Source organism: Eleutherodactylus coqui, chromosome 9 (genome assembly GCF_035609145.1).
Source record: "Eleutherodactylus coqui strain aEleCoq1 chromosome 9, aEleCoq1.hap1, whole genome shotgun sequence".
Taxonomy (NCBI): Eukaryota; Metazoa; Chordata; class Amphibia; order Anura; family Eleutherodactylidae; genus Eleutherodactylus; species Eleutherodactylus coqui.
Window position 1 is genome coordinate 148073860 of NC_089845.1, and position 121896 is coordinate 148195755.

General features: G+C 46.6%; 1 protein-coding gene across 1 annotated transcript; it reads right to left on the minus strand.

Moving 5' to 3' along the window:
- Window positions 1–38186: 38186 nt before the first annotated feature.
- On the minus strand, window positions 38187–121433 carry MRPS28 (mitochondrial ribosomal protein S28). The gene is made up of 3 exons (XM_066578613.1): window positions 121228–121433; window positions 107000–107181; window positions 38187–38352 (listed from the first exon to the last, which is right to left on the minus strand). Exons 1-3 carry the CDS (start codon window positions 121396–121398, stop codon window positions 38223–38225), a joined length of 483 nt encoding a protein of 160 aa, XP_066434710.1. The 5' UTR covers window positions 121399–121433; the 3' UTR covers window positions 38187–38222.
- Between the last annotated feature and the right edge of the window lie 463 nt (window positions 121434–121896).

Consider the following 121896-nt stretch of genomic DNA (forward strand, 5'->3'; position numbering starts at 1 on the left):
GTCCTGCTGATGTAACCAGAGGAAGCTGTGGGCAGCCAACCGGTCACTTTGCAGGAAAATAGTATTACAGGGCAGAGGCGTAACTTGAAGCTTCTGGGCCCCAATGCAAAAGCTGTAACAGGACCCCCAACTATAATACTTTATTCATAGTACTGGGCTCCCTATATGGAGAAGAGAGGCCTTATGGGCCCCCCAAGGCTCCTGGGCCCGGGTGCAACCGCATCCCCTGCATCCCCTATAGTTACGCCCCTGTTACAGGGTATTGTCTGAGCCAAATGGGCCCCTCTGAGTTCGCTGTGTGGGCCAAATTAGTTATTCCGAAGTTTTGTGCACAAAGAGTAGCAGATTGACACAATGCTTGTATCAAACCACAACACTTCTGGTTTATTCAAAGGAACACAACAGCTTTTTACGGACAAGCGTTACATCACAAAATAGGAGTATACAAAAAGAGCTACGGTGCTGATACAGGATTGGTTAATACTATAATATGATAATTCACATGTTAGTAGAGTATCAAAAGTGGGATTTGCAGAGCCATAGTGTTATCTGTAAGTGAGGAGCTTCTCCTATCAAAATGCAGAACATGAGAAAGATGTGTGGGAGGTAGATACAAGAATCTAATACATTCTGGTGTATAACATGAACAAGTGAACCATTTAGCTGCTGCTATTTATTAAGAAGGTAGATATACCAATATATATGGTATATATTGGCTGTTGTGAGAAACATATGCAAAGAATAATAGAATAGAATACATATATTATTACTATAACACAAGGGTACATTCCAACATATTGCTGACTATGTAATACAGTGAAACCTCTTAAAGTGTATGTTTACACGGGGTAGAAAGTCCATTCTGCAGCATTTCCGCATCCGAATCAGAGTCAAAATCCACACTATTGGTGCTGATTTCAGAAGATACAGCGCACTCCTTCACCTGTTACCTGCCGACCTCTAGTAAGCGCAGCGTGCAGGTCAGGTCACACAAAAATCGCAGCAACGCAAACTTGCGATTTTGAGCTATGCGATTTAAGCAATAGAAAGTCCCATTGACATTTTTTTTTAAAAAACACAGCAAAATCGCAGCAAGAAAAAAAATGCTAGTGGGTAAAAGCCCTTAGTCAGATGAATGCTGCAGCCATCATAGGCTGCAACATCACCGTTCCAAACTCTTGCCATCATATTGCCCAGTGTGTAAGGGCTGTTGCCAGGAGAACAGGCAGTGATATGGCAGCCTCTGATTGGCTGCAGTGATCATCTGACTCTTAGACAGTGTTATACACCAGTTTTATGCCTTTTCTTCCAGATTGGTTTAAACTAATTTGGACTGAACCGAACTTTTTGCAAAAGTTCGATAAACTGGCCAAAACAAACTTTTCCAAAGTTTGCTCACCACTTCAAAAATCTAGGGAATTTTTTATGTGTTGTTTTTTAATCTATTGTGTTGCAAGGTTCGTTGCTAGACATGGACTATGCTTTGCCATTTCCATTGATTTAATGATGTACCTTGGGAAAATAAGTTATGCGTTTGCAGGATAAGTGATATCTACCTGCATCATAGAATATTTATAATGGAAATGTAGTTGTAAAAAGGTAATGAAGTTGAGACGTTACAGCAAAAATATCAAATGTTGGTCTCAGTGCATTAGACTTACATGTAGGTGAAATCAGCCCATTCATTAGGACAAGCAGGATGTAGATCAAAGCACTTGATAAAGAAGGTCTTCTTGGGTGGTCCTAGGGACACAGGTTAATACCTGTCCTCCAGAGGAAATAATCCAACACGTGTTTATTTGTACATTGCCATTAAGGGCTCTGAGTTTTCCTACATAATATGAAGAACAATAGATTAGAAGAAAACAGAGAGGGAAGACATTCCTGAAAAGTAGCACTTAACCTTCTCCGTTCTGGGTCATTTACATGACACCGCAGAAGGAAAATCCAAAAACAAGATGTGTTAATATATGCTGCTGTGTAGACAAACATACGCCGTAAGCAGCCGATGGAACAGATCCATGTGGTTATGGAGGAACCAACAATGTGCTATGGGGTTTATCTCACAGAACCAACATCTTGTGCAAATCTTTGCGGGTGATACAAATAGATTTTTGTACAAATCAATGAAGGTCTGTGGCACAAAAGCATCAATGTGCAACTCAGTTTTTGTAGCAGGTAGGTGTCTCATAGTAACTTTAGTGCTGAGGAATTCAAATATGATATTTTTTTTGTCACATAAGGTTTACCAGCTTTGGAGAATAATGTAATCCAATGGCCGTTGTACTTTTCTTTTTGGAATCTTCCTATACAATGAATCCAGCCGGCTCGCCATTAACCTTGCTTAATAAAAAGAACAAAAGTGATTGTGCAACTATTTCACAATTGCCGTTACACACCGCAGGCTGACTGAACACTATAAGGGTAGGTTTATGTAACATATAGGGTATGTTTTCACATGGCGGAAATGCTGCGGATCATCCACCAGTAAGTTGTAGTTAATGAACTGGATTTTACAGGCCATTGGTTAGACTGGGACTATTTTTCCAAATTTAATAACCATATGGCTGAGCGGCGCGGATATCTGAACAACCCAGATGATTTCTGCTAGCTAATATTCAATGTTACCAGTGGAATCAGCAGGCCTTAATTTTATAGAAATGTATCAATACTTTTTACAAAATGTGCTGCACGGTGTTCTAGGCAGAGTTTATATTAAGACACAAAGTTGTAGAATAGACACACAGTAACGCATGGGAAAATGTGGCAAAAGCTCCTGGTAATACATAAATTTGTGCCTCAACGTGCAACCACATTTTTGTAATAAGCTTAAATTGACAGGAAATGTTTTTCTTTTCTTTTTTTTTTAACCCTTTTTAACCTAATTTCCCCGCCGTCTGCACTCCCTAGCTCTTATTTATTTTGGGTGGGAAAGGACTTTGTGGATTCCTTGGAATTATTCAACAGAAACACTTAAGAACATTCCGGTCATGATGATTTTATAAGCAATTTTTTGAAAATTAAATGTGAGTTAATATGTATATTATTATATATTACATGTATATGAAATATATATGTCTATTACACTATGCAGGAGAGAGGTCCGACATCCAACTTGTCCTCTGCATACTGTAATATACAAATGCAGAAGAGAAATCCGATGACGGACTGCATAGTGTTAGAAACCTGTATCAGACCTCGTCCCATAAGGGAGCTATGCAGAGAAATCTCAGTGTCAGAGGAGGTCCAACGCTGGATTGGAAATGGTTAACGGCTTACAAAAGCCAGTTTTTCACAGGAAGCTTATTAAGGACAATAGTAGGATTCTTATTGGATCTTTTACATCTGTTTCCAAATGGATGTTTTTTTATGTAGTTTACCTGCCAATTTCTATTGCAAATTTTTTGGGAAAAAACAAGCAGGCATCTTATTGCGCCGTTCTAGTTTGCAGTCCAATCCCTGTACAATGTGATGGACATAGAGGACTGGGGTGAAGTTATTTTCTCTGATTAAAGGGGGTTTCCAGGGAAATACTATTGATGACCTATCCTCAGGATAGGCCATCAATAGTTGATCAGCGGGATCTGTCGTTTGGGACCCTGACCGATTAGCTGAGCGGGTACATGCTGTCAGTGCTGCAAATACATAGAGGTCGGAGCGGAAGCAGCGGAAGTCTCTGCTCCGACCTCTGTGTATTTGCTGCGCTGACAGCATGCACCCGCTCAGCTAATCGGTCAGGTGCCCTAGCAATGGACCCCAGCCGATCAACTATTGATGACCTATCCTGAGGATAGGTCATCAATAGTTTTTCACTGGAAAAGCCCATCTAGTCCTGTTCAGACTGTTTGGGACATCTGGAAGAATGATAGTCCGGAGAAGAAAAGGTGAGCGCTATCATGAGTCCTGTGTCATGTCAACAGTAAAGCATCCAAGGCAGCGGGATCATTCACAATCTTGCCTAAGAACACAGCTATGAATAAAGAATGGTATCCATACATCCTCCAAGACCAACTTCTCCCAACCATTCAGGAGCAATTTGGTGATGAAAAATGATTATTCCAGCATGATGGACACCATGTCATAAGACAAGAACATTTTGGGTCCATGCCCAGGAAATTCCCCAGATATCAATCCCGTTGAGAACCAGTGGTGAATCCTCAAAACTCCAAGCCCTGATTAGGCAAGCATGGGTGGTCATCAGTCAGGATTTGGACCAGAAGCTGATATCAAGCATGCCAGAGCCAATTGCAGACGTTTTAAAACAGGGTCAACACTGTAAATATTGGGTCTCTGCCTAAAGGTGCTGTATTTCTCAATAAAAGTTTAAAAGCCTATAAAATGCTGATAAGTGAACATCAGTAACCACAGAAACATCCGACTAAACAATCTAAAAACACTGAAGCAGCAAATGCCTTGAAAAACAAAATTTGTGTCAAGCCACTTTCTACACGGCTGAGATAATCGTGCCAGATTTGGGTGATGAGAGACACATAAATCTCGCACAAGCATGAAACGCATTCTTTTGAATGGGGTCATATACATGAGCGGTTTTTTTTTTCCTCGCATCGCGGCGTGGGAAAAAATCACGACATATCCTATGTTTGGACGATCCCTTGGAACAAATCGCCCTGTTGTTTTTAATGGGGTTGGAAAAAAACTAAGCATGGCCTGCGAGGTTCACTTGAGTGTGATGCAAGGCTTCCCCATTGAAAATAATAGGAAACACTTGCCGATCCTTTCAGCTGCGCCAGAGGATCGCTACTTCCCTGAAGTGATGAGAAAGGGGAATTGCACGTTCCTGAGCGCGATATCGGGTCAAGTTTTAAGACCTGATATCGTGCTTGTCCGTGTGAAATTAGCTTCAGCCTCAAGACTAGAGATGAGTGAGCACCAAAATGCTCGGGTGCTCGTTACTCGAGACGAAATTTTTGCGATGCTCGAGGGTTCGTTTCGAGTAACGAACCCCATTGAAGTCAATGGGCGACTCGAGCATTTTTGTATATCGCCGATGCTCGCTAAGGTTTCCATTTGTGAAAATCTGGGCAATTAGAGAAAGTGATGGGAACGACACAGAAACGGATAGGGCAGGCGAGGGGCTACATGTTGTGCTGCATTTCATTTCCCAGGTCCCACTAGTAAGCCACAATAGCGGCAAGAGTGCCCCCCCCCCCCTTCCAACAATTTTTACTTCTGAAAAGCCCTCATTAGCAATGCATACCTTAGCTAAGCACCACACTACCTCCAACAAAGCACAATCACTGCCTGCATGACACTCCGCTGCCACTTCTCCTGGGTAACATGCTGCCCAACCCCCCCCCCCCCCCCTGCACGACCCAGTGTCCACAGCGCACACCAAATTGTCCCTGCGCAGCCTTCAGCTGCCTTCATGCCACACCACCCTCATGTCTATTTATAAGTGCGTCTGCCATGAGGAGGAAGCGCAGGCACACACTGCAGAGGGTTGGCACGGCTAGGCAGCGACCCTCTTTAAAAGGGGCGGGGCGATAGCCCACAATGCTGTACAGAAGCAATGAGAAATCCAATCCTGTGCCACCTCCATCTGGAGCTGCACACGTGGGCATAGCAATGGGGAACCTATGTGCCACACACTATTCATTCTGTCAAGGTGTCTGCATGCCCCAGTCAGACCGCGTTTTTTTATAAATAGTCACAGGCAGGTACAACTCCACAATGGGAATTCCGTGTGCACCCACAGCATGGGTGGCTCCCTGGAACCCACCGGTGGTACATAAATATATCCCATTGCATTGCCCATCACAGCTGAGGTAATGTCATGTTAAATGCAGGTGGGCTTCGGCCCACACTGCATGCCCCAGTCAGACTGGGGTTCTTTAGAAGTGGACACATGCAGTTACAACTCCGTGTGGACCGACAGCATGGGTGGGTCCCAGGAAGCCACCGGCGGTACATAAATATATCCCATTGCATTGCCCATCACAGCTGAGATAACGTCCGATTAAATGCAGGTGGTCTTCGGCCCACACTGCATGCCCCAGTCTGACCGGGGTTTTTAATACATAGACACTGGCAGGTACAAATCCCTAATGTGAAGTCCCTGTGGACACACAGCATGGGTGGCTCCCTGGAACCCACCGGCGGTACATAAATATATCCCATTGCAGTGCCCAGCACAGCTGATGTAACATCAGCTTTAATGCAGGTGGGCTAAAAATTACTAGGATTACAATGTAGGCGAGGGCCCCAAAAAATTGGTGTACCAACAGTACAAATGTACTTTAGAAAAATTGCCCATGCCCAACCAAGAGGGCAGGTGAAACCCATTAATCGCTTTGGTTAATGTGGCTTAATTTGTAACTAGGCCTGTAGGCAGCCCAGTTAAAATAAAAATTGGTTCAGGTGCAAGTTTCAATGCTTTATTCAATTGAGAATTGAAACGTATAAACATTGTTTACAAAAGTTATATGACTGAGCCTTGTGGGCCTAAGAAAAATTGCCCGTTCGGCGTGATTACGTCAGGTTTCAGGAGGAGGAGGATGAATATAATACACAGATTGATGAAGCTAAAAGGTCCCCGTTTTTGATGGTGATAGAGAACGATGCTTCCATCCGCGGGTGCAGCCTACTTATTGCTTAGGTATCGCTGCTGTCCGCTGGTGGAGAAGAAAAGTCTGGGGAAATCCAGGCTTTGTTCATCTTTATGAGTGTAAGCCTGTCGGCACTGTCGGTTGACAGGCGGGTACGCTTATCCGTGATGATTCCCCCAGCCACACTAAACACCCTCTCTGACAAGACGCTAGCCGCAGGACAAGCAAGCACCTCCAGGGCATACAGCGCGAGTTCAGGCCACATGTCCAGCTTCGACACCCAGTAGTTGTAGGGGGCAGAGGCGTCACGGAGGACGGTCGTGCGATCGGCTACGTACTCCCTCACCATCCTTTTACAGTGCTCCCGCCGACTCAGCCTTGACTGGGGAGCGATGACACAGTCTTGCTGGGGAGCCAGAAAGCTGTCAAAGGCCTTAGAGAGTGTTCCCCTGCCTGTGCTATACATGCTGCCTGATCTCCGCGCCTCCCCTGCTACCTGGCCCTCGGAACTGCGCCTTCTGCCACTAGCGCTGTCGGATGGGAATTTTACCATCAGCTTGTCCGCCAGGGTCCTGTGGTATAGCATCACTCTCAAACCCCTTTCCTCTTCGGGTATGAGAGTGGAAAGGTTCTCCTTATACCGTGGGTCGAGCAGTGTGTACACCCAGTAATCCGTAGTGGCCAGAATGCGTGTAACGCGAGGGTCACGAGAAAGGCATCCTAACATGAAGTCAGCCATGTGTGCCAGGGTACCTGTACGCAACACATGGCTGTCCCCACTAGGAAGATCACTTTCAGGATCCTCCTCCTCCTCCTCCTCAGGCCATACACGCTGAAAGGATGACAGGCAAGCAGCATGGGTACCCTCAGCAGTGGGCCAAGCTGTCTCTTCCCCCTCCTCCTCATGCTCCTCCACCTCCTCCTCCTCCTCAACGCGCTGAGATATAGACAGGAGGGTGCTCTTACTATCCAGCGACATACTGTCTTCCCCCGCCTCCGTTTCCGAGCGCAAAGCGTCTGCCTTTATGCTTTGCAGGGAACTTTTCAAGAGGCATAGCAGAGGAATGGTGACGCTAATGATTGCAGCATCGCCGCTCACCATCTGGGTAGACTCCTCAAAGTTTCCAAGGACCTGGCAGATGTCTGCCAACCAGGCCCACTCTTCTGTAAAGAATTGAGGAGGCTGACTCCCACTGCGCCGCCCATGTTGGGGTTGGTATTCCACTATAGCTCTACGCTGCTCATAGAGCCTGGCCAACATGTGGAGCGTAGAGTTCCACCGTGTGGGCACGTCGCACAGCAGTCGGTGCACTGGCAGATTAAACCGATGTTGCAGGGTGCGCAGGGTGGCAGCGTCCGTGTGGGACTTGCGGAAATGTGCACAGAGCCGGCGCACCTTTCCGAGCAGGTCTGACAAGCGTGGGTAGCTTTTCAGAAAGCGCTGAACCACCAAATTAAAGACGTGGGCCAGGCATGGCACGTGCGTGAGGCTGCCGAGCTGCAGAGCCGCCACCAGGTTACGGCCGTTCTCACACACGACCATGCCCGGTTGGAGGCTCAGCGGCGCAAACCAGCGGTCGGTCTGCTCTGTCAGACCCTGCAGCAGTTCGTGGACCGTGTGCCTCTTCTCTCCTAAGCTGAGTAGTTTCAGCACGGCCTGGTGACGCTTGCCCACCGCTGTGCTGCCACGCCGCGCGACACCGACTGCTGGCGACGTCCTGCTGCTGACACATCTTGATTGCGAGACAGAGGTTGTGTAGGAGGAGGAGGAGGAGCGTGGTTTAGTGGAGGAAGCATACACCGCCGCAGATTCCACCACCGAGCTGGGGCCCGCAATTCTGGGGGTGGGTAGGACGTGAGCGGTCCCAGGCTCTGACTCTGTCTCAGCCTCCACTAAATTCACCCAATGTGCCGTCAGGGAGATATAGTGGCCCTGCCCGACTGTGCTTGTCCACGTGTCCGTTGTTAAGTGGACCTTGGCAGTAACCACGTTGGTGAGGGCACGTACAATGTGGCGGGAGACGTTGTCGTGCAGGGCTTGGACGGCACATCGGGAAAAGTAGTGGCGACTGGGAACCAAGTAACGCAGGGCCGCCGCCGCCATCATGCTTTTGAAAGCCTCCGTTTCCACAAGCCTATACGGCAGCATCTCCAGGCTGATCAATTTGGCTATGGGCACGATTAACGCTTGAGCGTGCGGGTGCGTGGCGGCGTACTTGCGCGTGCGCTCAAACACTTGCGCTAGCGACGGCTGGACGGTGCGCTGAGAGACATTGGTGGATGGGGCCGAGGACAGCGGAGGTGAGAGTGTGGGTGCAGGCCTGGAGACGGTAGTGCCTGTGTCCTGAGAGGGGGGTTGGATCTCATTGGCAGGTTGGGGCACAGGGGGAGAGGCAGTGGTGGAAACCGGAGGCGGTGAACGGCCTTCATCCCACCTTGTGGGGTGCTTGGCCATCATATGTCTGCGCATGCTGGTGGTGGTGAGGCTGGTGGTGGTGGCTCCCCGGCTGATCTTGGTGCGACAAAGGTTGCACACCACTGTTCGTCGGTCGTCTGCACTCTCAGTGAAAAACTGCCAGACCTTTGAGCACCTTGGCCTCTGCAGGGTGGCATGGCGCGAGGGGGCGCTTTGGGAAACAGTTGGTGGATTATTCGGTCTGGCCCTGCCTCTACCCCTGGCCACCGCACTGGCTCTTCCAACCTGCCCTGCTGCTGCACTTGCCTCCCCCTCTGAAGACCTGTCCTCAGTAGGCTTCGCAAACCAGGTGGGGTCAGTCAGCTCATCGTCCTGCTGCTCTTCCTCCGAATCCTCTGTGTGCTCCTCCCTCGGACTTACTCCAATTAATACTACCTGAGTGATAGACAGCTGTGTCTCATCGTCATTGTCCTCCTCACCCACTGAAAGCTCTTGAGACAGTTGCCGGAAGTCCCCAGCCTCATCCCCTGGACCCCGGGAACTTTCCAAAGGTTGGGCATCGGTCATGACAAACTCCTCCGGTGGGAGAGGAACCATTGCTGCCCATTCTGGGCAGGGGCCCGAGAACAGTTCCTGGGAGTCTGCCTGCTCCTCACTCAGAATGTGTCATTGTAATGGAGTGAGGAAGCTGGGAGGAAGGAGGAGCAGCAGCCAGAGGATTCAGAGTTGCAGCAGTGGACGGCGCAGAACTCTGGGTGGTCGATAGATTGCTGGATGCACTTTCTGCCATCCACGACAGAACCTGCTCACGCTGCTCATTTTCTAATAAAGGTCTACCGCGTGGACCCATTAATTGTGAGATGAATGTGGGGACGCCAGAAACGTGCCTTTCTCCTCATCCCGCAGCAGTCGGCTGCGATACACCTGGATCAGAAGCTCGGCCTGTGCCCACACCCTGACTTGGGCCTCCGCGTCCTCGCCCGCGTCCACGTCCTCTAGGCCTACCCGTACCCCTCAGCATGGTGTGATACCAGTAGTGCAGAAACAGAACGCTGTAATTAAATGTGCCGCTTATTGGCCTGTGGTTGGAGGCTGACTTCGCTTACGGAACGCACAGCAGAGCCAGGAAAGAATTTTGCGCAAGCCTGCTGTAACACTTAGCTGGCTGCGTATTAATTAGGACTACTACCCCCAGCAGAGACGCAGTACAGTCAGGACGGTCACAGGCAGCCCAAATATATTTTTTTGTCCCAAATTTTTTTTGAAAAGCCCACTGCCTATATAGACAGTATATGTCTTTCACGTTTTTCACTGTCCCTGCCTCAGCACTACTGGTCCTATACTATGTAAAATTACTGCAGTGCAGACTGTTTCCCTCTGGACAGGATGACAGCAATGATGTAACGGGCAACGCAGAGCCAGGAAAGAATTTTGCGCAAGCCTGCTGTAACACTTAGCTGGCTGCGTATTAATTAGGACTACTACCCCCAGGACGCAATGCTCTGCACGGCTGATATACAAAAAAAAAAAAAGGTGCAACACTGCTAAAAGCAGCCTCAACAGTACTGCACACGGTCAGATGTGGCCCTAAGAAGGACCGTTGGGGTTCTTGAAGCCTAAAATACTCCTAACACTCTCCCTATAGCAGCTCCGGCACCAGCAGCACTGTCCCTGAACTATGTCAGAATGCATCTGTGGCGAGCCGCGGGAGGGGCCGATTTTTATACTCCGGTGACATCTGATCTCCCCAGCCACTCACAGCAGGGGGGTGGTATAGGGCTTGAACGTCGCAGGGGGAAGTTGTAATGCCTTCCCTGTCTTTCAATTGGCCAGAAAAGCGAGCTAACGTCTCAGAGAGGAAAGTGAAAGTAACCCGAACATCGCGTGGTACTCGTCACGAGTAACGAGCATCTCGAACACGCTAATACTCGAACGAGTATCAAGCTCAGACGAGTACGTTCGCTCATCTCTACTCAAGATGTTTTCCCACAACTATACAATAAAAGGATTTGTTAGAATCCTGCTGATCAGCAAATAAGAAAGGATGATCAGCAATGTAAGGCTGGTTGCACATCTGTATCAGAACCTCTGGTTGGAGGTTCCATCGCAGATCCGGTGCACAATACCGGAAGAAAAAGCGCCGCATTCAACACTTGTTCTTCCGGTATAATGCTTGCAAGCTGAGCGGAAACCAAATGGACCGCAGTTATCGTTAGGGTTGTGTCAGCTATGGACACCATGTAAACCTATGTGAGCAAGGTCACATAAGAAAATGTGAATATCTGTGGGGAACCTCCATCACAGAGGTATTAATTAAGAGGTATTTCAGAATATTAATTAGAATCAAATGGAAGGATCCGCGCTGATTGAGGCTGAAGACTGTACAATGCACAGATGCTTCTTAGAAAGCTTCAGGAATTAGGCATGATCTCGAGTCCGGAGCATTGAGCAATACTCCATACATGCTGTGCTGCACCAGGGGGCTCCTAAAGACAGCCACCATCGGTAGCTAAAACACCTTTCACACATGCAGAATAATTCTGCGAGATGCACCTAAATACGTGGCTTAAGGTGCGTTCTCACATTGCGGGTTTGGGGCAATTCTGCAGCAGATTTCACCCATTCAATTTGAATTCAAGTGAAAGTGTGAAATCTGCTGCCGATTTGCACCAGAATCCGTGACAGAGTGTGAAACGTGTGAATACACCCTGAGGCTTCATTCACACGAATGTATACGGCTGGCCGGTATACACTACCTATCCGATGCATTGGTTTACAATGCATCAGTTCAGATGGGCGTATTCCCACAGCGTAAAAGCCCCCGGCCGGCCAATATAGCGTATACGGTGCACATTTCAGCCGGGCGCTTTTACACCGGCCAGGAAAGATAGTTCAGGAACTATCTTCAGCTGGAATACTGTAGCAGCTCCTATAGACTCCCATAGGAGCCTATGACAGCTGCCGGAGAAGGGAGGTGGGAGGGAATTTAGCAGCATGTCTGCTAAACTCCCACCTCTTCCTTCCTCCTCTGCGCCCCTTGCCAACTGTTTGCAATGGGAGGGGGCGGGAGCTAGTGTGCTAAGCTCCCACCCCATCCCATTGCTGGCAGCCGACAAAGGGCAGGAACTTAGCACACTAGTTCCGACACCTTCCCCTTGCTGAGAGCCGGCGAGGGGGCAGCAGTTTAGCAGAGCTAAACTGTCTTCCCCCGCCTGATGGTATTCCGGGCTTGGTGTATATTTGCTGAACCTGGGCCGTCTGCACAGGTGCACAAACGGTAGATTTGTGCGCCGATTGAAGCGATTTTTGGTTGCGCTGTGGCTGTGACACGGTTGACCGAAAATCGCTACGCTCGTGTGAAACAGCCCTTCGGCCGGCTCAACACAGGTGAGAAATCATGCAATTTTCGCCTGCTACGATAGTCAGTAAAAAAGCAGAATATGAAACCTATGGTTTACAATGGTTTCAGAACCCAAAAAGTGGCAATCGCACTCAAAATACATTCACTATCAGACGTATACATGCCTATAATAAATACTCTAACCACATTAAATAGTGCAAGGTTCTTGGTATATAATTTGATCAAAACATGCCCCTATAGATTTCTATTGGATAGTGCTGACCTATTTTATCTTTCCTTCTACAAATATTGTGAAGTTTTGGCTGCCTTCACCTGGTCGTGCACATCTGCCGCCCATTCACCTTCTGTCCCTCCTAAAGGAGCATATGAATGGTATCCTACCTTCCCTGGTTTTATTTGTAGGCTTAGTCCTAAAAGAGGAGCATTCTGAGAGGTAGGAACCCAACTTTCCCAGGTTGAGATTTACCACCTGGTATTAGCGTTAGGACCCATCTGAGATCTTGGTCACCTGGACGTTGGTAGATGAGCTAATGTAATTAGATCAAATTATATACCAAGAACCTTCCATTATGTAATGTGGTTAGAGTATTGATTATAGGTATGTATACCTCTGATAGGAAATGTATTTTGGTTGTTGCCACTGTTTTGTTTCTGCTTCTTTTGAATGTTGCAGCCCTGGTTTAACGAGCACCTATAGATTTCTATTGGGAAGCGATGACCTATTATATCTTGGTCACAATGGTTTCATTCCCATCTGCGATGCTTTCACTGATGCCATGTTGAGAGGATAAAAAATCGTGGCGTGCTCTATCTTTGTGCGATTTTCTTATCTCCCATGTATTCCTATGGAGGCATCTTTTTATCGCATCGCAATGCTACAAATGCGCTTTGCGGTGCAATTTTAACATTACAAAGTCCCATTGATTTATGCGATCTTATTGCGGGCGGCAGCGATGCAAGATTATTCTCCAAAAAAAGCATGGCTGAAGCTGACAAATTGCAGTGAATAAAAATACGATTTTGCCGCAATTTTTTTATGGCAAAATTGCGATTGCCCATGTGGAGCCAGCTTTAAGGCCCTTTTACACACCACGATTATCACTCAAAATCCATCTTTTGAGCGATTATCGTTGCGTGTACACTACCGTTCAAAAGTTTGGGGTCACATTGAAATGTCCTTATTTTTGAAGGAAAAGCACTGTACTTTTCAATGAAGATAACTTTAAACTAGTCCTAACTTTAAACAAATGCACTCTATACATTGCTAATGTGGTAAATGACTATTCTAGCTGAAAATGCCTGGTTTTTTGTGCAAAATCTACAAAGGTGAATAGAGGCCCATTTCCAGCAACTATCACTCCAGTGTTCTAATGGTACAATGTGTTTGCTCATTGGCTCAGAAGGCTAATTGATGATTAGAAAACCCTTGTGCAATCATGTTCACACATCTGAAAACAGTCTAGCTCGTTACAGAAGCTACAAAACTGACCTTCCTGTGAGCAGATTGAGTTTCTGGAGCATCACATTTGTGGGGTCAATTAAACGCTCAAAATGGCCAGAAAAAGAGAACTATCATCTGAAACTCGACAGTCTATTCTTGTTCTTAGAAATGAAGGCTATTCCATGCGAGAAATTGCTAAGAAATTGAAGATTTCCTACAACGGTGTGTACTACTCCCTTCAGAGGACAGCACAAACAGGCTCTAACCAGAGTAGAAAAAGAAGTGGGAGGCCGCGTTGCACAACTAAGCAAGAAGATAAGCACATTAGAGTCTCTAGTTTGAGAAACAGACGCCTCACAGGTACCCAACTGGCATCTTCATTAAATAGTACCCGCAAAACACCAGTGTCAACATCTACAGTGAAGAGGCGGCTGCGGGATTTTGGGCTTCAGGGCAGAGTGGCAAAGAAAAAGCCATATCTGAGACTGGCCAATAAAAGAAAAAGATTAAGATGGGCAAAAGAACACAGACATTGGACAGAGGAAGACTGGAAAAAAGTGTTGTGGACGGATGAATCCAAGTTTGAGGTGTTTGGATCACAAAGAAGAACGTTTGTGAGACGCAGAACAAATGAAAAGATGCTGGAAGAATGCCTGACGCCATCTGTTAAGCATGGTGGAGGTAATGTGATGGTCTGGGGTTGCTTTGGTGCTGGTAAGGTGGGAGATTTGTACAGGGTAAAAGGGATTCTGAATAAGGAAGGCTATCACTCCATTTTGCAACGCCATGCCATACCCAGTGGACAGCGCTTGATTGGAACCAATTTCATCCTACAACAGGACAATGACCCTAAACACACCTCCAAATTGTGCAAGAACTATTTACAGCAGAAGCAGGCAGCTGGTATTCTATCGGTAATGGAGTGGCCAGCGCAGTCACCAGATCTGAACCCCATTGAGCTGTTGTGGGAGCAGCTTGACCGTATGGTACGCCAGAAGTGCCCATCCAACCAATCCAACTTGTGGGAGATGCTTCTAGAAGCGTGGGGTGCAATTTCACAAGCTTACCTCAACAAATTAACAGCTAGAATGTCAAAGGTGTGCAATGCTGTAATTGCTGCAAAAGGAGGATTCTTTGACGAAAGCAAAGTCTGATGTAAAAACAATGTTATTTCAAATACAAATCATTATTTCTAACCTTGTCAATGTCTTGACTCTATTTTCTATTCATTTCACAACACATGGTGGTGAATAAGTGTGACTTTTCATGGAAAACACAAAATTGTTTGGGTGACCCCAAACTTTTGAACGGTAGTGTAAATGTGTGCCCATCGTGTACTTACCATGCACTTTTCATCCATCGCTGACTTCAGGTCCGCATAAAATCCTCATCCCTCAGGACCATAACATAAGACGGACCACAGGCTGTGTTCTCCATGGACGGCGCTGATAACAGCTGGAGAACAATAGCGATGTATTTAGAGAACAGACCACCCGCTGTTCTCTAAATACATGTAATGAAGTACTAAAGGGCTGATTAGCCCATTAGTGCCTATGCAAAATGATCACTCAGAACTGTCAGTTTCTGACGAATTTCGAGCGATCTTCTGTGTGTGTAAATGCACCTTTAATCTACTGCTTCGGATTTCTGCTCCATACCCCACATGTATACACACAAATTTTGGTGCAAAATGTTTTGCGTCTTGTGGTGCGCCTTGCAGAAAGGTCCTTAATAGATGCTTGCAGTATTTTGCAGCTGCAGTTCATTGCAAGGACTGTATTCCTACTCCTCTATCAGTATATGCTCCTCTCTACTACAAGCTGTGAATGTATATGATGTCCTCACCGCACCCAGTGCTGCTGGGAAAACTGAGAAAAGTGCACAGCATTTGTTTATTGTTCTTGAGATAATGGCTTACTTCCTGCAGACATCCATGAAATGTCAAGGTGCCGGAGTGCACAGGCAATAAGGAGGGTGTTCCAAGCAGCCGCTATCAACTTTCCTTAGTGGAAACTGGTTAAAGAAGTCAAGGAAGAAGGAATTTCTTTAAGGTCGTTAAGAAAAATTAATTATTTAAAGAAACTAATATAAAAATCCGCGATAAAAAGGGGAAATGAGGATTTCATGCAATTCCTAAAACAGACTTGTAGAAATCTTTTAGAGAACAGCGGTGCTAATTTCCCGCTGATCTCTTTAATTTTCAGCTGCAAGTTGTAAGGTGTGGCTTCAAGTGCATACATACCATAGAGGCAAACCATGTGACTGCTATGGGGCCCTTGGATGGAGAGGACCCAACAGCGCTAGTTTCACCATCCCTTTTGCTACTGGGTAGCAAGAACATATGCATATCAGACTGGGGCACAAAAATAAGTGGCTTTTTTGAGTGTTCATCACCTCCTTCTGCCTCCCATCCTACTCCCACATTACAAGATGGGTTAATATGGCTTCGAGAAGAAACCACTGTTACACTGTTCTCACTGTGACACAACCCCCCTTTCAAATTCTCAGTAACATCTTCACTCCACTGCTGCTGCCTCAACAGCCAACTTCTTCCTGGCTCAACCTGCACTGAGAACAGGAGACTGGGGGAGGAGTCAAGCACTCAGGCAGCAGTGGAGTGAAGATATCACTGTGATTGAAGCTACTGGTCAGTTATACTGTAGGGTACACAATTACTATGGGGTCACTACAAGATTGTGCGGGCACAGGGGTACCTTATTACTTTTCAGGTGCAGAAAGTGATCATTATTACCTTGTTTGTGGGTCCCAAAGGGAAGCCCTATTAATGGGTAGGGGGGATTGAGAGGAGGTAGTAGTGACAAGATGAGGACAGTGTGCAGGTATGAGTTAAGGCTAGAAGAATTCTTCAAGGTGGTTTGGGTCGGGATAGAGAAGGAAAACAAAATCAGACATCACCGGTGATCACTGGAGGTAACTGGACTATAATCACTATCAATGTGTAGAGCTGCTATCTGGTGACTGCATTATTTGGAGGTATAACAGAGATGAGTTGCTATATATCTAAACCCAAAAAGTTTTCTACCAGATATGCTACTCTGATACTATATATAAAGTTATCTATGGAGGGGGTAATGTGTTTTGGAGCTTGTGCCCCTAATCTTTTAAGACGCTAATAGAATCTTTAGTTGCTGGTTAGAGATGAGCGAGCATACTCGCTAAGGGCAATTGCTCGATCGAGCATTGCCCTTAGCGAGTACCTGCCCGCTCGGAGCAAAGACTCGGCTGCCGGTGGAGGGCGGGGAGCGGCAGGGGAGAGCAGGGAGGAACGGAGGGGAGATCTCTCTCTCCCTCTCTCCCCCCTGCTCATGGTTGCAACTCACCTGTCACCCGTGCCGGCACCCGAACCTTTGCCCCCGAGCGGGGAGATACTCGCTAAAGACAATGCTCAATCGAGCAATTGTCCTTAGCGAGTATGCTCGCTCATCTCTATTGCTGGTGCTTCATCAATGCACTATTTAAGAGATTGAGCGATGCAGCATAGAGTTTCAGGTCTTCTTCAATGGTCAGCCATGAAGAGCAGTGGGTGGCCCCAATTTGAAGCTTTATCAGAACCCATGAGCATTTAGCTACATCCAGATTCCAAATGAGTTCTTACTTTATTTCAATGGAGCCATGTATACTACTGTATCAAAATATAAAAAAATAACACTTGCAGCACACTATAAATGGGACCGAGTGAATGCAGAGACATTACTTCCACCTATACCCTGGGACTATAGTCGTTAGACTCCTCAGAGTCCATGCAAGTAATGCAGATGTCTCTAATTACCTAGTAAAGATGAACAGTCTGTGGGGAGTGTGTTGTGGCGTCGAGGACTTTGAACTTTCTCAGTGATTATATTTCATACAGACTGTACTTGAATTGTGGAGCTTTTTATGATTTTTCTAAGAGGAGGTCTGAAGGCTCAATGTACCCTTGTCAGAGCTGCATCATGAATACCAGACATCTTATCTCAGAAAGTTCTTTACTGCTGGTTGTTCCTGTAAAGGACGACTGACAGAAATCTGATGAACAAGAGAAATATTTAAATGTGTCTTATTAGAGCCTTCCAGAAAGGATATGAAGGTGATGTAGAGCGTTGTATGGAGCCTTATTATGGCACGACTCTATAGTGACAAGTGATTACCAAAGTCAAACACTTAGAAGTGCTGAGACAAGAGGCAAAGATATATTTTAATACATATTATACACAATTTTTAAACAATTAGTACTAAAGTAACTCTTCTGTAGAATCAGACCAGATGGACTAGCCTGTCCAGTGGTCATATTTGACTCAGATTCAGGGTTGCCAAGCTGAATTTTGCTTGACAACTGCATTGGTTGCCCATCCACTATTGAATATAAACCCAATCTCATCCATAAAGCTCTCCACAACGCTGCACCACCCTGTATCTCCTCCCACTGCCTACCAATCCACCCATGCTTTTTGCTCTGCTAATGATTTTAGACTAATGTCCCTTTTACATGAGACAAGAATCTCACATTCCTATGTGAAACACTAAACAATCAGTGCTGGTTTTTATGCTGGCTGAAACTGGACAAACGAGAAGTTCTCAATTCTCGTTTATTGTTCAGTCGTTGGCTGCACCTTAACTGAACAATTATCGTTTGGCTTCACTAGTTTGAACAATAATCGTTCAGTCTGAACACAGCTTAAATTCCTCCATAATCCAAACCTTCCAGTCCCATCTCCAGGTTTCCTCCTGAGCTGCACCAGTTCTCTGGAATGTGCTACCCTGACAATCATGTTAATCACCAAAATCCACGGTATTTTATGTGACCTAAACCACATCTGTTTAGCAATGCGTTTCATATTCCCTAATCTAACTCTTCTTTGTTTGCTTCTCTTCTACTTTCTCCCTCAGAACCTGATCCCATCATTAAGCTGTAACCCCCACACTCTATATACTCTCATACCCTTCAATAAACTTTATGTATACTACCCTATTCATATTAAAGATGGTTGGACCATTGTACAGAACAAGCACTTTTACCCCTTGTGTCACCACTATTTCTTCATAAATTGTAAGCCATCTATATGTAGACAATACAGGAACCACCATTCACAATAGGTTATGGCCACAGCTCCATTTCTCTGCCTCCTTGCACAGTGACCACTGCACAGGTCATAGAGCATGCCCACAAAACTCTCCAATAAAGTCAATGTGTCCCTTGCTGTCCATTGTGTGAATGGTCTATTATTTTTGCTGTAAGGATCCAACAGCTGTCCCAATGACTTATGACTCCTGTGCTTTGAAGCAGTAGGGATAGCCATTTGGTGAATGTAGGCGGAGCGCACCGGAGATTGCTTCGGGACGCTTGTCTCCATTCACTTGAACAGGCAGTAGTTCAAAGATGAACAGCTGCCTGTTTGCACAGAGAACTTGCTCACCAGTCACTTTGTTTCAGTGAGCTGAAACAAAGCGACTACTAAGTGATTAATTGGGTCCTGTGTTTACACAGGACAACTATTGCTGAAAGTCTGAGTTTGGCTTCTTTCACACGAGCGCATATCGGCCGTCCGTTTTCATGGCCGGCTGATATACGCTACATTGGGGGCGAAAAAAACGGTGAACGGGCGCACAAATCAAACATTTGTGCGCCCGTTCATATGGCCTGGTGAGGGCGGCGCAAATGCACCAGGCCATCGCCTATTTCCCCTCCCTCCCTATCGCAGGCTTACCTATTTTCCTCCCCGCTCTGTCTGTGCAATAGGGGGGGGGGCGGGATGGGGTGGAGCTAAGCACCGGTCAGCCCCGCCTTCTCCCATTGATGGCTATGAACAAGGGGCAAGGACAAGGCGGGCAATTAGCTCCGCCCACATTCCGCCCCTTATCCATAGCCATCAATGGGAGGAGGCGGATTGGCGCTTAAATCTGCCTCCACCTCTACCCCTCCCATTGCAGAGATTGAGCAGGGAGGAGAGGTAAGCCTGCACGAGGAAGGGGAGGAGAACAGAGGGAGGTAGTTTAGCAGCCATGCTGCTAAACTCCCTCCCACCTATGGACGCTACCATGGGCTCCCATAGGAGCCCATGCAGCGGCCCGATGTATTCCGGCCCAAACATAGTTCCAGAAACATCCTACTGCTGTAAAGCATATCTTTGCAGCTCAGGCAATATGGCCGTCCCCATAGTCATGTACAGACAATATAGTAACATAGTATGCAAGGCTGAAAAAAAGACTAATGTCCATCCAGTTCAGCCTGTTTCCAACACTAATGTTGATCCAGCGGAAGGCAAAAAAAATCCAATGAGGCAGAAGCCAATTTACCCCATTTTGGGGGAAAAATTCCTTCTCGACTTCATAATGATAGTCAGAATAATCCCTGGATCAACATTTGAAAAGTTCATACCTGACACCAAATTTGGCAGTCGGAAGATACCTGGATCAACAACCCTTCTGGGTATTTAATGTCTAGATCCACCATGTCATAGTGCTCTTAAACGACATCTAGTCTCCTCGTAAACTCCTTTATTGATTTTGCCATCACCACATCCTCAGGCAGAGAGTTCCACAGTCTCACTGCTCTTACAGTAAAGAACCCCCTTCTATGTTGGTGATGAAACATTCTTTCCTCTAAATGTAGAGGATGCCCTCTTGTTACCACAGTCCCTGGGTTTAAGTAATTAGGAATTAGGAAATTATAGTACCAGTGTTTCAGTTGTGCTACATGGTACATCCATCCTGACCCCACACATCATACACAGCACATTACACACGCAGCTCAACTACATCCATCCTGACCCCACACATTACGCACACACAGTACATTACACACACAGCTCTCCTACATCCATCCTGATTCCCACACATGACACACACAGCTTTACTACATCGATCCTGACCCCACACATTACACACACAGCTCTACTACATCCAACCTGACCCCACACATCACATACAGCACATTACACACACAGCTCTACTACATCCATCCTGATTCCCACACGATACACCTCTACTACATCCATCCTGACCCCACACAGCACATTACACACAGCTCTACTACATCCATCATGTTTCGCACACATGACACACACAGCTCTACTACATCCATCCTGATATCCCCGGTTTATCTATGTCCATTTGCAGCCATACATTGTCCTACATTGTATTAATTATCTTATACCATCTGCACATATCAATATTTTACTGTGCAGCCCCTCTATCACGTCATTGATAAATATATTGAACAGAATGGGGCCTAATACTGAACCCTGTGGCACCCCACTAACAACAGTGGCCCAATCAGAGTATGAACCGTTTATTACCACCCTCTGCTTTCTATCTCCAAGCCAGTTCTTTACCCAGCTACACATTTTTGCCCAGACCAAGCTGTCTCATTTAATATATTAACCTATTATGTGGCACGGTGTTAAATGCTTTAAATCTCCCAGGTCCAGTCTAGAACTTACTTTGCTGTAGAAGCTGATAAAGTTGGTTTGACATGATCCACCCCTCATGAACCGATGCTGATGAGGAGTTATACCGTTGTTTTCCTTGAGGTATGCTAGGATGGCGTTTCTCCGAAACCCCTCGAATATTTTTCTAATTATTGAAGTGAGACTTACCGGCCTGTAGTTACCAGGCTCTCTTCTTGACCTCTTTTTGTATATTGGAACAACATTGGCAATACGCTAATCCAGTGGTATAACCCCGGTCTCAATAGAGTGCCTAAATATAAGAAATAGCAATCTGCCTATCACGTCCCTTAATTCCCTTAGAACCCTTGTGTGTATTCCATCTGGCCCCAGTGATTTGTCGATTTTAATCTTTTGTAGCTGACTCTGCATTTTCTCCTGTGTTAGGCAGGTGATATTTAGTGGGGGAGTTCATTTTATCCCCTTGCATCTCGTGTGACATTTTTTCCTTCGTGAATATACTTGAGAAAAAACTATTTCATAGATTCGCCTTTTCCCCATCATCTTCTATGGTTTCTCCTGCATTATTTGTTAAAGGGCCAGTACTTTTACTGCAAATCCTTTTACCATTTATATAATTGAGAAATAGTTTAGGGTTATTTTTGCTCTCTTTGGTGATCAGTCTTTCCGCCTCCTCCTTTGCAGTTTTTATCTTTTTCTTACATAATTTGTTTTTTCCCCCTGTTTTTAGCGCTTTTTCACTGCCTTCTTGTTTTAGAATGAAAAAAATCTACAATTAAAAACAGATTAGAAAAATGTTTCACTCTTTGTTTTTTATTAGTAACTAATATAGGAGATACATTCCCTTCAATAGAGATACAATATAATGGGATTATCAGTAGAGATGAGCGAGCGTACTCGGAAAAGCACTACTCGCTCAAGTAATTGGCTTTATCCGAGTATCGCTGTGCTCGTCCCTGAAGATTTGGGTGCCGCTGCGGCTGACAGGTGAGTCGCAGCGGGGAGCAGGGGAGAGCGAGCGGGAGAGAGGGAGAGAAAGATCTCCCCTCCGTTCCTCCCCGCTCTCCCCTGCAGCTCCCCGCTCCGTGCCGGCACCCGAATCTTCAGACCCGAGCACAGCGATACTCAGATAAAGCAAATTACTCGAGCGAGTAGTGCTTTTCCGAGTACGCGCGCTCATCTCTAATTATCAGTCCTGTGTGTTCAGTATAGAATACTAGTTTTTATGCTGACAATTGAAAACTAGAATTTCCCATGTGTATTCTTACCTGAAATCAGAACATCTGCTGTTTTTCCTAGTTTTTTGCATAGTGTCACATACGAGATCTGGAGGAATTTAACTGGGTCGTTGTATAGCAAAAGGACATGAATGATTTGAGTGACAAAAGCAGATCTCCAGCATCCGGTTTGTTGCTCCCTATAGCTTGTCCATCCTCCTCCCTGGCAAAGGAGCTAGTACTTTCAAAGTTGCAGAAAAGCGTCAAGACACAGATCTACTTTGTGCCTTGGGAAATTAGTGTGAAAGCAATATGGTACTAAGAACATATACAGAGAAAGCGATCCTGCATTGTCAGTGTCTAAGAGGGTAATGTCCATTATTAACCGTTTCCAATCCACTGTCTGACGTCTGAAGACATTCTGATTGTAGGCTGTACAGCTCCGATGTCGGAAGACGTCCGGCAGGGTATTCTTACTGTATATTACTGGCCGCTCGGTTGTCGAGGGGCCTCTCCAGCATGTCCCATACTGCAGTACTGGCTCTAGTCAGCAGATGGCGTCATTGTATAATGGCAGAAAGAGAAAACCCCCTAGGAAACCCTGAATCCAAAATTGGATTGCAAAGGGTTAAACAGCAAATTAGGGCAACAAAACATCACTAACAAACGTTGGTTAATACTCTACATTCTGATTATTCCTCTAGTACTACCCCCCGGTCACCTTGCCTCTAGCCGTCTGGATCCTTTTCTTCCTGTGACATTGCTGGCATTCTATTTCCTGCAGGGCAATGTACCCGATCACTGGTGACGTAACATTCACTGCCTAACAGAGAATGACGAATCTAACGCCGGGCTATCGCCGTGACTGCTCATGCGCGCTTTCATGCAGCAATAGTATATGAACACTCACAGCAAGACCGCATTCATGCACAGTCTCAGCAATGGCCTGGCCTTCCCTGCTAGGCAGTAAATATGACATTACTATTGACCAGGTACACTGACCTTAAAGGGGTTGTCCCGCGAAACAAAGTGGGTCTATACACTTCTGTATGGCCATATTAATGCACTTTGTAATGTACATCGTGCATTAATTATGAGCCATACAGAAGTTATTCACTTACCTGTTCCGTTGCTAGCGTCCTCGTTTCCATGGAGCCGTCTAATTTTCAGCGTCTAATGGCCAAATTAGACGCGCTTGCGCAGTCCGGGTCTTCTTCTTTTCTCAATGGGGCTCAGTGTAGCTCCGCCCGTCACGTGCCGATTCCAGCCAATCAGGAGGCTGGAATCGGCAATGGACCGCACAGAAGCCCTGCGGTCCACCGAGGGAGAAGATCCCGGCGGCCATCTTCAGCAGGTAAGTAAGAAGTCACCGGAGCGCGGGGATTCAGGTAAGCGCTGTCCGGTGTTCTTGTTTAACCCCTGCATCGGGGTTGTCTCGCGCCGAACGGGGGGGCTGTTGAAAAAAAAAAAAACCCTGTTTCGGCGCGGGACAACCCCTTTAAGGAAGCAGAATACCGAGAATGGACGCTACATCACAGGAGGAAGAGCATCCGGCCGGCTGGAGGTGAGGTGACCCAAAGGACTGGAGGAGCTGGGAGAAGATCGTCGAAGGGAAGATGCAATAAGAAGACTGATGGGGGAGGAATAGGTAAGTATTGATTTTTTTTCTAATGATAAAACCCCTTTAATGGTTTTCCATGATCACACCAGTACACTCTTAATAAATAGAAAAAAAGAAAAAAACTTTCTACTCATATAGATGTACTCTTCTGGATTGAACAAGAAGACCCTCCAGTAAAGAAACCTTAGAAAAGGCGAACTTGGATTCCCGGTGCAGGCGGGACACAAAAGACTTTTTTGTTGTTCTGCCTGACACCTGGTAAGTAGAATTCCATCTATTTATTTTTTCTTCCTCGGGCTATGGCGCTCTCCCTAATTTTTGTACCAGTACACTCTTGCTATCTTTCCCCGAGAAAACCTCACAAGGTTGGCAGTGAAATCCTGGCCCGTCTTTCACCGATGACCGGGCCTTGGTGGAAGTCACATAAATTGCTCGATTTCCTCCTTCTAATGTGGATTCTAGAGATGACCGCGTATACTCGCTAAGGCACATTACTCGAGCGAGTAGTGCCTTAGCCGAGTATCTCCCCGCTCCTCTCTAAAGATTCGGGGGCCGGCGGGGGAGAGCGGGGAGAAACGGAAGGGAGATCTCTCTCTCCCCCCCGATCCCCGTCGCAACTCACCTGTCACCCACGCCGGCCCCCGAATCTTTAGAGACGAGCGGGGAGATACTCGGCTAAGGCACTACTCGCTCGAGTAATGTGCCTTAGCAAGTATACTTGCTCATCTCTAGTGGATTCACCAAAAATGTTCTCACTTGCTTTTAGGCACTTTTATGCACTCCTGGATCACGTGTTTAATTTCGATACAAGGCACCCCCTCTCTTCATATAGTACACACTATATACATTATATAGTTCTCTGTATGTATGTGTAATATTTCATTCTTTGCCACCCCCACCCCCTCCCTATTCATTAGCCTGCCAGTGGCTTCTGACATGCCAGCGGCACAGCAACTTTCATCGTTAAAGGCAAGCCTAATTTCCCCAATTAAGCCGCTTGACAAGCAATATGACATGTGCCTAGGAGGGAAATCTTTCCTTCGCATTTTATCCACATTTCTCATGACTAGCGCGGCCTTTCTATAAGTTACAGCTGAGCAGTGCACTTTCCCATGCCGTCAGGGGTGAGGAGGTTAGGGCTGAAGCATTGTGCCAGTTGTTTTTCACACAAGAATTCCTGCACATTGCAGTTCAGCTGAAAGAATCCCGCCTGTTGAAAGAGAAGGCGCCCCCCTCGCCGCTCCCAGCACCTCTCGAATACATGCAACGCCCACCACTTCAGTAGGCAGCTCACTTTAACCCGACATTGATCTGTACAAGTTGCAACACTAATTGGGGAAGGGGACGTCCCCCTCCCTCTATTTACCAAAGCCAGCCAGTCGGTAAATGAAACTTCTCCTCTGCTGGCGGAGGTAACAGTGGGGATATCACAGACTGCTCTCTAACCCCCGTAGTGCTGGAGGGGGACAAGAGGCCAAAGCGCCGCCGCTATTTACACTTCTCACACCCAAAACACAGGCTGGAACCCGCCATCCGAATTTATTTAACTCTATGGAACGGAGGAGACGGGGTCCGGTCCCACACACCGCGGCAGAGGGTCACTTATTCATTTAGCCATCCGAAATTCGGACATGGTGTATTACTTATTGAATTGGTGTATTAAGATGTACGGTTTAAAAAAAAAAACGAAAAACTAAGCATGTTCTCTATTCATTCGTATTTACGGACCAAAACCAACCATTTAAGTCAACGGGATTACGTAAAAACACAGTTGCATGTGTAGTCGCTGCATTTTTTAAATGTGGGGGAAAAAAATGACGAGAACTTGGCCTTCTTGCGTTTCTTTTTTTTTCGCGCATGAGAAACGCAGCGATTACAGATGGAATTTAAAAAAGAAACGCAGTCATAACAGTGTTATTTATCATGGATGATATGGCATGCATCCATGTGAATGAGCCCTGAGGCCGGATTCACACGAGCACAGGCACATTTGCGTGCGTATGAGTGTAATGTTTTTGCAGGATGAACAATGTTTTTTCTGTTCGCGCATTGGCGTATTTTACTGTCATCTTTGCGCCCGCTGGACATGTTTATTTGAACGCGGCAAACAAAGATGCAATTGAAATGGCCGATTAGCATTAGGTTCCAGATGTGTTCTTTTTCCAGCAGAATTGCGCATTTTTCCACCCATCTCCGCATGCATTTGCGCACCTCCCATTGACTTATGCGAGGACCTTCCGTATGAAAATATGCAGAAAAATAGAGCATGTTTTTATTTTTTGCTTGATTGAAATGCCCGTGCAAAATACGGAAATGTGAACAGACCTATTGAGATCAATGGATTCTATTCCCTCTGTTTTGCACACGCAAATACGCCGGTGTGAAGCCGGTCCTAAGGCTGTATTTACGTAAGTAAATACACGCACGTAAAAAGAACCCATTCATATCTATGGGTTAATTAATACACACAAGTGATTTTGCTCCCGGACAGATCAAGTTACAAAAATTGCGTGTCCTGTTTTTGTGCAATTCTTCTTCAAGAATGTCCCATTATTTTCTATGGAAGTGTTAAAAAAATGCATCGCAGTTGTATACCGTGTGATCTGCATGTGATTTTCATATACGATATGTTACTATGGGGACCACGTGAAAAAAAAAAAAGCAACCAAGAAGTACAAAGCAGCGAAAAACATGTGCAAATCACATGTAAATCTCATGTATAAAGCATCGTCCATGCCTGACAAGTGCATGTAAAAATCACACGGAAAGCAAATTTTCATTGCCCTACAAGGCACTCGCCCATGGACATCCAGCCCTGGGCTTATTCACATGACTGTATATCAGCCGCTGTTTTTACAGCCAGCCAATATACACTACGATCTGATGCATTGGATTCCAATGCATCAGATCACACAGGTGTATTCCTGTGGCTATCTTCCTGTCCGGACTACGGTCGCTGCCATAGACACCTATTGGTGCCAATGACAGGAGCCGGAGAAGGAAGGGCGTTTAGTAGTGTAAAATGCTAAACTCCCTCCCCCTTCTCTCCTCCCGTCTGGCTGTTTGCAATGGGAGGGGGAAGGGCAGAGCCAAGCCCCACCCCGTCCTCTCCCATTGCTGGCAGTGGACCCCTCACCCTCCCTTTGCAAACAGCCAGAGGGGAGGTGAGCCAGTGAGAAGAGGGAGACAGCTTAGCTGACAGAGAGCTAAGCTGTCTTCCCCTGCCTGACGGCATATACGCTGAGCCCATGCATCAGATGGGAAAACGCCGACTGATATACTCTCGTGTGAATAAACTCTTGGGGTGCAGATTTTGTCACATCAGCAGATTTCATCCTTTTAACTGAATTCATAGACATGAGGGTGGTGTGGCATTGATAGCCACACCACCCTCATGTCTATTTATAAGTGCGTCTTGGATGAGGAGGAACTGGAGACACACACTGCACAGGGTTGGCACAGCCTGGCAGCGACCCTCTCTAAAAGTGTGGGCGATAACCCACAATACTGATGAGAATTGATGATAAATTGACGTATGATCATAATTTCAATCCCAGGCCACCTCCATCACAAAATTGTCAGGAGCTGCAAACGTGGGCATAAAGGGGACTCCGATGCCAGTACTTCTACACATCTCCACAATGCAGCAGCGCCTACTAACACCAAAGATTGGTTTGAAGCAGGAGGTGTCGCAAAAGTAGCCACCACAGGTATACAGTGACCCTGTGAAAGTCTCATTAAATCAGTTACGCTTTCTGTGAATGCTCCAATCCAGTATCTCGGATAACAGTAACTCGGATAAGCGCTGATACCCAGACCCCAAGGGGAGGAGGAGGTGGCATAATAAGCCTGAGAAACAGTGACCGAGGTAGGACCCACAATACTCTGTGTCGGAAGCACATGAGCGGGCCCAGGGTCAGATTTGGTCCCAGCCTGCACCTGGTTGACCCAATGTGCCGTCAGTTATGGTTCCTTTCATCGCTCCAAAGACTGGATGAACCACGAAGAAGTTTCACAGGCCAAACTAGGCGCAAATGCATCCCTCCCAGGACCTCGGCCTCTGCCCACACCCTCAGCAATCGTGGGCATAAAGGGGACCCGGATGCTAGTACTGCTGTGAACGTCTCATTAATTCAGTTACGCTTCTTTTCATTGGTCCAAACCAGTGTCTTAGATAACTGTGGTAACACAATAGCAAATACATGTCGACCAGCCCTGATCCCCAGACCGCAAGCAGGAGGGGAAGGTGGCATAATAAGAAACCGTGACCCTACCCAAGTCTGCACCCTACCCAAGTCATTCAGTGTATTTGTGCCAGACAGCTGGACACCGTGCTGGGAAACCTTTGTGCACCCACAGCATAGGTGAGCCCATGAAACCTAAGGACAGAATTAAACGTGAAGAAATTACAGTGCCCAAATATGACATAGTTTCACCCCGCCCAGGACCTTGGCCTCTGCCCACACTTCTGCCCAATTCATTCTGTGTATGTGTCAGATAGCTGAACAACGCAATGGGAAAGCCTTTGTGCACCCACAGTATAGGCAAACCCCTGAAACATTTCTGTAGCAAGAGTATAGGCAAACCCCTGAAACATTTCTGTAGCAAGAGTATAGGCGACCCCGGAAAAACATTTCCGTAGCAAGAGTTTGGGCGGACCCCTCAAACCTTTCTGTAGCAAGAGTATAGGCGGACGCTGGAAAAACATTTGTGGCGTGTATAGGCGGACCCAAGAAACATTTTTGTAGCAAGTGTATAGGCGGACCTCGAAACATTTCTGTAGCAAGAGTATAGGCAAACCCCTGAAACATTTCTGTTGCAAGAGTATAGGCGGACCCCTGAAACATTTCTGTTGCAAGAGTATAGGCGGACCCCTGAAACATTTCTGTAGCAAGAGTATAGGCGGACCCCTGAAACATTTCTGTAGCAAGAGTATAGGCGAACCCCTGAAACATTTCGGTAGCAAGAGTATAGGCAAACCCCGGAAAAACATTTCTGTAGCAATAGTATAGGCGGACCCCTGAAACATTGGTGTACCAAGAGTATAGGTGAACACCTGAAAAAAATTGCTTACCAAGAGTATAGGCGAAGCCTGGAAAAATTAGTTTGCTAAGAGTATAGGCGAAGGCCTGAAAAATTGATGTACCAAGAGTACACGTGTACCCCTGAAACATTGGTTTACCCCGAGGGCAGGTGAAACCCATAAACATTTTTTAAAGATAGAGGTTGTTGTTGTTGGTTTTAACAGAGCCTTTTGGCCCACAGAAAAATTGGCAGTTCAGCGTGATGACATGCTGTTTTGGAAGGAGTAAGATCCGAGAGGGATACACAAAGCTAATTCTCACCTTTTTTGGGGTTAGAGGGAGGATGCATATTTCTCCTGTTGCAGCTAAAAGAATCTTTATGATCCGCTGCTTTCCGCCGGTGGAGAAGAGAAGTCTGGGGAAAGCCAGCATTTGTTCATCTTAATGAGTGTAAGCATGTCGGCGCTGGCAGTTGACAGGCGGGTACACTTATCAGTGATGATCCCCCCAGCTGCACTAAATACCCTCCCTGATAAGAGGCTAGCGGCAGGGCAGGCCAGCACCTCCAGGGCATACAGCGCAAGTTCGTGCCACGTGTCCAGCTTTGACACCCAATAGTTGTATGGAGCAGAGGGATCACGGAGGACGGTGGTACGATCGGCTATGTACTACCTCACCATCATTTTACAGTGCTCCCTCCAACTCAGCCTTGACTGGGGAGTGGTGACACAGTCTGGCTGGGGAGCCATAAAGCTGGCAAAGGCCTTGGAGAGTGTTCCCCTGCCTGCGCTGGACCTGCTGCCTGATCCCCGCTCCTCCCCTGCTAGTTGGCCCTCTGAACTACGTCTTCTACCGCTAGCACTGTCAGATGGAAACTTTAGCATCAGTTTTTCCACCAGGGCCCTGTGGTATTGCATCACTCTTGTACCCATTTCCTCTTCGGGAATGAGAGTGAAAAGGTTCTCCTTATACTGTGGGTCGAGAAGGGTGTACACCCAGTAATCCGTGTTGGCCACAATGCGTCTAATGTGAGGGTCATGGGAAAGGCAGCTTAACATGAAGTCAGCCATGTGTGCCAGAATCCCAGTATGCAACACATTGCTGTCCACACAAGGATGACTTTCATTATGATCCTCCTCTGCCCATACACGCTGAACAAATGAGAGGAAAGCAGCATGGGTACCTTCTGCTGAGTGGCCAGCAGTCTCTACCCCCTCCTCCTCTTCCTTCTCCTCCAAAACGCGCTGAGATACAGACGTGAGGGTGGTCTGACTATCAAGTGACATACTGTCATCCCCCATCTCCTGTTCTAACAGCAAAGCGTCTGCCTTTATGCTTAGCATCGAATTTCTCAGCAGGCAAAGGAGCGGGATGGTAACGCTAATAATGGCCGCATCACTGCTCACCATTTGTGTAGACTCCTCAAAGTTTCTGAGGACCTGACAGATGTCTGCCATCCATGCCCACTCCTCTGTGAAGAACTGCAGAGGCTGACTACCACTCTGCCGGCCATATTGCAGCTGGTATTCTACAAATGCTGTGCTTCTCGTAAAGCCTAGCCAACATGTGCAGCGTAGAATTCCAGCATGTGGGCTTGTCACACAGTAGTCGGTGCTCTGGCAGCTGGAACCAATGTTGCAGTGTCCTGAGGGTGGCAGCATCCGTGGTGGACTTGCGGAAATGTGCGCACACGAGGCACACCTTGCCGTGCAGGTCAGACAAGTGGGGGTAGTTTTTCAGAAATCGCTGAACCACCAGATTGAAGACGTGGGCCAGGCATGGCACGTGTGTGAGGCTGCAGAGCCACCACCAGGTTACGGCCGTTGTCACACACGACCATGCCCGGTTGGAGGCTCAGCGGCGAAAGCCAGAGGTTGGTCTGCTCTGTCAGACCCTGCAACGGTGCGGGGGCCGTGCGCCTCATCACCTAGGCTGAGGAGTTTCAGCACGGCCTGCTGACGTTTGCCCACCGCTGTGCTGCTGCGTGCTACTGACTGCAGGCGACGTGCTCACACTTCCTAATTGAGAGGTGGAAGTGGCGTAAGAGGGGGGGATTGGAGGGGGTGGCATAATACGCTGGAGAAACTATCACTGAAGTAGGACCCGCTATTCTCGGTGTGGGTAGCACGTGAATGGTCCCAGGCTCTGACTCAGTCCCAGCCGCCACCAAGTTCACCAATGTGCCGTCAGGGAGATATAGTGGCCCTGCCTGCCAGTACTTGTCCGTCATTAAGTGGACCTTCACAGTAACCGCATTGGTGAGGGCATGGTTTATGTTGCGGGAGACGTGCTGGTGTAGAGCGGGGATGGTGCACCGGGAAAAATAGTGTCGACTAGGGACAGAGTACCCTGCCGCCGCCATCATGTTTTTGAAAGCCTCCATTTCGACTAGCCTGTATGGCAGCATCTCCAGGCTGAGTAATTTGGCTATGTGCACGTTTAAAGATTGTGCATGCGGGTGGGTGGCGATGTATTTCTGCTTTCGCTCCAACGCCTGTGTTAGCGACAGCTGAACGCTGCACTGGGAGACATGGCTGGATGGAGTGGAGGACCATGGAGGTGAGGGTGTGGGTGCAGGCCGGGAGGCGCTCGTGCCTGCGTCCTGGGAGGGGGATTGGATGTGTGTGGCAGGTTGTAGCACAGGGGAAGAGGCAGTGGTGTGACCCGCAGGCAGTGAATGGCCTTCATTCAACCTCGTGGGGTGCTTGGCCATCATATGCCTGCGCATGCTGGTGGTGAGGCTGGTAGTGGTGGCTCCCCGGCTGATCTTGGTGCGGCACAGGTTGCACAGCACCGGCATTCGGTCTTCCACGCACTCACTAAAAAACACCTAGCCCTCTGCAAGAAGGCTTGTCACGAGGGTGTGCTTTGGGAAACAGTTGGGGGATTATTTGCTCTGGGCCTGCCTCTCCCAACCTGTCCTGCTGCTGCACCTTCCTCCCCTCTGAAGCCCGGTCTTCAGTAGGCTTAGCAAGCCAGGTGGGGTCAGTCACCTCATCGTCCAGCAGCTCTTCCTCTGAATGCCCTTACAACGACCTCACTGACAGACAACTGTGTCTCCTCATCCTCATCCACAAAAAGCTCTTGAGACAGTTGGCAGAAGTCCCTAGCCTCATCACCCGGACTCTGGAAAACTTACAAATGTTGGGCATTGGTCACGACAAACTCCGCAGGTGGGCGAGAAACCGTTTTTTCCGACTCATGGCAGGGACCCGAGAACAGTTCCTGGGTGTCTGCCTGGTCAGAATCTGCCATTTTCCTGCAGTGACGAGGCTAGGAGTAAGGAGGAGTAGCCAGAGGATTCAGAGGTGCAGTCCCTAGGCCTGTAGGAGTGGACTGAGTGGAAGACTGAGTGTTGGTTACATTGCTGGACACGTTATCCGCAATCCATGACAGGACCTGATCACACTGCTGTGCTTGTAACATAAGGTCCACCACGCGGACCCCACTTCCCCACCTCACTGTATTTTTAATGGACTGAATCTAGATAAACTGAATTAAATTGGTGTATTCAGATGTGAGTAAAAAAAATGCTGTATGTCCCATTTGGACAAAAATATCACATAAAAATCTATGGCAGTGTAAAAATAGTGAAAATGGATGTTACTTGTGTATCTACTGTGCTCTTTAGTCAAGCTGCCAAGAGACAGTAGAAAAAAAGTGGCATCAACTGGGGCTTTGGTTATTGCGTGCGAATACAGAAGCGTCATGGACGTAAATGCGCCAACAAATGCGTTTTAACAGACCAAAATTGCATAAGTCCGTGTGAAAGTAGCCCAAGTTGTAGACACATGCATGAAGTTGTGAAGAAGATATTAGACCAGATTTATCCATGTGCTGCCGCTGTAGGGCTGCCTGTGCACGGGTGTTCTTGCATTGCATTAGCCGCTGCCATAAACCGGCCGCGGGTAACGCAGTGCACGCTTTCCATAGCTATAGAAAGCGCAGCCCCCCTGTCCACGAGCGGAGACTCATAGCGATTCTCCGCTCACGGGACTCAAATCACGGCATGCCGCGATTCTCCGTGGTGAGCCTATCTGTCGGTTAGGCTCACCGCAGAGAGCCAACAGGTCTCCTACCTCGTCCCCCGCTGCGGAATATCGCTAGCAACATTCTGCAATGACCGTGGACAGGGGACCTAAGACTGAAGTAAAAATGTAGATTTTTCTGGATTTTCGAGGAGGCTTGAAATAGAAGCCCGGCCCTGAAAATAAGCCCTAGTTACAGTCCATAAAAATGTCAATAGGAATGTTTTAGGTGCGTGAAAAGGGCTGTAAAAAACGCAATTACTGCATTTTTTTTACAGTGCTTTTCACGCAGGTCATCCGAGTCACTTACCCAGTAGACCCTGTCCAGATCCTTCCCACTACTTTCTAGAGCCGCGGCGCAGTTTCCGCAGTACGCGTCTTAGGCAATCAATGCAAGTCTTTAGGAACCAATCACAGTCATTACTTTGTGGAGGCGGGATTTATGACTCCCATAACCAAGAAGTGATCCTGTGCCGGCAGCTGAGGGCTTTGTTGGTGTTTTTACTTCTCAGAATACTCAATAAATATGCCGATAACAACAAAGGTCTGAGCAACAATAAGGGATCAAAGTTCCGGGCTCTCACGGATAGGGGAGTCCTGCTGTTGTCAAAATAAGACATTCCCTGAAAATAAGCCCTGGCACATCTTTTGGAGCAAATATTTATATGAGACCCTGCCTTACTTTTGAAGAAACAGGGTATTACTACATAGCAGCGTTTCTCTGAATGCAAAAAGCATTGCTGATTGCGTCTGCTACCTGGACTCGTTAATCCAGCCATGAGAAGTAGAGCTGCAGGCTGCGATCGGACGCGCCGGAGGATCAGTAGGTATTTCCCTCTGCTTACAATGGGAAACTGCGCATCACATTTACGTGCACATCACACGCTGTGCAATGTGTTTTCCAGTCCAAAAGATAGGACCCGCAATTTTTTTCCTGCACCACCATGCGGGAAAAAAAAATAGAGGATCGCTCATTCAAAAAGAATGTGGTTCATATGTGTGTGTCTCGCATCTCACAGATCCTGTATGATTTTCACGGCCGTGTGAAAGGGGCCTAAGGCTAAATTCACACTGACGAGTGAGATATTGGGCCGAGGAACCCAGCCAGATATCATGCTGGTCAATGTATACGAGCCGTATTTCATTCACTTCTCTGAAACTCTGATCCTCCGGCTCTTGTTTTATGTGTGTCGGAGGATCGGCAAGTGTCTCCCACTGATTTCAATGAGAAACCTCACACCGCACGGCCTAGGATATGTTTGACTGTCCCATTGAAAACAATTGGTGATGCGTTCCAAGCGAAGAGAAAAAAATAGGACAATAGGATTTTTTACCTCGCAACATCGCTGCGAGGGGAAGAAGATTTTAGAAAATTGCTCAGGTGGACGACTCCATTCAAAAGAGTTCATATTCACGCATGTTTTGTGCATCTTGCAATGCATAGAACTCGCACTTGTGTGAGTGTAGCCTCAGGCTGTGTTCACTCATGGAGTATGTTTTGTGATTTCTAATTGTGGAAGAACTGCAATTAAAAAATGCAAAAGCACCAACCTTAGCCTTTGATCCCACGAGTGTATATCGGCCGCTGTTTTCACGTCCGGCTGATATACACGCTACAATCCAGGGAGTTAAAACTCGTGAACAGGCACACAAATTTAACGTTTGTGCGCCCATTCAGACGGCAAGGATCAACAAGGAGTTTAAACAGGCTGAACTAGATGGACATTGTCTTCATTCGGCCTTACATACTATGTTACTATGTAAGGGCCCCGATGCATATACGCCAAGGCCGCTATACCGTTGCCCCTTTCCCTCCCCGACGCACCTCCTTTCTCCTCCCCTCCGACTGATTGCAATGGAAGGAGGCGGAGCTATGTGCCAACCCATCCCGCCTACTCCCGCTGCTGGCTGCAGACGAGGGGCAAGAGCTTAGCAATCAGCCGGAGGGGAGAAGAGGAGGGAGTAGAGTAGTCACACTTCTAAACTCCCTCCCACCTCCCTTTTCCGGAAGCTGTCATTGGCTCCCATAGGAGGCCATGCAGCGGCCGACATATTCTGGTCCAAAAGATCCAGTACTATCATTTGGGGCCGACGTAAAAACGTCATGGCCATGTGATCTGCTGCATTGGAATCCAATGCATCAGATTATAGCGTAAATCGGCTGACTGTGAAAACGGCGTGCCGATATACGCTCGTGGGAACAAAGCCTTATTGTGTAAGCAGATATAGCTGGCTTTAGTACTCCAAACCCAGCTGTTCCACATAGGAGTGTGAACCAAGACCAACGTAAATTACAAGCAAAGAAAGTATGAACCATTTAAGTAACCATTTACTGGAGAATAAAACTGAACATAGGAGAGAAATTACCTCAAGCACGGTTCATATCTAGTCACTGCTTAGAGGAGACCAAGCACTACAACCCACATGGGTGAAGGTAAACTATCTGGGCATTCTAGAAAACTTTCACACATGCAGGAACATAAGATGTAGAACTGCTCCTCCTCACTATACTCCATCCTATACATAACTCGAGGAATGTATGTAGGAGACCACTGGGAGGATACCGCACATGCCTGAAGAAGAACTCCAGATACAGCAGATAAAAGTAATCTTTATTTCCGGTACACAAACTACACGTTTTGCACCAAGACAGGACCCTTCATCAGGTTGGGTATAATACAACATTTGTTGCCTAGCCTTTTGCTATAATGCTCTCCTTGCCAAGAGTGGTTTATAGTGGAAGAGCTTGGCTACAAATCTTATATTATACTTTAACTTGACAAAGGATCCAATTTGGGTGCGAAACCGGCAGTTTGTTTACTCGAAACAAAGATTGAGTACTTCTAGGCTGAGCCTTTCATCGGGCATGCGCAGATACCAGCAGCGGCCTCCTTCTACATCCGTTCTTCGAGGCTTCATCAGGGATTCATTCCCAAGTGAGAGAACCACCATGGAGATTATATTTATTTTTAAATGCCAGTCTAAGTCAAGTGTGCCCCCGGCTAAGAGCAACGAATATATTAAGAGCCACAAGCCTCAGAAATACATTTGTTTCATTTGAAAGGACCTCCGTGCGCCAGCTGGAAATCTATGCCAGGTACGAGCTAGCAAAGGTTACCTACTGCTGTAGTGTATGCCAGTTTCTAGAGTATATGTGACGGGCCGTAGCCTATATTGGCGTGTAATCTGCACCGAAATAGGACATGCTGTGTTTTTTCTCATGCACACAATTCCTGCCTGAAAAAAACCCAAAAAACACAGGTGTGAGTGGCCTGAAAGAAATCAATGTAGTGCACGGCCACATACGCCCCAGTTAGCCATTATTCTCGGAGGACCCTTCTAGCAAAAAAGACTGCCCAAAGCAGAAAACCCATTCAAGGTCAATACCTTTGAGCATGGAATTTACTATCGTGATGGCACAAGGTCCAGTTCATGCGGACTGTGGTGCTCTTGGCCAAGGATTCAAAAGTGCCATCAGCATGGTTAGTAGCGCATTAACTGTCATAAGATGGCTATGGTGCCAACTATCAGCCACTGTCCAACAGTGCCATTGAGAGCTTTTCTGGGAGTAACACATGAATGGCCTATGCCAGTTTCGGCTGGTAGCACACCTCGCAAAAAAAAATTGATCTCAGGCCTCTTTCACACGGGCTACAAATCGCATGTATGTGAAGCCCGTGGTTTCCAATGGGTTCCTACACATTAGCGATGTTTTGTCTGATGCAATGTTGCTAGAAAAAAAAAATTGCGTCATTCTTTATATTGCTGCGATTTGCGATGCTTTGTAGCCCATGTTTCCCTATGAAGCCTTTGTTTTTGTTGCGGTGAGGTGACCCTGAGGTCCGCTGCAGAAGCTTAGCGAGGAGAAGATGCGGTAAGTAGGCTGATGGGGAAGAAACAGGTGAGTATAGAATTATTATTTTTTTTTATGATAAAACCCCTTTAAGGATGAGCTGCTGTGCCTATTTAAACAATGAGAAGTCCTTCATTCTGCATATCAACAGAGCCCCAGTGGTTATACTAGCACTAAACAAACATTCATGGTCAATCCTATGGATAGCCCTTAAATATTTAGTCACCGCACTTTATAGAAACTTGTGTTAATGTTATAGCTAGAGATGAGCGAGTATACTCACTAAGGCACATTACTCGAGCAAGTAGTGCCTTAGCCGAGTATCTCCCCGCTCGTCTCTAAAGATTCGGGGACCGGCGCCGGTGACAGGCGAGTTGCGGCGGGGAGGGGAGAGGGAGAGAGAGCTCTCCCCTCCGTTCCTCCCCGCTCTCCCCGAATCTTTAGAGACGAGCGGGCAGGTACTCGGCTAAGGCACTACTCGATCGAGTAATGTGCCTTAGCGAGTATACTCGCTTATCTATAGTTATAGCCAATATGGTAACTAGCAGAAGCGCATATCACTTTATTTATAATGACATTTTTCGGTTAAAAAATTCCTGCTGGATGCTGGGGGTCTCCGTTTCTTCAACTGTTTCAAGTATAGCGGTCTCTAGTAACAGAGATAAGATGGATAACAAGAAGTGGAGGAGGGTGATGACTCATGCTGCCTACATAAGTCTATGGAGAGAGAAGGCAGAGGGAGAGAGAGAATCTCACTGATGTAGCTCCTGGAGCTAATGGTGAGTGATTTACAGCTACTGAAATCACATCTTTACTGCTCAGTACTTCTCCAGTGTCCTCCATGTGCAGTGCATAAAAGACATCATAGCAGCAGTCTCCACCCACTGGTTCAGGGAGAACTGAAAAAATGTAGACTAAGAGTCATATAATGGCCATAAATAGTCTTACATCTTATGTATACAGACAGCAGCTTATTCTGAAAAGTTCTGTAAATGCAAGTACCCTTTAAATCTTAACAAACGCCTAGGCTAAGGAGCCATATTTTGGAGACCAGAGAACCATAAATGGAGGCCGAGAAACTAGTTGGGGAAAACCAATCTACAATATTGTCAAACACTGAAGAAAATACTGTATGACAAACGAGGAAAAAAATACTAACCTGAACTAAATGTAATAATAAGAACGTCTGTGGCCAGAAAGATTCCCATGACACATGACACAACAAGTAGATAAAACAGTAGAAAAACTGTCCATACTATATATAATACATATTTATTGGACAAGGGTAACTATGAGAGCACTCCTAGTAGTACAGCATCTGCCTCCAGTAAGGTCGTATCTGTAACTCCTCCTAAGAACCTCGATGTCATCTCCAGATCGTTCAGCTTCAGACGCACTCTGGTCCCTTTCTGGTATTTTCTGGAAAAGAGAAGAAAAGAAAATGTAAGAAGTGTTCCATCGCCATGACAACTTTTATAAAGTGAAGGTGCAATTAATACAATTAATTCATCTTTCCCCTATTTAATTGCACCCTCCTCAGATCGTTGGATAGGAGGGGGGGGTGATAATTAAAACTGGAGTAAAGTAAACATTTTACACTCCTCCTCTTGGCCACCGCAATAAAATATCAAAACCTTGTCAATAACACTCAATGTAAGCGCGGCGCAACATGGATTTTATCCCGAACTTGCGCTAGACTGCGAGGTTCCGATATCAATCGCTGCCCCTGGAATCTTAGGTGAAGTGTTACTGAGCACAAAGATGTCATTGTGTGGAGCGCAGTAGTTGTGTTGACTGTTCTCAGCTCTCGCGCACGGAGCGGCCGGAGCCGTTAAGGTGAATAATAGTTATTTATTATCCGCTGAACTTCGCCTCGGGCAGCCTTTCATTATGTACATTTGTTCTTATATTTGGACTCCGTTGTAACAAGCGTCTCGTTTTTCTGCACAATTCAGTGGCTTGAACCTAATTATACTTGTTGATCGCCCTCTTGCACCATCTTTATTGTGGAGGGAGAGGATTTCCCACCGCAGACTAAGCTCTATCAGGTCCATTTGTTAGTCATTAATTTTGTACTGTGTGCTTTATGGGGTCAGTGGGGACAACTTAAATCTTTTAATTAACACTTTTAATTGGACATCAAAACAATACACAAGACGACAACATGAAAATAATCACCAGCCACAAATTAAAAAAATATATATCCACAGTAAATGTAAAGCACAGAGGGAGAGACTAACATTTAATGAACCTAACAGTGTAACATATATTAGTTAGCCTCCTGTAGCCCCCATATCCCCGTTAGCAGTCTGACTTTGTAGTCTGGACCGCCCCCAACATTGCCTTCTAAAAGATATGCAGGGATATGGAGACCAAATTAGAGTGCTATGGGAGGCGAACACAATTCGAAGGCCAAGTACATGACAAATCTGGCCATCTTTAGGTCTAATAGAAGGCCTGCGCGTCCTGCTCCCTCACCCACACACAGGACAAGCTGTCAATCACTGCACGTGGGCGGGATTAATAGGGCTCTCAGACTTCGTCTAGGAGTCCTGGTAGCATTTAAAGAGCTTGGTACATGAAAAGACAGAATCAAATCAAAGACCTCTATATATCCCTGAGCTTAGTATCTCCCCCTCTATGTGCTGCTCCCAAATAGGAGGCCTCACAAAAAGTCACTTTAAAAGCTATGTGATATACTTAGTCTTTGTTCAGAAGTAACAGGTAAAGGGCTTATAAGGCTGGGGTCACATAGGACGTATTCCCGGAGGAAATATCGCAGTTTTCCGCTGGGAAAGCGCTGCTTTAAAATCCGCGGCACTTAGCTGCGGGTTTTGAAGCGGCTTGGCGCCACGCTTTTCCATTGCGGTTGGCACTCCCATAGGGGAGAGCACGGCCACAACGGAAAAATTAAAAAATTGACATGCTGAGGCCACGGAATCCGCGCTGCAGCACCGGCTTCTGCCGGCTTTGCAGCTACGGATTGGCTGTCCCGTGTGGATGAGATTTTTCCCAAATCTTGTCCACATGGCTGGCTAATCCCAGGATTAGCGGCCGCATGTGGATTTGCCGCAGCGAAATTTCGGACGGAATTTCCGTGGCAAATCCACCCTGTGTGAACCCAGCCTGTAAAGGCAAAAAAATATTCAAAGTGGTGGCAAAATATCAAATTTGTTCTAAGCTTACCCAATCCCCTACCGCGCCCATTCTGACGGTGCCCAGTCCACCACTGCTCTCTGCAGCTAATCACTGGGTGAAGTAAACCAGCGACTGATTGCAGTACTCCCGGTTGTCGGTGACATTATCACTGTAGCATGACATAAAGGACAGAGGGAGACTGTGAACAGTCGAAATGTGAGCAGTTGGGTAATGGGTTACGGTGAGATTCTTTAAAGTTCTATTTTTCCACCATTCGGTGTTCTTTAAAAAAAAAAAAAATTTAAAGGATGACTTCTTTAATTCTGTATAAAGGAATTATTCAAGGAGCTTTGGGCCATTTGTATACATTTCTATATTGGTTTTTCCAATCACTGGCATTACTGCACTAACACTACTTCCTGGTAACCAGTGAACCTAGAGGTTCCCAAATTTGACACAGGACAATTTTTCAAATCAAGGCCAGAGATTTGGAAACCATTGGTAAAGATCTGATGAATACTTCCATCCTAACAATACTTCGGAAATGTCAGGAGCGGGTGAGGAGTATAATTGTTGCCCAATGATGTAATTATAACACTCAATTTGATTTACATAGTTGCTAAAAACATATAAAAAAATGCATCAAAAGCGAGGACAATGGGGAGTACCATGATGCCAGGAGTTCAGGGACGTAACACTCCAGCTGTCCCAACGATTATTGCTCCTATGCTTTCACACACAGCGAATGGAGGCCGAGCTGGCTGGAGATCCCAACGACCGCCCACCACCATTCACAGAAAACAGGCAGTTGTTCACAGATGAAAGTCTGCCTGTTTACATGGGCTGATTGTTCAATCACTTGCGTTTACATTGACCCATCATCATTCAGATTTGCCCAATCCTGCGAGCATCTGAACAATAATCATTCCGTGGAAAAAGGCCCTTAGACAATGGTCCCAATACAATAAACTGATTACGAAATATCTCCTTCTGCTGGGATTCCCAACGATCAGCTGCAATTTGTGGGGAAGCCATATAAAAGCATACAACTTCCCTGTAGCGCCACCATAGGGGGAAAATATTCATTACACAGGTCCTACTGAAATCAATGGATTGTCGGTGTAATGCAGAACAGAACCTCCAGACCAACAAATGCACTTTAGAACGGCTCTCCATCCTGGCCGCGAGAGGAGGTTCTTGAATGGAGGATGCCCACCTTCCAAGGAAGGTAAAGGGGGGTAGATGTAATAAGGACTATTAGAAGGTGCTTTCTGGGTTCAGGCTGCTGGAATGAAAGTAGTTCTTTCTTGATGCATGTCTAAACCTAGATGATCACCACCTGAATTTCTTCTATAGTCATGCTCACAGAGGAAAGCTTATAATGGGCGCCCACTTACTGACTGGCATGTACGTTTTTACCAAACACTTACGCAATGTGACCAACGCCAGTGAGAAGTCACATTAGGGTGGTTAAAGCAAGTCCCAAAACTTTGGTCTAGCATGACTGGGAAGTTTTATGTACTTTCAGAGGGGACATTTCTTCTTCTGGCAAATTCCGGCCTTTCATCTCCGTCCTCAACTGTGAAATATTTTCCTTAAAAATTCACTGATCAAAACGGCTGTTTTTCTGCTTTGCGCAATTGAGGAACATGACCGGCAATTATGCTCACATCTCCCATCAGAATGTACATTTTATCAGGATCTGATCAAAGTGCTGCTTAGTGCGCTGCCTTTTTGATCCACAAAGAAGGAATAACATGCAGTAGAGGGTACATTAAGGGATTACTCGACACTCCGGAGTCTTAGGGCACTTATAAAAGTTAATCTTACAGAAAGTGCCCGTTTTGCTTTGAAAACAAACTTTTCATCTCTTTGCCCCTCTTGACATAGAGATATATAGAACAAGTTATTAGGAACTTACATTGCTGCAGTAGAACGGATTTATCAGATTAACCCCTTACAGGGCTGGATAGGGTATAACGACAGTATCTGATCATTTGGCGGTCTGCCCACAGGGACTCAACCAGTGACAATAATGGGGGTCTTGAAGGTCCTCGAATGAATGGAGAGGTGGTCACACATGTACGCCGCTGCTCTAGTCTCTCTATCACTCCCATTGAAATGAACGGAGTGCTTGAACTCAAGCATCTTTGGTGGTCCCATTGAAATGAATGGCGAGCAAGCATAACCACCACTCCATTCATTTTCAGACCCTTGTTCTTGTAACTGCTGGGGTTGCCAGTGGTCAGATCCCCACCGATCAAGATAGTTATCCCCTATCCTGTGGATACCGTAGAAGTTTATTTTGGGAGTCAACTCCTTTAAGGACTGCCCATTTGTGTTTTTTTTTTCTTTTTTAAACCCCTCGGCCTTTTTGAACTTTTGATTTTTTTAGATATAGCTTTAGAATTGTTATTAAACCTTTATTTTAATTAATTAGTTCCTCTAGAGGAATTGAAAATGTGATTGCTTGATTACTCATACAATACACTGCAACACTTCTGTATTTCAGTGTATTGAACTTGTTAGAGTCTAACAGGCTTCCACTATACTTGTCAGGCATGGAGGCCACTGACCTCAGCATCTAAGTGGTTAAACGGCTGAGGTCCCAATAATCAATAGAGCTCACTGCAGGCTGGTGTTAACACAGTTGGCATTTGGCATGTATAAAGTGTGTTCAGCTCCTCAGCGATCAAGGATACATGTTTAAAGGGGTTGTCTCGCGGCAGCAAGTGGGGGTATACACTTCTGTATGGCCATATTAATGCACTTTGTATTATACATTGTGCATTAAATATGAGCCATACAGAAGTTATTCACTTACCTGCTCCGTTGCTGGCGTCCCCGTCGCCATGGCTCCGTCTAATTTCGGGGTCTTCTTGCTTTTTTAGACGCGCTTGCGCAGAAGGGTCTTCTCCTTCTGGTCGGTCCGGGCACGAGCGGCGTTCTGGCTCCGCCCCTTCTACGCATCATCGCGTAGCTCCGCCCCGTCACATGTGCCGATTCCAGCCAATCAGGAGGCTGGAATCGGCAATGGAACGCACAGAGCCCATGGTGCACCATGGGAGAAGACCCGCGGTGCACCATGGGAGAAAACCGCAGTGCATCCCTGGGAAAGGACCGGCGGCCATCTTGGGAGAAGAATTTTATAAGTTCATCTTTCATCACATCGGTGAGTAGCAACCGCTTTAAAATGCTATTTTATGCCAGGGGGGTGACAGGGGGAATGGGCTAATGTAAAATTTTGATGTTTGCCGCGAGACAACCCTTTTAAGTCATTGGTTTTTATGGGGCTAATACGAACGCACCATATGAGCAGTGTACCAGTCTCTCCCCTAAAGTAATCAACAGCGCATCTAGAAAACTGCCAAGGTAGACTTATTCTTAGCTGACAGTTTTCGAACTACAACAAAGTGCTAGAAAATGTTACATGAGCAGCACTCTCAGCCACCTGGTTCTTTTAAAGGGCTGCAAGCTGCTGCCACAGCTTACCTCCCCGAAACCAAAAGGATCTGACATTTGAAATCCAAGTGCCCGATACTTATCTCCACAGGGGGAAAGCTGTTGGGAAATAGTCATGAGCCCCCAATACAAATGAGATGATCAGTTGGTATGGCCAATCTGATGTGTATATCTAATGGGTATGGCCACCCTTAAGGCACCTCTACAAGGGGCCATTATCACCCGAACAACTGTTTGAAACAGCGATTTTCAGAGATAGTTGTCCCGTGTACACACAGCCACCAACAGGTCACTGAGCGAGAACTCGCTTAGTAGTCGCTTCGTCTCCGACCCGCTCCGCCTCGATTCACTGAACGACTATCACTCCTGTCTGAACACACTTCTACACCCAACAGTTGTCCTACGCAAAGGTACATTTAAAGAGGGACACAGCCCTGAACTAGCATAGCGCCCCCTTCACTCTCATTACTCCCAAAGTCCCGACCCCCGCTGTTAATAAAGCGATGGCATGTTCTAGTGCTCGGCATGACTTCATAAGGTGGGAATACCCTTTTAATAGTTGTTCTTTCTAGTTATGGCTGCAGGACATTGTGCACAGCATGTTCCATGTAGGTATTACGCAGGCACGCATCTCAAAAGTATTCTTAGCTTGAAAGCCCTCGACAATAATCCACGGCGGATGATGTGTTTGGACAACAGTGCAAGAAGATATCATCAAAATGAGTATCTGTATTAGTAGACACTGACGAGTCTCGTATCAAATTACCGGTGTTTTCATCTGTAATCTCTGAGCGGAAATAATGAAATAATGAACCTTTTGGTTCTAATGGATGGAAGCGTGAAAAAGATCTTGTCGGAGTGATGTGCAGGTGTTCGGATATCTGTGGAAACTGGTTTCACAGGCCAAACCTAAAAAACTGGTACAAGACTCAATTTACTAGAGCCGCCATACAGTCTGACCGGAGGAACCCCAGAATGCTTGACCGCCGCTCTGTTCAATCTCCTCCTCTTTGCGAGTCCACTGCACCCCCCTGCTGTGAGGAGGAGTAGTATGAAGGACACACGGGACCCCCATCCTCTGGAGCGGTGGACTTCTTGGTGATGAGACTCCCAGACTTTTCAGCTATCCTGTGGCTAGGCGCCAAAAGTCAATTTTGGTAAAATTTTACATTTTGAGTCGAAATCCTGTAAAATATGCATCATGTAGAATAGTCGTCTGTCTTGGTACCATATAATGAAGTCTGAACTAATATTTTTGTGACGATCAACAATTCAGCCATATTTATGGCTGGGCATCGGGGACAGAACAAAAAAAAGGGGGGGGGGGGAACCAAAAATAGCGTTTTTCACGCAGCGTAAAGTAAATCCGTATAGCGCCTACTGAAAATCTCTTCCATAAGTGCAGAACATTCCCTCCCAGCCAATAATTTCCGGAGAACAGATATGAAAACGGTTTCGAACCTTCTCCTCTTCTCCATCAAATGGGGAATTTTATTTTTCCGCGGCTGTGACGCCAGCTAAATAATTAACACTGCGGTGAAAGTTGTTGCGTTGTCTCGCTGTGCCTGCAGGGGAGCTTATCTTCCATGAAAGGAGTAGGCAATTACGTTGCGATCCCGGTGTCACAAGCTCCGACTGCTGCTCCTTGTAATTATGAACACAATCTCCCAGATACTTTAATCAGGTCTAATCCAATTTATTAAAGAAATTCTTAAACAGCCCTGTCGCACCTGCATCTACAGATATCTGAAAACCCGTCAGCTTGAAGGGCATCTGACAGGTCTGTCAGGTAGCGGGGAGCATAAACAGCGCTCTGTGTGACAGACGCTCCCTGCAGCTAACACGCTTGTGGACGGGAGATCAATAGAGAAAGGTAGCGGGAAGCGGAAATGTGGATCTGGCTTACAAAGACCCGGCTGCAGAGCTTCAGAGGAAAGCACAAATGATAGGTTGCCGTAGGCACGGTAATCATATATAAACCCATCATTATAGCCTGGCACCAAGACTCTAATCCTCAACGCCACTCAGCCTGTCCTCTACAGAAAGGTGGAGGCTGAAAAGTAGGAGATTGTATTTGCTAACAGCTCCACCGTGCTTAACAATCAATAAACACCAGGGCAGCCGCGGTTCACAAGATTTCATTGAAGTCAATGCATCCTTCTGGACTGGAGCTCGATAGTTAAAATCGATTAGTAGTGCTACAAAAAGGCAACTACTACTGCTCCAATATGGCGAGTTTCACATGCAAGTTCTGTCTAAATGCGGGATGGATCAACATTGCAAAGAACCCATTGATTTTTATGGGTTAATTCCAAATGCTTTCGGTGTACTGTAAAAACACATCTTTTTAGGGGAGGCCTACCGTGTGCCCTAAATCTAAAGATTACTAGACCACCACTACTACCCGTATTACACCATTACACCACTACTACTACAACACTACTACACCTGATTTTTCACTGAGGGCGAAAATCTGAATTAGGCCTCCTTAAAAAAAAAAAAAATAAATAAATAAATAAAAAACCATAATGTTCCAATAATTAAAATAGAAATAACCCATGTAATTAAATGGAAACCGTGCCAAAATCTGCTGTGTGGACATACTCCAAGAATGCATTCGCAATTGGCAGATTCAGTGTGAATTTTCTGCAGCAGGAAAAAACTGCAGCATTTGGTGCGGATTTTGATTCGAAATCAGGGGCGTCTCCACGGCCGATTTCAGCAGGCACAGCGCTCCTCTTGCCTCGCAATGCTTGTGCTGTGAGCGTGTCCCACACCCTCTAGTAAGCTCCGAGCCGCTGGTCCGGCACCAACTGACCAGCGGCTCGACGCTCACCAGAAGGGAGTCTGTTGCCAGTCTAAAGCGCCATAAACGTAACTGATGGTGACGATAGGCAAGGTGACGGGGAACCGGACGCTTTTCTTTTATACTCACCCGCATCCTGGTTCCACAGCCGCCGAATTCTGCACACTGGACGAAAATCTGATTCTTTAATTTTAAAGTCCTCTGCATGCGCTCTCCACAGACTTGTAAAGGAGAGCGAGCGCACATGACCTTGAAAAGAGTCCTATTTTCAGCAACGGGCACCAGGAAGGAGGCGATTATAAAAAAATTAAAAAACCTTTAAATACAGCAACCGGCTCAGTCACCTGGTCTAACCGTAGCATAGTTTAGTTTAAGGTGCTTTAGGCAGGTGACGGGTATCCTTTAACCTCTAGTGGAAGAGGAAAACATGGATTGAGGGAGTCACACACAACCGACTTTCTGGAGAAGGAGGTTTTTCAATGAATGTGGCTCAGTGGTTAGCCCTGCTGCCTTGCAATGCTAGAATCCTAGGTTCCAATCTCATCAAGGGCAACATAAACTTTGAAAAACTCCATAAAGCTATCACCCTTGGTCAGATTTGAACCTACAACTCTAACACTGCAGGGCAGCAGTGCTAACATCTGAGCCACCATGCTAGTTCTTTCATGTGCTCAATTACTACTTTTTTTTTAGCAATTTCACACTGACCAAATGATTGGAGATGAGCGAGTAGTGCCTTAGCCGAGTATCCCGCCGCTCGTCTCTAAAGATTCGGGGGACGGCGGGGGAGAGCGGGGAGGAACAGAGGGGAGATCTCTCGCCCCCCCCCGCAACTCACCTGTCGACCCCTGAATCTTTAGAGATGAGTGGGGAGATACTCGGCTAAGGCACTACTCGCTCGAGTAATGTGCCTTAGCGAGTATACTCGCTCATCTCTACAAATGAGGTTCTAAATATTCCATCATTCGACTATTTGCTGCTGTGAGAGCTACACATGATAGCCGGCCACCGACAGCGCAAAGACTGATGAGAGGAGCAGCTCTGTAGGACACCAATGACCACTGAGGTTCAGAGAGCTGTGGAGGAATGGCTGCAGAGGGGCCGCTATCTGTGGGGTAGCGGTCATCCAGTGTGCAAAAATCTGCTGGAGAGAGGCAGCCAGCGCCAAGGTGACAACTACAGGAGGGCATCTGGACAACCCCTAGTTTTCCCAAGAATCGTGGCAAAGGAATCCTCCCGACTTCAAAGTAGCTAGTACTTCCATGCAATGTAAGTGAGGCCTAGCTCATAAATAGCCTATTGGTGTGCACATCAGTAAGGACTTGTTAGTTAGTCAGCGGGTCTACTGTCAGGGTAGCGAAGATTCGGATATTACCCATTCGGACAATACTGATTTAATGGAGGCTTGAACTGTTCGTGCTCAATGGACTATTATTGGGACAGTAACCAAAATCGAGCCTGGACATTTCTGAGCAGTATGAGTAGAGTTCATGCAAACTGGTTTAAAAGTCCACAAACCGCGGAAGGATATTACGTATCAATGGATTGTGTGGATTAAGACCCTGTGATAAAGTGCAAGTTGCCTCATGCATGCTCTATGTAACCAGTGTTATGGTTATCACATATGAAGTAGTTATTTTCTTATCATGTACATAGGGATATTTTTAAGACTTAGCTACTTGTTCCCATGAAAGTTGATCTGTTCTCCTAACATTCTTTTAACCCTTTCCAGTCCAATTTGTATCCTGGTTTTCCTAGGGGGCTTACTCTTTTTCTGCCATTATACAACGGCGCTATATGGTGGTTAAAGCCAGTACTACATAAGGTGACACGTTGGATAGGCTCCGACAGCAGAAAGGTTGGCAATATACAGTAAGAGAACCCCCACGGATGTCTTCCAACATCGGAGCTGTACAGCCTTAAATCATAATCTCTTCAGAGGTCAGACAGTGGATTGGAAAGGGTTAAAGGTGTTGGTTACAAAAATATACAACTTTTTTTTATTTTTGAACCGTCTACTGCATCGTATCCTAAAACCTGCTTTGCACACCGTCAACCGCACAAATGGCCGCTCCCTGACTTACAATCGGTCATGCGGCCACTTGTCACTATTACCATGAGCAGAAGAAATGTGCTGCAGGCAAACTATCATTTACACATAAAGGAACGATCAGCCAACCGCTGGGTAGCGTGCAATGATGTTCATTTGGTTGATCATTGGCCTGTGTAAAAAAGTCTTTAAATAGTCAGTCAAGACTTAACCCTTTCCAGTCCAATTTGTATCCTGGTTTTCCTAGGGGGCTTACTCTTTTTCTGTTGTTATACAACGGCGCTATATGCTGGCTAAAGCCAGTACTGCATGAGGTGACACATTGGATAGGCTCCGACAGCAGAGAGGCTGGTAATATACAGTAAGAGAACCCTGATGGATGTCTACCAACATCAGAGCTGTACAGCCTTAAATCATAATGTCTTCAGAGGTCAGACAGTGGATTGGGAAGGGTTAAAAGGGGCTGTCCGGTTACAAAATTGCTTTTACAAAATTAAAGCTATATAGGAGTATATAAAAGAGAAAGTAATTTAGTACCCGGTAAGGTCTCTATTTATAGACATTTTTAATTTATTATCCCTCCAAACGCCCAATATTTCCATTGTCCATAACCCCCACCATTTAAAGTCATAACACTGGCCCATTTTCTTACTTGCCATTGTTTAGACGGGAATGTAACACTTGAGACGCTGCTCCTCGGGGGACCGAGCTGTTGCCAGAACAGGCATCTTACAGCACCTACAATGCTCATGATCTACTAGGCTAAAATAGCCAAGGTAACCCATTAAAAAGCAATCCAAAGAGCATAACCCATTGTATGTCTGAGCATGACTCCCTTTCTCACCATCTCCCAAGGTGGCTCCAGACTTTCCCACAGTATCGTGTTCCTGGCACAAACACACGCACGCAGCCAGCCAGCCTAGGTGATAATTCACTCCAACTTAAACCACTTTTTTTTCCTCTCTACCCCTTTTTTTTTTTCAAACTTCTCCAAACAAGGTATTATCTACATTTGAAATAGTGGCTGAAATTCTACCGCCTCTCCTGAGAAAAGAACAGGGAGGTTTATTGTATCCCACAAAGGATTCTTGAGATATATTGACAGTGCAAGCAATCCACAGTCCTCTCGAGGGTGGAAGGGGATTGTTACTGAAGTTTTCTCACAGAAAATTAAAACGGAGGGAAAGTGGCGCATAGGAAACTTAGCTTGGCGACATACATACTATCAAAACAGACGGACACCTGACAACGACAACAGGCTACAGTTTGAGGACAAAGATGGACTTTCATGGGTAATCGAAAGACAAAAACACAAACAAAACATGTCTTACTGTGAGAAGATATATTCGGAAGATATGGTCTGTATAGACGGTTGCGTCCCGTATGTCGTAGAGAACCGCGAGCCACTCAAGAACCACCTGCACTTGCCTGATCGGCTCATTAATGTCACACGTCTTCTTCATTTGCATATATTATCGCTGAAGGCGCCAATTGGTTATGTACAAAAAACAAAATCCCAAAAAGGTTTATTACAAATTCTAAATTTGTCCAGCCGACTATTGTGATCGTCCTAATTCTGGGGATCTTGTCTATTTTGTTTGGGGCTTGACATGGTAGACCAATGTACATTCATAAAAGGCTCTAAAAACACATTTTACCAGATTTAGTCACAATTTGCTTTGGATAAAAATGACTTTCAATATGAGCACTAAATATTTTATTGGGAGGTTAAAAAAAAAAGTTTTTTCTTTAAGAGGTATTGGGATTCTGGTGTAAACATGAGATGCATTCAAGTGCGAAGATCTAGGTTTTTCTAAAAAACTATTTACACAAGAAAGCTGAAAGTATCAACAGCTGCAGAATGTGAGGGAGGAACAACACCTGTATGGTAAGTATGGCCCGAGAGATATAGGATATGTACAGAGTTACCCATCAGACACCACTGCCCTAGGTGGGCGTGAATACAGTGGAGTTATAGAGCAAGAACTGGTAAACTGGCGCAACTTTAAGTCCGACAAACTATGGTGACTGGCAACCAGTATTAAAATGAAACAAGCAGCAATAAAATATGCATTTTGGGGTCAAGAATCCTTCATCGGTTTGGCTGGAATACAGACTAAGAATGACAATGGTGGGTAGAGTGAGGGAAAGGGAAAAAAAATAAAAAGACTTGACTAACAACATTAAAAAAAAAAAAAGCGCATACATAAAAGAGTCTATGAATTGTAAAAAAAAAATGACACTAATAGAACGCAAATAAAAGTATACATAAATAATAAAAAAAATATATAATATAAAATATATGTATAATATATTGATATGTGAAACTCCCTGAACCCTGCCAACTACATATACACACTCCTATAGGGGCCTGCCCAAGGAATAGACAATGGCATTTGAACACTGATGAACAACCATGACTAACCCCTCCAATACAGCCAATCACCATATTGTGGAACCTCCCTTTAATAATTAGTCTCATCCCTGTCATCCATCATTACACCAACGTACCCTGATACCCTGGACTTACTCAGAGGAAACTAAAGCCCTCTCCTTCCTTTACATGAGAAACCCGCTTCTTTATTTAGCGTAAATATACTCATTTTAAAACTAAACCATTCTAAATAATTTTAACCTTTTTACCTCTAATAAAACTATTACTCGAGCGAGTAGTGCTTATCCGAGTACGCTCGCTCACCTCTAAACCTCATTGATGAAATTCCTGAAAAAAGTGTCTGGTCCTTAGGACCAAAACATCCTCGTTCTTAAAGGGATAAGTAAACCTGCGCCTATATCTGTATCTTAGGAGATCGTACAGACAAACACCAAATGTTAGATTTTTGCCCCGTCAACTGAAATATGGCTTTATTCAGTGCCCATCCCACAAGGTAGAACACAGAAAGCCACGTTAGGCGGACAAGGTGAATGCAAAGAGATGGTCAATACCTGCACCCCAAGATGGACAGCAGGTTCAACCTGCAGACAGCATCTAATCATATTTAGGGGGTTTATTAGACCAAAACAAAAAAGTTTTTGTTTTTTTTGAAGTTGGTAATTCTGGATCTTTCTCTGTTACTCTTGGGGAAGCAACATTCTAGGCGAGTGGTTAGTGTAATGCAGCACCATACACAACTGCAGCGGGGACATGGGGGAAGAGGTAGAGCTTGAGCATCCTTAATGTACGCATATGTCTGGAGAAGTGAAATGTCACATAATTTGACTGTTAAGACTCATAAGGGTCCTGGATGGACTCATTTTGGTGCTCGATTTGCCGACAAGAATAGCGTCACCCGCTACACTATTCTCACTGTCAAGTTTGATGAAACTACTAAAGGAGGCTCCAAACTAATGATGTGCAATATTTTACAGCATGTCTATTAAGCTGGAGTTCTCATAACGAGGAAGCGGATACAGAATAACGAGGATAGTAGTATCAGCTGCATTTGACGCTAAATTAGGAAGAAACAATCTTGGAGAGGAGACAAACCATTTCTCCACATTCCCATTCAAGCTTCCTGGTCCACATCAAAGTATTGCAAGCAATGCTAAGAAAAGAAGTTTATTATGTGCCAAACAGGCTTAGGATAGTTAGGTCATAAGTGGGATCACGGAGTAAAATGCTTTCTTCAGTTGCCTTTGATCCGATCTGCTTCATGATGAAACTTTTTTGTCTATTTAGAGAAGTGAAAATCTCTTAAGCTATAGCACATCATAAAGTGTGCCCTAAGGTGGCAACAACCTATGTGAACCCATATGTAAGGACAATTGCTAGACCCATATATTCAGCAAACCCAACAGAACCCTATGTTTCTCCTATTGCCGAGCTCTGGTGTCTCTGCTCATGAGGAATACTAAAAATGGTAAACCTTTGAAGCCAACCAGGAGGCTGATGTGGCCCTCGGTAAAAAAATAGTTTAAAACCCCTGATCTAGAGGCTCAGTTACAGCAAAATGTGGACCAACAAGCCGCAGGATACCATATGGAACCTCCAAGCCCACCTCTATCACATCTTGCATCCAGGCTAGAGGCGGTATAAACAGGATACAAGAGCTTCCATGCCCACCTGTATCACATCTTGTATCCAAGCTAGAGGTGGTATAACAGGGTATTAGAGCCTCCATGCCCACCTGTATCACATCTTGTATCCAAGCTAGAGGTGGTACAACAGGGTATTAGAGCCTCCATGCTCCCCATATCATATCTTGTATCCAAGCTAGAGGTGGTACAACAGGGTACTAGAGCCTCCATGCCTGCCTGTATCACATCTTGTATCCAAGCTAGAGATGGTACAACAGGGTATTAGAGCCTCCATGCCCACCTGCATCACATCTTGTATCCAAGCTAGAGGTGGTACAACAGGGTACTAGAACCTCCATGCCCACCCGTATCACATCTTGTATCCAAGCTAGAGGTGGTACAACAGGGTACAAGAGCTTCCATGCCTGCCTGTATCACATCTTGTATCCAAGCTAGAGGCAGTACAACAGGGTACTAGAGCCTCCATGCCCGCCTGTATCACATCTTGTATCCAAGCTAGAGGTGGTACAACAGGGTACTAGAGCCTCCATGCCCGCCTGTATCACATCTTGTATCCAAGCTAGAGGCAGTACAACAGGGTACTAGAGCCTCCCTTCAAGTGTCCAGTTTTCCACAATGAATTATCCTTTTGCTCAGATATTGTAATCACTCACTTATACCAAGATTACAATCAGAAAGTTTCATAAGATTCTGACAAAGGGCAAAGGGCCGCCCGCCAAAAAAAGGGCAACGGCAAAGGACCGCCCGCCAAAAAAAGGGCAACGGCAAAGGACCGCCCGCCAAAAAAGGGCAACGGCAAAGGACCGCCCGCCAAAAAAGGGCAACGGCAAAGGACCGCCCGCCAAAAAAGGGCAACGGCAAAGGACCGCCCGCCAAAAAAGGGCAACGGCAAAGGACCGCCCGCCAAAAAAGGGCAACGGCAAAGGACCGCCCGCCAAAAAAGGGCAACGGCAAAGGACCGCCCGCCAAAAAAGGGCAACGGCAAAGGACCGCCCGCCAAAAAAGGGCAACGGCAAAGGACCGCCCGCCAAAAAAGGGCAACGGCAAAGGACCGCCCGCCAAAAAAGGGCAACGACAAAGGACCGCCCGCCAAAAAAGGGCAACGGCAAAGGACCGCCCGCCAAAAAAGGGCAACGGCAAAGGACCGCCCGCCAAAAAAGGGCAACGGCAAAGGACCGCCCGCCAAAAAAGGGCAACGGCAAAGGACCGCCCGCCAAAAAAGGGCAACGGCAAAGGACCGCCCGCCAAAAAAGGGCAACGGCAAAGGACCGCCCGCCAAAAAAGGGCAACGGCAAAGGACCGCCCGCCAAAAAAGGGCAACGGCAAAGGACCGCCCGCCAAAAAAGGGCAACGGCAAAGGACCGCCCGCCAAAAAAGGGCAACGGCAAAGGACCGCCCGCTAAAAAAGGGCAACAGCAAAGGGCCGCCTGCCAAAAAAGAGCAACAGCAAAGGGCCGCCTGCCAAAAAAGGGCAACAGCAAAGGGCCGCCCGCCAAAAGAGGGGAACTGTATATCGATGGCTGCCAAAAAGGCGATTAGTCCTGTTGAATTTTTCCATCACTGATAGTTAAATTGTTTGTTCCTTCAAATGATGGCCAAACAGCATCACATGATCTAATAAGAACGCTGCCCAATCTGAAGGCCTACCCCCATTGTTCTGTATGGGACATTAGTATAATAGAAAACAGCAAGTTAGTGTCCGGCAATCAGACAATCTAAGAGGAGAAGTAGTAAAAAGATAGGAAGAATAGTTTGATGCATAAGAAAGAATAAGAAAGAAAAATGCCAGTGTGTGGCACAAGACTCAATACTGGAGGTTATCAAAATAAACATCTAAATCTACATATGCCGAACTAGTAAAGTCCAGAACTGAGCTTAAAGCCAAATTAGATCAAAAATATCTGCGCTTCAGAGATCAGGGTAAACGCTTTTACTACGAATATTCCAATAAACCCGGTAGACCCCTCGCATCAAAACCGTGGCTGGTATCGATACCCACAATTCCATGGAAATTCTAGAAACCTTCCAGAACTACTATTTCCTACTATATGGTTTGATATGGCCCTGATTCCCTACGGGATCACATGTCACGACACATAACAGTGACAACTTTGCCACCTATAGACACCACCATTATGAAAACACTAGAGTGTCAGATATCACCACAAGCGAGATAGAGGAAGAAATTAAGAATATGCCAGCAGGAAAGAGTCCAGGACCTGACGGCTTTAGGCCTGCCTTTTACAAGCCCATGAGAGAACAACTCACTCCTTTCCTGGCGGAGGTCTTTTTCGAGATATCCTCTGAATCCCTCTTTCCACGCCAATCTCTTGAAGCACATATTAGTGTCATACCAAAACCAGCAAAGACCCCACAGTCTCCACCAATTATAGGCTGATATTAATGAACCTTGATATAAAAATTTTTGAGAACATTTTGTCCAATAGGTTATTTCCCCACCTGCCCTCTATCATTCATAGCGACCAAGTGGGCTTCATCAGAGGTAGGGAGGCCAGAGGCAATATTATTAAAATGATACTGGTAACCGTAAAGGCCAGGAGCAAAACAGACCCCATGTGCCTGCTATCTGTTGATGCCAAAAAGGCTTTTGACAGCATACATTGGGGATTCCTCACTGAGACCCGGAAGCAGATTGGGCTGGGTCCCAAGTTCCTGGCCAGGGTCCTTGCCCTTTATACTTATCCCATGGCTAAGGTCAGGGTGAATGGCAGACTGTCCCTCCCAATAAGGCTGCCCGTCCACGGCTGTGACGGAATATTGCTAGCGATATTCCGCTGTGGGGGAGGAGGGGGGAGCACTACAGGTCATCGCGGGAAATCATAGCATGCCACAATTTGAATCCCGCGAGCAGAAAATGGCTACGATTCTCCCCTTGAGGATGTCGGGCTGCGTTTTCCATAGTTAGCCTATAGAAAGCTTTTCATAGCGTGATCCACGGGTGATTTATGGCCGCGGATCACGCTAGGACCATCACCCGTGGACAGGCAGCCATAAAATAAAAATGGCACTAGACAAGGCGGTCCCCCTATCCCCATTGCTATATGTGCTATAATGGAACATCTGGCTGCACTATTAGGGGAATGCGAATAGGAGACGCTCAGTACAAAGTTGCGTTCTACACGGACGACCTTTTGCTCTATATAACACAACCATGCATCACTCTACCATCTTTGCTGCGGTAATTTGAGAAGTTTGGCTACTTATCCAGTTTCAAAATCAACTACTCCAAATCAGAGGCCCTAAATATTTCATTACCACTAGCAGAAGAAAAATATATAGGAGAGCAATTCCCATTTAAATGTCAAGAGGAAACTATAAAATATCTAGGCGTGTATATCCCAGCCAACCATGCTAAACTGTTCCCATTGGACTATCTAGCCCTTCTGGAACGTAGGACTTGTCTTCCTAAGCCAACCGAGACTTCTCTTTGTTCGGGTGGATCAACGCCCTTAAAATGGATGTACTCCCTGGGCTCCTATACCTTTTTCACGTGATCCACATCATCTCATATGGTACAATCATTCAATAGGTTAGGATCAGCCACGATCAAATTTGTCTGGGGCAGACGAAGGTCGCAACTGGGAATTGGATATCTATCGCTTCCCAATGCAAGGGGAGGAGTGGGTTTACCAAACTTTAGGCAATACCACACAGCAGCAGTCCCAATGCACTTTATAGACTGGCATTATCATCCTGCTAGTAAACAATGGGTGGCTCTAGGGCAAGAAGATTACTCAAATCCCCATAAATCATATCCCACGGATTAGAGCCTGTGACAGAGCCCAATCGATCTCTCTTAACTTCCTACTGGAAAGGACACTTGGACTATGGGACACGATGATTCGTAGACAACACTTTAGGGCAGATAGCCCACACACACCTTTTTCACAACCCAGCGTTCCCACCTGGCCAGGTTAGAGATAGATTCTTGGGTTGGGAGGCACATGATGACATTGGGTTCTCCAAATTCTTAAGGGAGCCTTGTTACCAAACTTCCAGGATCTGAGGGAAAGATCCGGGGAATAAGATCTCTCCTGGTTGGAGTACTACCAGCTCCTTCCTCTCCACTCGAGGTTGGGGGCTCCTTTGGGAGAGCGATAACACTATTTGAGAAGTTATTCTCCTTGCAATCTCCCCGGCACACATGATATCCCAGATATACAGTCTGCTGCCAACAGATTTCTGTGATATCGACCCTCGTTTTGAGCTGGCTTGGGAGGCTGACTTGGGGGAAGTCAATACCCCCCAGCGATTAGCAGAAGGCATGCGTGTTTACTCACAAGTTGTCTATTGCGTGGTACCAAAGTGGTACAGGTGACCATTCTGCTTGCACTACATATTACCCTTGATTTTGGACCGCTGTAGGCACTGTGGAACCGAAAGAGGCACTATTATGCAGTGTATTCGGGTAAAGCCCGTTTGAGATAAAGTGTTCTTGATATACAACATGATGTGTTCGGAGACAATTCAAAATAACCCGCAAATAGCACTAATTTCTATTTTTCCGGGATCGATTGGGTCTAAGAAAAGGGGATTGCTTAGACTCGGTCTGGCTGCTGCAAGAGAGGTGATTCCACGGCAGTGGCGCGCCAATCATGTGCCATCCATGAGTGAATGGCAGCAGGAAATGGCACAACTGTGCCGCATGGAAGAACTTTGTGCTGAATGCAATAGGCAATCGGATAAATCTAGAACACTATGGCAGTCATGGGTGGAATTGATGTCCTCTATGGAGTTTGAGACCCTGTTTGCATAAATCTTGATTTCTTGGAAAGTGGGAAGCTTGTGGGGATATTACGCGTAGTGACAAAACTTTTGACGGACCAACTATGGAGTGGTTCTACTCATCGTCCCCCTCGTACTCCTGTTATAGCCCTGTGCCCACTCCTTAGGCAAATGCTTATTCTTCCCTTCTTTATTTTTCCTACTAAATTTACTTGTCTACATCTGAACTACCGTGTTTCACCTGAAAATAAGACACTGTCTTATATTCATTTTTACCCCAAGAGGCACAGTGTCTTTTTTGGGAAACTTATACTCACCTGGCCCGCGGTGTCAGAGTCCCTCGCTGTGGTCTCCGGCGCTGCGGCAGGCTGCCGTGTCCTCAGCGTTGACGCAGAACTATCTTTCTGGTTACAGGGCTTAGAATACCCCCTGTCTAGCAAGCGAGTGCTGTGATTGGATCACGAGAGCCATTGCTCAGCCTATCGCAGCCGATGCTCGATAAACCAGTAACAGCCATTCAGTGAGGTCAAAAAATCGAGGCACTCAGACGCTGCCATCTAGGTGAGTATTGCTGTTTTTTTCATGTAGTTCAGCTAGGACTTATTTTCGTGGGAGGGCTTATATTTCAAGCCTCCCCAAAAAATGTCTCCCTCCCCTCTAGTTGTTTTCTAGCAGCCACCATGGATTTGTGAATTCTTTCATTGGACATTCCGAGTATTTTCTTTCAAGGAGTAGTGACTAGAGATGATCGAGCACGCTCGGATAAGGCAGTTACTCGAGAAGAGCGATGCTCGCTTGAGTAACTGCATTCTCGTCCAAGCAGGCTCAGGGGGCGGCGGAGGGGAGAGATCTCTATCACTCTCCCCTCGCCGGTCCCCGAGCCTGCTCGGACGAGAATGCAGTTACTCGAGAAGAGCGATGCTGGTTCGAGTAACTGGCTTATCCGAGCGTGCTCGATCATCTCTAGTAGTGACCAACACATTTTCTTTTTTCTTTCTCTGTAGTGATAGGCCTGCAACGACATGGTCCAATCACTTGTTGCCTACATCCTCTTAAGACAAACCATGTGATAAGATGGGCTTAGTTTTCACGTCACACAGTGGTCTTGCTCCGGCATGTAGGGTTTCTGAATACTTTCAGATGCTCCTTGTTATCCGCCGTCCTGCGAGACCCAAATTACCTGTTTGTTTTTGTCAAAAACAAATCTCCAATAAGACGACTGAACATAAAATAACCCTCTAATTTGTAAAAGTGCTCTGAAATATGCTGGTACTATATAAAAGATTATTACCGCTATATACCAGAAGAGCGGCCGCAGGGTAATGAAGTGTGACCCAATGTCTCCCTCGATGATGTGATATAAGCAGGTTCCTCTTTTTCCTCCTAAACTAATCTCATCAGCAGAAAAGCCAAGGGAAGCTATGTTCCATCGCAGGCACAAAATGCCAAGCAAGCAAGCTGTCCCGATGCCGTGAAGAGGCCAGAATGTGCCACGGCCAGCTTCACCCGCTTAGATCTCATTTCAGCAGATTATCTTGTACTTGCACAAGAGACGGCAGCTGGATGCAAGATGCTGTTAAGTGCACATCGGAGTAGTCCTGCCGGCCGGCACATCGTCGCTACTGATCAGACCACGCATGGAAATCAAACAAAAGCAGCAGGTCACTTAGGAAAAAGCCGAGTGGCAAAAGAGATAAGTGCGGCTGAGGCCGAGCGCCATTCATGTAAGGAACACGAGGAAATCATCGCTGATCAACTAAGGATGTAGTAGAAGCATTTACACTGTGGATGGTTCGGTGTTTTGGCTTTCGAGGAGTGGTTTAGCCCTGTTTCACACAGGCAAATGCATGTATGTGAAGCCCATGGTTCCCAATGGGTTCTTTCAGGCTACATTCCATGTGAAAGAACCCATTGGATACAATGAGCCTCACATACATGCGATTTGTAGCCCGTGTGAAACAGGCCTAAAGAGGACTTGGACTTTCACCTCTGAAGCGCTTCTTCTAAGTCGGCCTTTCTCGACTCCTTCCGGCAGCTGAAGGCGGCATCCATACAGTCCTATAAGCTGAAAAAGGCAGTCAGAATAAAAGCGCTCTAAGGCGAGCGTCACACGGGCGATCGCGGTTTTGCCGTGAGAAAATCGCAGCAAAATTGCATCTTTGTTCCTGCGATTTTTGAGTGGCAGCATTGCTTTTTTTTGGCCACCCACGTTAAAATGGTGGGTTTTGTTGTTGTTTTTCTTTTTTTTTTTTACACAAAAGTAAACGGCACTTTCTAATGTTGAAATCGTATCGCAAGTTTGTTGCGTTGCAATGCGATAAAAAGCCTCCATAGAGAAACATGGGAGATTGAAAAAGAAAAAAAATAGAACGCCCATCGCAGAAAGATAGAGCACGCTGTGTGTCATTGTTTTGTTCTCTCAACATCGCAGATCGGAAGGAAACTATTGTAAGGCCTCCTGTCCACGGGCGGATTGGATTCCGCATGCGGATGCCCACAGTGGAATCTAACCCTGACCACGGCCGAGGACACTGCGGGTCTTCTGCTTGCCCGCTCCGGGTCTTCCATCTTCTTCACTGCGGATGTGTGCGGAAGCCACCGCACATGCGCAGCGGCGTTGAATTTTTTTTTAAACTCCTGCTTTCCTGCGGAATCCGCAATTCAATTGCGGATGGGCCACAGATCCGATGGCTTCTAATGACTTCAATGGAAGTCATCCGTGTGAATCATTAATAGCCGTGGAGGTGGTGGGTTTAAATCAATATATCCCCCTCTACCACTCACGTCTTCTGCCTAGTCTCTGCGCACATTTGCTGCGGCGGTTACGGGTTTGTTCATCGCAGTCAATAGGACGTCATCAGTGAATTCCTGTAAACAGGCCAGGGCGTCTACATGACAAGCCCATGAGACCTGTTTATGGAACACAGACAATGCCAGAAGACTCGGTAACATCATGGCGTACATGACAAAGCATCGAAACGGCGCTCCAGCACCATGGCGAGTTCTTTAATAAAGTGTTCGGAGTGCGGGGGAGGGGAAATTTGTTTTTTGAAAAGTTGAAAAACTCCTTTACCATGTGTGACAGGCGAGGAGTGCAGGGATGGAAAAACATGTATTCGCTGGAGTGGCCCTTTAAATACACCTACATCAAGGATGTGCTGACATTGATACAAAGAATTGCGAATGCAGCTCTGGAGTACACACAATAAGTCAGGAACAATGTAAGATGGTGATTTTTTTTTATTTTTTTTATTTTTTATTTTTTTAGGTAGAATGAACATTTCACAAATAATTAAAAGGCAATAACCTTTAGGCCTCATGTCCGCGGGCAGGGCAGATTTTGCAAGTAGGGGCCCACAGCAGAATCCGATCTGCCCGCGGCCAGTGACCCTGCGTACCTGTGCCTGTCTTCTTTTTTCTGTACTGTGGGTGTAAGCGGAAGTTCCAGCCATCGGACATGTGCAGTACAGGGGTTTTTTTTTGTTTTTACAGCTCCTTGTAGAGCTCCAACCATAGTAGGGGATACAACATAACATCTCAGCTGCTGCAGAACCTCCATTTTAAGCATTTTTGGGCAGCATAGATTGACATGAAATGCCCTCCCATCCTTTCCAAAAGAAAGCCCCCACCACCGGAGGTGCGTATTATGGTGTTCTGCAGCAGCTGTGGCGTTACAGGCTTGTGTAATATGTTCTGCAGCGGCGTAAGGAGCACTTATTACATGTTAATCAGTGTCCGACCCCCCCACCCATCAGACTTATCACCTATCCTGTGCACAGGTGATACAATTAGTCTTTGATGCGATCGAGGACAGACTCCTTCTGCAGGAAGAGATAAGTAATGCATTCCTTGCGCCATTCATCCGCCTATAATAGGTTCTCGCGGCAGAATAGGATTAATTATACGAATATTGTTCTAAGGCTGTCCAAAGGAAAATGTCTATTAATGCAACTTGTACACAAAATCCAGCAGGTCAGACGCTGCTGTATACGTAGCGGGGACTTATAGGGAAAGCGTGACAATACCTGCGAACACTTTCATCTAGTGGTGGGAAAATGCCGCTGGCAATGTGCGGATGTCTCGGGGGGACGGCTGCTCGGGAGCTCTTGGCTGCAGCGATAACATCTTAAAGAGTAACCAGGAAATCAGACAAGAGTTACCACATTGTGTTCACATCTCACCCGGCCGGCAGGAACAATGGCGCACAGCAGCCCTGCGCTCGGAATAGGTCTGCTGTGCAATGACCATTGTGCAGAACAATCGTGTGTGGATACGTATGAGCTCATCACGGGACCCCGGGTAATCGGGGGAAAGACCACGTCAGAGAAAACAGCTCCACTCTAATGAAAGAGGAGGCAAAGCTGATCGATGAGCGCAGAGACGGAAACCGTCAGCAACGCCTGTAGAGCGACACATTACTGGAAAAAGAAGAAAAGTACAAATTAAAGTTTTTTCATGTGAGGTCGACCAGTAATTGTCTCGTCTGATGCCGCTGTTGTGTTCTGTAGGCTTAGGAGTAATTAAATAGTAGCCAACGTTGGACTATCGAATGCCGCAAAACGGAGCAAAGAGGCTTTCCTCCGAGAGATATAGGTAGTATATGCCATAAATATCTTAAGTGGGGATTCCACTTCTTGGACTTTCACACAGCGAGAAAATAGGTGGGTTCCCCATCTCCATGAATTGGCACTGTGGAGAGGAGGTATTGAGGTGGCCACACATTAGCGCAGCGGTCGCCATCGCAGTTTATGGGAGTTACAGAAGCAGTAGTGTTAACCCTTTGCAATCCAATTTTGGATTCAGGGTTTCCTAGGGGTTTTTCTCTTTCTGCCATTATACAATGGCGCCATCTGCTGGGTAGAGCCAGTACTGCGGTATGTGACATGCTGGAGAGGCCCCCCCGACAGCATAGCGGCCAGTAATCTACAGTAAGAATACCCTGCCGGACGTCTTCCGACATCAGAGCTTTACAGCCTTCAATCAGAATGTCTTTAGACGTCAGACAGTGGATTGGAAAGGGTTAAAGAGGTTAGACCAAGACTACAGGTTATCAACAGGAAAGTGACTCCCGCAGTGACAGGCAGAGGGGGACATTGGAATCCCCTTCTTGAAATAGACAGGGGTCTCAGCAAGTGAGATCTCCACCGATCAGCAAGATATCTTCTATCTTGTGGCTAGAGGAGAACTTGTTTTCTTGGCACCTTTAGACTGGGTTCCCACACGGCGTATTCCCAGCGGAAATCTTGCGGTTTGGCCATAGCGAAAAACCACGAGATTTCCGCCGGGAAAGCTCTGCTTCAAAACTTCGCAGCGGGTTTTTGAAGCCGCTTGGCCGCATGCTTTTTTTTTGTTGCGGGCGGCACACCCATAGGTGGAGAGTACGGCTGCAGCGGGGGAAAAAAAATGAATGGACATGCTGCGGCCGGCAAACCCACGCCGCAATACCAGCTTCTGCCGACTTTGTCGTGACGGATTTGCAGTCCCGTGTGGATAAGATTTCTGAGAAATCTCGCCCACATGGCTGCCTAATCCTGGGATTAGCGGACGCAGGTGGATTTGCTATGGCGAAATTGCGGACGGAATTTCTGCGGCAAATCCGCCCTGTGTGAACCCAGCCGTAGGCAACTTTTACACGAGCTACAAAATAGTGCGTCGGTGCTGCAGAACGCATGGCTACCGTCATACAGGCGAGCGCGATACGGGGCTTGTCAATGTGCTTTTACCCGTGGATGTGACGGACGCATCACTCCTCTGAAATAGCGATCCTCCGACGCTTGTTTCATGCGCGGCAGAGGATCGGCAAGTTGTTCTCAATGGAACCCATCACACGGCATGCCATGTGTTGGACTGTCCCATTGAAAACAAAAGGGGCGATGCGTTCCTTGGGATGTGGAAAAATAGGGCATGCGGCGATTTGTACCTCGCAGCATCTCTGAAGCGAAAATCTCTTCCGTGTATGACTTCATTCAACAGAATGGATTTCATATTCACGCGGGTTTTGTGCATCCGGCAACGCTCGTGTGAATCCAGCCCAACAGATACTTCTCTTTTGGGCCAGAGCCATTATATTCAGAGTAGTAGGATACCTGGCGATATGGTCTAATTAAAAGGACTTGGGAAAGATGGATTTCCAACCATTAGCAGACCTATAACTTCTAATTAGAGGTGCGCGAACGTACTCGTTTAGGGCGATTTCACAATCGAGCACCGCTTTTTTCGAGTAACTGACTACTCAGGCAAAAAGATTCGGGGGGCGCCGGGGGTTGCAGAGGGGAGTGGGGGGGGGGGTGGAGAGAGCTCCCCTCTGTTCCCCACTGCTACCCCCAGCTCCCCCACCCCCCGAATCTTTTCGCCCGAGTAGTCAGTTACTCGAAAAAAGCGATGCTCGATTGCGAAGTCCCCCTAAACGAGTACGTTCGCTCATCTCTATTCCTAATGATACCAGGGAAAGCAGGATTTTAATCTTCAAAAACTGGTCTGAAATCTACCACCCAACAGGTAGCATACAGTAGAAAACAGAGTCAAACATGCAGCAAAAATGTGGCAAATCAATAAAACAGTATGTGACAGATTTGATGCATCTTAGGACAGCCTCACTTACGCTATGTTGCTTACGTATTAGACAGCCTTACTAAATCTGTCTCAGTATGTCCATCAGGTTTACCAAAGTGTGAAGTAGAATACTGAACAGAGAGCAGTCCCATATAAGATTGTGCCAGGGATTGCTGGTGGCCACAAGTTGTGCACCCATGCTGTAGATGAAGGCCATTGCCAGACATTCATTTTGCCCCTCCATCCTGTAGGCGGCAGTATATATTTCTCAGTCAGTGTGCACAGCTAGTTGTCTCCAGTCTCTCTTGTGTCTTTAAGGGCTCGTTCACATTTGCGTTCTGGGGTCGCAATCTTCGGTTTGGTCAATGTCAAAAGTGGAAGTGCCAGACCTGACCAGCGCCGAACACAACCCATTGATTATAATGGGTTCCGTTCTGCGCCATTACATGCTCTGACATTTCGATAGAGGGAATACAATTAGGAGTGTTCAATAAGTTTGACCTTAAACATACCAACGGGAAGACTTTTAGTGACCCGCAGCCTTGTCTAATGCCACCAATCACACAGGACTCTCAACGTTCTCAGTATGTAAATGTGGTTCTGTCGTGGACGGCAATGCACCACATCATGAGAGGTTAAATTATAGCTGTGCGCGTGTCTGAAATACAAAGTAAGCCGTAAACTACAAGCTTTTTCCCCTTTTCAAAACAACAATGGAAATCAGTGAGGCGGGCTATCAATTACTCACACAGTACAGTGTGTTTCCTCCGGAGCCTCTTGAGTTACGGCACACAATGGCTTTGCTGTTCTTTCAGTCTTTACTGTACAGGTGCAGCCTATACAGAACCTGGAGGACGTGTTGGTATAGGATTTCCAGAGAGCAAGGACACCGATATACCAACTATGGGACCTAATAAATATCAGACGAAAGTTGGATGCCATGGCAGAATGACAAAAAGGGTATTTTCAGTGCCATGCCCAAAGAGCGTCAGTTGGATAAAGTGGGGTAGAAGAATGTGCAAGGCGGCTTACTACAGATTACGGACTCCTTAAAGTCCTAATAGTGCAGCCTATGCAAATGAGTACCTATGAACGATTATTCACATCCATCATACAGGTTTAAATCCCCCCATTGATTACCCAGAGGTCTGTATGTTCAATAGGAAAAGCACAAACAGAGCTTGTCCTACTTCAAATGGCTCTTGCTCAGGTTCTATGGTCACTGCAGATACGCTTTTGGCCCCTTTTTAAAGCCAAGATTCAAAGAGGTCCATAGCATTCTTGCATGAGCCGTGCTCCTTCGTGCAGGCTTCTCTGAATTATGCAGATGAGCCTTTACTAACGTCAATGGAGCCCTCAAATGCATGCTATGAGATGAAGGGGAAATGTTTTGTTCTTGCGACCAGCATGGGTTCCACTGCTCACCCCCTATTCTTTTGTTGTTTTTTTACCCATTTCTCTATTCCATGGCAGGAGACACATGTGCATTATTTTCTTCACCCACTAAAATAAATATATTCTAGGGTGGCTGGGAGTAACAGGTAAAAACGGGTAAGCATTTTCAGGCCCTAAGGGCATGTTCCCATGTGACGTATGACATGGACCGATTATTGTGCCCAAATGTACCTCTGAAAGTTCATTCAAAAAATAAAGAAATTGGGCTGTGTAAAGGGACCGATGATCAGTCGATGACTGAACGCTCGAAGGCTGACTGTTCAGTTTCAGCGAGGATGAAAATTGGCAGTACATCTCTCCCGATGTGAACAGTTGGCATACGGAGGACAAACTATCGCTACTACAATCATTCAACCCCAATTAGCAGATTTTCATTGCATGGAAAAGAAGATGTAACGAGTGCTGCTAGAGATGCCATCAATGGGCGCTTGTTCCATCAGGCCGAGAGCTTGGCTCATCTAAAAGGACCTTAAGCATTGTATTACAGTACTAGCAAAGCGAATGAAAGTCAAAGAAATCTCATCTACCGTGTTTCCCTGAAAATAAGACAGTGTCTTATATTAATTTTTGTTCAAAAAGGTTTAACTTTTTTACATGTATAGCTGCCTGGACACTTATTTAATTTGACTTACTTAATTAACTGTTAGCCGGGCTTAATTTTGGAGTAGGGCTTATATTTCAAGCATCCTCAAAAAGCCTGAAAAATCATTTTACATCCTCAAAAATTCTGGAAAATCCTGCTATGTCTTATTTTCAGGGAAACAGGGTAATATGAGGTATAATGGTGATTTTAGTCGGAACGATTATCGTTCACATGAGCGAAAGTGAACGATCATAGTTCAGCCTAAAAGCGAGCCAACGACAAATGAGAACCGTGCACTTCCTGCCCGTCATTCATTTTATGCAGGCATAAAAATCATCGTTGGCTCGTTCACTTCTAGTTCCGTTTAAAAAGCGCTCGTTGGTCTTTCCCATTCATTATGTGAAAGACTGAACAATACCGAATGATTCTCATTGAGCTAGTCAACGATGAACCTGCTGCCCGAGAGCGAACGAGCTAGCGGTGACATCACCGGCTCCTGCCAACGAGAATCGGCCTCGGGCAGGTAGTGTAGTTTACCAAAAAGTTTCTAATGAGCCGATCTGTAAAGATACGAATATCCAACATATACAGTTGCATTTTTGACATTGACTTTAGGGTCTTACAAGACACAATTGTGAAGTGGCCCCTGAGCAACGGAGTAAGAGGACTATAAGTAGAGCGCGCACACGCAGGATCCTGTCCGTTACCGAGATGACAGCATGTCATACGAGAGTAATGGAGGTCAGGGGCAAGGAGCCTTACCCTTGTGGCCTGCCCTTTTACCGTCTGACAGTCTGCAGTTGGCATGAGTGTAATGACAATAAATGAGAAGCCTTTAAACATCATGGAGTGCAGCGTGCTAAGCCCCGACAGCTGCTGCATGCTGTCTACAAGTGTGAGAGCACCTTCCTGACAAGTTCTCAGGCTCAGCTCTAAGGTCAGCAGAGGATTAGGACAGTCAGCCCACTAGCCGCACTGACAGCTGCGCTACTCTGCTGCTGCTGCAGAGCCTCTCAGCAATGTTAGCGGAGGGGACTGGTGGGGAGCATTCATCTAGCGTGTCTGACCCATGGCTCATGTACAGCCGGCTGGGAAAATAGGGCAGCAGCACCGTGTCAATGTATTTACAGCGAGTCACCTGTTACATGATGTGTGAGAGCGGAGAAGAGACATCGACAGGCGAGTCGGAGCGTTCGGTCCGTCGCTGCTGAAAATAGAGGAATCTTCACCAAAAACAACGTATCGTTTTTGTGCATCAAGAAAACTCGAGATGATAAATGGCCAGATACTGTAACGGCTGCAGACGCGGCGACGCTATACGCGCCCGCCTGTATAAATCGCCTGCAGTGTACAGCGCGCCATTCTCCCTGCTGTTCTCTTTAACGACCATATTCACACAGGTAGTTTTTCCCTGTGATTTTCAGACAATCAGACCGAAGCTGTACGGAAATAGAAGACATTGTATTGAATGGGGACGTGCAAGGGGCCTTTTTTTCTTTTTACTTGGACGGACAGTCCAAATTAAAAAAAAAAAAATCTGCCTATTTTTGCATGGTTTTCTGACGAAAATCACCCATTCTAGTCAAGGAGAGCATGGTAGAAGTGTGATCCGGACCGGAAGCATCAGGACCATACAAAGAAAATAAGAGAACCGCGCAGAGCAGAGCCTGTTCATTCATGTAGGATTTTTAATTTAATTTAATTTTTTTAACGCATTTGAGAAAGGGATGTAAGCCGCGTGCTGAAAAAAAAAAAATTTGCAAAAAAGGCATTAAAAAATTGCAAGAAAATTGTGTCACGAACTGTAATCAGCAGTCTGTATTCACTTGGGCGACTGCTATCCTTAAATTTAAATTTTTTTTTAAAAAAAGTCAGTTTTCAGGCAATGTTTTCCATTTGTTTTTTCATGCTTGCAAAAATTAAAAAAATTAAAAAAAACAAAAACACAGAAACAGACAGGCTCTGCACTTATTAGCTCTTTTTCTTTTATAGTCCTCATGGTTACATACATTTAATAAAAAGAAAACAGGCAATTTCATGTTAAACACCCCCATCGCGCACCCAATGGGCGATTTCCGTCAGAAAATGCTGCATTTTTTTCCACGCGGACTGTAAAAACGCTCGCCTGGCTATTCCCATTCAAATCAATGTGTTCCATTTCTGTGTGATTTCGGTCTGAACATCGCACAGAAGAATGGCCAGTGCGAATACAGCCTAAAAGAGGCTCGTCTGTAAGAGAATCCACATAAGAACATTATTGAACACTGTGCGGTCAGTATTATGTACGAAGATCCTGTGCCACCATAATGCCACCCTACGTGGGCCCATTCCTCTGTAATACAGCATGGTTCTGTAGGACTACAAGCATCCATATAAGAGCAGAGGCTGAACCGCGAACCGTTGAATACAGCACCCTAGTAGGCTACGTCAAAGGGACCCTGTCAAGTCCTCTGGGCACCACAAGCTCAGTTCGTGGGCTTACAGAACAGGGGCTACTGAGTCCACGAATGTGCATGCCATACTCACCAGCCCCCTCGTTCCCTAGCTGTCCGTCCAGGAAGCTGGGACTTGCATGGGACTCATCACTTTATTCCATGTGGCCGCGCACTGAGTGAAGAGAAGAGACTGATGGTTCCTGGGCGGACAGCAAAGGAATTGGGAAGGCATGTGGGCATAAAAAGGGCACCCATGGCCCCTGTCCTATGAGCACCAACTTCGTTGATGGTATTCATGAAACTTGACAGGATGCCCTTAACCCTTTAATGAAGTAGCCTACTTTCGTACTTAAGGATGAAATTATTTTGGGGGATTTTCATCCCCACTTTTCATAAATTTGTGACATTGTAACCATTTTCTGCAGCTCGGTACGACTACAATACCGAAGAAACATTTTTTAGGTTCTTCCACACTGCAATCAAACCCAGAGCTCAAAGGATGGAGCTGTGTAAGGGCTTTTTTTGTGGTTTGACTATTTTGGAATACATAAAACTTTTTTTGATCACTTTTTTTTAATAAAAGCACAGCATGCAAGAAAAGGTTCTTTTTATTTTATTTTTAGTTGGATGTGCTTAACCTTTCTCTGTGTCCCTGCGATCCTACGATCACTCAACTGGTACACTGCAATTCTCCAGTACTGCAGTATATACTATCTTTATTCTTAGCCATCACAAGCCATGACAGACCTGTTGGCTATTGTCAGGAATCCCATGACAACCCACGGGGCCTTACTCCCTCTGTTAACCCCTTGGATGCTCTGATCAACATTGTTCGCAGCATGAAAGTGGGTAATGGCAGGGAATGGAGTTCTCTCTGGGTTCCGCCACTGCAGTGGGACACACCGGTCCGTTAGGCCCAGCTCCTGTTGCAGATGTCATGGGCTTATCTACATCTCATACATGTACGCCATTTCACGCAAACTGCTTCTCTTCCATGACATAGATTGTAAGTCCTGGGGTGGGAAAGGATTATCCTGCGAAAATCATTAATCACCTATCAACGGCCTAAGCAATAAATGTATGATCGCTAGTAGTCCAACAGCTGGGACCCAGGAGTTATGCGAATGGTGCACCCCGAGTCTCCCCTAGTGAATGGTGAGGTGCCATGCATGCATGCCCACTGCTCCCTTCACTTCTATGAGACATGGGGAGATGATTGAGTGCATGGCTTTGCTCTCTCCATAGACAGTGAATCACACCACCGCGGCGAACCTAGGGGGGCGCTGTTCTACAACACACCTCTCTTAGACCAGTGCAGTAGACTCTTGCTTGCATGGCCGAATGTTCTACCCACGGATACGTCTTCATGACTAGGGCTGAACATGGTATCCCAACATACCATAAATCAAGTAATCCCGGCAGTCAGTTGGCAGCAAATCTACGTGAAGGGATTAAGATGACCCATGTTAGTCGTAGGGTCTCCTCACGCGTTGTGGTGAAATAATGTGATTAGACCGGTACATGTAAATAAACGCTCGTTCAGTCAGCGCCTGGTGGCGGCACACGGTCACCGCGTGACATTCTAACCACAGCAACACGTGCGTGGATTTTATACTGTACTTCCTAGATGACAACCCCTTCCAGAGCCGCCATATTGGCTAGCAGAATAATTCTTCATAACTTGACAGAAGAGGGCAGCCCGTACCCCCGACTGACCATTACATATCCCCCATACCCCTGGCTCATGATCCAGACCCTATATACACGCTACGGGGCACATGCCTGCTCATAAAAAGTCACAAATTCCCCAGTGCCATATTTTAGGGTTAACTTGCAAAATCCTGGAGAGTGTTAGAAAAGCTTTAACAGGCAGCTGCATTCCGCGGTCTCAGCTTCAGACCACAGGATGACGGCTGCTTGAAGTTATGGGACTAGCGGGAAACATAATGCCATCAAGTAGGATTAGCACAGGTATGCCATTGTGCGCCTGTGCTTATGTTTACCCAGTTACACACGGTAGAGCCTTGTATTTGCCTATACTTGAAATGTAAAACCAAATATCTTCTTTTAAACAACGAGACCCCCCCCCCCCCCAAAAAAAAGGTTTTTACGGAAAAAACAAAAAAACCCAATAATTCTATTTTTAGATGTAAGCGACATCCGTCCTATTATATAAATGGCGAGAAAAGTACCAGAAATGTCAATCTCCACTAGGATCTACCCCCAAGTAGGTGACAGGGGGCGCTGGGAACCCATCGGCTGGCATTTCTTTTCCCTTACGGGGGACGTCTCGGCGTTCTCCATCACACTTGGCTTTGGGGTGATGTAATAAGTAGATTTACAGGTAGAGGTATAAAGTATGAAGACGTGTGGATGCAGAGGCTTTTCGCAACCTTACTCCTTGTAAAACCTCCACTCACGTTACAGGGTTTTGTGTTCTACTCTTTGTGTCAATACCTCTATTGACATATCTCTTTCTTTTGCCAGCGGATCCCATCATTCTCTGCATGGTGTGCCAACTTTCGAATGAGAACCGGCAATAAAAGTTCATTCCCGGGTTATAAGGAAGAAACGGGAAAAAAAAATGTAATAAAAATAGTTCCGTCTCTTTTACTCCATTTGTGTGAACAGGACTCTGCGCCATACTAGTACAGATTTGGAACGCACATTGTGAAGGGGGGCGGTCACTTCTTTATGCGGATCCGCTGCGTCTTAAGACTCGCATCAAGGTCAGAAATGCGAAATGATGAAGCAGATCCAATGCAGATTATATGCAAATTATATCTATGTGAACGTACCAGCACCACGCTCTTATGAAAGTCGTCTAAAAGAAAATCTGTCTTGGTTGTCTATGGCAACCAATCACAGCGCAGCTTTCAATTTGCCTCAGCAGTAAAGGAAATAAAAACCACGCTGTGATTGGTTGCCATGGGAAGGGCTGTTGAGTCAGTAAGGCCGTTTTCACATCTGCGTTGGAGTCTCCAGCCGGAGGTTTTGTCGCAGATCGGGCTCAAAATACCAGAAGAAAACGTACCGCATGCAGTGCTTTTACTTTCATCCGAAAGTCGGGCAGCTGGGAAAGCTGAAACCAAACGTCCCCCATTATAGTCAATGGGGTCCGTTCAGCAAGCTTCAGTTCCATCCAGAGACTGATCTGTTCAGCCTCGGGGATCCCACTTTCCTACTCCCCAAAAAGGGCAGGAAAACGGAACCTCGAGGCAGGTGTGCAACCATCTTTAGGCATACCTCCAACTTCTTAATTTTCACAGACTCAGACTCCTTCACATATGACTCATGAGTGCAGGCATGCCCACTGCCCAGTGCTGCCTTCTTCTGGTCTGTAGAGGAGATCACTACTGAGCATGTGCAAACAGTGCAGACATGCCCAGTGTCGCCTCCTCCTGGTCTGTAGAGGAGATCACTACTGAGCACGTACGAACAGTGCAGACATGCCCAGTGTCGCCTCCTCCTGGTCTGTAGAGGAGATCACTACTGAGCATGTGCAGACAGTGCAGGCATGCCCAGCACTGCCTTCTTCTGGTCTGTAGAGGAGATCACTACTGAGCATGTGCAAACAGTGCAGACATGTCCAGTGTCGCCTCCTCCTGGTCTGTAGAGGAGATCACTAAATTCTACATTTAATAATATTGTATACCATATTTTTCACTTTATAAGGTGCACCCCCCCCCCCCCCCCAAAGTGACTGTGGGGAGGGAAGTCAGTGAGTCTTATAAAGTGAACACGCCGCAATTCAAGCTGGCCGGTGCTATTGCAGGATCGCACATCCTTATCACATCGATATGGAGCGAACCTGGCCGGCAGCTGCGTGATAAGGACGTGCGATCCTGCAATAGTGCCGACGGTACATACGGGTGGCAGTGCAGCAAGGAGCAGTTCTCTTTCTCCTCTGCACTGCCGCCCGTACGTACCGCTAATTGCTGATGACCGCTGGTGGAAACTGCTGTTGCTCCCCCGCCTCCACCAATCAGTTTCCTCCTACCACAAGCGCCGCTGGTCCAGAGCTCCGCTGCTCCTGCTGTGGAAGAGGAAGGAAAGGAGTTATGGTGGCCCTCCGTCGGCCTGTTCTGTCCCCCGCACTGTCACCTAAAGTTCCTGGGCGAGTTCAAAATAGTTTTTCCCTATTTTCCTCTAAAACCTAGGTGCATCTTATCATTAGGTGCGTCTTACAGAGCGAAAAATACGGTGTATATACATTTGTTTTTAAAAACTGGGTCGGTACATTTTTTCTGACTTCACCAAAATGGGCCTCTGGCTCGGGGCAAGACAAATTTTTTGTTCGACAGCTTTAATACAAGTGTGGTGCAGAGCTACTTCGCTACTACTCCCTATTGTTTTGCACCACAATAGGCAGACCCAGAGGTGTTCTAAGGATAATCACTACATATACGTGATGATGTCACCATATATAGTTTTACACACCTCAACAATGCATTGGCCTGATCTCAGCATTCACCTGCACAGACCTGTTCCTGGAATTGGAACATGAAAGAACTATTCCCCCGCTATTTACCGGTCACTGTTCACAAGAGCACATGGCCATATTATGGCTCTGTTTAACCTCCGAGTTGTATGCAGCCATAATTCTGTACCCATAGACTTCTATGGGGGCCAAAGGCTATAATATATTTTTTTGTATAGGCTCTGCCATATGCATGAAGCCTAACAACTGATGGATCCAGTAGATACATTATTAAGAGTGCAGAATAAAATCAAGTGGGCAAGATTTCCATGGATCAGATTTAGTGCCAATCCACATTCGAAAGGGAGAATAAACCCTGAGGAATCTGAGTGCTTTCCAACAAGGTCTGGTCATCGGTGCTCGAATAACCACAGCCAGGATTTCATACGCTGCTAACCTTGTGGAATTTTCTCGTGTAACGGTGTTGACAGCATGCAGAGACCGGTGTGATCAAGGAAAAACATCCAGCGAAAAGGATTCCGTGGACCTAAATAACTACTCAACATAAAGAGTCGGAGGAGGAAATCAAGAATCGTGCAGAATCAAGCAATTCGGAGCTGAGCACTACAACGCTTCGTTTTTTAGCACGGACGGGCTTTAAGAGGAGATAATCAGTTGCCGTTTAAGAGAAACAGAGAGGCAAGACTGCAGGGGAAAGAGAGCGCTCGGAGGAGTGGGAAAACATTGCCTGGCCAGATGAATCCACATTTCTGTTGTAGCATGCTGATGGAAGGGTAAGAATTTGCCGCAAGCAGCATGAACAAGTGAACCCTTCCTGTCAGGTGTCAACAGTCCAGGCTGGTAGAGTATTGGCGTGGGGTCTTGGCACACCCTGGGTCCTCTGACACCAGTGGATGGATGTTATGTATGGTATTCTGCGGCATATCGGTCCACATTTACTGTAACTGAGGTTCTAGATCCATGGTGGCAAACCTGTGGCGCACGTGCCAGAGAGCCCTCTCTGTTGGCACGCAGGCCGACAGCTGCTGACCACGATAGTGATTACCAGCTTAGGTGCCGTAGCTCCCTGGGCGGTAATCATTCAGCAGCACTGATCCCAGCTGCAGACTCTGACATCAGTGTGTGCACCCAGGATCATCCTTCCCTGACCTCTCTTTCTTGGTTCCACAGGAGGAGAGAAGAAGGGAGGATGTGACCAGCGCATACACTTCCGACAGTATGTGCACCCGCAGCAGCACCGAGAAGAGGAGGAGCGGCGCTCAGACTACAAGCAGGATGGTAAACGGAGGCGACTGTGGGTGGATGTTAAATGCCGTGCATATAATGGGCGTTGTGAGATCAAATGCCCTTCAGCCAAGCGCCTGGAAATGGTTCCAAAAGACCACAGGGGTGGAACGATGGTGCCACCTGTCTTGGGATGGCAAAAACAAACAGTTTGAACTTCTTGTGCTTGTTGGATGATCCTCACTACTGTTGGTCTGTTGAGGGCATCCTGAGCCTAGTCATCTTGTGTGCGCGCCCTCACACATTAACTGGCCCCAACACCTCCTAACAGTCTGGTCAGAACGGCCCAGGTGGCGGGCAATTTGTCAATACAACATCCAGCTTCTTTCATTCCAATAATGCGCCAAATTTTTTTGGTTGTGTAATGGTCAACAAGCTCCACATAAGCGGAAAAAGAGGTCACTACATACAAGTAACCGCGGAGAACCTTTTTAAAGGCCAAGGGTGGCACCACTTTTAGGGCCTCAGGTGGCAATGCCATGTTTTGTTTTGTTTTTAACCTAAGGGCTCATGTCCACGGGAGGGTTGGATTTTGCATGCGGGAGCCCACAGCGGAATCCGACCCTACCCGTCGCCGAGGATCCCGCTTACTCGTCCGGGTCTTCTTTTTTCTGTACAGCAGATGTGTGCGGAACTGCCGGCCGGCACACGTGCGCAGGAGTTTGTTTTTTCTTTGAACTCCTGCTTTCCTGCGGAATCTGCAGCCTGTCTCCAATGTCAATTGCGGACGGTCCACGGATTGGACGGCCTTCATTGTCCTCAATGGAAGCCGTCCTTGCGGGAACCGCACTGAAATGAAGCATGCTGCGATTTGATTTCCATAACCAAAAGGTCTGCAAATCGATTCTGCATGCTTTAATTCAGTTGCGGACGCCTATGCTTCCCTATGGGTGGCTTGAACTGCAGATCATTCGCTCGGGTGCCCACGCGGATTCTGCAATTCATATCCGCCCGTGGACATTGGGCCTAACATACCATGTTGCTCACAATGGTGGCTATGCTTGAGTCACACCCATACAATAAAACCACCGGGTAGAGCTGCAAACAAGCTGGATGTTGATGTACGAATCACAGCTGAGTTATAGGCTTCACTCAAGACGACAAGAGCTGAAATAATAGTGCTGTGCACCGTCTACAACCGCATTCACCTGGAGAGGCTCCTCCACCGGTAACGGGCGCTGCACACGGGGTTGGACAGGGAGCGGTAATGAAGAGAGAAGATACCATGGGCATTGCCCAAGTGTTAATAACATAAGACAACCAGTCCGTCGTTCCCAGGAACATCATTCATTTGTCCATTTTTTGCTGACAGCAGCTCATTTGAGAGTCTGCAAAACGCAGAGTTCTGTCCCCCATCTGTAATCTCACAGCCCCTAATATGTTTCCCCAGCAGGCGGCTCCGAACACAAACACTTAGAGGCGTCCACCAGCCATTTATAACTAAAGAGTCATTACTTTATAAGTCCCAGTTCCATAGATCCTTTTTATGTCTCCATTAGGACAATTTGACACACGGCATACAAGTCCTATACTACATCTCTACCGCCATCCATATCAGGCCAAGACCTTAAAGGGTTTGGGATGTACAAGCCAGGGAAGAGTTTATCAGATGACTCGATGGACGTCCTACCGGCACGGGCCACTATGGTAGCAATTAGAGGAATGGCTGGGCGTATATTTAGCACCTTCGAACCTCATGACGAACCATATATGTTCCCTGGTGTAACTGTAAAGATACAAAAGTCTAGAGAAGGTTATTTATGTATACTGGAAGGCAATAAACTAGTGCCGAAACCTGATATAAGCATTCTCTATGGAAAGCATCTGAACATAACTCAGACAGATCTGGTGGTCGGCTCCTGTAAATAGAATATATTGGAAATACTGGATATAGATGGTATACAGGGGTGGGTCACTCTTTCTTTGCCCCACTTCCTATGAAAGGGTAACAAAGAAACTGCGGCGTCCGAGTCGGAAGAAATGCACCGACTGGCTTATAAGAGAAAAAAAATTATATTTGACTTTATTTCTATATTTCAGTGCAGAATTTGCTGCACTTTTCCTTTAATAGGAGTTTAGGAACGTTTTAGAAGGTCTTCTAAATCTATTAAGTGAACAGAACATGTAAGTTACAGGACATTTCTTGACTTTCCTAAATTATGTAACAACTTCTGCACGGCGTATCGAATATTTACAGTTTGGTAACGTTTTGTGTTCTGACATTGTAGTTCAATAAATACACATTTATGTTCTCGCTAAATAGATTATTTTATCAAACTTGTGATGAAGGCCTAATGCTACCATTTCATTACAGTAAATGTATCACTTTAACCCCCTCCCTCCATATGACGTAAGGGTACATCATCGTAGCGGGGTACTTCCCGCAACTGGACATACCCTTACGTCATGCGGATAGCACGAGATCATAAGAGATATCACGCTATCTGGCAGCGAGGGCCGGCTGTCACTGATAGCCGGCCTCCCTCTGCAACAGCAGGGGTGCATCGGAGATGGCCCCCCACTGTTAACTCTTTCCCTGTCGCAATCTATGTAGTTTGCAGCATGGGAAGGGTTCACAGAGGGGTAGCACGCTCCCCCTCTGTGATGTTATTGGGCTCTCGCGATATAATCCCAGAGAGCCCGAACGGTTGCCATGGTAACAAAAAAATGCTAAAAAACTGAGGCAAAATGCTAATATTTAGCATTTTGCCTCCCAAAAAACGCAATAAAAGTAATCAAAAAAGCCATATGTACCCCAAAATGGTACCAATAAAAACTACAGCTTGTCTTGCAAAAACTAAACCCCCCCCCCACAGTGCTGCGTCCATGGAAAAATAAAAAAAGTTATAGGACTTTGAAAGCAGCGATATAGTCTTTGTACCCAAAAATGGCACCGATAAAAACTACAGTTCGCCACACAAAAAACAAGCCCTTACACGGTTGCGTTGATGGAAGAAAAGAAAAAAAAGTTATGGCTTTTGAAAAGTGGAGATAAAAATTGTTGCGTCCTTAAAGGGGTTGTCCCGCGCCGAAACGGGTTTTTTTTTTCAATAGCCCCCCCGTTCGGCGCGAGACAAACAAAAAAAAAAAAAACGTCCAGTACTTACCCGAATCCCCGCGCTCCGGCGACTTCTTACTTACCTTAGTAAGATGGCCGCCGGGATCTTCACCCACGATGCACCGCAGGTCTTCTCCCATGGTGCACCGTGGGCTCTGTGCACTCCATTGCCGATTCCAGCCTCCTGATTGGCTGGAATCGGCACACGTGACGGGGCGGAGCTACAAGGAGCAGCTCTCCAGCACTAGCGGCCCCATTCGGAAGGGAGAAGACCGGACTGCGCAAGCGCGTCTAATCGGGCGATTAGACGCTGAAATTAGACGGCACCATGGCGACGGGGACGCTAGCAACGGAACAGGTAAGTGAATAACTTCTGTATGGCTCATATTTAATGCACGATGTACATTACAAAGTGCATTAATATGGCCATACAGAAGTGTATAACCCCACTTGCTTTCGCGGGACAACCCCTTTAAAGAATTAAAACCATGAGTCATAAGAACTCCTAGTCAGAAACTTGGAAAACTGAGTAGTTCGAGGTTTGGCTTACCGACTCCACAGCCCTGGGTTTTGCGGCAGTTTTGGAAAAACTGGCAGAGACAACGACATAACCAAGTTGTGTGAATGGGGGCTTATGCGGACAGACGCGATGCGATGCGTATTATGTGTGCAAAATTTGCATCCCCAATATGGAGTGAATGGAACCCGCTGTTCTCATTGGATTCGTTCACATGGGCTTTTTTTGTGTATGAATTAAGTTTGCGCAAAAGAATACGCATGAAAATGCCAGATATTACACTAAACCTAATGGCCCATTGAAATAAATCGGAGAATGCTTGTGTGTATTTACGCATACGAAAAGGCGCATGCTCAAAAAAAATACACTAATAGGCACAAACGCAGCGCACAACGCACAAACAAATAAACCTATGACTACGTGAAGCCGACCTACATCCGAGGTTAGCACTGTTGCCTCGCGGCGCGGGAGTTCCAAAATTAAGTCCGACAAAGGACATCATCTGCGTGGAGTTTGTATGATCTCCATGTGTTTCCGTGTAGATTGTGAGTATCAATGGGATGGGGGAAAACCCTATGATGTACCGCGCTGCAGAATATGCATGCACTATACAAAGGAGTAAACTAAATATATGTAATACCGTGCAGTGGAGAACCGCCAAATTCTGCAATTTTTTTAAATCGAAACTTTGCAAATGGCGACCTGGGCAAAACAATTGTCAATTTGCGCCGACCCGTTAAATATAGTGTTTAGTACAAGAGGTCTATATTTTTATATATACACTGCTCAAAAAATAAGAGAATACCCAAATCACACATCGGATATAGATTCAAGTTGAAATTGGTTGAGAACAAAATGACGCATCGACGGCCGATGGAAACCGACATCAACCGGCTGAAGACTGGATTCCAAGTCACCCGAGAAATTCAATTTCTCTAGCGAATGCCCGTGAAGCTGCACGGTGCTGGGCTGTGATTGCAGGTCCCCCTACAGGACGTCGGCCCTCATGTCAGCCTGACGGAGTTTGTGAAAGCCTAGTCAGAAACAAGCAGACCGGTAGCCCGCTGGAGGTCATTTTGTGGGGCTCTGGCAGCGCTCCTCCTCTTCCTCTGGTCTTAATACTAGGTTGATGCCCTTCTACGGCCCTGTCCAACGGTCATCATGTAATCAGCCCATATCTGCACCATGCTCGAGACAATGCTGGGGATACGATAAATGTATGGAAGTGCCGTCATGGAGGAACAGGACTACCTGTACAACCGGATTGGGCTGTAGGTAGGGTCTCATGCTATCAGTAAAGACAAGAACACTAGCCAAGTGCAAGACTAATCAGCCAGGTAGGAAAAGAAGAGAGTAATTGTGGCCATCATCTGCAAAACCATTCTCTTTTTGGGTTAGTTCACACATGCAGGTTTTAAAAGAAAAAAAAATAATATATATATTTTTTTTTTTATTTATTTTTTTTATGCATTTTTTGAAGCAAGTGAGGATCATAGAAGAAGAGGAAGAATCAAGGACCAATATAACTTCCCTTTTGTTGGATCCACTCCTGGTTTTGATAATCGTACAGTTTAAACGCGGGCAAAAAACGGAACGATGAGCGTCATTCAGTTTCAGCCGCCTTAAACCAGCGCCACTTCATGCCACTTCATGCTGATTCTCAGCAATACACCAGCAAACAAGCTGGTGATGTCAGCGGCTCATTCCGTCGGGCCAACGAGAATCGTGAGCTTCTCGGTCCGTGTAAAAGGGCCTTAACTTGACAGATTAATAACCACGAAGTCTAAGTAACTTGGGGTTATGCTGTGATGATAAAAGTGTTCCCTTAATATTACTGAGCAGTGCAAGTAGAATCCATTTTCTACACTAAAATATAAGAAAAGAAAAAAAGACCGTTCCAATAGATATACTACTATATAGACAAACACAGAGGCTCATCACAAACAAACTCAGAAGAAACTTTTAAAGAACTTTTTCTATACTATGAGAAGCAGATAGAGCAGCTAATTTATGATTGGCTGCCCTCTAGTGTTGGGAGTGGTGTACTAAACACAAAATACACTATTAGTAGTCAGAAGAGATAAAACTGGACCTGCCGCCCATCTCCAGGACAAAACAAGCAAACTAAAAAAAATAAATAAAAGGGTTAAGATCATGGCTGTACTATCACTATGTAGACCAGTCCTAACGGTTATTTGATAAGTGAAGAGTTAAGGCAGTTGACCCACTTTAATAATGAGGTTGTCGAAAAAAGTTATTTTATTAACGGATGGGGATAATTTTATGATAAGTGAAGTCTACTGTTGACACGTCCATCGATCTCGAGAATGAGGGTTCCCATATGAGTGGAGCTGAGGACCTACACATGTATGCTGCCACTCCATTCGTTTCAATGACAGTGCCAGAAATTGCCAAGTACAGTTGCTCCAATCTCCAGCATTGTCAATCAAACACAAGGAGTGGTGGCGGATGTGCGCCCTCCACTCCATTCATGCAGGAATCATCGGTACCCACCATTATTAGAATGGGTGGGGATCCCACTAATAAAGATATCCCCCTATCATGTGGTTAGGTTATAACTTTATATTTTGGTGTAATCCCTTTAATTTAATTGAAAATGTCAATTACTTAAAGGGGTGGTTCAGTTGTAAACTATTTATAGTCTATCTTTAGGATAGACCATCAATGATAGATGAATGGGGGGTTGCCTCCAGAAAACCCTGCCGACCCGTTGTTCACCAGCGATTTTGGTCAGCAGACCCCGCTGAAGGCTTATCAATAACTTACAACTGGACAGTCCCTTGTAAAGTGCTTTGTCCAGTTGCAAGATATTGATTGCTTATCCTTTGGATTGGCCATCAATAGTAGATCAGTGGGGTCTGCCATCCAGGTCCCATGCTGTTAGTTATGTTGTGCTCACGTACTGCGCCGTTTTATGCATGAACTTTGCTTGTAATATCAAGCCTGACCACTACAGTAAGAACGGCACTGTCTTCCTCAATCTACAAGCACACTGGCCTGAGGAACAGCGTCTCAGCATACCGCTACTTGTGAATTATTGATGGCCTATCCTAAGAATGCCTTACAACTGGACAACCCCTTAAAGGAATTAATCCAGAAATGTCCATCGGTCTGGAATGTTGAGATTCAGTGCTAGAAATTAATGACGGGAAGTACCGAGAGAAGATTAGAGAACAGCAAGAAAGAAAATCTGTTTGACAACGATGTAAGCTACTATAATCCAGCTTTATTAGGCGACACAAACCGATATCAGAAAAAAGGTCCTGCGCCCTAGGAGTGAGGATGAGGAATTACGTGGAGAAAGTCCATGCAATGTCGATAAGTATATCGTTGATGGACACTTACTTGGAAGGAGGGGGTGTGATGAACAGAAACCCCCTCCTCGCAATGTTCTCAGAAGATGTCAATCCACATGGAACGCCGGGATAAAGGAGGAAGTATAACTTTAGTAAGGCGGTGACGCGTTTCGGTGCTATATGCCTTGAGAAAGGTGCGTTATAACTCCGAAACGCGTCACCGCTTTAATAAAGTTATACTTCATCCTTTATCCCGGCGTTCCATGTGGATTGACATCTTCTAAGGACATTGAGAGGAGGGGGTTTCTGTTCATCACACCCCCTCCTTCTAAGTAAGTGTCCATCAACGATATACTTATCGACATTGCATGGACTTTCTCCACATAATTCCTCGTCCTCACTCCTAGGGCGCAGGAGCTTTTTTCTGATATCTGTTTGTGTTACATTCTATCTGGGGGAGTTCCTGTTATTAGAACCCCAAGTGTCTCTGCAGCTCTGCTTTCGACATCGAGAATTGGAGCGAGTCAGGAGAAGACACGGTGGAAATACTCTAGCTTTGCATGGCCATCTGTGTAACTTTTTTTGTCAGCACCAGCTCCCTGAGGCGCCCTATACATTAGTGATCCTCCAGCTTTATTGGGGTCTTGAATGGTAGGTCTGCTTCTACATGGGGTACTACAGAGTCTGGGAAAGATGAACGACGACCCGAAGGACTAATTTGAGCTTTTAGAAAAAAAAACAAAAAGCAGCCCTAGAAAATATTCCTCCATCTTCAATGGAAAACTATGATTGTTGTTGACATGAAGTGGAAAAAATGTCCACAAAATCTATAAAAAGAAAAAGCAAAGTTAAGTAAACAGCAGAAACAGATGGATTTGTAAAAAATATCTAAATATTTTTGATTTACTTCAACGCAGACTGGTGAAAGCTTCCACAAGTACGAGCCAGATAGAGCCGTCGGGTCTGCCAAAAATGGGCTTATAGCGGATTGCGCTGAACAATGCGGCTCAGACACTTTTCCCTCCCTCGTTATACATAATTACAACATGCAAAATGTATCCTTTGAAAGGGTAATTAAGAGGGATGTCCTACTAATTTTCAATTGCTTGTCCAAGCATCTGTTTCTGCCCCAAAACCTGTCATTTTGTTTAGTGGTTTATTTAATCTGGTGATCTAAAAGGAAATATGTGCCGCAAACAGTCCCATTTCTGGCACGCGGGGCCGCCATGTTTACATGGAGTCTTCAGACTCGCTGTCCAGACTAACGAACACACACACAATAGACATGTTAAAACATTAATAAGTCTGACTATTCTAGGACTATTCTGTGCTTTGTTAGATAACTATCTTATACAGGTGTTCTTCTGCAGGACCACATACTGCACAGGCACAAGAAAAAGTTAGTGACCCCTTTGCAATTATCTGGATTTCTGCATCGATGACTCAGAAATACTACACGTATCACGGGCCACACCAGAAAGGCAGCAGGAGCTTGGGGAGGTAAGCAAGTGGCTCCGGAGTTGGTGTAAGAAGGAGGGGTTCGGGTTCCTGGAGAACTGGGCTGACTTTGCTGTCGGCTACAGGCTCTACCGTAGGGACGGGCTGCATCTCAATGGGGAGGGTGCGGCTGTGCTGGGGGAGAAGATGGCTAGAAGGTTGGAGGAGTGTTTAAACTAGGGACTGGGGGGAGGGCAAAAAGAGTAATAGGGGGGAAAGACAGTGTAGACAGTGACCCAGGACCAAGTATTGAGAATGGGGGGTCGAGCGGAGGGAGGGGTTAATACAGTTAGAACTGATAGAAGACCATAAAGTAGCATAATGAATACAAAGATAGACATCAACCGTATAAATTGTATGGCAATGAATGCAAGAAGTCTGATCAGTAAAGTGGGTGAGCTTGAAGCGAGAATGACTGAAGAAAATTACAACATAGTAGGAATAACTGAAACATGGCTTGATGAGAAGTGTGATTGGGCAGTAAATTTACAGGGTTACAATCTCTTCAGAAGAGACCGTAGGTACCAGAAAGGGGGAGGGTATGTCCGTACCTAATGCTGAAGCTACGTGGAATCAATGTGGGTAGAAATCAGGGAGAAAAAAAATAAAATCCTTATAGGGGTTTTCTATAAGCCATCAAAAATAAAAGAAGAAACTGAAAACAGTTACGGCTTTGACCTACTAAAGTTTTTTTTAATGCTGCGCTATCACTGTGTTTTTTTTACTGCAGAGGTGAATGGGACTTTCTAATATTAAAATCGCATAAAAATGCGATTCTGCAATTTTTGTGTGATGCGATTTTAAAATTAGAAAGCCCAATTGGCATTTGCAGTAAAAAAAAAACGAAGTGATATCGCAGCGTTAAAAAAATGCTAGTCGGTAAAAGCCCTAATAAGGCAAATAGAAGAAGTGTCAAACCACACAGGAGGGGGTTCTTTAAGGCTCCTGTCCGCGGATGATGGCTCATTGCGTTATCGGCGTTGATAATCCGCCCACGGGTAACGCAGTGAACACTTCCCATAGCGTTGCTATGGAAAGCGCAGCCCCAACGTCTACAAGCGGAAAATCAGAGCGATTCTCCACTTGCGGGATTCAAATTGCATCATGCCGCGATTCTCCGCAGTGAGCCCATCTGTCAGATAAGCTTAGCGAGGAGACCTCACAGCTCTCCCCCCTGCTCCCCCATGGCGGAATATTCCGTCACAGATGTGGACAGGTGGCTTTGCTGTAGGAGCAGTGAAACCATGGAACGCTATGCCTGAGGACATGGTGATGTCAAAATCCATAGAGGAGTTTAAGAGGAGACTAGACGTCTATTTACAGTGGAGGATATTACAGGATATAGACATTAAATAACCAGCGGGGTTGTTCATCAAGGCCTTGGAGTCCGGTAGGAACATTCAAAACGTTGACCCAGGGATTACTCTCCAGCTGGCCGGATCCTCTTCCTGTTTTGGAGCGTTCATTAGCTAGAGTTCACTTCCTGCAGGGCAGTGAACGCCAAAATATCGGCAGCCTGCTTTAGCGCACATGTGCGATATCTCACCGCTAGGGTTTCATATGATATATGCATTTACTGCCCTGCAGGAAGGGAACAGCAGCTAATGAAGAGGATGCGGCCGGCTGAAGGTGAGGTGACCAGGGGGACTGGAGGAGCCGGGAGGAGATCTGAGAAGGAGACTGCCGGGGGAAGGGGGAGGGGATAGGCAAGTATAGAATATATATTTTTAATGACAGAACCCCTTTAAGGCTATAATGTGTTATGCAGAGCACTGCACATGTGAGCGGACGCTACCATCATTTACAAGGACTATCTGGGAGAAGCCTTCACCATATACGAAGCGTGAAACAAGTCCGTCTACCCCACAATCTGGCCTGCTGTAAACGTGGAGAACGGGAGGCGGCTTTGTGTCAGGTGGAAACCGTCTCCTACAACAGCTAGATACAAGAATCGGAAAAAGAAAGCGGCAATCTTCCCTTTTGTTGACTTTGGTAATATGCCAATGCTTAATTAAGACCCTCCGATTGACAGCTGATTAAAGGGGATGTTAGACTTATCACCTATGTATAGAGAACCAATCCTGAGAATTGGGGTCCCATGCCACCCCACCACCCATCCACCTTCTTCACTGAAGACCCTCCGCACCCCGCGCAGTGAGAAGGAGATTGCATTGTGTTGATTTGTCCACTTCAATCTGCTGATCAGCACTGGAAACAATCAGTATGCTTGTTATTGTTTCCCACATCAGTTTACTGTAGAGCTGAAAATATGCCGATCCCTGTGTAAGGCCGGCTGTACATGGCCGTGATGGGCCCCGCCGCAGAATTCCAGGGCGGAGCCCGTCATGGCGCCCCCCAGAGACCCCCAAACTTACCTGCGAATCTGGCGTCCTCACTCCCGCATGACGCGTCATGTGACACGCCCACCGCGTCACATGACGCAGCCTTCCGTGTCATATGACGCGGCGGCGGTAGGCGGGAAAGCGTTTTCACGCTATCTTCCGCTGTGTTACAGCGGGAGATAGCGTTAACGGACGGCTTCCATTGCGTACACCCGCGGCAAATAGAGCATGCTGCGGGTGAGGACGGGAGATTTCACGGTGCGGAATTCCGCGGTGGCATTCCGCACCGTGAGCCCTGAGCTATTAGGTTCAATAGAACCTAATGGCTGCGGGCAACGCAGCGGATTTTCGCCACGAATTACGCGGCGGAAATTCATCCGTGTGCAGCCGGCCTAAGGGCGCCTTCACACTAGTGATAAAATCACGCCATGCAATAGTGAGCGAAAACGTAGGGTTATGAAAACAATGATTTTCAATGGTTTCCTTCACATTTGCGATGTCTTCACTCCTGTGATGTTTTCACTCATGTTTCTCTATGAAGCCTCCTTTTTATCGTAGCTTTTTTTGTGCGATGTCTTTTTAACATTAGAAAGTCCTATTGACTTTTGCGCTAAAATTGCAAGTGGCAGCGATGTTTTTGCAAGGAAAATCTGCGATACATCACGGAAAATAATTACGAATGATCACAAATGCGATCATTTTTCTGCGCAGATGTACGCAATGCACAACGTATCGCCTGTGCGTAAGAAAGATCTCTCGCTCCTCCCCAGGCGGCTTTTCTATCTATACTCCTATGTAATAGTGAGCGTTTCCGCCGCTCTTCCGCCATGTTAATTGTGTATGGGCGACGGCACATCTACATCCATTGACTTCAATGGAGGCGGTCTTCGCAATACGTGTTAAAATATAGCACGCTGCGATTTTTCTTTCGCTCGTGGAATCCGCAATTCCTATCCGCACGTCTGAGCGAACCTGTGAAAGTCCATGCCTTTCGATGTCCACATATTACTGGGTATCGTCGGCGAGGACGTCGATTGCGGAATCTGCAATCCAAATCTGCCAGTGTGAACCCATCTGTACCCTAGACTGTGAAACTGAACTCAAGCAGACATGCGTGGTGCGTGCCACCTGATACACTTGTGGCTTTCAGGGATTGTAGCTTCCCCCATCATCCTGCACTCAATATCCCATTATGACAAAGTGAAAACAGGATAAAAAAAAACAAAACAAAAAAAACACAAAGATTTTTATTAATTAAAAACATTTTGCCTTGAAAAAAAAAAAGTGAAAAAAAGTTTGAAGACTTTCTGAATGAATTGTATAAAAGAGGAGATCACAGCTCATCCTCCTTGCAGGAAGACATGGTATAGCTGTGCCGATGCATCATGGGATAGATGTGAAAGTGAGACTCAAATATCTCTCAAGATGGTCCCTGATAAGTATCAGACAGAAGCTGCACTGCAGGGAAGTGGCTGGAATACACAGAGTACTACACGGAATCAGGTGAGGCGGGCAGAGATGGAGAAATGTGTTTTCACTGGAGTGGCCCTTTACAGTTTAACAGTTGTTTCATTTAGAACCATATTGTTGCCTGTATTCGCACGGGCACGGACGATTGTGGGCAGTGAAAAACACATCATTTTCCATGCTCTTTTCATGTGTTTTTATGCGCGATGGGAATCCATTTTTCGTGGGGTTCAAAAAAATTTAAAAAAAAGGCAAGTCCAATTTCTTATTTTTAGGTGTTAAAATAGATAGTACTATCCAGAGAGACCGTAATGTATATGTGACCGGTCTCTTTCAGGCACCGGGACTGCTACGAGGTGTGGGGACTTGCATCACCCCAATGTTACTCAGGGGCCATAGGTTTAGAATATTTTGCATATGTGTAGCTGTGACAGCAAGTCTGGGGTATCCATTATCGTTTATGGATTGCTATACTCTATTCCCCTGGGGGCCGCTGTGGGGACTGTTCTCGGTCTCTTCCTTGTTCCCGCTCCCCCTTCCTTCTTTCCTGCCCCGCTGGCACCAAAATTGGTTACTTATACATTCTGGGCCCCTCCCCCCAGTCAATCTTTTATAGTTCCCTTAGGTCTTCATTCTCAGCTACATATCACCTCCAGTATAGCTGGATTAAACCATACTATGTAGGTTTCTCCTAATATTGGGTTGCCACGTATAACAATTTAATGGTAGGTGTAACATTTACCGTCTGTTCTAGAACAGCATCACGGAAGGGGAAACATAAAAACAATCCCAGAAAACAGCCATATACTTACTGAGTGAGGAGGGCATATTGCTGCATCCTCTCACCATGCAGGTAGCTGACTACCAGATGAGGCAGTGTGAGTGGCTCTCTCATCGGTGTCCCACACAGGTGCAATTAGCTCCCTCATCTGGTAGTCAGCTACCTGCATGGTGAGAGGATGCATCTATCTGCCCTCCTTACTCAGTAAGTATAGGGCCGTTTTCTGTGATTGCTGTTCTATAACACTAACTATATTTTTCTCTTTATAGGACCCACCTTTCTTCCCCCCCCCCAAAGTGTGTGGGAGGAGCTATGTCTTATAAAGCGAATGTGCCGAAATTCGTCCCATTGCCATTTGTTCACTTGATCGCGCTAACTAAATCATGATCGTGCAAAGACATGTGCGCTCACTTACCAGTTCTCTCTCCTCCTCACTGCCACCCATACGTGCCGCTGATTGGTGGATAGCGCGTCGGGAACTGCTGCTGCTTCCCCGCCTCCACCAATCGTCTTCTTCCCTTCCTCCTGCCGAACAAGCACCCCCGTGACCCGGAGCTCTGGTATTTCTGGACTCTCCTTACCCGCACCTTCTTATGGCGGAGGTAGTTTTTGTCTCCTGGAATGTCAGAGGTATGGGATCGGCCAGGAAACAGTCCGCGGTCTTTTCCCTGATGGTGACCGCATGTGCTATGCTTGCAAGAGACCCACCTTACACTGCAAGAGCCTTATCAAAGCCCCGGATCCAGCGGTCCGCTCACTCCTACCACACGTCATACTCTAGAGGGGTGTCGCTGCTAGTAAATCGGTCTCTTAGATGGGAGGTAGAACAGCTGAAAAAGGACCCAGAGGGCAGATTTATTTTTGCGCGGGCTAAGGTTAATAATGACCCTAATGTCCTTCTGTGTTACTATAACCCTCCCCCGGCATCAACGGCCGTACTGGCGGATGGTATTTCATTTGCCTCATTCTCACCAAAAGCAACAATTCTCTGCATGGGGGATATGAACATGATCATGGGCCCGTCCCTAGATCGATTTGATGAGGAGGGGATGATGTGGGCATGACCCGGCTGGCCTCAATAATCTCGGTAGCAGAGTGGCTGGATTTATGGCGTGTATTTCATACATCGGCCCCATTGAAATGAATGGAGCTCTAATCGTGCATGCTTGGCCAGCGCTCCCTTCACAGTGACATCACTGCGGGGGGTAAAATCGATCGGGTCGATTTTACCCCCCGCAGTGACAGTCAAGGAGACCATGGGAGTCCCGTTGTGGAAATTGGCGAGCATCTTAAGGCCATTTAGACGGGACGAGTGTAGCGCAAACGATGCCCAACACTCGTTCCTCGCTGCGGTGCTGCTGCACGGGAGCTAGTATCGCTGGCTCACAGCGGGGAGGCTGCAGGAGATTTCTCTCCTCGCTCTTCCCCGCCCCTCTCTATTCACCCATCATAGCGGTCGTTCGATAGTTGTTTGCGGCCTCTAGTTGTTTGCTAGTGTTCACGTCCTGTGTGGCGCACAGCGCTAAGGCAGCAGAAATTCAGTCCTAAACTCTTGCTCACGACCTGAAGTTTGCAAGTTCAATCCCCACATGGTTCAGGTAGCCGGGCTCAAGGTCTTCCATCCTTCCGAGAGTGGTAAAATGTGTAAATAAATTCAGTCCTAAACTCTTGCTCACGACCTGAAGTTTGCAAGTTCAATCCCCACATGGTTCAGGTAGCCGGGCTCAAGGTCTTCCATCCTTCCGAGAGTGGTAAAATGTGTAAATAAAATTACCTGAAGGTGCTGCAGAATAAGTTGGCGCTATACCAATAAAAAAAAAAGTTATTTTCTTCCCATCAGTTCCTTGCAGGGGGACAAATGTGTTCTCATATGCTCTTTAATCGCTTTATCATATCATGGAAGATAAAGATGGTCACTACTTTGTCCCGCACTCCTGGAACCCCTACAGTGGTGCTCTGCACGGCTCATCCAATGGCATCCAACACAGTGCTATACAAACGGGCTCACATCATTTCCATGATAATCCCTCATGTGATTAATTAGATGGGGACATCCTTTCTGACTGCGGATGGATGTCCCCCAACTAATTAATCATACGAGGGATTATCATGAAAATGATACAATTGTCTTGAAATTTGTGGGTATAGAATGAGGGGATGTTTTACCCTCAGGGACTATAGACACAGCGCAGAAGCCTGAAGCAGAATGGATATGGAGGAGCGAAGGGTTTGTTCCACTAGGTCTAAAAACCTGAAATAATCTGAGCCCATTCCTATAGCTATGTACTTAGGAACGGTTTTAATTGCTACCCAAGTGCAATATTTTGTAATGTACTGAATGCGGTTTTTAAAGTTATACTATGCAACAACACGAAATTAGTAGTGATGTACGGCCACGGGAAAATAAAATAGTTATGGTAGTAGGAAAACTTATTTTCAATTATATTTTATTTTTTGCAAGCAGTACAGCTAAAAAGTTATATCCATTTAGTATCAGCATAATCACTACAGAAAAAAGTGGTGTCATTTTTGCTGCAGTATGTATGCCATAAAGGTAAGACCCCTCCCAAAGATGGTGGAATTGCATTTTTTTTTTATTTAATTTTACTCCGCTTTGAACTGTTTAAACGTTTTTCAGTACATTACATAGTAGCACTGAAAGTGGAGAGGAAAAACCAAAGCGCAAAAACAAAAAAGGTGCGACGTTAAGGGGTTAAAAGATGCAAATGTCACTATGCTCTGTGGCAAGACCGTACATAGAATGGCCTGCAGGGGACTGTACTTGAAAGTGTGCTATTCAGCAGGGACAGCTGTGATTGGAGGAGCTAAAATCTCCAGACACATTCAGTCCCTAGCTGAAAGCTGGGGCTGAACTACAGCCGGGGCAGAGCTGCTGCTGAAAGCCGGGGCAGAGCTGCTGCTGAAAGCCGGGGCAGAGCTGCTGCTGAAAGCCGGGGCAGAGCTGCTGCTGAAAGCCGGGGCAGAGCTGCTGCTGAAAGCCGGGGCAGAGCTGCTGCTGAAAGCCGGGGCAGAGCTGCTGCTGAAAGCCGGGGCAGAGCTGCTGCTGAAAGCCGGGGCAGAGCTGCTGCTGAAAGCCGGGGCAGAGCTGCTGCTGAAAGCCGGGGCAGAGCTGCTGCTGAAAGCCGGGGCAGAGCTGCTGCTGAAAGCCGGGGCAGAGCTGCTGCTGAAAGCCGGGGCAGAGCTGCTGCTGAAAGCCGGGGCAGAGCTGCTGCTGAAAGCCGGGGCAGAGCTGCTGCTGAAAGCCGGGGCAGAGCTGCTGCTGAAAGCCGGGGCAGAGCTGCTGCTGAAAGCCGGGGCAGAGCTGCTGCTGAAAGCCGGGGCAGAGCTGCTGCTGAAAGCCGGGGCAGAGCTGCTGCTGAAAGCCGGGGCAGAGCTGCTGCTGAAACCCGGGGCAGAGCTGCTGCTGAAACCCGGGGCAGAGCTGCTGCTGAAAGCCGGGGCAGAGCTGCTGCTGAAACCCGGGGCAGAGCTGCTGCTGAAACCCGGGGCAGAGCTGCTGCTGAAAGCCAGAGCCAGTCTCTGATAGAGATCGGGAGCTACTCCCTGAGATGAAAACTACGAGAAGGCTGAACGTCTGACATTTGCGGGAGACCAGGCTGTGATACGGCCACAAGTCTGATAGGGAAGGACGCCCCCAGACTGACACCCGGTTGGGTACCTGTGGTGGCGCTAGGCCACTGTGTTGCAGTAATTGAGGAAACTACTGTTCAGTTAGTGCCTAGACGGGCAAGTGTTTGCTATGTTTAGAACACAAAGTGTATGTGCTGCCAGTGGCTGCTGAATTTCCACTGGATTTCCGTGCTGTTGCTGAATATTCCAGAAAATAGGGTTACTCTGACTTTTACACGGACTGAATGAGCCGCTGTGTTGTCTCTGGACCCCACCCACCTGCAGACATTGCCACGGCTCGTAAGGATAGAATGAAGCATGCATAGATGCGAAAGGGCCATTGCCTTCGATGAGCCATGATCCTTGTGTCCCGAGCTTGCATGTCTTAATAATAAAAATAACTTTTTAGCTGGCGACCATGGAGGGGCTGGAGATGCTGAAAGTTATTCTCTTCTGCTTGCGGTCTAAATAGTTTATATTGAGAAGTTCTACACAACTCAACCTGCTGTGACTATATAGTCCGAACCTACATGTATATCTACGTATGAAAAGTGGCTCAGTCTGGGCCTTGAGAACGAAGCTACAACTCACTTTCCTTGCGGTCCTAAAAGGGTGACAACCAAGTTCTACGTGCCAAAAAGTTTCCAACTGTGATGTGCTGCTGCAAAGCACCATGGTCACAAATGAAGTGCAATTAGAAAAGAATGTCGTTAAGGCTTCACTTCTGCACTTCGGTTGTTTGCATTCCTGTATTCCGAAAGCTCTCTAGACACCAGTAAGACACCCGCACCATCTAATCCCGGCTTCACCAGTTGGCCGCCCAATATATGCGGCACTGACTTTAGCACTGTCTGTTCTAACCCAGCTCAGATTTAATAAGCCTACACTGTATAAAGTATTAAAATGATTCCCTTGGCCCTCTTCTGTCCCCTCTCCCCCGGCACACATTCCCTTGTTCCCAATCTCGACCCTGGGAAGATTGCAGGCGCAGACTTAGGTCAATAAGAAACACTGGCCGGCACAATAGGCCTCGCCTCAAACAGTGCTGTTGACAGACACCACTACAAAGGAAGTGAATAGAGTCCCCCTCAGTTCTCACACAGAGCGAAGAATGAGTCAGTGTACTGCCGCTTTGCTGCCCTGTTTGTACAGTGTATACAGCTTTTGTCCTCCGCCACTGTTTCCAGCTCAATGGGGGCAAGAGAGCCCTGGAAGTAAGGGCGGAAGAATGACTCCCCTCTTCACTCCTGCGCTCCGTGTCATACCCACCGGCTCAAAAGAACGGCTCAGCCCAAGGCTTAAAGTCAATGTTAAAAGTTTACTGCCGCCCGTCTAAATAAATGATGGGGAAAGGAGAAGAAAACGGGGGGCATCGCTTACACAAGGGCTCAGTACAAATCCTTCCATCATTTCCCAAGCGGGTGGGGAACATAGGCGCATATCCAGTACCTTCATATACTAGAACTATGGGGTATGATCATACGGCAGACTCCGCCGTGGAATTTACCGCACAGGATCCGCCTGTTAATCATTAGCCTTTCTCGTAGATTCACGCGCGGATTTAACCCTGTCGATGGGCAAAAGGGGTATACGTGGGCATCGTTGCAAATCCTGTAGCAGTTCTAAGAGGCAGAATCTGTGCAGAAAACTCTGATGTGGATTCCGCTGTGTGAACCTACTCTAAGAGCAAAATGAGACATAAAAGACATAAAACAACAACAACAAAAAAACAGTACTTGCCTCAGCAGTTTCTTTCACACTGCTCGTCACTACTGCAGCCGGTCAGTGGCTGTATTGTTCACATGCGGTACTCCTGGCATCATGGCTTCCATCAACAGATCTGCAATTCCAGTAGTACAGAATGTGACTGCCGCAGCCACCAACTGGCTGCCGTGGCCACATGCTGGACGCTTGTAACCAAGAGGACTACAGGGGGAGAAGCGTCAAGGAAAACAAGGAGGTGAATACGCTTCTTTGGGAGCTACTGAGGACAAGACTTAGGAAGTCTTGAAATGCGTCTAGATGGGAGATATAAAAAGAGACGAGGATTCGACTGGACTGTGTCAACTTTGAGGTTTACATTTTTATATGTGCATCACAGAGAAAGGATCAGTTGTATTAATATCAGTGGAACAACAAGGCTCAGCACGCCATTCAACACGGATCCCGCCCGCGTGATCCGCTATGCCCGGGGATCGCCGTATAATGGAAGAGAGACACCAGCAGTGACCAGCAAGGTCTAGTAGATCATCCAATACTAAACTTTTTACCTGCATTTCCCAAACCCAGCCGCATAAATGGAGGAAGGGACATTAGCGGTACTTTTGAGGACGTGTCTGAACTTTTTACCAACTATTAGGTAAGGTAAAGTCCCTGACTCTTAACTTTCTTGGCAGACTGTTTGTGCGGGGTGGTTCGCCATTGCCTTCCCAGTCATCCTTTACACCCCCCCTCTTGGGTACTCATTTTACCGACCAAGGAAGGAAGGCTGAGTCAACCTTGAATCGGCTACCTGAACAAAGCGGGGATTGAACCCACAACCTTCAGAGTTTAGGATTGCATTTATGCTGCCATGACATTCTGCACCACATGGGGCTCTACCAACCATTAAGTAAACTGTAATTCTTAATTATTACAGCATGTATTATATCTACATTCCAATGAGTGCAGTTGGGGATATGTGCTAAATGTGTTTTATAGGCTTAGATTTCTTACCAACTATTGAGTAACTTTGCAACTTGTGCTTACATGATAACTAGTAAAAGTGCAAGTCACATTACCCAAAATGAAGTTTTTTGTGCTAAACAATCCTTCCAAAGTGTTGTCCACTTGGAGCCTCCTTTCCTTTTAATTTGCTGTCCACTGCCTGTTGTCAGGTGAAGGCCATCTCTGTTTTTCAAAGACAATGTTGTCTTATGCTGCCCATCCAAGTCTATGAAGAGAGAGTTGGAGAAAGAGGAAGTTGCAGAAGGGGTTGTCTCGCGGCAGCAAGTGGGGTCATACACTTCTGTATGGCCATATTAATGCACTTTGTAATATACATCGTGCATTAATTATGAGCCATACAGAAGTTATTCACTTACCTGCTCCGTTGCTAGCGTCCTCGTCTCCATGGATCCGTCTAATTCTGATGTCTTCTTGCTTTTTTAGACGCGCTTGCGCTGTGCGGTCTTCTCCCCTTCTGCTCTGTCCGGCACGAGCGGCGTTCTGGCTCCGCCCCCTTCTACGCATCATCGCGTAGCTCCGCCCCGTCACGTGTGCCGATTCCAGCCAATCAGTAGGCTGGAATCGGCAATGGACCGCACAGAGCCCACGGTGCACCATGGGAAAGGACCCGCGGTGCATCGTGGGTGAAGATCCTGGCGGCCATCTTGGTGAAGGAAGAAAAAGGAAGACGTCGCAGAGCGGGGATTCGGGTAAGTAATATGTTTTTTTGTTGTTTTTTTTAACACATCCCTTGGGGTTGTCCTGCGCCGAACGGGGGGCCTATGGAAAAAAAAAAAAAACGTTTCGGCGCGAGACAACCCCTTTAAAGTGCAGTTACTCTTCAGAGGGGACCTGTCTAAAGCACCAAAAACTAAATTATGGTGACAAGGAGCCAGTTGCCCTTTAAAATAAAACAGGGACTACCTCAGTGCCCTCAAAACCCTGACAGCTGCACTCTCTCCATTAATAAAGTGTTCTGTACCATCCGGTTACAATCATAGAACGGCATGACCGACTTACTCTGCAGAAATCTGCGTGAACCGCTGGATTTATTCCCTGCAGCGAATGGCGATACTTCTTTTTTTTCTACAAAAAAGCAAGGCAAGTGAATCCCCTTGATCCCATCAATTGCAAGCCCCCCATTCAGTATGACCATGGGGGGCTGGAGATCTCCCTTTTTGTCTACAAAACGTTAATGGACTTTTTAACATGTAAATGAAGTAGAAGAAAAAAAAAGCAGTTAATGTGAGTCAGTGTTCGAGTCCCGGCCCTGAACAATAAGGGCAGCAGAGTCTATGATAAGCCCCAGTCTGCATGCACAACCATCTAGTGCCAAGAATGAGGAAGAAATGTGTAGAAAAGCAAGCACGTTCTTCACATTCATACTCGCTGTACAGTCCAATCCCTTTTACTCAACACCCACAGGACCCAACCAAGACCGGATTATCTGAGTGACAGATGCCGGCATGCAAGCGGCTCCAACATGATTATAAAGTGCTTTGTGATTGACAACATATAGCAGGGCGGGAGACCATTGTAGAGTAATCAAATAGCAATCTTTGGGTCTATAACGAAAAAAAGAAGGACACTGGCTGGTAAGGATATATACATTCATAGTATACAGAATATATATACTCTGAATGACTACTTCAGTAGATAGAACCCTTTTACTATTGGGGCTTCCCTGCATGGAAAATAGCACGTGACACCCCCCTAACCGTGCCCCCCACCCCCCAACATCTATCCTTGATCGGATGGGTTGCTGGAGACAAATCTTCTCCCATCTCTGTCTTCACTCGCCACCATACACAAGACAGAACAGTTGGTCAAGTGATACGAGCTGGATGTCACCGGCAGAAAGATGGCGGCACTGAGTAGTAGTTGCCAGGTGACTATGTGCGCCGGTGGATGCGCACACCAATCCTCACCAATGGTGCGGATGTTGATGCAGTTTTTGATACAGAATTGGCGCAGATTTTGGTGCAGTTTTTCCAGTGCAAAAAAATTTGTAACAATTTCCACATTAACTGCCTTGGAATGGGAAAAAACAAGCAATCTGATCAACAAAGCCTGGTCATTGGTGCCAGGAACCTTCTGAAGACATTTTTGTGCGATGGTGTGGAGAGTATATTGAGAATGGCGTGATTGAGAAAAATAACCAGAAAAAATGGGATCCTGCGGACGTAAGCAAGTCATCGACAAAAGAGGAAGATGTCAATAATCGTTCTGATGAACACTGGAATCAAGACAAGTGCAGGTTAATTAAGGCTAATTAATGTGTTCCAATGTATAGCTCGTCATTCTTCTTCACGGATGGGCTATAACAAGAGACAACAGGTTTAAGTCTAATTGCTGTCTAAGGGCCCGTTCAGAAGGGTGTATTCGAATTGCGCCCGAGATTGTAGAGGGCAACTTGCACTGGACTTCATAAGTCCAATTCTGGTCTGTGATATGGTCAAGAACAGAACACTCTGCCAATTTCTTCACAGAGCATTGGTCCATGTGAAAAGTGGTTGTGTGAACAGCCTCAATTGGTTATAATGGCTTTGTGTACTGTCTGTGAAATACATGGACAGGTAATTCATCTGTGTGGATGGTCCCCAGCGCGAAGAGAGACAGAAAGGCAAGCCCCCAAGGGGGTAAGATTCCGAAAAATTGGATAACTGAGCAGTTGGAAATTACCACCTAGTCAGATGAATCCAGATGTCTGTTACTCCATGCTGATGGGAGGATCAGAATTTGGCACATGCAGCATGACTTGATGAACCCTTCTTGTGAGATCTTCAGAACATGTCAGGACCTCCATCTAAATATGCAACAACTACAAGAAGCTTTCTGTCCACACGGGCCTGTATTTCTACAGAGCGATTCCAACACCCAGTGGAATCTATACCATAGCCAACTACAGAGGTTCTGAAGGCCAAAGAAGGTCCAACATGCTACTAGATGGGGGTCTCTAATAAAGTGTAGTATGTACAAAGCACTTATGTACTAGTATGTCCAGTGCACAAGCGGGGCATTAAGGAACCCATCTCTGAAAAAGTAACGCCAAGTCTTTCTTTACTTCAAACGTTGACTCATTAGGGAAAAAAAAAAGAGCGATCATCTAACAGTTACTGATCGGAGGTTCAGGTCCTCAAACATGAGCAGAAAAGGTTCGAGCAGCTCAGCAGGAGGCAAAACCTACAGGACCTTCATTCCAGGAAACCCTGAAGAGCAACGCGCAGTAATCCCATGGTCAACATGCACGACATGACTGGAATATCTTCCCCCTCGTAACCCACACACAGGTGTGCTCACCTTGGTAAAAAACATGGCCTCGGATTAAGACACTTCCATTTATTAAGAAAGAAATCACAGGTGCTTGTACATAACCGGAGTGACCCCGTCATCAGCACCCAATGACATCCGCACAAAGCACTTAATCCCAGCGCAACAGTCACAAGGAGTTCAAGATAGCTGAAGCCTATTATCCAGAGCCCCATGGAGAATGTTTACTAGTCAGTTTACATTAGAGAATGGTAACTCTTAATAGAACTTGTCTCCTATGTTCATAAAAGGGAGCTACCCCTCTAAAGAGAAGCCAAGACCCAAACTGACTCCATCAACATTTTCTGTATAGGTTTGTGAAATCTTCTCTCCCGCCATAAATGTAGTGTTCTCCAATAGGGCTCCTTATTAAAGGGGTTGTCTCATTACTGGATGATGTTGCCCCTCTACCGCCAACTGTGTTAAAACAACAATAAGAGCAGTATTTACCCATCCAGAGCTGTAGCCCCGCCATGCTCCCCTAGTTTGTTGCAGTAGATGTCACAGGAAGTCACGTAGATGAGACAGTGACCTCCCGTGACATCATCTACTACAACATATTGAATTGCTCCAAAACCCATTGTTTTTAAACTGTTTTTACTTAATAAAAACGGAGATATTTTAATGACAAACACCTGGGCATGTCCATTTAAGGGTTGCGCTCAATTCCCAGCCTTTTTGGTTTATACCATTCAGTACAGGAAGTCATCTGATAGATACAGCCAATCAGAGGCTGCAGCCTCACGGTTCTAAATTTTGTGTATCATGGCACTCAGGATGTGAGCACTGATGCCAGGAGAACATGTGGACACACTGTAGCCTCTAATTGGCTGCATGGGTCAGGTCACTTCCCGTGACATCTCCACAACACTGGGAGGACAGTGTGGTTAGAGCACTGGATTCTCGAGGCAGAGGACGGATAAATACCATATATACTCGAGTATAAGCCTAGTTTTTCAGCACATTTTTGTGCTGAAAAAGCTTCCTCGGCTTATACTAGAGTCAGGGAAGGGTTAAAAAAAAAACAAAAAAAACTTTATACTCACCTCCCAGCCGGCGTCTGTTCCCGGCGGTGGTGCGGCAAGCTGCTTGAATACTCCCCGCTGTCATTTCCCAGCGTCCTCTCAGCTCGGCTCTGTCATCCCCTGCTGTCAACACTGTGATTGGATCGAGCGCCAGCCAATCACAGCCGGCGCTAAATCAATCACAGCCAATCAATGAATGACATTCACTGATTGGCTGTGAATGATCGAGGCCCGGCTGTGATTGGCTGGCGTTCAATCCAATCACAGCGCTTACTTACACAGTGGTGATGGCGGGGGATTTGAAAGTCGAGCAGGGAGATGACAGCGGGAGAATTCAAGCAGCTTGCCACACAGACACAGAGGCCAGGTGGGAGGCGAGTATGGAGGGTTTTTTTAACCTAGTATATACTCGGGTATAGCTCGGCTTATACTCGAGTCAATAAGTTTTCCCAGTTTTTTGCGGTAAAACTTGTTGGCTCGGCTTATACTCGGGTTGGCTAATACTCGAGTATATACGGTATTACTCCTTTTGTTCTTTTAGCACAGTTGGTGGTATAGGGGCAACGCTGTCCAGTAAATCAGACAAGCCCTTTAACCAAAAAGATTGGCCAGTGGTGCTGATCACATGAGCATTGTGTCCCAAAACCCAAGGGTTACTTTAACGAAACCTTTCTAAAAATACTTCCTAAGAGAAGGGCATGTGTCCACGAAACCCAAGTAGATACTAGAGCCCTCTGGTCTGTGATATTTATGGTGGCTATATGGACTTCCTCCAACACCTACCTGGGGAGATTCAGGACAACCCTCACACACAAGATGCTCTTCCAGACAAATCAACGGGTGCCGATGACATTACATGGGCGTCACAGTGACATTTAATACTATGATTTGAGAATCCCTAGGTTGGCAATTCATCAATACTTGCTGTGTAATGCACATATGCAGAAGGCACCAGTGACATTACTACCTGGTGAGAGAACACAAGCATTCCTGCATCCTAAACGTTATCTCTTCTACTTAGGGAGAGCAGTGAGTGAGGAGACCTAAAAGGGCCATTCATGCTCCTCTGGGTAATATGCAAATAAGGGAGATGGAACAATACCTCCGCTGCACCACCTATGGCTTCATCTCCTGTGAGCACCTAAGATTGCAAAAAGAGGGGGGGAGGGGAAAGCTTAATCCTGTTTTTCCCCTTTTGCCTCATTTCCTCTTCTCTCAGGAGTCAGACCCCAAATAACAGCTTGTATTTTAGATTTCTACTTTTTTATAAATTCTTTATTTTCTTAATCTTAAAGGGCTGCTCCATCTTGCAAGGTGATGGTATATCTCAAGAATCAAACTCTAGGACCTAATCCTCAAAATGAAGGGACTGCGACCTAGTTTAGTGCTGCATGTTCTTCAACACTTTCTCCCTGCACAGAGGTGCTGCCGGCCACTCGCCGTGCGGGAATGTGTAGCTCAGCAGGCAGACCCTTTATACCCAGGGGGCTCATTCCCAATAAACCAGCACTCACCATGGCATATCCTAGTAACGTGCCATCACTTTTTAAGGTTAGAATATCTCTTGAAAATTCTTGTTTCAGGTGACTTTCAGAACAAGCTGCCATGTGTACATGAGGAGCAGCTCCGTTTCTGGCCATCACAGGTTTTTGTATATGGAATTTATCACCATTTTTTTCCTCTGCAGGCTCCATCACTGTCAGTTTTCCTCAAGCTGGTGGGTGTAACTACAGTTAATATTGTCTCCCATACATTGTGTACACGGATAAGATCCTGGTCCCCTCTCTCTCTATAACATACCCTCAGCAGCAGCATGGAGGACAATATACAGCAGTACTAAGCAGTGTAGCTGTGAACCCAGCCCTCGAGCAAGATTAAAACATTACCTAGGGCCTTCAACTGCCGCGGCTATGCATGTGTCTTTCTACCTCTAAGGCCGCTCTCACACAAGCGCTTTTTACCGCAGCGTTTTAGACACCGCCGTAATCATGGTATAATGCTCCCATTGATTTCAATAGGGCCTCGCAGACATGCGCGTTTGAACACTGCGTTTTCCAGTGCCGCGATTTTCAAAGGCTGTCTGCTCTATTTTTCCGTATCTAATACCCATTAAAACTATGAGGGGGTAGGGGTGTTGCAAAATCCCGAAAACTAAAGTAAAATTACATAAAAACGTTGCAGCGTTTTACCAAGTGCCTGTGTGAGAGTGGCATCTGCATCTGGTTTCCTCCTGACTCCTATACATAGAGTTCTATTGGCAGCATGTAATCTGATCACTCAGTAAATTGTGTCAATTTCTAGATGGATTTAATTTTTTTTTCAGAGTAATAAATCAGTACAGGAGACGACAGAGAGAAGTAGCTCATGAGTGCAGAGCGAGCCATTTTTCTCTAGCAAGATGTATTACCTTTTTTTTAGATTTGCTTATATTGCTGATTTATGCACAGTTTGTTGACCATTTAAACTCATCACTCAATAATAAACATAACGAAGAACAGTAGCACATTCCATTTTTGTTGCCATGAAACCAATTTAGGACAAGAACCAGTGAGGATTCGGCCTCTTGTCTGCAGCTTTTGATCTGAACTTACTTTTAAGAATCAGTATGAAAAACCCTCAAAACAAACAGGTCTCTTGAGGATTAGGTTGCTGCTGGTTGCTGAGCAAGCATTTATTTACTTGAGGTTTATTCTGGCAGTTCACACAATGGGTGATATGACAAAGTGTCACCCGTCTTGTTGGGAACGTGCAGCAGCTGCAGTACACGCTCGTTCACACAGGTAGTCTTGATGGTGGACTGACTCAACCACAGAGCTTAGGATGCCAGACTCTGCTTACTTGCTGTCAATATGTCTTCTGTTCTCAGCTGCGCTGACCCGGCCAGCGCTGACAGATCTTGTGTATAGCTCATTTAACGTGTAAGGAGGAACGCTACGTGGTGTGAAAGACTCTCACATACTAACCTTAACGCAGGATGTTGTTGGCAACAGATGTTGGCCCGGAAACATGTTTGTGCTCCCTACGTGACCTCCGGATTGAAATGTAGGAAGTGAAGGGAACTTCAAACCTAAAAACGGCGTAGGATCTGTATACTGACAATGCCGTTCTGTCATAGCGACTCATTCCGAATATAAAGCCCGAGCTACCACGGTTTTCTCGAAGAGTCGTAACTTGTAAGAATCAGTTACCGTATATACTAGAGTATTAGCCGACCCGAGTATAAGCCGAGTCAATAAGTTTTACCACAAAAAACTGGTAAAACTTATTGACTCGAGTATAAGCCGGGCTATACTCAAGTATATACTAGGTTAAAAAAAAAAAAACAATACTCACCTCCCAGCCGGCATCTGTGTTCCTGGCGGTGCAACAAGCTGCTTCAGACTTCTCCCCGCTGTCATCTCCCTGGTTTAATTTTAAATTCCCCTGCCATCAGCGCTGTGTAAGTAAGCGCTATGATTGGATCGAGCGCCAGCCAATCACAGCCGGCGCTCGATAAACCAATCACAGCCATTTAGTGATGTCATTCACTGAATTGCTGTGAATGATCGAGCGCCGGCTGTGACTGGCTGGCGCTCAATGCAATCACAGCGCTGACGGCGAGAGAATTCAAAACCGAGCCAGGGAGATGACAGTGGGGAGAAGTCTGGAGAAGTCTGAAGCAGCTTGCCACACCGCCGGGGAGAGCATTGGCCGGGGACACAGACGCTGGCTGAGAGGTGAGTATTGCAGGGTTTTTCTATTTATTTTTTTTTACCTCACTCGAGTATAAGCCGAGGGGAGCTTTTTCAGCACTTTTTTTTGTGCTGAAAAACTCGGCTTATACTCGAGTATATACGGTAAATAGATCCCTTAAAACAGATTCTCTGCTTTGGGCAATCCCTACCTGTTGGAAGGATTCAATGACAAACTGATCACAAAGTGTCCTCCTGCTGGGACAATCAGCAATCATTTGTTATCTGTGAGGATAACCTGGTAGTAAGTGTTCAGTTTCCCTGCAGCTCCTCTACAGGGAAAATTAGGCATTACACAGTGCCAATTTAAATCGATGAGCCGCCTATATAAATTCAAGACAGGATAGGTCCCCCAAAGAAAGACACTCTTTGTAAGCCCTTACCAAGATTTCCCTAATAAGGTATATAAAATGGGTTTTCTAAATGGGACAACCCATTTAATTAGAAAGAAATTCCTTCTTAAATTACAGCTGGCGATGTAATTCAAATAAATCCAAATAAGGCATAACATGGGCCCCACCTTGGCACTATATTGCTGAAAGGAGATAAGCCCACAACCACTTGGTGCTTATTGGTCAACAGTGCATGCTTTGACTCGGCACTATCACCTGCTGATGTGACTTAGAATGGGCATCCGATACACTTTCTTAAAGGATTCAGTCTGGTGATGGACTTCATTTAAAGGGGCTATCCCAAAAGTGACTGATCCATAGGACAGAGAATATAAAAGTCTGCTAAGGTGGGAGGTCTCACTGCAGAGACCCCCACCGATTACAAGAATGGTGGTCGTGTGTTCATCACTCCTCTTCACTGTGGGATCACTGAGGAGGCGATTAAAAGACGCGGTGGTCGAGCATGTGCAGTGCCACCCCACTCAATCTCCTCCTCACTGTGGGGGGGGGAGCAGAGTTGTCAACTTAGAGGAACCTTCCACAGGGTCATAAGCAGCAGCAGGTTGGTTGCTGTAAAATGGGAATGACCTTTCCAATTATATTAATACCGCACCCCAGAATAGAAGCCCCAAATACATGAGATGAGACTTTTATCACCTATCTTATTGTATCCCGTTAATGCGAGAGCCCTTCAACTGTAAGTTAATTAAAAACAAAGAAAAACTCCTATATTTACCCCAAAGTCAATTTCTTCTGTCAAATTGCAAAAACTTCTATTGTTCGCGATAGCGGTTTCTTTACCGGTTAGCAAACGTTATAACCCAACGTGGCTCCCATCGAGTCGCCCCTACTAACTACACAATGGTAAATGGAGCTTCTACATGTTTAGCTCCCACGTCCCTTAATATGTAAAAATTTGCTATTTAAGAGCCCCGAAATGCTGGGTGACAACCGGTAGCGGAGCGGTGATGGCAGCCGTTGTCAGCCGTCACTTCTGATAGATACAGGGGAAAGAAATGTAACTAAGAAGCCGACAAGTAGAATATTTCACAACCCGCTAGAAGAGAATGAGATGAATGCCCTTTACATGGCATCGTCTGTCTTGGAAGTAGGATGCCCATCCGCTGGTTATGACTTTTACATTTTACGCCAGGGGCATCACACTCATTTTCACTAAGTGCCACATCAGCCTTACGGTTGCATTCAAAGGTCGACTGTATATTAAGGGCTCGTTCACATGATAGTATTTGTGCAGCGTATTACATGTACAATTTTGTGTGTAATATGCAGTGAATAGAACCCACTGATTTGAATGGGTTGCCATGAGTGTATTTTACACGTAGTGGCCGTGACCCCGCGATAGTGGCGCCAGTAGTGGCCGTGACCCCGCGATAGTGGCGCCAGTAGTGGCCGTGACCCTGACTGCAGTACTGATCCAGCGGTGGCAGCCTCTCCAGAGTCTGTACCTGCTGGCCTCTCATCTCAGATGTCAGTGGTCAGGAGAGGTCTGCAGTCACAGACTCTGCACCATGCCGCCAGTCGACAGCCATCTTCTGTGCATGGCTACACTTAGACATATAACTGTCAGTCGAACAACTACAGCATTCAATAGCTCCACTCATATCCACATTTAAGAGTATTTTAAAGGGCCATTTTGGTAACAAAAATAAAATTGTACTCATTATGTAGCTGTCCCCCTGGTATATGTAAGTGAGCTAGTGCTACCTTGGTTAAGGCCCATTTACATGGAAAAATGAGCGCTCAAAAATGCAGTTTTGAGCGATCATTTTGCATAAACTACCAAGTAGCTACTCAGCTACTTAGTAGCATATTCGCATGCAAATTAAGCCCTTCGCTGAATGCAGATAACAGCTGGAGGTCTGTTATCTGTATTCAGCTCTATTGTTCTCGAGCGGAACTGCAGCTGAAGGAATACTATCAGCGCTATCCCGCAGAGACCGCATGATGATTAAGTCAGCGATAAACTAAAAGTACACGATGGGCACGCGTCTAGACACAACGATTATCGCTCAAAAGATGGCCTTTGAGCGAATTTTGAACGATAATCATTGTGTCTAAATGGGCCTTTAGTTACACCTCTCTATCTGAAACTCCTGGCCTCTTTCTCCTTAGATGGTCATGTGATCTCCGTTCTGACTAGCTCAGATGTGCTTGGGGTCACGACATTTGAAAACAGTCAATTTCAAAGTCTTTTTGTGATGCTGCTACATGGAGCCCATCACAGAAACTGACTAGAGAAGGACACAGACTATCAGTTACTGTCACACAGTTCTAATAGAGTAGATCACAGCTCAACCTCCTGACTGTATACTTATAGTAGCTTATTTTGATGAATATAGACCATAATGATAACGAAACAGTCCCCTCAGAAGGCAGAAATAGTACAGCCTCTAGCTTATGCTGTGCCGATGCATCATGGGATTAATGTGAAAGTGAAACCAAAATCTTTTGACCATCAAGGTGGTGCCTGATAAGCATCAGACAGGGGGATACACTGCATGGAATTGACTGAAATATACACGGTGACCTCCAGAGTGTGACAGGTAATCAGCTGAGGAATGCAGACAAGGAAAAATGTGTTGTTTTTTTTCTGGAGTGGCCCTTTAAGAGGCTTATCCCACAAAACAAACCACAAAGGCCATTAGCCACTATTTTAAAATACTTTACACTATTTCCCCCAAAAAATCTATACTCATCACTTTTTTTCCCCTTCTCAGTTTCATCAGTACCACTGTCTGTGCCAAACTGTCAAATAACCCATGTTTTCTGTCTACAACTCACATAACTCCTTGCGTGTACTCTATAGGTTTTTTTACTCCCCCTCTACTCCACATCCCCACTAGTCAGTCTCCTTCATCCTCTGGCAGATGAAAATGGTCCCCAGTCACTCTCCTTCCCCACCTAGCAGCCATAAATACAATCCTTAGTAAGGCCACATTATCAGCCAATCCGAGCTGGGATTTTGTCAGAATTGCTAAAAACAGCATCAGATGGAATCATAGGCTTTAATAGGTGGAAATATAGATTATGTTTTAGTGACAGGACATGATTGGAGCTCACAGATTCCCAACCATTGGAATCTTTTTCTGCCCTATGAGTGATCTAAAAGAAGCCTCAGGCAGTTCCCAGAGATGAGAATCTGCCGTCTACGGGCACCTGGGCGCCCGGCTACCAGTCTTATATTTTATATTACGTGCCCCTTTTATTCCAGTTACATAAAGGATGTGATTGTTCGGTATCTCCTTGTGTATGTGAATAAAGCCAGTGCACAGGAACCATGGAGACTCGAAAGACAAATAGAAGTGTCTCATATTGCACGGCTGGCTGGCTGCTTCTGTGTCAAGTACTTGACAGCTCTAATCCTTTGGCGCTATGTGCAGAGATCAGGGTTCAGTAGGTAGAGGCCTCTCTCATCACCCGGATGACGCCCAGTGGATTACATGACTGACGGTGTGACAGCGGCTCCTGTAATAGAGCCAGGTGCGGGCCAAGGGAGAAGACGTTACACACATCTAAACAGCGTTGGACGGTTAAAAAAGGCGGTTTCACACAAAGCGTTTATCTGAAAAACGCCTCGCATTTTTTGCTGTTTTTTTTTCCCTTGGACAACACCCAAACAACTGGCCGCTCCATACGTTGCCTAAAGGCCCATGTAGACGGGACGAGTGTCGGGCAAAAAAAAGGCCCAACACTTGTCCCTGCACATACTAGCTCCCATGCACTTGCACAGGAGCTAGCATGGCTGGCTCATAGCGGGGCAGATGCGGGAGATTTCTTTCCTCGTGTGTGCCCCCCCCCCCCGCCTCTCTCAATTGAGTTAACATAGCGGCCGTTCAGTGCTGAACAGCTGCTATTTAAACTGAGTGATCAGCTCATCGTCCATCATTTATGCAGCATAAACTCTAAACGATGGACGATGAGCTGATCGCTCAGTGTAAATAGCAGCCGTTCAGTATTAAACGGCCGCCATGTTAACTCGATGGAGAGAGAAGGGGGAGCTCAAGGAGAGAAATCTTTTCCAACCTCTCCGCTGTGAGACAGCGATACTAGCCCCCGTGCAGCAGCACTGCAGCGAGTACGTGCGGGCACGAGTGTCGGGTATCGTTTATCAGACACTCGTTTTGTCTAAATGGGCCTTTAGTTTTTTGGGGGTTTTTCCCTAAAAACATCCTACACTCACTTCCCCAAGACCGCTGCAGCCAATCAGAGACCTCAGATGAAGCAGAACATAGATAGAAGACTACTTGGGCCTCATGCACATGGCGGGTCTGCACGGAATACTGCCCTGACTGCGGCAGGTGACCCTGTGTACCTGTGTGTGCAGGATGGCCTTCTTCACCGGTATCCGCGCAGACCTCTCTTCTTCCGGCTTCTCTGTACTGTGGATGGTACGCACGGCTCGCCGTCGGACATGCGCAGTACAGGTAATTTTTTCTATTAAGCTCCTACTTTTCCCGTGGAATCCGCAGCATGCCTGGAATGACAATTGTGGGAGCCGCAGGAAAATGGAGCATGCTGAAATTTTTCATCTGAGCGCGGAAACTGCAATTGGTTTTACGCTCGTGTGCATGAAGAATCATTCTTCCATAGCCTGCTATTGAGGGTTATTGCTGTGGACCCCGGAGGCGGGCGCCCACTCTGGATTCCGCAGCAAAAATCCACCTGTGTGCATGAGGCCTTAAAGTAGTCCTGGATATTCAAGAACTGCAGGCTAGCGACACCCACCCCACCCTCCAGCCAATGATTGACAGCTCGCTGCCCATTACTGTGCATAGAGAGAGCTGCCAATCAGTGGCTGGAGGCAGGGTGGGCGTGGCTAGCCCGCGGCTGATTGATATGCAGGACCTGTTCTGTCTCTAATGGCTACTAATAAGATGCAAGTTTCTCCAAAACTACTGCACAGATCCACACAGCAGACACATCAGTGTAATCAGTGTGACCGGCACTACCTTATGGTACTGTCAGTGAGGGCTGCAAAACACATAGTGACAGATTCCCTTTAACATTTAATTGCGTGAAGGAGTTAAACATGCCACAAAAAGTGTGTGTGTGTGGGGGGGGGGGGGTTCCTTTTTTTCTCTTTTTTAGGACATTTTTGAATAGGTTACCCTATAGGATATGAAAAACATCAGACCCCCACCTTAAAAAAAATCTAAATAAATAAAAACACATGTACCAGTTAAAAAAGCATGCCCAACGCACAGAAAAAAAACAGTCTATGTAAGACAGGACATAAGTGGTTTCCCATATAGCTGTATTAAGTAGTAATAGGTATGTACTTACTCGCCATCTTGTTCGGGCCTTGGACAGACGCAGTGGAATTTGCCCCCAAAATCGATGTACAGGTCATTTTCAACAACCTGGAAGATTACTCCTGCGACTATCTTGTTCTTCACAGGCCCCAGCTGAGTAAGAGGGGAATGTCGCAGTAAACTGGCGAAGCTTTTGTTGTCGCCGGCCGCGGCCTAGAATGACATATAGTAATGAACATAGTGCAGTGTACAGGATGGAAAGAAGCAGTAAGAATTAGAACAGAGAATTAAAGGGGTCTTTGCACCTTGTACTCCGCTATCTCTGGCAATGCTACGGAAATGAATGAAGTGGTAGTGCGCACACAGGACCACCGCTCATTCATTCAAGGACACTCCAGACCCCACTGCTCATGAGTGTTGGGGGTCTGACTGCTGGGATTCGCATGGTATAATGAGTACAAAACGTCCTTCTGTCAATTATTATTACTATGCTCTTACCTTTTTCGGTCAGCAAAACAAGAGGGCTTACCACTGCGTATCTTTAAAGGGGTTGTCCGAGTTACTTTATGTTAAACCCCCATTCCCCATATACTTGCCTCTTCGCACTCCCTGTTGTGTCTCCGCTGCTCAGCTCTCCGCTGTTTGTTTACAGGCTGCAGTCCCGCCTACTAATGGGATGCCACAGGCTGCTGCAGCCATTGACAGAGCTCAGTGATCACTGGCTGCAACAGCCTGTGATGCTCCATAAACAGGCTGCAGCAGCCCGTAAACATGGCATCAGAGGGGAGACCTAAAGCGGTGGCGTGGGACACAGTGAGGAGCAGGTTGTATATGCTGATTCATTATGTTACTGCATGGAGAACGGGGTTTTAACATAAAACAACAACCCGGACCACCCTATCAAATAACGAACAATGTGTGATAGGACAGAGACATGTCTCACTGGTGGGGTTCCAGCTACAGAAACCCCTATTGACAGACAGAATTAGTTTTGGAAGAGGAGGAGATGGGCCATTAATTAACACAAGTCTACAGCCCATTTTCATCTTGCTTGGATAATGGGAGTTTTGTCTGTAATACCAAGCCTGGCCACTGCAGCGAGAACGGAGCTGTCAGCTTCCGGTAAAAATCAACTCGAGTGCATCGGGACAGCAAACAGCTGATGAGAGGGGGGTTCTGGTCGGCGGACCCCTGATGATCTACTGTTGATGATCTAACATATGTAAAAGCTATCAATAGTTTATAACTGAATAACCCCTTTAAGATGTCAAGCAAGTGACTTACCTGAGCACCCATAATGCCCTGTTCTATGTTGGAAAAAGAAACCAGCTCACAGGCCTAAACGTCAATAAAAACACTACATAAAAATAAAAAAAAATTTTTTTTTTAAAAACTTAAAAGTAAAAAAAAAAATCTGAAATGGTTTCGCTGCGGCGCTTTGTCAGCAGGCACATAAAGAGGTATAGTCTTACTAGACTAACCGCACACTTATCAATGCACATCGGTGAACATATATCTAACTTATGGAGGTCTCCTGGACTGACGTAAATCCTCCAAAAAAGAAGGTTTTAGTTTTTGTAACCATTCCAACCTTAAGACGCGGCTAATAAGTGATAGAAGTGAAGCCGCAGAGGAAATCGTCGATATCATAGACTTCCTGACACTTGTCAGAGGAGAACATCTCTACCGACGTGTGAAGCTTGTTCCCCGTCTTCTCATCATCTTCAGGAGGCACTAATAGCAGCTCTAAGATCTCATCACCATGGCAACCATTATAAGCCAGGCTCCTATCTTCCTGCCTTCTCAAGTAGCTGGCTTTTAGGGCCTTATTAGCAGCATACGCCCTCGTGTACCCGACATGGAGGACCTCATTAGCACTGCCATGAGAGCGCAGAGGACAACTCAGTCTATTCCAAGTGGATCTCCACTGATTAAAGGGAAGCGGCTGCGAGCGCCAGAAGTTAAAAGTTATGGTGCCCATAGGGCGAGTTCTCAGGAGGGTAAGTTTTATACTTACCCGCCTCCCGATGCCTGTGGTGTCAGCCCCGAAAGTCAGCACGAGGACCGTGGCATTAGGATCAAAGCACCAGACCTAGTGCGCCTTGCTCTTGGTCTGCTTAGCGGCCTCCCAGTCCATACGCTGACTCTTGGGGTCGACGGTGTCGGCACCTGCTTCCTCGGTACCATATAGCGCTATATGAGGCTGTCTTCAGCTGCCGGAAGAAGCAGAAAGCGGCCGACGGAAAAGGAGCGCTACGAAGTGACAGTGCAGGAACTCTTTAACCCCTTAAGGACGCCCCCCCCCCCCCATTTTCATTTTATCCTCCCCCTTTTGAAAAATCATAAGGCCTCCCTCACACGGGCGCTTTTTACTGTGACATTTTCAGCGCCGCGCTAATCACGGTATGACGCTCCGATCGCTTTATATGGAGCCTCTCCAGACAGCCAATCGATTTTCGAGCGGAGTCTGTTCAATTTTTGACGTTTAGCGCACCTCATCCATGAGGAGGTATACTAAACTCCGATGTCAGCCGCAGGGAGCTGTGACCGAAAGCAAAAGGGAAATTGCTATTTAATTTTTTTTCATTATTTTCTGCCACCATCTTCTGACAACCGGAACTTTTTGTTTTTCCAGACATCAGCGGCGCTGCTCATCAGAGCTGTAAAAAAACCAGGGATGCCATCCGGCTGGTAATTCACTGGCCTGGCTATTCAATGACGTCATTGAATGGCTTTGATTGGTTAACCCAGCACCGGCTTTCATTGGCTGACACCAGCGCTGGCTAGCCTATCAGAGCACCATCTTTGCTGGAGGCGGGGAATTGTCTCTTTAAAAAAGGGCAAGACAACAGCACACGCAACTCAGGAGCATGGTACAACTAGGCCAGAGGGCAGGGGGGGCGCCAGCCCCAACCAACCTAGCTGATTACTGTGGACCATGGGGAACTTGCATAGTAAGTAGAAACCCCCTCATAGATACACTGTGTGCCAGACAGGGACAGCCAAACCTTATTACACAGTCTCAGCTTAGCCACTATGTCAGCTGATCCCGCCCACTCCTCCTCCTCACCACCTCACCTTTGTAGCAGTATTAATAGTGCCCCCCATGTGGCCCCCAAAAGTAGTAATAGTGTTCCCTATGTGGCACCCCCAGTACTTCTAGTTCTCCCTATGTGGCTCCCTGTACTAACAGTAGTGCTTCCAATGTGGCCCCCACAATACTAGTGCTCCCCCCTCATCCAGTACTCTCTGCCTGCACTGTAAACTACATGAATGATGCTCCCCACGCGGCTCCTGGTCTCTCTCTGTGCCACCTTCTGTCCTCTTCCACGGTCTATGGCGCCTCAGAGCATGAGGAGCCAGTGGAAGAAGAATGAAGATGTGCCCAGTGGCAGCATGAGAAAGACCAGGGGCTGTGTGAGAGCATCATTCATGTAGTTCACAGTACAGGCGGAGAGCACTAGTATTGTGGGGGGCCACATGGGGAGCACTACTATTACTGGGAGCACATGGGGAGAACTATACTGGTGAGGGCACATGGGGAGAACTATTACTACTATTGGGGTCACATGGGGGCACTATTACTATTGTTGGGGCCACATAGGAGCACTACTACGGTATCACTATGGGGGCCACATGAGGGGCACCATTACTATTGTTGGGGCCACATGGGGGGCACTATTACGGTATCACTATTGGGGCCACATGGGGGGCACTTTTACGATATTACTATTGGGGCCACATGAGGAACACTATTACTACTATTGGGGCCACATGAGGAACACTATTACTACTATTGGGGCCACATGAGGAACACTATTACTACTATTGGGGCCACATGAGGAACACTATTACTACTATTGGGGCCACATGAGGAACACTATTACTACTATTGGGGCCACATGAGGAACACTACTATTACTGGGAGCACATGGGGAGAACTATACTGGTGAGGGCACATAGGGAGAACTATTACTACTATTGGGGTCACATGGGGGGCACTATTACTATTGTTGGGGCCACATAGGAGTACTACTACGGTATCACTATGGGGGCCATGTGAGGGGCACCATTACTATTGTTGGGGCCACATGAGGGGCACTATTACAGTATCACTATTGGGGCCACATGGGAGGGCACTTTTACGATATTACTATTGGGGCCACATGAGGAACACTATTACTACTATTGGGGCCACACGAGGGGCACTATTATTACTGCTACAAAGGGGAGGTGGTGCCAAACAGAATCTTTGCCCTGGGTACAGGAAACCCTAGATGCGGCTCTACACAACGCATGCTAGAGACATTTTTTATAAAGATTAGGGTGCTTCATAATCAATGATGAACAGATATCTGCTCTTCAAAAAGAGGTTCTGCAGCAGTTGGTGTGTGTACTATAAGGAATAATAGAGCCCCATACTATACATTTAGACTATTACTGTACTAGTCACCAAGGCATTCTGTAACCTTCAGCCTTATACACTTACGTGGTCCAAGAACGTCTTGGTTTTGTCTTAGATGTTACATTATCCTACATATTTGGCGCGATGTAATAATGATTTAAAGGGGCTGCGCCATAATTTAAAAAGTTTTATTACTATTACTGGGGAATTTAATGTGAATGGAAGCGTGGTCGAGCATGCACACTGCCACTCCATTCATTTCAATATGACTGCCGGCGGTGCAGCGCTCGGCTCTACCCCATGGATGGGGGGGGGACTTTACCTGTTGGCAAAACCCCTTTAACTCAACTAGAGCAGATTGGGATCTTGTGAAGTTCATGTGAGATCTGCTGAGCCCCCGGGAATATATTGCTCTCCTCTTCATGGTGACTGCAGACTGTTGCTAAGAAGCATTTGTCCGTTTATCATGAAGCAGATGTCCCCGTGAACGTGCTGACCGCAGATCGTCCGGTCACGCCACGCACATTAATGGGCAATGCAGTTAACACCCCAATGACCGAGTGTATAAAGGGGAAGTCCGGTTAATAAAGCCGCAACACTAGTGCCGCATATTGGTATTTTAACTATAATTAGTTGCAGGACTGCTTAATCATAGGTACTCCATTCACTGACAGCCATCAGTGGGTTTAGGACTACAATGCGGCTGATCGCTGTATAACTGCATTCTCCTTGCGCAGCAGACTAAAGGCAGTAATACTTCTGTACTTTTATACTCCCCTAGCCCCCTATCCCCAACCTGTCACCCCCGATGGCTAATGTCTGCAGGCTGTGCACGCACTCCCATAGGGAGCAATGAGGGCACGTGCACAGCCTGCAGAGACGACGCCTCCGCACTGTCCATGCGACGACTTTAAGGACTGACAGCATAGGAATGGAGAAGCCAGAAGATTATAAAAAGTACATCCCCGGGACCATAAACTTAGTGTATGGTGCTGACAGGTTTTCTTTAGCGGAGTAGTGGTCCCGCATGCAGACAATCGCTCCGTTCATTTGATTGCCGGAGATAAGAGTTCAACCGCTTGGATATCTCTGGTGGTACCGTATAAATTAATTTAGCTGCTGTGCATGTGCTCAGCCAATGCTCCATTCATTTGGGGGCCTTTAGGACCCCTGCTCTTGGGATTGGTCAGACCCCCACCAATCAGCTAGTTATTCCCCATTATATGGATCAGGATAACGTCTCCCTGTGGGACAATAACCCCTTTAACAAGCAAATCTGTAAAGTGTAAAAATAGGTAACTTCATGAGCTAAGAGTACTGGCTCCCTCTTGTGGCCATTAAATAGGATTACATTTAAAGCAAAGTGTCTGCTCTACCAATCCTTCAGTAGGAACCAATGGCAGGTGTATACAGACGTACAGACTTCTAGAGGTTTACCCCTGGGGCATACATCCGGTAACTCCCTTCAGATGTGAAGCCTGGTTGCAGCAGCAGCAGAGGGTTATAGTAGCCTTTAGTAGCAAACACCGACTGTCACAAAATAGCGTGGGACCGCGAACACAAATCCCCCCAGCATATCTGCTCCATTATTGCTCATAAAAGCGACACATTTACTATTAATTATAAAGCTATCCAACAAATTCTGTATAATTATATTTTGTATGAACCTACATGAGAAGGTAGAGCAAGTCAGCAAATGCTGGAGGCCTGCAGGGGTTAATTCTGCTGCACAATCGCCCCAAAATCTGCGGCGAAATCCATAGCAATGATGCGAACTTTGACAAAAAAAAACATTTTGTATGGATTTTGGTGCAGAATTTCCGCTGGGAATTACACTATGTGCGCGTTCACAGAGATAGACCCACCTCTAATGCTTCACCAGGAACCCATGACTAGGGCCCGCCTGCACACGGGCGGATTTGCATTGCGAAATCCAGAGGGGCATCCGCCTCCGGATTCCGCAGCAAATCCAGCCCATAGCATGCTATGACAATACATGATTTCATGCCCATGAGCAGAAATCGATTGTGATTTTCCGCTCACGGGGAGAAATCGCAGCATGCTGTGCGGGCCACGCACGGAAGGCTTCCATTGAAGCAGCGTGATCATCATAGTGAAGGCGCAGCGTTATCTGTACTGCGCATCTGCAGCACAGGAAGAAGACGCCGGACAAATACACTGGGGCCACCGGCCGAGCACCAGGTCGAACTTTGCTGTGGGATCCTGCATGCAGGGTCTGACCCGGCCGTGTGCAGGCGGCCTAAGGTACAGATTTTTGCAACAGATTCGCACACAGATCTAGTCCTTGTGAATGAGCAAAATCTGACACAGATCTGATATGGATCCACATTACGGCCTCATGTCCACGGGCAAAACTGAATTGCGAAATCCCCCAGGACGATCGCAGTTCAATATGCCCATAGACAATCATTGGGCATCCGCATACCTGCGGATATCATTTTATCGTGACATGCGGATCGCATGTGCAAGATAAAAATCGCAGCATGCTCCATTTTCTGCGGATTCCCGCACGGACGCCTTCCATGTAAGTCGACCTGCAATGCAGGGGTTAAACCTTTAACATACCAATTCATGCTGCAATTTAGACTAATGAGTTCACCTAATGAGGTATTTGCATCATGCATCTCCTTGTGTATGGTCCGCGCATCGGCACGCCCCTCATTGACTTCTATGGGGACTCTTGGTACGCAAATGCAAAAAAGTAGAGCATGCTGCGTTTATTTTTGCGTGGCCGAAGCGCACACACAAAATACGGAAATGTGAACAAGCCATTGAAATCAATAGGTTCTATCCTCTGCATATCGCACGCGCACAAATCCGTGCGTAATAAGCTGGCCTTATCCACTGCAAAATCCGCAAAATAAAATAGCAAAAATATATTATTCTCTTTGTACCCGCTCCATAGAGAGGTTTGCATCTCCGCCGCCGCTCTCTAGTGATGGCACGTCCTAAAGACACAAGACTGCGGCAGTGGTCACTGTAGCATAAAGAGATGAATAAAGTGTCCAGTAACAATCAGCTGACGTTCAGGACACTAGGAAAGCGGAGTTGACACCCTTCCCCTTTGAGTTTGCCCTTACTAGGTAGATATTAGACAGGTAGATAGATTATATAGATGAGATTGATAGATGTATCAATAAAGGGGGTGACTGCTTTTCACCATCTAGGAAAGCTGAGTAGGGAAATACCTTTGGAGTGCAACAGCCTTTGCTGAAGTCTACTTCAAAGGTATTTCAGCACCCAGCTTTTCTGGGTACTGAAAAGCATCCAACTCCTTCACCTACACATCAGTGTCGCCACACCACATGGGACTACGGTCCCACCTCACACCTCCTTTTTTTTTGTTCAGGTGTGGGAGGCCTACCAAACCCGTACCTGGGGCGCCCTCTCCTGGCCAGGTCAATCCATCCGCATTGCCCTTTTTGTGTTGGATGGTGAAGTCATATTGCTGTAGTGCTGGACTCCAACGTAGAAGCCGTCCATTTTCCCCTGACATGTGTTGCAGCCAAGTCAGAGGATTGTGGCCATAGAGGTACGGCTTCAGCTTCTGTAGGGCCCACACAATGGCGAGGCATTCTTTCTCGATGCTGGCGTATGCCACCTCCCGGAGCAGAAGCTTGCGGCTGAGATACAGCACAGGATGCTCGTCTCCACCAAGGTTTACCTGGCTAAGCACGGCACCCAGGCCGTACGTACTGGCATCGGTCTGTACCACAAACCTTCTGCTGAAGTCTGGCGCTTGCAAGACCTGGGGCGCTGGAGAGAGCAAATGATTGCTCACAGTTGTCGGTCCAGGAGACAACCTGTGGCAGTTTCTTCTTGGTCAGGTCAGTAAGAGGCTTGGCGAGGGCACTGTAATTGGGTACAAACTTGCGATAGTACCCAGCGGTACCCAGGAAGGACATGACTTGCTTCTTGGTTCTGGGGCGAGGCCAGGCCCGGATGGCATCCAACTTACTGGGCGCATATATCTATATTACTCCCCAAATCTGCACCATTCGCAACCTGATTGGTTGTTTGGATTTACTCATTCCCGGTGATTGGTTATTTGGGTTGGCTGGTTCACGGTGATTGGTTATTTGGGTTGGCTGGTTCACGGTGATTGGTTATTTGGGTTGGCTGGTTCACGGTGATTGGTTATTTGGGTTGGCTGGTTCACGGTGATTGGTTGTTTAGGTTGGCTGGTTCACGGTGATTGGTTGTTTAGGTTGGCTGGTTCACGGTGATTGGTTGTTTAGGTTGGCTGGTTCACGGTGATTGGTTGTTTAGGTTGGCTGGTTCACGGTGATTGGTTGTTTAGGTTGGCTGGTTCACGGTGATTGGTTGTTTAGGTTGGCTGGTTCACGGTGATTGGTTGTTTAGGTTGGCTGGTTCACGGTGATTGGTTGTTTAGGTTGGCTGGTTCACGGTGATTGGTTGTTTAGGTTGGCTGGTTCACGGTGATTGGTTGTTTAGGTTGGCTGGTTCACGGTGATTGGTTGTTTAGGTTGGCTGGTTCACGGTGATTGGTTGTTTAGGTTGGCTCGTGTAGAAGTGGGGAGTAAAAGGCTAACATACTTACTGGGCTTGGGCTTCGGTGTTCGCCCCCCAACATGGTGTCCTAGGTATTGTACCTCTTTCAGACCAATCTGACACTGACACTTACCAGGCTTGATGGTTAGGCCTGCATCTCGGATCCGCCTAAGCACCGGCGACAGGTGCTGTAGGTGATCCTTCCAGGTGGGGATGAAAATGGCAATATCATCCAGGTATGCGACAGCACACTCATCGAGCCCCTCAAGCAGCCGGTTCACCAAGCGCTGGAAGGTGGCAGGGGAATTTTCATGCCAAAGGGCATCATCTTGGACTCTCAGAGCCTGAACGGGGTGATAAATGCAGACCTTTTTTGAGCCTCCCTTGTCATTGGTATCTGCCAGTACCCCCGACTCAGGTCCACTATGGTTAGGTATTGGGCACCGGCCAGTCGGTCTAACAACTCGTCAATACGGGGCATTGGATAGGAGTCAGACACTGTGATGGCGTTCAACCTCCTGTAGTCCACACAGAAGCGGGTCGTCCGATCCTTCTTAGTCACCAGGACTACAGGCGAGGCCCACGCACTCTGCGACTTCTAGATTACACCCAGATGCAGCATATCTGCCTGCACCTCCTGGGAAACTCGGTAGGCAATGGCATCTGTGTTCTGGGATAAGGAGGGCATGCTGCTAGTGGACGACCTTCACAATGGTTCCACCATCAATGCAAGGTATTACATTGAACTTCTGGACCAATTGAAGGCAGCTCTGAAGGCCAAAAGGTTGGGCAAGCTGTCCAAAGGAATCTTGTTCCTGCAATACAACGCCTCCGCTCACACTGCAGAAGCGACCACAGCAAAACCGGTGGAGGTAGGCTACCAGCTGGTTGACCACCCACCTTATTCACCAGATCTAGCTCCCTCCGACTATCATCTGTTTCCAAACCTGAAGAAACACCTCAAGGGGACCAAATTTCACACCATGTCTGATGCCATGGCTGCTACGGATGACTGGTCTGAGGCACAACCGAAATCCTTCTTTTTGCAAGGCTTACAGAACTTGGAATACCAATGTAAGAAGTGTGTTGGCATCAGTGGGGAGGATGTGGAATAAATGTAAAGTTTTATCTTCCTATCTTGTTTCTTTCTGGGTAAAGCCAAAGACTTATCAGCAGCCCCTCGTAGACATATATATATATATATATATATATATATATATATGAGTATCTATCTACCTGTCTAATATCTACCTAGTAAGGGCAAACTCAAAGGAGAAGGATGTCAACTCAGCTTTCCTAGTGTCCTGAACGTCAGCTGATTGATACTGGACAGCTGGGGGGACACTTTAATTATCACTTTATATTATAGTCACATGGGTCAAGATGTCATCGCTGAAGCCCAGGAGAGGAGCGGCCTCTCTAGGGAGCAGCTACAAGATGAGAAGGAGAATATTGTTAGCACAACAGCAAACAAACCCGCATCACAATGCTACAGATTTGCAGGTGCGGAATTGAGATTTACTTAAAAACTGAGGATTTACTGTGGAAAATCTGAACGGATTGTCCTCAATAAGTCTGTGCCATCTCAGTGCCATCTCAGTGCCGCCCGCTAACTGGTGGCACTGAGACGTCTAATCAGTAAAGGGTTGCATGAGATTATAGGAGATGTCTGGGATGTTTACTAGGAAAGGTCGTCAATTGTTGACGGGCCGCTCAGGACCCCACCAATCAGATGATCGCAGGGATGCTTTCTGTATGCACAGCGCTGGAAGCAGATTAGGACACCAATTGTTGATAGGCAGCGGTCCACCGTTCAGGATTCCCACCAATCAGCCGATCGCTCGGCCTGCTGTCAGTGAGGACTGCTCTGTGGACAGGGGATAACTTGCAATTGTGTTACGATCTCTCAATAGACTGTAAGCCTGCAGGGTGCACTACATGTATCAGTGCGACTGGCACCCCTTGCATGCCTTATCTGCGTGCAAGTATAATAGTAAGTGGCGCCCCCCCAGTATGTGGTTGTTCATCAGCATCTTGCGCAGCGTTCCTCCGTATAGCAGGCATATACCTGCCCTTGCGTACCTCTGTATTAGCATGTAGGTAAATATGGCTGCTGGCAGTGAGATAAGAGTTGATTTTTCCCTTTGTAGTGATATGTCTGATCTAACAACTAGCTACATCTTCAACCCTTTCACATCCAGTGTCGGCCATCGTCCCACACCAAGATTTCCCTGCATAGCTCAGATGGGGGCCGACATGCCTAACACTATGCAGGACAGCGCTCCGATGTCAGAGGCTGTTCTGTGTGCGTATGCTATAGTATACAGGACAGCGCTCCGATGTCAGAGGCTGTTCTGCGTATGCTATAGTATACAGGACAGCGCTCCGATGTCAGAGGCTGTTCTGCATGTGCATGCTATAGTATACAGGACAGCGCTCCGATGTCAGAGGCTGTTCTGCGTATGCTATAGTATACAGGACAGCGCTCCGATGTCAGAGGCTGTTCTACGTACGTATGCTATAGTATACAGGACAGCGCTCCGGTGTCAGAGGCAGTTCTACGTATGTATGCTATAGTATACAGGACAGCGCTCCGATGTCAGAGGCTGTTCTACGTACGTATGCTATAGTATACAGGACAGCGCTCCGATGTCAGAGGCTGTTCTGTGTACGTACGCTATAGTATACAGGACAGCGCTCCGATGTCAGAGGCTGTTCTGTGTGCGTATGCTATAGTATGCAAGACAGCGCTCCGATGTCAGAGGCTGTTCTGTGTATGTATGCTATAGTATACAGGACAGCGCTCCGGTGTCAGAGGCTGTTCTACGTACGTATGCTATAGTATACAGGATAGCGCTCCGATGTCAGAGGCTGTTCTACGTACGTATGCTATAGTATACAGGACAGCGCTCCGGTGTCAGAGGCTGTTCTACGTACGTATGCTATAGTATACAGGACAGCGCTCCGATGTCAGAGGCTGTTCTACGTACGTACGCTATAGTATACAGGACAGCGCTCCGATGTCAGAGGCTGTTCTACGTACGTACGCTATAGTATACAGGACAGCGCTCCGATGTCAGAGGCTGTTCTACGTACGTACGCTATAGTATACAGGACAGCGCTCCGATGTCAGAGGCTGTTCTACGTACGTATGCTATAGTATACAGGACAGCGCTCCGGTGTCAGAGGCTGTTCTACGTACGTATGCTATAGTATACAGGACAGCGCTCCGATGTCAGAGGCTGTTCTACGTACGTACGCTATAGTATACAGGACAGCGCTCCGATGTCAGAGGCTGTTCTACGTACGTACGCTATAGTATACAGGACAGCGCTCCGATGTCAGAGGCTGTTCTACGTACGTATGCTATAGTATACAGGACAGCGCTCCGATGTCAGAGGCTGTTCTGTGTACGCATGCTATAGTATACAGGACAGCGCTCCGATGTCAGAGGCTGTTCTGTGTACGTACGCTATAGTATACAGGACAGCGCTCCGATGTCAGAGGCTGTTCTGTGTACGTACGCTATAGTATACAGGACAGCGCTCCGATGTCAGAGGCTGTTCTGTGTACGTACGCTATAGTATACAGGACAGCGCTCCGATGTCAGAGGCTGTTCTGCGTATGCTATAGTATACAGGACAGCGCTCCGATGTCAGAGGCTGTTCTACGTACGTACGCTATAGTATACAGGACAGCGCTCCGATGTCAGAGGCTGTTCTACGTACGTACGCTATAGTATACAGGACAGCGCTCCGATGTCAGAGGCTGTTCTACGTACGTATGCTATAGTATACAGGACAGCGCTCCGATGTCAGAGGCTGTTCTGTGTACGCATGCTATAGTATACAGGACAGCGCTCCGATGTCAGAGGCTGTTCTGTGTACGTACGCTATAGTATACAGGACAGCGCTCCGATGTCAGAGGCTGTTCTGTGTACGTACGCTATAGTATACAGGACAGCGCTCCGATGTCAGAGGCTGTTCTGTGTACGTACGCTATAGTATACAGGACAGCGCTCCGATGTCAGAGGCTGTTCTGTGTACGTACGCTATAGTATACAGGACAGCGCTCCGATGTCAGAGGCTGTTCTACGTACGTATGCTATAGTATACAGGACAGCGCTCCGATGTCAGAGGCTGTTCTACGTATGTATGCTATAGTATACAGGACAGCGCTCCGATGTCAGAGGCTGTTCTACGTACGTATGCTATAGTATACAGGACAGCGCTCCGATGTCAGAGGCTGTTCTACGTACGTATGCTATAGTATACAGGACAGCGCTCCGATGTCAGAGGCTGTTCTTCGTACGTATGCTATAGTATACAGGACAGCGCTCCAATGTCAGAGGCTGTTCTACGTACATATGCTATAGTATACAGGACAGCGCTCCAATGTCAGAGGCTGTTCTACGTATGTATGCTATAGTATACAGGACAGCGCTCCGATGTCAGAGGCTGTTCTACGTATGTATACTATAGTATGCAGGACAAAGCGCAGATGTCAGGGGCAGTTTTATGTATGTATGCTATGCTAGCGGGGTCGGGAGTGGGCATGGGAGGGTGGACCACAGTGTCAACAGAGCTAACAGCAGCAGCAGAGGGGCCAGGAGCCCATGCGCTGCTGAGGGCACGGCTAGTGGGGGCACTTGACAGAAGCAGCAGGGTGGCGATGGACAATAACAGCAGCGGCGGCTTCAGAAGGGAAGATGCAAGTGCTGTTCTGGACATCACCTCGCCCTCACCTCCAAATCAACCTAGCCAACCCATGTCTCCACCCATTCTTCCGGTGGAGACAAGATACACCAGTACCCAATGGGTTGTCTCACATATAATATGTTGCAAAATAGAACATGCTGCATATTACGCAGCTCCTACATTCAAATGTGAGCGGAACTGCGTAAGACAATGTATGATAGCCTGCTAATTACCGCGCACCCCACGAGCGTAGATCGCACTCATAATACACGGTAGTTTTACGCTCCTGTAACCCCGCCTTATTCCAAGGAATCCACATTGCGCTTTCCTACCCAAAATAAAATAGCGCTGTGAGGTGCGCGGGCTGAGAGGGAAACTGGATTGGAAAGGGTTACTAGAATAGACTAGGGACACCCTAACCTAACAGCACTGGAAGTATAAAAGCTAATGTGCGGCTCCTGCCTTTCTCAGCCAATCAGGCGGCTGCTTTCAATTTCAAACGGGCTTGCTTTTGAAAAATGGGAGAAGCAATCTGATTGGTTGCTATGGGCAACCCCTGCCCGTTGTTTCTATCAGTAGCTCCACCTCCGCAGCCGTGTGCCCTGCAGCGGTCACCCGCCTCACCTTTCCTCCAGCAGTCAGCCATGACACCTGATGCTTCCTCCTCTCCTCCCCGGCAGCGCCGACGGCAGGCTCCCCGGGGGCCGCTGTACTGACTGAGCGCGATGCATTCCGTATAGGAGCCCGAAGAGAGCTCAGCCACCTTGTGGCATGCCTGCAGCAGAGCGCCGCCATGATGGATGCCGACAATGTGACCTGCAGGAACCATAGAGCGCCGGCCGGACGGAGTTGGAGAACAGCGACCTCTGCTGGCGGGAGCCGCTGCGGCGCACCTTGGAGAGCAGCATGGAGGCGCGGGCCGTGCTCTGTGCGCCCTCTAGAGGCCCTGTTTTGTTTTGTTTTTTGCCAAGTCGTCCATGCTTTTTAATACAGTGGGAAAACCAGTAATGTCAGATTTTGCCCCTGAATATAGCAGCGCGTTTACCACAAGCCGCCCGCAGAAAGATAGCGCAGCACGCAGCGCCATATGTTCGACGGACGCCATGATAGTAAAGTGACGCCCAAGAAGTGCAGCCGGCGCAGCATGTTCAACCCCTTAGGCCTCTTTCACACGCTGTGAGAAAATCGCAGCCATATCGCTTCTGTGTTATAGCGCTACATTTTCTCACGCCGATATCACGATTTTGTCACGCTTTTTTGCCAGGATTTTTTTGGGGAATTAAAATATAAGCC

Coding starts and splice junctions, on each gene's coding strand:
- MRPS28 (XM_066578613.1), bottom strand. CDS start 121,398: ATGGCGGCGCTCTGCTGCAGGCATGCCACAAGGTGGCTGAGCTCTCTT. Junction 107,182..121,227: donor GGCTGACTGCTGGAGGAAAG/GTGAGGCGGGTG, acceptor ATGTCATTCTAG/GCCGCGGCCGGCGACAACAA. Junction 38,353..106,999: donor AGGCCCGAACAAGATGGCGA/GTAAGTACATAC, acceptor TCTCTTTTCCAG/AAAATACCAGAAAGGGACCA.